The sequence below is a fragment of the Adiantum capillus-veneris genome, chromosome 27, assembly GCF_014529385.1.
Source record: "Adiantum capillus-veneris isolate H3 chromosome 27, ASM1452938v2, whole genome shotgun sequence".
In the NCBI taxonomy this organism is placed as follows: Eukaryota; Viridiplantae; Streptophyta; class Polypodiopsida; order Polypodiales; family Pteridaceae; genus Adiantum; species Adiantum capillus-veneris.
This window is the reverse complement of record NC_140957.1, coordinates 28,821,619-28,965,797: the sequence shown is the minus strand read 5'-3', so window position 1 is coordinate 28,965,797 and position 144,179 is coordinate 28,821,619. Positions and strand designations below refer to the sequence as shown.

General features: G+C 44.1%; 3 protein-coding genes across 3 annotated transcripts; 1 reads left to right on the top strand and 2 right to left on the bottom strand.

The window, feature by feature from the left end:
• The first annotated feature begins 25,926 nt into the window (after positions 1 to 25,926).
• Positions 25,927 to 54,821, top strand: LOC147421700 (proteasome subunit alpha type-1-B-like). Its single transcript, XM_086502642.1, has 2 exons — positions 25,927 to 26,370; positions 54,096 to 54,821. The coding sequence occupies exons 1-2, from the start codon at positions 26,020 to 26,022 to the stop codon at positions 54,573 to 54,575; spliced, it is 831 nt and encodes a 276-aa protein (XP_086358768.1). The 5' UTR covers positions 25,927 to 26,019; the 3' UTR covers positions 54,576 to 54,821.
• Positions 54,822 to 65,602: 10,781 nt separating this feature from the next.
• On the bottom strand, positions 65,603 to 131,397 carry LOC147421698 (uncharacterized). Its single transcript, XM_086502417.1, has 10 exons — positions 130,120 to 131,397; positions 113,673 to 113,891; positions 113,320 to 113,386; positions 77,566 to 77,594; positions 70,763 to 70,971; positions 67,547 to 67,665; positions 67,350 to 67,463; positions 67,198 to 67,273; positions 66,885 to 67,038; positions 65,603 to 66,575 (listed from the first exon to the last, which is right to left on the bottom strand). Exons 2-10 carry the CDS (start codon positions 113,859 to 113,861, stop codon positions 66,411 to 66,413), a joined length of 1,122 nt encoding a protein of 373 aa, XP_086358543.1. The 5' UTR covers positions 113,862 to 113,891; positions 130,120 to 131,397; the 3' UTR covers positions 65,603 to 66,410.
• On the bottom strand, positions 125,361 to 130,135 carry LOC147421699 (pentatricopeptide repeat-containing protein At3g16610-like). The gene has a single exon (XM_086502416.1). The coding sequence runs from the start codon at positions 129,691 to 129,693 to the stop codon at positions 127,084 to 127,086; it is 2,610 nt and encodes an 869-aa protein (XP_086358542.1). The 5' UTR covers positions 129,694 to 130,135; the 3' UTR covers positions 125,361 to 127,083.
• Positions 131,398 to 144,179: the final 12,782 nt, after the last annotated feature.

Sequence of the window (144,179 nt, the reverse complement as noted above, 5' to 3'; positions counted from 1 at the left end):
GGCACTTTACATCTTGGCTTGTTTTATCCCAAGAGGGGATCATTGCCACGAGACTTACATGCTTTTTCGGACTCAGATTGGGCTGGTTGTTTTGACACGAGAGTGTCCACAAGTGGTTTTTGTTTCATGCTTGGCAATTCATGTATATCATGGTTGAGCAAGAAGCAACCTACTCTGGCCACTTCAAGTTGTGAGGCTGAGTACAGGACAGTCTTCACAGCTACGGTTGAGTGTGTATGGCTCAAACGCCTTATGGCTGATTTGGGTGTTAGACAGGACACTGCCAACACTATGTACACTGACAGTCAGAGCACATTGGCAGTTGCCAGGAACCCAGTTTTTCATGCTCGCACAAAGCACATTGAGGTGCATTACCACTATGTCAGGGAGAAACTCTCAGCAGGAGAGATCATCTTGGCTTATGTGCCAACACAGGACAACCTTGCAGATCTTTTGACAAAGTCATTGTCTCGTGAGAAGCTTGAAGCTTTCAGCAAAGCTTTGGGCTTACTCCCCTTTGTGGACTGATCATGTCCTTAGGGCATGGCACTTCCCTTTACTCATGTGCCAGCTCTCGTTCACCGCATCACTTCAGGGGGGATTTGTTACCATATACATGTGGTAGTGATGTGTGTGAACACACTAGGACCGCCGGGGCATTTTTTCCCCTCTTTAAGAGGTTTTTTTCGCCGTGCATTTTATATACGCCCATCACTCTAGGGCTATCCATATTTCCATTGTATACTAAGAAACACACTCTCTATTGTGTGCCTTGAGCTTCCTTCGTCTTCTCCAAGCTGTGTGCGTTTCTCTGTATCATCCGCAACCAAAATGTATTCTGGTTTCACGGGATGTAGTGTTTGTGAAAGATTATGTTCAGCCCTTGCTGTCATGTACTAGAGACAATAATGTAAGCTCACAGGACATTTATGACACTTTGTTGCCTCTTTTCAGTGGTGGAAATACGAATGTAAATTCCAATATGGCAAATGTACAGCGTATGGGGGTTTCTGAAGATGTTACAGATCAGCCTATTACTGATGCAGATGTACATGATGTACTTGATGAGGAAAGGGCTGAAAATGAGCAGGCTAGAGGTATGCCAAAATGGTTGGTGCACACTTTGCGTGACAGTAAATTGGATGCACCTTTGTCTAGTCGTACTCGTTCAGGCTCTCACCATGCATCTTATGCACCAGATTGTTATGCTTTGGTTGTGTCTAGCTTACATGATGTTGAGGAGCCTCTGTCTTTTGATGAAGCACAGAATTCAGAAAATTGGATGGCTGCCGTGCAATCAGAATATGATGCACTTATAGAAAGTAACACATGGACTTTATGTGATTTGCCTCCTGGCAAAAAGGCCATTGGTACGAAGTGGGTTTACAAGTTGAAACGCGAGCCAGATGTTGAGATCGATCGCCATAAGGCTCGACTTGTTGCAAAGGATTATGCACAGCAAAAAGGCATAGATTATAAAGAGACTTTTGCTCCCACTTGTCGTATGACTACTATGCATTTTCTATGTGCATTGGCAGCTCATTTTGGTTGGGATGTACATCAATCAGACATTGTTAGTGCTTTCTTGAATGGTGACATATTTGAGGAAGTTTATGTAACGCAGCCTCGCAGTTTTGTCATAAAAGGACAAGAGGACAAAGTGTGCAGATGTAAGAAGGCTTTGTATGGGTTGAAGCAATCTCCTCGTGCTTGGTATGAGAAAGCTAACACTCATTTGGTCAAACGAAGCTTTCGTAGCAGTCCAACAGAAAGCACATTGTATGTAAAGCGTGAGGGTGATGTACTTCTCATTGTGGTTCTTTATGTCGATAATTTGCTGATCACTGGACCAAATGAGAGACATATTGTTGAATTTAAGGCTGATTGAACGCTACTTTCAAGATGAAAGATTTGGCATTGTTGCATCATTACTTGGGTATACTGTTTAAGCAATGTGATGGTGGTATTGCCTTGTGTCAGAAAAGTTACATTAGACATTGCCATGTAAGTTTGGACTTGTGGATTGCAAACCTATTGCCACTCCCATGGAAACAGATTTGAAGGTGAGTCTACATGATGCTGGAAATCCTGATGATGTCACTCTTTATCAAACTGCTATTGGCTGCCTCATTTATGTATGCAACACGAGGCCGGATATTCAATTTGCAGTCTCACAGGTCAGCAGATTTATGCATAGCCCAGGGTCTAAGCATTGACAGGCTGTCAAGAGGATTTTCCGCTACATTAGTGGCACTTTACATCGTGGCTTGTTTTATCCCAAGGGGGGATCATTCCCGCCAGACTTACATGATTTTTTGGACTCAGATTGGGCTGGTTGTTTTGACACGAGAGTGTCCACAAGCGGTTTTTGTTTCATGCCTGGCAGTTCATGTATATCATGGTTGAGCAAGAAGCAACCTACTATGGCCACTTCAAGTTGTGAGGCTAAGTACAGGGCAGTCTTCACAGCTACGGTTGAGTGTGTATGGCTCAAACGCCTTATGGCTGATTTGGGTGTTAGACAGGACACTGCCAACACTATGTACACTGACAGTCAGAGCGCATTGGCAATTGTGAGGAACCCAATTTTTCATGCTTTCACAAAGCACATTGAGGTGCATTACCACTATGTCAGGGAGAGGCTCTCAGCAGGAGAGATCAGCTTGGCTTATGTGCCAAAACAGGAAAACCTTGCAGATATTTTCACAAAGGCATTGTCTCGTGAGAAGCTTGAAGCTTTCCGCAAATCTTTGGGCTTACTCCCCTTTGTGGACTAATCATGCCCTCAGGGCATGGCACTTCCCTTTACTCATGTGCCAGCTCTCGTTCACCGCATAACTCCACGGGGTATTTGTTACCATATACATGTGGTAGTGATGTGTGTGAACACATTAGGACCGCCAGGGCATTTTTTCCATCTTTAGAAGGTTTTTTCCCGCGAGCATTGTATATATGCCCATCACTCTAGGACTATCTATCTTTTAATTGCACACTCAGTAACACACTCTCTATCGTGTGCCTTGAGCTTCCTTAGTCTTCTCCAAACTGTGTGCGTTTCTCTGCAACCCTAATTCCAACAATAATATGGGGTTTTGTATCTATGAGTAGAAAAACGCTTCAATGCCACACACAGACTAGCAAATGCTTTTATCACCTCACAAACCACTCGACCACCAACAACTACTCTAATCTACAAATCCTAACTAAATCTACCTAGTCGCAGACCCTCAGCAACACACACGCTTCCTGGCTATCCACTTGATCGCGGAATAACCTCTTCCGGATCCACTTAAGAAAAATGCTTTCTTTAGCGGAAACTAAAGCAAGCAATCATCACACGAGTGTTAGTAGGAATACCTACCTAAGTCCTTGTATCCCCGGCAACCGCGTCAATGTTGCGGGAGCAAATCACACCATCCATAAAGTACATGCAACACAACCTAGATCAACATAATGTCAATCGAGGACACATATGACACGATAGGCACACAGAGGAAATCTCTTTAGCTTGTCAGGTTGAGACCATCCTACACATACAACACTCTGGAAGGCCAATTAAACCACAACCTAGAGTCTCACTATTCTCAACTAAACCACCTAGCCACATACACATACACACAAACGGAAGGAAACTCACTAAATTATACCAAAATCGTACGAAACTTAAGGAACACATTCCCCTCACTAGGATACACATGTCCCTAAGCCTCTACACCCAAAACCCTATCTCTAAACTCATCTGTGGAAATTGCATATGAAGACAGAGTCGGATTGCTAAAGTGCCCGAAACTAAAATCTATGAGTACCTATGCATAGCTTATGTCGCCACGATTTCAATGACTACTTGCACACAGAAAACAGACATCATTTGATATACTTACAGCTGCAAATAGCTCATAGATATGCGAGCGCGTTTGCTCCATTCTGGGAGGAATGCTTGGCATTGTCGCGTAGCTCTTGCCAAGGCTAATGCGATGGTGCAGTCAGATCTCCAATGTGATGAACGAGCAGAGAGTAGCACTAGGATGAAGCTCGCGCTCTCTCTCTTCCTCTCTCACACACAGTCGACGACATCTTAAAACTTATGATTATGATAAAAGTTCTTCTTACAAAATGACCTAGGTACCTTATATGCTAAGGTCACCTTAGGTGAAACCTAAAATAGAGTTTAAGGGGTCAAATGGCTTGGTATTTACAATCTCAAATGCCATTGCACCCCGGCTTCTGCTACTAAACTACTTACTTATCACAAATGATGTTTATGACCATAATCCTCAGCATTCCATAACTCTCAAAAAATAAGGCTTTGTTGAGTTATGTCGTTTTGTTGACCTATCCTCTCTCTCTCTCTCTCTCTCTCTTTCTCTCTAGTAATATTTAATTATATTATTTGGGACATGTGTCCTCTTTTTCCTCTTTGAGAGAAAGAACTTAATTATTTATTTTTATGCATCTAATTCTCATTGGACCCCTTTAAAGCCTATCCAATAGGATTCAAGCACATCATGAGGGCCCACATGTGGAGAATTTTTTGAACATGTGTCTTTTATGCTTCTTAAGTCATTTGGTTTGATTTGAATAGTTTAAGCACTTAATCAATCAAGCATGTGTCTTTTATGATTCTTAAGTCATTTGGTTTGAATTGAATACTTCAAGCCTTATTCAATCAAGCATGGAAACATTCATGCCTCTTGAGAATTTATCTTTGAATTTAACATTTCAAAAACCTTAGTCATTTAAGCATAAAAATCACCTCAAGCTTTGGGCAAGGTTCCCACAACCACTTTAAGCATCTTAGCACCTCATGCTTGGGTAGGCTTCCTACCTCGAGGTTAGCCCTAGCTTCCGTAAGGTCAAAGGACTTTTCAACACTAAGTTTTGGAGGTCTTTAATGAAGCTAATCCTAAGGTCTTTTAAGCTCCATTAGATGCACATTGCTCTTTTATAGACTACCTCCTTTTGGACCCCTATTGAGATGCAACCATCTCTCCTCTTAGTCCCTTGCTGATGTAAAAAGAAGCACTTATTAGACATTGCTCTTTGGTAGACCGTCTCCTTTTGGACCCCTATTGAGATGCAACCATTTCTCCTTTTGGTCCTCTGTTGAGATAGGTCTAGAAGCACATATCTATATCCTAACTCTTGTTCCCCTTTTATCTTCCTATATTAAATGATTAGTTTAATATGAAAAAATCATTTCGTAAAGTTAGATATTATATTTTATGACATTACCTCTCTCTTGAAATCATAGTCGTCCTCGACTATGAGGTAGAGAAGATAAAACTTAGTCATTAGTCCATGTTTCTTAGCATGTAGAGGATCCCTTTTTACCCTATGACATCATTCCAAAATGGATGACTAATCCATTTGGTGCTCAGGAGACTTAGCTGCCGCAGGCATGTCTGCTCTTTAGTCCATATAATACTTCCATAGTAGAGTGACAAATTCTACTTGGTGTTTGGGAGACGTCGTCATCACAAACATGATCTTAAGCATGCATACTTCTTAAATTTTGTGCACAATAAATAAAGAGAATGAGTCTTATAGGACAAAAACATTGTTCATTTAAAATGCATTTGCATTTGCTTACTCTAGTTTAGCATTGTAAGCATTGACAAGGTTCATATTATCCTTAAGCTAAGTTCCTTGCATCCATCTAGCATCTTTAACAGGATGATTCTTAAACTTAACAAGATATCATTGGATAATCTTATCGTTTCTTAGTACCTTGTCTTCGTGTCGAAGAATTGATTCGGGCTGCAACACCTCTTCTTGATCTTTGATCTCTGGCGAGTCTCCCATTATTGGTTGTTTTGGTGGATCTCCTTTGTAATTCTTGAGTAGACTCGCATGGTTAGCATTGCGAATGATCCAATGGTTGGGAAACTTTAACTAATAAGCCATCTCATTGATTGGCTTAATAATTTTAAAAGAAAGAACCATAGTATCTTTTTGCTAGTTTAGCATAATACTCTTGGTGGCTCGTAGGATTCTTGGCCGTAGTATGACTTCGATGAGCCTTGAGAAACTTTAGCAAGACCCAATCATTTTTCTGAAAGGCTAAGGCTCTTTTGTGCTTATTAGCAACAACCTTTTTGCCTTTGCTATGAGATGGATATAACCTTTTTAATCTTTGGAAAAGATTCTTGTAAGTCTCGGCTATATTCATCAGCAACAAAGATCTTCCCATATACTTTAAGTAGTAAGCGACTTTTGGATCTTCCCTCTTTAACCTCAAAAGGTGCTTTCCCCATAGAAGTATGTACAATGTTATTGTACGCATGGTCTATAAGAGGTAAGTACTTCTCTCATTGAGAACGTTGATCTACTTCCATGACATAGGCTTTTAGTAGATTCAAGAATCGTTAGATTAGTTATTTCACTTTGGTCATCCATTTGTGGATGATAGGCTGAAAGAGAAATTTAATCTACTTCCTAGATTCTGAAAGAGACCCTTTTAGAAATTAGTGGTCATTCTAGGATCTTTGTCTGACACTATGGATGTTGCCGTTTGATGTGCCTTAATAGTCTTTTTGACAGGCATAGAGTGTGCTTTCATGTTAAGCCTATCGAGTGAAACAATCCAAGTTGCTTTCCTTGATCAAATTTTAATTTTTGGTATACCACGCATTTTGAAACATACTCTTGTATGTTTACTTTTCATGGTAAACCAACCGAAATACATTTCTACTCCTCGAAGGGTAGATTATGGAATCCTTCTTTGCCCCGCATAATAAGAAGCATGGATTCATACTTGACTTTCTTATTGTATGGGTGAGTAACACATAGCCTATTGCTGTTTTGAAGATAACTATCCTTCAAGGTTAACAGTTCTTTTTTTCTTCTCTAATGCAAAGGCTGTAATTACCTACTTAAAGTCTCGAACAGTAGCACACTCATCTATCATAAAAGATAGATCATTGTGAGTTGCTATAGACACCACATTTACCCTTGGCCGTTGTGAAAGTGCATCGACCACTTGATTGTGCTTGCCAGCAATGTGAGCAATATGAAATTTAAATTACGAAAGAAAATTTCCCCACCTCATTTGTTTGTCAAAAAGCTTGGTTTGCGTCATGAAGTTCTTGAGGCTTTGTGATCCATTCGTAAGATGAATGGAGCCCCCAAGAGATAGTGTTTCCATGTGTCTAGGGCATGTAGAACATCGAAAAGCTCTTTTTCATATATGCCTAAGATCCGTTCATCGGCATTGAGCCTTCGGCTCTCATATGCTATGGCATGTCCTTCTTAAAACAAAACTGCTCCAAGGCAATCACCATAAGCTTCACATTGGACGTCAAATGGCTTTGAGAGATCCGGAAGCATAAGGAATGGTTGGGAGGTAAGCTTCTCTTTGAGCTTGTCAAAAGCATTTTTTTCTTTAGCAGTCCACGAGTACTTAACATTCTTCTTTGTTAAGTCATGCAATGGTCTTGCTATTTGAGACAATTTTGCTATGAAGCGTCTATAGTATGCACACATACCAATAAAGCTTCTTAGCTCATGTAGATTCATTCCTTGGATTAGGCCATGATTTTATTACCTCCAACTTTGATGTATTCATACATATACCATCTTGAGAGATAATATGACCTAAATATTGAATCTCTTGTAGGGAAAATTCACTTTTCTTTTGATTAATGAAAAGCTTATTCTCTCTCACAGCTTGAAATATTACCTAGAGGTGTCACTTGTACTCCTCAAGAGAATTTCCCTAATCCTTTTGATTCCCTTTATTGCTACTTGTGAAAACATTAGAATCATTTGAAGATTCTCTAACAGAAATCATATACGCAAAAATAGAGCTTTTCATTGACTTATCAAAAGCAAACGTATTTACCAGGGATATGGTGTTACCGAATCATTACCATCTATGTACATGCTCTTTTGTCCTTGTAGGTGAAATAGATTCTCCTTTCAGGGAACTTCATGTTGGCAACCATGTTGTTGAACCATGGTGCCCCTAGGATAACATCCTCATGTTGGAAGAGGAGAGATAAAAAAAAGTCTTCTTTGTCGACGTAGCTTTGGACATGAAGACTCAACTTCTCAATCAAGGGAGTAACGGAGGCTTGCTATCCCTTGAAAGTTCTAGTGGCAGTTACAACATGTCCCATCTCGAAAGCCTGAATGCCCAACTTAGTGGCCAACTCCGTTGATATGAAGTTGTGAGTAGAGACAGGGTCAAACAAGATGAAGGCATCATGCTCCCTTTTCCCCAAGCATAGGAGAGTGATGAGCCTTTGCAATGAGTATCCTCTTTTGGAGCTTCAACCATGGAAGCTCTAGGAGTGTCATTGCGTAAATTTCTTTTGGGGCAAGAACGATAACCATGTCCTTGCTCCCCACACTTAAAGCATTTATGGTCTTTATGAAAAAGCCTCTAATTCAGAGAGCTTATTTTTACCTTTGTAAGCTCCTTTCTCCTTGGCCTTGTTGTTGTTGGTGTTGGTGTTGCCTTGGGAAGAGTTTGAGCATTGCTCTTCCCTTTAGCTTCATTTTGATCCTTGTTTTACACGGGCTTGAAATTTCTTCTCGCCCCTTGTTGGAAATTGATCCTTAAAGCAACCATAGTGTGGTGGATGACTTCAATGATAGTGCTAGGCCGTTGTGAGTTGACATACTCGGCCATTTCATCAGGTAATCCCGCACAAATTTGCCACTTTTGTTCGAGACAGTCTATTCTTTGAAAGACTGTTACTTTGAGATGTAAATCCCAAAACTTGTCTACATATTTGTGGATAGACTCCTTGAAGAGTAGCTTCAAACTTTGCCATTCGATGAGAACTTTTTCCTTTGCATCGCTTGCAAGGAATTGCTTCATGATGGAAACTCGTAGAGTTTTCCATGTCTTTGGGGCCTCACCATTGCCACGAAGGCTAGCCCACCATTGCCGAGCAGATTTTTGGAAGTGCATGGCTACATGGCATAGCTCGGAGGACTCCGTGAAGCCCTCGTCTCCAAAGGCCACATCAAGTTGTTGGATAAAGGCCAATACTTTTTTGGTAGCACCAAAGGTGCCATCATAGGTGAAAAAAGAGATACTCTTTCCTCCCTCTTTGAACTTCTTGAGCTTTTGTGATCTTCGCCATGCAGGGTATGATTTGCGATGTCCTCCCCTCTTGTATTCTCTAGGAGAATAGCCATAGATTTTGAGGGGAGAGGATGAAGGTGAAGAAGAAGTAGAAGAGGGTGACCTCTTTTTGGCCTTTTTCTTCCTCTCTTCCCTTTTGGAGTGATGAGGAGAAGGACTATGGGTTGACCATTTCCTCTTGGGAGGAGTTGGCGATAGTCTAGATCATCGTCTTCATGGAGCCACATCTTTAGAATAATTTAGGGATTCACTTATTTCTCGTTCTTTGGATTCCTCCTCTCTTATGGGAGAGAGTCTTCTTTTGGGAGTCTCATCAATAAACCTCCTAAACTCTCTCTCCTCTTGGAGAGGAAGGGAAATCCCATAAGCACGAAGTTGTTGGGTAACTTCGGCTTGCAAAGTAGGGCTGCCCATAGCTTGATGCAACCTAGTTACAAGATAATTGATAAACATGGGGGCATCATCATTAGCACCTTCATGTGCAGAATCAAAGTTATCAATGTTCATTCTACTCTCTTGGTTATTGTCATCCATGCTAATTATACTTATGTGTTTACTTAGTGTATTCTTTGGCAATTCAAAACCTTAGTTGCTACTCCTCTTAGCCTTTGAAAATAAGCACTTAAGTCTCTACACCCATGGCTCGAATTGGTTAATTATAGAGAGTAGTGGGGTGGGTCTAACATAGCAGAATAGCCGAGGGATAGCTCCTTTCGGACTTCTTATGGCTCAATAATGGTAAAGTTGTAGGCAATCTAAAAAGACCCCATTATCAAGATCAAAGCTCCCAATCCCACTTACCCTAATATAATTAACAAAATCAACCATGAATAGGCTACTTAAGGACCTCTCTTCTTAAGCAAGAAAAGAGAAACCTAATGCTCTCATACTAATGTAATGGAAATGGCCTATAAACTTTGAGAATAGCGGAATTAAGAGAATTAGAATGCATTTTTGTGAGATTACTTTGAGAACATAGAGGGTGAACTTAATTGATGGTAGCAACATAAACATAGTACTTAATTAACTTGGCATGAACAATACTTTTGCAAGAGAGAGAGTATTAGAGAACATGACAATAGTTGAGGACCGGATTTACTTGGAGCCGGTCCCCACTCCAAAAGGCGTTTATATTATAGATTCTCCCATCACGACTTGGTACAATACAATCTTTGTGTTCCTCGTGACCTTGGTGATGCTATGAAGATGTAAAGCTTCATGCATCACGAGCATAACATATACTTTGCAAAAAGCATTAACTATCCCATGCCTCAGTCCCAAGGCCTCAAACACCTTTGAAGGTGGAGAGAGCTAGTGGGGAATGAGGGTAGGGAAGAGTAAGAAGAATCATCCATAGGAGAAAGAAATAGTTTCTCACTTTTCACCACTCTTCTTGCTTAGTATAGCATAACAACATAGTAATGAAGATGAAGAAGAATCATCCATAGGAGAAAGAAATAGTTTCTCACTTTTCACCACTCTTCTTGCTTAGTATAGCATAACAACATAGTAATGAAGATGAAGAAGATGGTAAGCTTAAGCATTGAATCATGGCTCTTGGTTGGATTTGCATTCCATAGCCAAGATTGTTGGTGTAGGCTCTCAACTTCTCAACAAGCTTGGAGAAGGAGATGGAGCTCTTGCACTTTGCACTCCACACAATGAGAGAATCTGTGTGTGTATGTGTGTCTCAGAGAGTTACCCCCCTCTCATGCTTGGTCCACCTCTCTCTCTCTCTCTCTAGTAATATTTAATTATATCATTTGGGACATGTGTCCTCTTTTTCCTCTTTGATAGAAAGAACTCAATTATTTATTTTTATGCATCTAAATTCTCATTGGACCCCTTTAAAGCCAATCCAATAGGATTCAAGCACAACATGAGGGTCACATGTGGAGAATTTTTTGAACATGTGTCTTTTATGCTTCTTAAGTCATTTGGTTTGATTCCAATAGTTTAAGCATTTAGTCAATCAAGCATGTGTCTTTTATGCTTCTTAAGTCATTTGGTTTGAATTGAATACTTCAAGTCTTATTCAATCAAGCATGGAAACATTCATGCCTCTTGAGAATTTAGCTTTGAATTTAACATTTCAAAAACCTTAGTCATTTAAGCATAAAAATCACCTCAAGCTTTGGGCAAGGTTCCCACAACCACTTTAAGCATCTTAGCACCTCATGCTTGGGTAAGATTCCCACCTCGAGGTTAGCCCTAGCTTACATAAGGTCAAAGGACTTTTTAACACTAACTTTTGGAGGTCTTTAATGAAGTTAATGCTAAGATCTTTTGAGCTCTATTAATTCACATTGCTCTTTTATAGATTACCTTCTTTTGGACCCCTATTGAGATGCAACCATCTCTCCTCTTGGTCCCTTGCTGATGTAAATTTAGAAGCACTTATTGCACATTGCTCTTTGGTAGACCATCTCCTTTTGGACCCCTATTGAGATGCAACCATTTCTCCTTTTGGTCCCTTGCTGAGATAGGTCTAGAAGCACATATCTATATCCTAACTCTTGTTCCCCTTTTATCTTCCTATATTAAATGATCATTTTAATATGAAAAATTCATTTGGTAAAGTTAGATATTATATTTTATGACATGAAGCTTTCGGCAAAGCTTTAGGCTTATTGGACTAATCATGTCCTTAGGGCATGGCACTTCCCTATACTCTATGTGCCAGATCTCGTTCACCACATCACTCCCAAGGGGGATCTGTCACCATATACATGTGGTAGTGATGTGTGTGAACACACTTAAGATTGGCGAGGCATTTTCCCCCTCACTAGGAGGTTATTTCCCCTATGCAAATGTATATATGCCCATCCCTCTAGAAATATCTTATCTTTCCATTGCACACTAAGTAATACACAATCTGTTGTGTGCCTTGAGATTCCTTCGTCTTCTCCAGGTTGTGTGCATTTCCCTGCAACCCTATTTCCAACATTCAAATATTCTAGACACCCATCACTTTGACTTTGAGCATGAATCAAACCTCATGATTTTGAGCATGGGTCAGATCGTGTGACTCTTACATTTTGATGTTTGCATGCATTCAAGGATCCTTTCAATCTAGCAAATTATGATTTAGTTGAACATAAGGAATTTAAGGTTTAAGAAGCATGCACAAATGCTTTAGAACATCAAATAACTGCATTAAGTGAAAATGTTACACAATTAGTAGGTTCCATGGTCTATTTTATGGCTCAACAAGCTATGGCAAGGACACCACCTATAACTAAGGGTAGTACACCTTCTCCTAACCTTCTCCTAGAATAGCGATAGTAGGGGAGCCTATCCAAGGGGTTGAAGCTTCTCTTAATACTGGTTTGCTGCAATCTTTGAGCCCAAAGTAAGTGAATTAACTACTTAAGAGCATGAAGCCACCAAACTTTTGAGGACTATAACAAAGACACTGTGGATTATTTCCTTGATAAATGTGGTTATATTCACTGTTTATGTCGTGCTCTAGTGCATTCAAAGCAATGCACACAAGTCTTGCACTTGAAGGAAAGTGCTACAAGTGGTGGATGATGTATAACCATCCTAAAGCATGCATTATTTTTCAGAAAGTATTCCAAAAGGAATCCTACAATTGGTGGATGATGTATGACCATCCTAAAACACACGTTTTTTTTTAGAAAGTATTCCAAAAGGAAGTCCTAAAAAATGATTGAAATTGGTCTAATCGGGATTTTCATATGGATGCAATGTATCACACAGTGACCCAATACATCTCTCATATTCAATGGTCTATCAAAGATATTGGTCTAGAGCTTAAGAAGCAAGTCAAGACACAAGGTCCCAGAACTTAGCTTCTATAATTCAAGCCCATATTCATGATGATCCCAACAATGAAAAATCATACACACCATTTTGTAAATCACAATGCACCATGATAGTAATTGTGATAATAGACGTGCATCATTTCATGTCAATAACAAGAGAAAGTCTTAATCTGTCAAAGATATTGGTCTAGAGCTTAAGAAGCAAGCCAAGACACAAGGTCCATATTTAATGGTCTATCAAAGATATTGGTCTAGAGCTCAAGAAGCAAGCCAAGACACAAGGTCCCAGAACTTAGCTTCTATAGTTCAAGCCCATATTCATGATGATCCCAACAATGAAAAATAATACACACCATTTTGTAAATCATAATGCACCATGAATAGTAATTGTGATAATAGACGTGCATCATTTCATGTCAATAACAAGAGAAAGTCTTAATCTGTCAATACAAGTAGTAATCCAAGAGTTCCAAGGTACCTCATGGAAATCTCTCTTTGAGCAAGATTTGGAGAGATCCAGGAAAGAGAACTCTTTTTTTATTGAATCATGCAAAAAGGGACTGTCCCAAAGGGGAAGCACAAGATGTATAGCACTAATTCATGGGCATGACACCTGAAGTGTGCGTGTGAGAGCGTGTATGTGTGTGCAACAATGGAGAAGAGGGAAGAAGAGAGGAGACGCAGGTCTGGGTGGGTGGACTCCAAACACAATAGTGTAGGGTTATGAGTCCTTATTCTTTTATGTAGAATGAATGGTCAGTGTTAGTCCCCAGTTAGTCTTCGGCCGCCCAACACTCAAGCGCGGCACATTGGGCTTTACCACCCCAACAACCTCCCACTTAAAGGACAATGTGCCTTTAAGCTGGGGTGACAATGTATATATACAAGCAATACAGGTAGACAATGACCATGATAATCTACTCAGTGCCCATGAGTGGCTGACAATGTGCAAACCACTCTGAAGGTAATCTCTTTGTTAGAAGATCAACAAGATTCTCATTGGTGTGAATCTTGGCAAGCTGCAATCGCTTATCCTCAAGCACCTCACGAATGAAGTGATGCTTCACATCCACATGCTTTGTCTTTGCATGAAACACTGGATTCTTTGCCAATTGTATAGCACTTTGGCTATCACAGTGTAACACAGGCATCTCAACATTGATTCCCAAGTCTCCCACGAGTCGACCAAGCCATATAGCTTCCTTGCAAGCTTCTGAAGCTGCAACATATTCAACCTCTATAGTAGACAAGGTAACACAATCTTGCAAACGAGATTGCCATGAAACTGCACCTCCAGTGAATTCAAAAACATAGCCTGAAGTGGACCTTCTCTTGTCCAAGTCTCTTGCATAATTTGCATCCGTGTAACCCATTACACATGCTTCCTTTCTTCCAAAGCAAACGCACATGTCTTTTGTACCATTCAAATATCGCATAATCCCTTTCACTGCCTCCCAATGTTTCTTGCCTGGATTTGACATATATCTGCTAACAACTCCCACTGCAATATCAGGACGTGTAGCAATCATAGCATACATCAAACTCCCAATTGTGGATGAATAAGGCACTTGTGCCATTTCATCCTTTTCCTCTTCCAGGGAAATCATTTTTAGAAAGTTTCACATATGGAGGCAATGGAGTACTCAATGCCTTCTCCTTCTCCATATTGAAATGCTTGAGCACTTTAGAAATGTACTCAGATTGAGACAAATAGACCAATTTCTTGCATTTGTCTTGCCTAATGCGCATGCCAAGGATATGGCTTGCTTCACCCATGTCTTTCATTTCAAAATTTGCATGTAACTCTGACTTCAAGGCTGAAATCTCATCCCTGCATTTCCCAAGAATTAACATATCATCCACATAAAGGACCAAAATCGGAAAACTACCATCTTTAGCTCACTTAGTGTAGAGGCGATGGTCCATATCGCTACGTTTTGTAGCCTTGAGAGAGCATGAACGAGTAGAAATTGTGATATCACTCCCTTGTTGATTGTTTTAGACCATAAAGAGTCTTTTCTAACTGACACACCAAGTCTTCATTGCACTTCTCAACAAAACCTTTTGGTTGCTGCATATAAACTTCTTCTTGAAGATCACCATGCAAGAACGCCGTCTTGACATCCATCTGGTCAAGTTCCATGTCGTCTTTAGCAACCAACACAAGTACACACCGCAGAGTAGTCATCTTGAAAAACGAAGAAAAGATTTCATCCAAGTCAATACCCTGCTTGCTGCTGGTTAAATCCTTTAGCAACAAGTCATGCCTTGTACTTGGGTTTATTATCATGAGGTGTAATTTTCTGCTTGTGCACCCATTTGCATGGTAATGCCTTTTTACCTTTAGGCAACCTCCAAGTTTGATTTTTATGCAACGAGTCCATTTCTGATTGCATAGCTTTCTCCCACTTTGCCTTGTCATGCATTGGCATGGCTTCCTTATAGAGCAGGAAGACTCTCTGCAATCTATCAGCATAATGTAGTCCAATGAGGGAGTAAATCTATCAAGAGGCCTTGAAACTCTTGTAGACCTTCTAATACCTGCTTGAGCCAGTTGTCCCTCAACAACACCTTAAACTACAGGAGGATTCTTACTTGTTGTCTGACATTAAGCACTTCAGCTCTATTGTGGATAATTCCATCTTCTTGGAAGATAACTCTCCTGACCTCCACTGTATACACAGGCTTCTTATGCATCTTTCTTCATTGAAGTATACGTCATTGCTGCAAACTATCTTTTTAGCTTCAGGATCCCATAACCGAAATCCCATCTCGCTCGGATTGCCATAGCTAAGAAATATGCATTTCTTTGACTTAGGAGTCAACTTGCTTCAAAACTCCTTTGGAACATGGCAATACGCTTCATAGCCAAAGACTTTAATATGCTTGTAAGAAGGTGGCTTCCCATACCAAAGCTCTTCAGGTACCTTCTCAACTAAAGCCTTGTTAGGAGATCTATTAATAAGATGGACAACAGTTGCTAACGCTTCCACCCAAAATCCATTAGGCAACTCTGCATTAGACAACATGCTACGTAACTTCTCTTGTATAATACGGTTCATCCTCTCAGCAACACCATTTTGTGGAGGGTTATATAATGCAGTCAACTCTCTTTTGATGCCTTTGGAATCACAAAAATTCTAAAAGGCTTTGGTGACATACTCACCACCATTGTCTGACCTTAAGCACTTGACTTTCTTGCTAGACTGATTCTCCACTAATGCCACAAAACTCTGAAATTTTGAAAGAACTTCATCCTTCTTCCTGAGAGGATATACCACAATTTCCTTGAGAAGTCATCAATGAATGTAACAAAGTACAATGAACCTCCCATGGATACGTTAGGTATAGGTCCACACACATCACTATGCACTAACTCTAATGGCTCACAATTTCAAGTGCTTACCCTTTTGTGTGGTGACTGTGTTTCTTTACCATAAAGACAATGCTCACAAACTGAAAAGTCTGAGAAATTGAAGCCAAGAACATAACCAAAATGAGACAAGATTTTCATTCCCTTTTGAGACATATGTCCTAACCGGCGATGCCACAAAGAAACACTTGGCTGCTCAGTTATACAAATTACATGGTTTTTAACATTGGATACATGTAGCATGTACAAAGTCCCAGACTTTGAACCATGTGCTACCACTAAAGAACCTTTGGTGATCTTCCACGGACTATCACCAAATGTGCAGTAATATCCTTCATCATCCAATTGTCTTGTACTAATCAAGCTTTTGGTAAGCTTCGGCACATGTCTCACATTCTTGAGCATGAATGAAGAACCATTCTGAAATTTCACTTGCACATCGCTAACACCAACTATGTCGCAAGCAAAATCATTGCCAAGACGAACATGACCTTTACGGGTTGCATTATAGGTATTGAACCACTCTCTGTGAGGAGTCACATGAAACGATGCACCTGAGTCAATAACCCAATCCTGTAAAGCATAGTTATCAGTGGCAACCAAAAATGTTGAATCCATGGCAGATGTGAGATAAATGTCTCTATCAGAATCTTCAACAAAAACATTGTTGATCTCTTCAATCTTTATACTGCCTTCCTTAGTCTTGCCTTCTTCCTCCTTCTTGTCTTCACCTTTCTCATGTTTCCACTTTCGACAGTCTTTCTTCATATGACCCTTTTTGTGACAATGATAGCACTCAATGTCTTTTTGTCCACGTGATTTGCTACGAGATTTTGCTCTCCAATTCTGCTTGCCCTTGAACACGAACAACGAGAGCATTGCTAGTATCACAAGAAGTATCAAGATTCTTCCTGCTAACCTCTTCAGTAAGCAAACTTCCTTCAACATCAGCACATGTTAAATTGCTTTGACCAAATTGTCAAAATTGACTCCCTGCGCAGAAAGCTGATTAAATTTTGTTGAACTCATTGAGATGGTTTCACATGGATGTGTCCTCATCCATCTTCAAATCAACTAACTTTTTCAGCCAATAAACATGTGATGCTGCACTTTGCTTCTCATACAAGTCACATAACTTCTTCCACAACTCATAGCTAATCTTTTCCATATTCACATTGAAGTACACGTTCTGTGACAAAGTCAGCATGATGGTGGACCTGGCAAGCTCATCCAACTCCTGAAAATCATACTCATCCATATCCTCAGGCTTTATCCCTTTCATCTTTATCGGTTGGATATGCTTCGTCTGTACTAAGACATTCTAAATTTGTTCCTTTGAAAATGGGAAGTTAGTGCCATCTAACTTCTCAGTGTTGAACAAAGAGTTCTCCGATGATGAAGCCATTACTTGACAAGGAACAAAAGTGATAGATATGCTGCACTAAAGAAGATGATAGAAAACCTGAAAAATTTCGGCAGTCTCCCCTGCAAAACTGACTTCTAAACCCAAAACAAATGTGTACAATGATTGAAACGCTCATCAAAGTGGCTAAATCGGCAAGATAGAATCTCAAAGAACTGTCACTATCAGTGTCTCCAACTCTAAAAGAGTGTCTCTGACCAACTGAACACTGTCAAACGCACACGCATAAAGATGACAGCAATGCCAACAATGCCGGGTCAATAGATTCACACCAATACTGCACTAACCGCATAAACATACATCCTATGTCGATGCCGAAACTATGGGGATGTCAGCGGCTCGCTCCAAAACCTATATCACCAAAAGGATCTCCACATTTGAGAATCCCCCAGCTCAATAAAACCTTACCATGACCCTCAACAATAGGCTTTGCATATTTCCATCACAATATATAAACCGCATAATATCTTACATTAACCACAAAAACCCTTTTCTGGAACCGTTGCAGCGGTTTGTTTGATGTAACAGACCCTCAAGATCTTACATCAAATATGCATGTGACGGAGATTGCAGAAAGAGTCTGCAACGAAAACCTGTACGCAGAAGAATCGACTTAGGTAGACCACACTGCTGTCTGAACTGAATATCTCTCAAACTGTGCAAAATTTGCAGAAACTTTCTTCTGCAAAGTTGTAGACCATGCGAAAATGGTTGGGAAGAGTGGGAATGGACATCAAATATGTTGTTTTTACAAGTCAAAACAGATCTGTAAAAATCTGCAGCTTGTGAAGGGGATCGGGGAGCACCACAGACGAAGAGTGAGAGAGAGAAAGGAGACACACGACACACAGATATGGGTGGGGAGACTCAATGAGTGAGCAGCCCCCTATACACTTATGCTATGTATAAAGTATACAAGTCAGTGGGCACCCAGACTTTGGGCGGCCAGACAAGGCACATGCGCCTATACCCCAACAACCTCCCACTTAAAGGCGACTGTGCCTTTAAGCAAGGGAACCTAGTCTAAAGACTACAAAAGGCGAGAGAAAATCTCTCTCAACCGATGCCCACTAGCTGGCTGTGATCGTGTGCATCCGGTTGTCCTGCTCCCGTGTAAGTCCATACACCACCAGACGTACCGCACACGTACTGCAAGTATGTATGCAATACCTGCATATCTCCCTCGTGCACTATGCCATCATCAGTCAACAAACGACTGACAACCCCAACTGCAAATGCTTCCACTGCAGTGTTGGGGTAAGCCCAACTTGTGGTGACAAAGTGGTGTCTATCTATGAGGCTTGCATAAATTGGTTAGAACGGAGGTCCCTAACACCTTAAGGTTTTGGGGTCTGGATGGCTAGACCAATTTGTGGAACGTCACAGTTAAGCGCATATGCGCGGGAACAGTACTGGGATGGGTGACCTCCCGGGAAGTTGTTGCCCTCATGACCTACAACTGGTATCAGAGCCATGGTTCAAAGTCCAACCTCTGAGTCCGTGGAACAGGACATGTTGATGTTGACTTCAACCTCTGAGCTAGCTCCCGGCCACGTTGAAGCTCTCAACCTCTGAGCCTAGAAAAAGGCGGAACACGTTGGTACTCAAGGGGACGGGAAAGTCCCAAGTTTGGCTTAAGGGGGCGATTGTTGGGGTAAGCCCAACTTGTGGTGACAAAGTGGTGTCTATCTATGAGGCTTGCATAAATTGGTTAGAACGGAGGTCCCTAACACCTTAAGGTTTTGGGGTCTGGATGGCTAGACCAATTTGTGGAACGTCACAGTTAAGCGCATATGCGCGGGAACAGTACTGGGATGGGTGACCTCCCGGGAAGTTGTTGCCCTCATGACCTACAACTGCGATATCCGGTCTCAAGGTCAGCATCTCATACATGAGACCACCGAATGCCGATGGAATGCTAGCGGGCCCTGCTAGCTCTATGGAGCATGCATCAACATATATATCCCTGGCAATATACATCTCTGACTGACAAGGCGTCTCAGCCACATTCATCTCCTGACTGTCCGCAAAAGACGCATCAACCTGTCGTGCAACCTCAGAGCAAACCAGCTGCTCTAGGTGTCTGCTGGAAGTTATATCCTGCACAACTATATCCCCATGCTCACTGTCGAGCATAGAAAGGAATGACTGCATAATCGCTGACGTCTCAGCCTCCTCTGCAATCATCCACTGCAAACATGACCACTCAATCTGCTGTGACTCACTAGAGCTCTCATGCTCTAACTCCTTATGCATAGACTCTTGCACAACTTCCTCCTGTCGTGACCCACTAGAGCAAGACCGCTCTACCTGTCTATCCTGCATATAAGTATCTCGCACAACTGACTCTCTGCTTTGCTCAGTCACTAGCAAAGCATGCATATCTGACTCTGTCACCTCTCTGTGTGACTGCTCAAGTCGTGCCCCAACTCTGTGCACAGTGAGCTCACTACTCTGCACTCCATGCAAAGCACCCTGCAACCCATGAGCAAAAGATATTATCTGGGTCTCTCGCTCTCTGCATGGCTATAACAAGATTGAGACTCGACCATCTCGCATCAGTACTACGTGCAATGGGTACCATGTGCCAACTCTAGCACCTCTCGCAATCACTAGCGAACCCAAATGCAACGCAAAAGATCGCTCAAGCAGCGATACCCGTCATCCACTATCTCTGAGCTGACCAACGGAGATCAAACTCATCGTCAAATCTGGCACATGACGCACATCTCTAAGCACGTACGATACACCGCTCGGTAATGACAGTCTCACATCTCCTGAACCAGCAATCTCATGCAGTGACCCATCTGCCAATCGCACACTACCATGCACTCTGCTAGAATAGCTATTGAACCAGTCACGATACAGAGTGACATGAAAAGTAGCGTCCCTGTCTAGCACCCACTGCAAAAGAAGTGCACTATCCTCGGACGTAAAAAAATCAGGAGTAATACAGGAAGCAAATGTGACCTCATTGTCACTAGGGTACTCAGACTCTGTATCTGATCCTGCAACTGTCAAGTCAACGGAGCCTATAGCATCTACTGCATCCTTGAGACTAGCCTATCTCCTGTGCTGTCTCATACGACGAAAGCATCGCCGTCTAATGTGCCTTATGTGACCACAATGCCAACATCTCAAGTGTCGACACGAATGAGAATGCCGTCTCTCATGAGTCATTGTCCTAGACTTGAAAGTCTCACACATATTGACTACCATAAGTGAATGTCAAAAATAACCAAGAGCTGTAACTCTACTCTAGGTACGGTAGCAATGAAATGCACTCAACTGATCCAAAAGAAGCAACTTGCAACGAGAAAATGCTCTCAAAAAAAGAGCTCACCAGCACCTACAATGCTCATGCGAATCCACGCATAAAATCTCTCGCAGTAGTGTAACCACATTGTGCTCCACAAATGGCAATGATGCAAATCCCAAATGCCAAGTGTACGAGGCTCCTGTAGAGTAAACCAAGCTCCTGTATGGGTGTAAAATATGGCTGCAAATCAGCCCCAAAATTCAGCTCTTAAACAGTTGCATAAACAAGTCACAAACGTGTCCCAGATCAGCCTACAACTGAGCCATACATGGACACCTGCAAAGAGGAAACAATGGCTGAAAATTCAGCGCCCAAATAAGCCCTCAAACTTGCCTGTAAACTTGTAAACCTATAGCTGAAACCTGCTGAAAAATCTCAAGTCATTAGTGCTCGAATCCGGCTACCTAGCTCGTAGCCACACAAGCATACATCACAATATTCACTCCTATGAGTGTGCCAAGATAACTGTACGACTGTCAAACCGTGAGCTAATCACCAAGCCCACACTCTGCGGTATCGATGCATACACACGCACAAATCTCCCACCTGCAGAGAACACCGCACGCAAATGCTGAGTGCAACCCACAATCTCTACCTAGATTGCATAAATGATGCGCATAAAACTCCTAAGAAAATTTCCCCAGAGTTTCGACGCACAATGGCTATCAACACAAAATAACCATTGTCTTGCAAGCTCAATACAATGAGCAATCAATGCGCATCAAACTACACTCAACATACATGCATAAGCTCTGCAAACCTGTGTTCAACAAATGCTCACAAAGAGTACCACAGGTGACCATATATGTCATCCACAACAAACCTCTGCACTTGCTCACAAGATCTACTGCTCACCACATAAGCATACATAAAGCATTACCCGCTCAAAGACCATGTATGCAAGCCACAACACTGCAGAAGAACCACTCAACTGCAACTGGCAACACCTGTGGGAGTACTAGACTTAACCTGTACTTGGGAGTCAAACCCGATCTTGTAACACCTCATATGTGCCTGCTACCTACAGTGTGCACGGGTAAGCTGTCTGCAGGAAAGAAAACAACAGAGCCCAAAACTATCCTGAAAAACAGTCTCTGTGTTTTTAATTTCAGACCCACCTACACTCCAAATCAGAAAATGATTCCTTCTACAAAGTCATAGATCTTGAAGCCAGCTCCGTTTTGAACCAAAAAGTTTTGAAATCGGAGCTTTGTAGCTCAAATTATGAGCAAAACAGTGGACTGCTGTCAAACTATCAAAAACTAAACGACTTTCTTCTTTACTTCTTTGAGCTCATAGAAAGGCTCAAACTCTCTTCCCACCTCGATGCGTGAGCTGAATGCATCAATCTCACAATGCTTCCATGTCTATGGAAGCTCCAAGCTCCAATCTGTCGCCGATGTAGCCATTGCAAAGCTTGCCGAGAAGAGGGAAAATGTTGTACACAGTGGGCTGATCTGTAGAGGAACTGTGGACTGATCTGTGAGCACTAGGAAGCTCCTGAGAGCTCTCCTGCAAGCCTCTGTATGGCTGTCCACAAGCCTCCTCTATTTCTTTGCTCAGATCTGTGACCTCTCCGCCATAGCCGACGAGTTCATCGCGAAGCCGTCCATCTACGGTTTCACACCTGTCACTCTGATACCAATTGAAGGGGATCGGGGAGCACCACAGACGGAGAGTGAGAGACAGAAAGGAGACACACGACACACAGATATGGGTGGGGAGACTCAATGAGTGAGTAGCCCCCTATACACTTATGCTATGTATAGAGTATACAAGTCAGTGGGGCCCAGACTCTGGGCGGCCGGACAAGGCACAGGCGCCTATACCCCAACAGCTTGTACTTCACGACCTACAAGCAGTCTGAGTGATGTATCTCAAAATTGGTGAAGATTTTGAGAAAAATTTCTCCTACAAAGTTGAAGAGGACGAGAAATCAGCTAGGACTCGCGGGAATCAGCTTGAATGAAGACGTTTTGGTAGGCCAAAATAGATATGCAAAAACATGCTGTAGTTTTTGCTCCTTCTCCGCCTATCTCCCCGCTGAGCTCTATTGGTGCTCCCAATCCTTGAGCTCTGATACCAGTTGAAGTGCGCATGAGAGAGCATGTATGTGTATGCAGCAATGGAGAAGAGAGAAGAAGAGAGGAGACACGGGTTTGGGTGGACTCCAAACACAATAGTGTTAGGGTTATGAGTCCTTATTCTTTTATGTAGAATGAATGGTTAGTGTTAGTTCCCGGTTAGTCTCCGACCGCCCAACACTCAGGCGCGGCACATTGGTCTTTACCACCCCAACAACACCAAGGTGTGGGACACTCAAGTTAAAGGCGTTTGAAACCCCTTAAAGTGCAAGGAAAATGTATGACACTAGATATCCAAGTTGTGAACATGGATATGGCGGATTTGATTTTAGGCTAAGAATGGTTACATGGGTTGCATCCTTCATTACACTCTAGCTACGAGCACAATCGTTTGATGTTTTATGCCAATGGTTTGCACGTAATACTATTGGGAGAAAATATCCCTCCCTCAATATTTACTTGTACATTTCCTAGCTTGATTCTGGTAATGGAATAGAGCAAGTTTTCTTTGTTAGTTGTTTTTTCATGTTTTGTCTCCTTCTATTTCAAGTTCTAAGTTTGGTAATGAAATGTCTCTTGCTTCTCTATCTTCTTCCTCTTTAATGGCCAATAACGGTTACCATAAATATGTGATAGTAATGTGTGTGAACACATTTAGGACCGTCGAGGCATTTTTCCCCTCACTAGGAGGTTTTCCCCCTTGTGCATTGTATACACACCCATCGTTCTAGGGCTAAATTATCTTTCATTTTTGCACTAAGCAATACACTCTCTGTTGTGTGCCTTGAGCTTCTTCATCTTGTCCAAGCTGTGTGTGTTTCCTTGCATCCCTATTTCCAACAATTGGTATCAATTCAGGTTGTGTCGTCCTCCCGAGCATAATTATCAGTGTCACCAACACCTGCCTGCTCATTTTCTCCGATTTGGGTGAGCTTTGGTGAGCTTTAGCAAATCGACAAATACTTTGTGAGGGCTCATCAAGCTAGGTTTGCTTAGAATTTCCACTTGGACTCATTTCGGCCTCCGTTTCCATTACAGATAGTATTGCACAGGCAAACATAATCATAAAGTCCTCATAAACCTAACATGGCCTTGAGTGCAATCCCACCACCCAATGAAAACACGACACATGAAGAGACCTATCCAATCGTGAACAATGAAGCTAATGGGCTTTGTTTTTGGAAGCAACTCACCTTGTATTGACAATGTCCTTCTCAAGGGGATCGCATCCAAGATCCTCAACTTGGCCATTCCAGCTGACTCTTGGAAGGTGGATGCAATGGTTGGTGTCTTATAGATCCACCATCTTGCAATTTAAAACAAAATGTGTGGGATAGATAGACCCTAGATCCACTATTTGGCCATACGAACCAAGTCTTGGAAGGTGGGTGCATCCAAGATCCACCACTTGGTCTATCTTGGAAGGTGGAATCAATGGTTGGTGTCTCCTAGATCCACCTTGCAATTATATAGTACCGATGCTTGAGTGAATGCTAGAATTTGAGAGCTTTGTAAATTATCTTTCATTATTAAATTTGGGAAAGAGGTCTCTTAATCATGAATTGCTGTCATACTATTGATTTATATTATTCAAAGGTTTTGTATCCAAATTTAAATTTATTTTTTAAGACTATAATGTTCCTTGTGTTTCCTCTCTCTCTCTCTCTCTCTCTCTCTCTCTCTCTCTCTCTCTCGTTTTAGCCATTGCAATAGATTAAAATGGGTGGCAAAGTATGAGTTTATTTGAGAGCTCCCTTTAGCACTCTATTTCTAGCTTGTCTCTCTCCTCCTTTAATTAGGGCAATAAATGCAAGCAAGTAGCAAAGAAGCTAATGTCAAAGAGCTCTCTCTCTCTCTCTAGCACGCTCTCTTTGTGGCACTCCCTTCTAACTATCTTTTTCTTTTGATCACACAACAAGGCCAAGTGTTTCAAATACAATGTATTGGTACTTTAAGCAGCCTTTCTCTCATCTTGATTCAAATCAACATAAATCACACCACAATAAACACTCTGCCTTTGTCATGGCAAGAAGGAGAGTATGGTGCTCATAGGACCATCCATTTAAGTAATGTTGTTTTATGTATGATGGTTGTTTGTATCTTCATTGACATAAAAGTGGATCGAGCCTGAAACATGTAACTTGGGATGCAATGTGCCAATACAATGCTCCCTCTCTCACTCTTTGGTAAGCTTTATGCTATTGTAATGGTCTTGTGGTCGTGTGATTGACTTGTTAACCCTTCATTCTAAAGCTGGTTCATACCCGTTGTTGCTGGTGCCAAATAGAGAATTCACACTAAACGGTGTTGTTATAACGTTCAAAAATAGGTATGCAGATCAGAGCCCTACCACACTCTCTCTCTCTCTCTCTCTCTCTCTCTCTCTCTCTCTCAAATTGGGAGTTTACCTTAGCAATCATGCAATGGGGGTCTCAATCCAAGCATCCAAGGTCAAAACTTGCCTTGATATACAAATACTTCTTGCATTGTATAATTTTTTATGGTCGATTGAAGCAGTGACCTTTGGGTCGAGTCAAAAAATTGGAATGAGAAGAATTCTTGCTTCAAACCCTTTTGAGAGGTCTCTCTCCCACTCTCGCTTCTTCTTCTCTTTCTCTCTCTCTCTCTCTCTCTCTCTCTCTCTCTCTCTCTCTCATGGAAGCACATTAGAGTGCGACGAGCGGGGGACGGGGGGGGGGGGGGGGGGTGGACTCTTTCTCTCTCCCTCCCATGTTTGTATTTTTTTGGTCTCATAGGTCATTTTGCCCTTTGAAGATGTTTAGAACATTTTATTTCCTCTCTCTCTCTCTCTCTCTCTCTCATGTATGGAAGCACATTAGCGTGCATATGAGGTAAAGAGAGATACGTATGAAGTTTGGTTGCAAGAGCTACAGCAAAGCAGTCGACAGAAGGGCGGGCGCGTAAGAAAGAAGGCAAAATGTTCAGAAACCAGTACGACACAGACGTAACGACATGGAGCCCTGCAGGTCGTCTGCATCAGGTAGAGTACGCCATGGAAGCTGTGAAGCAGGGGAGTGCAGCTATTGGGTTGCGATCCAAAACCCACGTCATTCTAGCCTCTGTTAATAAGGCCACATCTGAGCTCTCATCATACCAGAGAAAGCTCTTCAAGGTGGACGATCACATAGGAATTGCCATGGCTGGCCTTACTGCAGATGGCCGAGTCCTCTCGCGCTACATGAGATCTGAATGTATTAATCACAAATTCATCTACGAATCACCCCTTGCCGTTGGTCGTCTAGTCGTTCAAGTCGCAGACAAAGCACAGGTATGCTGGTGGTTTGAGAGTTGTTTGCATAGCACATTAAGTTTTTGCTATTTTTTTCTAGTTAGGGATCGTAGAATGGTTTACCATTTTGTGCCCTTGCTTGACTGTCTGAAAGGTACTTGCAAATGGGAGTTGTTATAAGCGAGTTACATATGACAGCAGTGAGCTCTTGCCAGGCTCAATCGTGATAAAGTTTGATAAAGATAAAGCAAGCTCCAAAGGAAAAAGCTGACTACAAAATATGTTGCAACAATACTCCTTAGCTTTCTTTAGTCTAGTTTAGATAACCTCACTGTGACCTGCGTTTGTAAACCAGCAGAAAAGCACTCAGCAGGATTAGTACCTATGTGAGGAAGGACCCACAAGTTTTGTGCATGCTCACCAAAGATAGCACTGTAAATAGTTTCCGCTGATTAGTTGAAGGTATCCATACCCTCTTGCATGTCCCGTTCTTGAGGCAGCAATATAGAGAGCCACAAAGCTTACTTTTTTCGTTTTCCTTTCAAATTTGGGGTTATAGTGAATTCTTCACGTGTCATTAGTTGAAGTGCAAGTAGGTTGGCCCATACTTCTCTTGCCTAACAGTTATGGCCTCCAAAAGCATACTTAACAGTCATTATTTGTACCCTTAGTCTGATTTATGATTGTCTATTATCTTCAAGCTGGTAACAATTATTTTCTGAACGACACACAGCTTGGAAACTATAGGCTTATGACGTTAGCTCTTATACTGATAGATACAATCACAACTTCCAAAAAATGCAAGTAGAGTTTGTTTGTGCAAAATTGTCAACTTAAAGTCGTGAACAAAATCTACCAAATTACAAAAGGTAATTTGATACTTGGATGGATCAATGATGAAGATTGAGTGTGATTCACCTTAGACTGTTTTAAATAAACCTTTTAAGGTGTTCTTACCAACAAGTTCATGGGCAATTATAAAATGATTGCGGTAAGGTTGTTCAAAATCAAGGTTGGCTCTTTTCAGGACGATATGCACTTCAATTGACTAACTACAACTTTTTGTCTGCACTTCTATTTGCAAAGAATGTTATGGGAAACCAGCAAGGGTAGTTGACATTGTTAATTGCATTCCCCATTTTTCCTGCATTATGCACACATGGGCGTGACATGGAGGAGTGTAAGAGTGTGTGGCTTTCGTTGTGGTCTTCAAGCAGGCTTTTGCAAGCATTTGCTCATGTAGGGTAAGGCTTAAGCCGTTGATGTAGTGCCAGCTTGCACTGTAGTTATGTTTTTTTGATGTGTTGTTTGAGTGAGTAGTAAGTGAAGAGGTTTTTGCAGGTGTTGGGTCGTTGGGTCTCTTCTCCTTCTTTGATCTGCGTTTGTGCATTCACCTTGCATTCTCTACCCATAGTTGTGTTGAGGCAGCTGTCCATCTGTGCAAATATTGCACATGGTTGTGTGTGGAACCAACATTGATCATCTTCAACACTGTCATGTGTCATCTTTTAATCATCTTCTCATTTTTGGTGCCTCAATTGGAGTTGTGCTGTATTAACTACGATTAGTTTTGTGGACTGTTATGGCAGCTTGGTGACAGTTTGCATGTAGGCAGATATGGTTGTGATGTCTCTACAAATTGAGAGAGATGTACTGCAATTGTGGCCTTTTTAAGTTCAATCTCATGGTCCTTTGGGTTGGTGTCTGCTTGTAATTTCGGAGGATATTACATCTGATAGAGTTTCTTGAAGAGCAGCAAGATCAAACACACCTGGGTAGCATAGCTTTTGCCTAACAACATTACCCCATTTAAAAAAAGCAGGGCTCAGTCATGACATCATGTTGATTGTGATTTACCCTTCACACTTTTTACCGAAATGAAGTGTAAACATGCACATTGAAACACGATCTCTTTTACACCTAAAAGTTGATGAAGCATGACTTTTAGGTGACGAGGCATGACATGTGCATGTAAAGGTTGACATTGTGTCAACTTACATACGGATTCTCTTTAGCCACATAATTAGCTACCATTCCTTCTACATTTGGGATCAACCTAGCATTTTGTTACCCCTGCGTTTTCTTCACTGTTTTCATTCATGTTTCCCTTTACGTTCTCTAGAGCGTTTTCCTCTGTGTTTTCCACTGCGTTTTTTGGTGTTGAGAGATTGTAGCCCTCGTAGACTCGGGCACTTTTGTGGGGCTACTTGTTGTTTGTGCTTGCGGCTTTGCATATCGCTTACCCACTTGTCCTAAGCGGACTGAAACGACCAAATCAACATGGCCTTAAGCCTATTTAGATTGGCCAACCCTAAGCGGCTTTACACGGCCAATTGCAAGCGGCCAAACCAAAAGCCGCTAACCCTAAGCGATCAGTTTTAAGTGGATTGAAATGGCCAAACCAACACAGCCCTAAGCCGGTTTAGAGCGTCCACCCCTTAACATCTTTACATGGCCAACCCTAAGTGGCTTTACGCGACCAACTCCTAGCAGCCAAACCAAAAGCTACTAACCCTAAGTGGATTGAAACGACCAAACCAACGTGGCCCTGAGCTAGTTTAGAGGGCCAACTCTAAGCGGCTTTACACAACCAACCTTAAGCGGCTAAACCAAAAGCCACTAACTGTCACGACGACGTGGCAATTGCTAACTTTAGTTGTTGGTTTCTTTCCAATGATTTTTATTTTATTTTTGAGACCCTCTTGGTGAAGTTGCAAATGGTTGGACATTGTATGGCCAATGTGAACGGTAGTTTCACCCGCAGACGGGAAGTGGGTCGGCACCGGAATTCGTATAGTAAGAGGGTGTCTAGGCTCAGTTCAAGATCATGTAGGTCCCCCCATCGCACTTAGTAAGTTGGCGGATACTAGGAAGTGAACTCAATAAAGGCATAAAGTCAAGGTGGGATCACCAACAGAAAGTATCCAACAGTTGGGCCACATTGCACTTTTGGATGCGGTCCCAATGAGAATAGATGGTTAGATGACCAGTGGGAGCCCAACGGAAGCATCTCCTAAAAGTTAGGAAACTGCTATTTTGGGCCGTGAAATGTGTTCGCGTCATTACCTTTGGAATGACAAAAGGGAACATTTGACAACTTTGGCGTGAAGTCAACTGGACAACCAATCGGGAGATTTTTAGGCGGCAACCCCGAAACAGGAAAATGCTTGTAATTGCGCCAAGTGGCATATTTTTGTGCACTTTCCTCTTGCAGAAATTTGGGCGTTGAATTTTGTAGCTGGAAGGGCTCATTTGTGAAACCTGTCTCACAAGTTAAGAGCTATGGAGTGCTTCCTTTCCACTCTTTGTACAATGTGGTGCTAGGAGTGATGACCTGCACACTACACACTGCTCTCTCTCCCCTACGTGCAGTTATGTGATGCCCCACAAGAGGGCTCTTCATTTGACTGATGTACAGCTGTGTGGTTTCATGCTTTTGTGCTGAGGCAAGAGCCTCCTTGAGCAGGAACAAGAGTAGCTAACTCCCATTCCAAAAGCAAGCACCGGTGAGGGTGATAACCTCACCGTATAGGTGCAATTTCAGCGCTGGTTATGCGCTGTATTTTGACTGTTTTTCAGCCATACGAACGTTAGAACCATTGGGAACAGTGCCCCATTGACAGAGGACAGCTCGAGACTGTTTAGGGTTGAAACAGGGCAAAAACCAGTAAATACAGTGAGCTGAATTTATTGTTTTTGGGCAGAAATCAGAGGGTTTATGCTACTGGAATTAAGTTCCAGTAGGGGAATAGGTTTCGCGCAATTTTTGGGGTTGGTATACTGTCGAAATTTGGCCTAAACAGGTGGTATCTAGCTGGATATAGGTAAAGAATTCCCAGGACTCTACTTTGTAATTTACACTCTCAAAGAATAAAGAAATACCGAAAGGGGCGCCAATTTCGGTGCCTACAGGTTGTCGGTGTCTGCTCGGAGCATTCTAGCTTCCGAGCCGTGTGTGTACTTAAGTGTTAATTCCCGTCGTAGGTTCCTTTTGCAAAGTACTCTCTCTCTCTCTCTCTTTGTTTCTCTCTATGTGTGTGTCTAAACTAAAGAATTTCAGGTGAAAGCCAAAGCCTACTGCCCTACGGCCCGGTTTCAAGGTTCCATCGCCGAGATATCAATTACTTTTTCCTCAAAGAGTGAGCCTCGGTTCTTTTGGGTAAAGACAAAGTACAGGAACGCGGGATTACACTATGGCCGACAAAGGGAAGGACATTATGGACGAGGGTTCCTCTTCGAAGAACAAACAGGAAACCCCTATGGTGTTTGAGATTCTCACGATCACGTCAGTCTGTACCTCGTGTTGATGTAAATGTCCCTCCAGTAGTACAGGGCTTTATGACTGGGCAACTTGATGATGATGCGTTCAGGACTTAGTTAGTTGCCGCAGTGAATGGATTACACTATGGCCGACAAAGGGAAGGGCATTATGGACGAGGGTTCCTCTTCGAAGAACAAACAGGAAACCCCTATGGTGTTTGAGATTCTCACGGTCACGTCAGTCTGTACCTCGTGTTGATGTAAATGTCCCTCCAGTAGTACAGGGCTTTATGACTGGGCAACTTGATGATGATGCGTTCAGGACTCAGTTAGTTGCCGCAGTGAATGTGTTTTTGCAGCTGGTGCAGAACCCAAGGTTTATGGAGTTCTTGCAAGCGCCACCAGTGCTACAACAAAATAGGCAACCTACACTGTGTACAGAGATTGTTGAGGCTTAAGCCCAAGTACTTCATGCGTCTCAGCAGGATAGGGAACACTCGCATGTTGCGGAGTCGAGGGATTCAAAACAGGTTCCTCCCGTCCTTGAACAGGTGGTTAGAACGCCTATTCCACAGGCTATGCTAGTTCAGCCCGCCACCTTTCAGAGCACGCATGCTGTCTTGAATGGACAGGGAACTTGATACCAGGCAATGCACCCAGTTTTCCACTACCCACGGTACATCCTGGGTATTTCGGGGGTGGATTTGTGTTCCAAAGTATGGCTGGTTATGTGCCTAGAAGTTAGCCGTACATGCCAGGAACAATGTTTGGGGGTATGCAAGGCATGATGCCAAACCCCATCGGCATGCAGCAAGGTTTTCAATGCGACCAAGGCCAGTTTGGGGTGCCACAGGGTCATTTTGGCATGGCTGGTTTTTCTGGAAAGCAGCCAGATATGGCACCTCTGACGCAAAATGTTAATGGCCAAGATGTGCAGATGCCTACTACAGTGCCCATGTTGCAGACTATTCCTTATGACAATTTTAGGGCACTGGAAAAGCAGAAAGCTTACAAAGAAGGTGGTGCAATTGTGAAGTTCAGCACTTTCAGTGGCTTCAAGGATAAAGCAAAGGCGCTCACTTTCCTCCAGCAGTTTGATACAGCTTATGCAGGAGGGAATTCCGAATTTTACAGAGGCCTCTAAGGTCGAGAAAGCTGCCACTTTCTTGAAGGTCAATGCGCTTACATGGTGGAGGACATTGTTAATGCAAGGACAGACACCCGCCACATGGGTCTACTTCAAGCAAATGTTTGCATTTGCTTGGCTGTCAAATGAGTTTAAAGCCGACGTCATGACAGATTGGCACCATCTTACTTCGGCTACATGCAAGAGCTTGCTGGAGTACAATCGGAGGTTTTGTAAAGCGTTACTCTCATGGAGGTTGTGGGCTGCATAGAGGGCTTTGCGACTACTGTACTAAGAACAGAGTGGGTACCCTCACCCAGCTCATGGACGTTGTTGACACTAGTCTTGCTTTGTTGAAAGGAGAGGATAGTGGGTTTCCGAGCAACGAGAAAGGAGGGCAGCAAAAGAAAAATTCAGCGAAGAAGCCCTTTGTGAAAACAACTCCTGAAGCGTCACAGGGGTCGAAAAAGGCCACCAAAGACAAGGATTCAGTCGGGACTACTGGAGTGCAGGCAAAGAAACAAAAAAGGAAGTCTTTTGTCTGCAAGTCGCTCAAGGAAAAGAAGGTCCTAATGGCTGAAAATAAATGCTTTATATGCGAGCAGCCTCGTCACCTTGCTACCAATTGTCCACAAAGGAAAAGACCAGTTGACTCAGATGATAAAGAGGACTAGAAAGGCAAGAAGCCTAAACCCATGGTAGGTTTGGTGCGAGCTATGGTGGGTGATAGGCCCAGTACAGATGCCGGCGAGTTATGCAGGGCATGGGGTAAAGTTAGAGATCAGACGGCACTCATCTTCTTTGATCCAGGTGCCAAAGCAAACTTTATCTCACCAGGGTTAGCTATGAAGCTGGGAGGGTTGGCATGTCCTCGCCACTCAGAGTGTGTTACTCCCATTATTGGAAAGCTTTTAGTCATATGTAGACACAGAAGAATTTTATAACATGCCATTGGAAGGGTGCGATGCGCTACTCGGAATTCAGTGGATGTTCAGAGTGCATGGGGTGCTGGATGCCTTCGGCAAGACGATCACCCTTCAACATAGGGACAAAACTCATGTTTTGGATGTAAAGCTCAAAGGGGAGTTTGTCCCTATTGTATCTGCTATTGCTATCACTTTTGTTATAAAGAATCATCTTTCTGTGTACTTGATTTTTGCACGTGATGTCTCAGGTAATGATCAATCAAATTTATCTGTGTTAGATAAAGAAAGGTCAGCATTTTTGCCAAAGTTTAGTGATTGTTTTTCTGATTCATTACCGTCGCAATTGCCGCCAGAGAGACCTCAGGACCATCGGATAGATTTGGTGCCAGGGTGTAGCCCACCAAATAGACCTCCCTACAGGGTTAGCGTGGCGCAACAGAAAGAGATTATGGGCCAGGTTGAGGAGTTATTAGAGAAGGGGCTGATTCAGCCTAGTTCTTCACCCTTTTGCTACCCAGTGCTCCTAGTGCAGAAGAAGGATGGCTCATGGCGCATGTGTATTGATTACCGTGCGTTGAATTAGAATACCATCAAGAATAGGTTTCCTATTCCTATAATTGATGATATTCTCGACCGTTTAGAGGATGCTGCAATTTTCAGCAGGATAGACCTTAAGAGTGGGTACCATCAGATTCGTATAAGGCTAGAGAGTGTGCACAAGACCGCGTTTAGATCGACATTTGGTCTTTATGAGTTTCTAGTGATGCCGTTTGGGCTAACAAATGCTCCTGCCACGTTCAATAGAATGATGGACTGGATTTTCCGCTTGAATCAACAGTTTGTTGGGACGTTCTTCGATGACATTATAGTCTATTCGAAGAATGAAGAGGAGCATAGGCGTCACTTGACCATTGTGTTCGAAGAGCTGCGCAGTCACAGGCTACTTGTCAATCCTAAGAAAAGTGAATTCTTCCTGGAAGAGATCCACTTTCTTGGTTACATAGTCTCAAAGGATGGTGTTAGAATGGATCTCACAAAGGTCGAAGCTATTAAGACATGGCCAGACTTGAAGATTGTGCACGATGTCAAAAGCTTCTTGGGATTGTGTTCCTACTATAGAAGGTTTATCAGAAATTTTGTAGAGATAGCATCACCTCTTCACGCTTTGCAAAAGAAAGAGGTCACTTTCAGATGGACCCAAAAAAAGATTTCAACTTTTAGTCTCTTAAAGAAAAAGTTGACTTCGGATCCAATAATTGTTTTGCGAGATCTCAGGAAGTTATTTGTGGTCCAGTGTGACGCATGTGGCAGTAGCATCGGAGCAGTGCTAATGCAAGATGGACGGGTAGTAGCTTATGAAAGCTGAATTTTGCAAGGGCCAGAGAAGACTATGCAAGTCTATGAGAGAGAGCTCTTGGCCGTGATTCATGCGCTTTCTAGCTGGAAGCACTACCTCTTAGGTGCTGATTTTGTTGTCCAGACAGATCATTAGACCTTGCGATACTTCTTGACACAGTCAAAGTTATCCAAAAAGCATATGCGATGGGCAAACATTCTTTCTATGTTCCACTTTCAGATTATGCATGTGGAAGGCAAGACGAATGTTGTGGCTGATGCGTTATCAAGGAAGCCATAAATTTCAGTTGTGTCAATTCCTTATCATCATGAGTTAGATGACATGAAGGAACATTATGCTACTGATGAAGACTTTGCAAGGATCTTTGAACAGTTGCAAGAGGGGCAACATCATGATCACTACCTCCTCAGAGATGGTTTTATGATGATGTATGGCAGACTTTGTGTCACCTGGCCATTGCGACATAAGGTCATGGAAGAGAGTCATGTCCCACCGTATGCAGGGCATCGTCGTATTGATGCGACAGTTAAAGCGATAGAGACATTCTTCTATTGGCCTACCTTGAGGAGAGATGTGGATGCCTTTGTGCGAGCATGCATAATTTGCCAAAAGGTCAAGTTTGACAGGTAAAAGGCACTTGGGTTGTTACAACCACTACCGATTCCGGATAAGCCATGGGAAAGCATTGTTATGGACTTTATTTTTGATCTTCCAAGAATGCCAACAGGGAATGATGGTATATGGACCATTATCTGTAGGTTCAGCAAGCAGGCCCATTTTATCCCTGTTAGGAAGAAGATAAAATCTGATCAGATGGCACGCTTGTTCATGTACAATGTGTTTAAGGTATGCCACAATCGATTGTCAGTGATTGTGATCCTCGCATAACCAGCTTGTTCTGGACAGGATTGTTTGAGAACATGGGCACTACCCTCAAGTTCTCGTCTTCGTTTCATCCACAAATTGATGGACAGTCAGAAGAGGCTAATTCTACTGTCTTAGTGTCACGTGACACATGCCAACCCTACGTGTCCGTGGACAAGCTACAACATAGCAAGGGTTCAGTTCAGTCCAGTCAAGTTAGACTTCTCAGTAGTACCCCCCCCTCATGACCCCCCATCGCCATACCTCCCACTCTTCTTGGCGTTTTTGTCCAGAATCAGCCATCGCTAGATCAGCCCATTTCTTGGCGTTTGTGACCCCTTCAGGCAGCCCCCAAAGCCCAACGTTTTTGGGATTGCAAAGCATCAACAGAATCAGCGTTTTGACATCAGCAATATTCAGCCAAGCTAGCGTTTTTGCTGGCGTTTTTGCCTTGCTGCAGCGTTTTGACTTTCAGCCCCAACCTGCCACAGATACACAACATTTTCAGCCTTTAGCAAGTTAGCAGATACATCCCAAATCGGTTGCAGAAGTTCCCCCATCTTTAGCCCAAGAAAACGCAGCCAAAACAGTCATTTTCAGCCACCAAAACAGTCCCGAAATTCAGCGAATAGAAGAAGTCAGATTTCAGCCATCAAGTCGTCATCGTCGTCTTCACCGTCGTCGTCATCGGCATAGTCCCATTGCATCAGTCCATTGCATACGCATTGTACACCTTGTGCAATCAAAGAATAGACCACTCTCGCCGACGAGTGGGGCCTTTGGAGGAGGGTTTTACAACCTCTTGGTGTCGTATCTCCTCTCTCTCCTTCTCTCAGTCTCATTCACTTGCACGCACAATATCCACTCACTTTGTTCGTGATCATAGCACTCTCCATAAGACGGAAAGCTCTCTCTTTCCCAAAGAACTAAAAGGAACCTTGAGCAATAAAGATCACTAATCTTGAGAAAATACAACATTCATTCCGTTGCACCTTACATTGGTATCAGAGCTTTGGAAGTGTTCTGCATTACTCAAGGAAAGAACCACAAGAACCACAAGAATTTTTTTTTTGCTTGTTGCGATCGCACGAACCCAAGTTTACTTGGGTGTGGCAATTCCTAATCGTGTTTTGTTGAAGAGTGAAAGGATTCCCAAGAAAGAAGGGCTTGTCCAGCCTCCCCTTGTGTCTCTTTTCACTCATTGAGAGCGGACCGTGCACTTAGCGGCTGGCCAATCGACGTGAGGTGGGAAAAAGCAACCTTGGTGTGAGCCCAAGGCCGCCAAGGGGTGCGCCCACAGAAAGGAGTAGAACTGGGGTGAAGAGAAGATTCTTCTCCAACGCCATTTGCAAGCGAAAGAAAACCTCAAGAACCTCAAGAACCCAAGATCCCCAAGAACCCAAGTTCCTCGTGAACTTAAGAACCCAAGACCCCCAAGAACCCACGTTCCTCGTGAACTTAAGAACCCAAGACCCGCAAGAACCCAAGTTCCTCGTGGACTTAAGAACCCAAGACCCCAAGAACCCACAAGAACCCACAAGAACCCACGATTGCAGAATGATCATCACTCGAAGCGGAATGGATACTTCGCTTGGAGGTGATGAGCATGAAGTGCTAAAAATCTGTTGTTTTCTATTGGCACGTGGTGCCCGTCTTGTGACAGGGATGATCTGTTGTCTACCGTCGTCGTGAATCTGCAAGTGCAAAAACGTTGGCTGATCTGATACAAAAACGCTAGGCCTTTTGCAATGCTGAAAACGCTAGAGTTGTCGTCGAGTCGGTCTTGCTAAGAAGTTACCTGTTGAGCAAGGTGCTACTGCTGCCTCTTCTGCCAAAAAGTGCTAGTGCTAGGTTTCTACTTATACAAACTTAGTAAATTTGCCCTACCTACTTTCCAACAAAAGTCACTTTAAAAATAATAAGTGAAAAATGTCAAAAATAGTGAAAATAGGTCTATGCACTGTAAAAATGCTCTTGATGGGTTCTGATGGGAATCTGATGATCATGCTATGTGCAACCAAAGGGTATGCATCTAAATTATGTGTTTGGACATGCACGGTCTGCGAACAGACTCACAAAAGTGCCAGATCACTTCCTATTCTAGACTGACTTGACTGAACTGAACCCTGGTCATGCTATAGCTTGTCCACGGACACATAGGGTTGGGTGTGTCATGTGACATGCAAAGTGGATGGAAGAGAATGAACTGTCAGAGTCACCAAATGTATTGCAAGCTTTACCTTGAAGCCTTTTGGTTACAACCTACTTATGCCCCAACCCAACGTGTGCAAAGGAGGGGTAATGATAGGGCTAGTACATCAAATGTACATATGAATTCAGTGTAATAGATGGAAATGACAAAAGTATGAAGGTCTCATTAAGTCATTTGTATCTATGTGTTACGACCTTTCTTGCGGATACTTGCGGATACATGCAATGATAAAAGAGTCCTAACAGCACAAGATCATCAGTGGCGTGTATTTATGGTATGCAATCGAGGAGGTTTGCGATTTCAAGGGGGGGGCGAGGACGTGGCAACTGTTCACTATGTCACGAGGACATGGCAACTGTTAACTTTAGTTGGTTTCTTTCCAATGATTTTTATTTTATTTTTGAGACCCTCTTTTTGAAGTTGCAAATGGTCGGACATTGTATGGCCAATGTGAACGGTAGTTTCACCTGCAGACAGGAAGAGTATCCACCAACTTATTAAGTGCGACGGGGGGACCTACATGATCTTGAACTGAGCCTAGACACCCTCTTACTATACGAATTCTAGTGCCGACCCAAGGCAGTGAACTCAATAAAGGCCAAGGTGGGATCACCAACAGAAAGTATCTAACGGCTGGGCCACATTGTACTTTTGGATGTGGTCCCAATGAGGATAGATGGTCAGATTGTAACAGACTTGGACACTCCAAGTCAAGAATCAACCGCGACAGCACCAAATAACCACTTCAAAACAATTCACAGATCACAATAGATTTGCACTGGCCCGACGGAGTTCCGTGCCTAGAGATATTGGCCCCAAAGATTGGCGCCCCTTTCGGTATTTCTTTTTGTATTAATCAATCATCAAAGTACAAGAGAGCGGTTAGGGTTTCACTCTCAGACTCTGTGTCCAGATGCTCTGAGAAGTGAGGCCCTCACCACTAATTTAAAGGTTACAAGGGATGCCCAAAAGCAGAGCCCCAAAAGCTTTTAAAATAAAAAGCATCAGTTCTCTCTCTCTCTTAGAGTCTTTTCTCTTTTTTATAAAAAAAAGCAAAATTCGCGTCGCTCATTATTTTCCAAAAAAATAAAAATAAAAAATAAAAAATATATTTTTTCCAGCCTCCGCGATTTTCAGAAATTAGGGTTTGCAGGAATTTTAGGGTTTCTGGCAGAAATTAGGGTTTCTGCTGTCCGCCACGTCATCACTTTGTGACATACCTACCCCCCTCTTGAGAGCATTGTAATTGACCGCGATTACGCCTGCAAAACCGACAAAAGCCATAAACCGTCTTAGCAGACACTGATTGTTAGTACCTACGTACTAGGAACACACATCTAGCACATGTACAAAATCGACAGTCACATCACACGACATCACCAGACATCACAGGACATCACATGACATTCAACATTCATTTGGATCTTAGACCATAATTTATCGACAATGTAGCTAGCAATCATATCTAGGTCCAATCGGGACCTCATCGATGTCCGATTGACTAACCCCTATGGCAACCATGTCTATTCGAGATTAATCAGACCAAAATGTTGCAGTCATTTCGGCTATCAGTTCCTGCACTCACAAGAAGTCAAGAACAAATCAGTATCATAATCAGGAATTCCATTTCATAAAGTCATCTAGCAGAATATTGTCAGCTCTCAGTATCCCTGAAGCTCAAAGAGACATCAGTGACTTTAGTATCGAGGCATCTGTTGACAAAGGAGCGGAGTAACTCCCCTCTTGTGCATCCCACTGCACTAGATCTTCGGCCAAGCTGAGTTTCTGGGTTCCGTTTGGAGTAGACTATGCTAAACCAAAACATCGAGGTAAAGTTTCACAATCCGAGGAGTATCTGCTAGGTCCTCCTCCTCCATCCACTTCGCATCAAATGCAGGAAAGTTCTTGAACTAAACCAAGAACCGCCTTCGGACATTACCTTTCTTCATATCGTTATGTGCCAAAATCTGTTCATGAACAAGGATCTCCTCGTTTTCTTCCACTTCGGGTTGCTCATCAGGCTCCCCATCATCAGGCACATCACCCTTAACAGGGTTCAAGAGACTCATATGCAATGCATTATGAATCCTCCAAGTATCTAGCAGTTTCAATCGGAAGGAGACATCATTTATCTTGTCAGTGATTTGGAAAGGTCCGTAGTATCGCATACTAAGCTTTGGAAAAAGCCTCTCCTTTCCCTTTTTCTTTCGTAGGCATGCCTTCTCAAAACGTAAGAGCAACCAATTATCCTCCTTCATTTCAAGTCGCGACGATGGCGATCCGCTGCCTTTTTTTGTCGTTCTTGAGACTCCTGCAAAGTCTTGCGAACCTTGGTGAAAGCCATATCCAAATCTCGCGAATATTCATCCGCTTCAAATATCTAATCTTTCGTGCTCAGGAAGGATGGAACCTTCGCAGCACTTTCAACAATCTCACATGGCGTCTTCCCCGTCGAAGAGTGTATCGTGTTATTGTAGGAAAATTCCACCAAAGGTAAGTTCTTTTCCCATTGAGTCTTTTGATCCGAGATACAAGACTTCAGTAAATCTAAAATCACTGAATGGACAATCTCAAATTGCCCGTCAGTCTGCAAGTGGAACGATGACGAGAACTCCAATTGCGTGCCAATGTTCTCCCAAATTGCCTTTCAAAACAAACTCATAAATCTGGGGTCTCTGTCGGAGACAATCGTCTCAGACGTGCCATGTAATCGGAAAATCATCGTGATCATTCTGTGTTCTTGGGAGATAAAAAATGAAATCCATTGCAATACTTTCCCAGGGGTGGGTGGGTATGGGTAAAGGCTGTAACAATCCCTGTGCCTTATGCCTATCAAACTTGACCTTCTGGCATACCAAGCAACTGGGCACAAACTCTTCCACATCCTTTTTGAGTCTCGGCCCAAAGAAGTATCTCTCTACCCCCTTCATGGTGGTAGCAATGCCGCGGTGACCCGTAAAAGGTGGACAGTGGCATTCAGTCATAACCTTATCCCTCAACGGTTGTGTAATGCACAACATAGTCTTTTTCATCAAGTAGCCTTCCCGAAGGGAGTATCTAGCTACTGTCTCCCCATCCCGTATCCGTGTGAAAATATCTGCAAAATCTGTATCTGTGGCATACTGATCGATCATATCCTCGAAGCTCCCATGATGTATCGCGGAAACAGCCAGAACCAACGGTTTCCGAGACAAAGCATCTGCCACCACATTCTTCTGTCCTCCTTCAAAAGAGCTTCCCGATCCTTCACTTTGCCCCAAAAAGCGGCAAAGTTTGTATTTTCATTCATTTGATTCGGTGCAAGTCCACGCCATGTGGTACTAGTTCTGCTTTTCTATTTGCCTTTTTTGCCACATTCCTCAGCTGTCTCGAACTCTCAGGCTTGTCGTCGTCTTTATCATTCTGTTCTTTTTGTGCCTTTTTAGGGCACTTCGCGGAGATATGTCCATGTTCCCCGCATCCAAAGCACTTCCCCTCTCTGATGAAGCGAGCTGTCTCCTCAGGAGTAAGCTTGGGTCGTGCATCCTTTTTTCTCTGGGTTGCTCTTTTTCTTTCAACTTTCATTCCCAGAAGTGTGTTCGGCTCGTTGTGTCATGGCCTTATCTGTGGGGTAGGTCAAATTGCCAGAGTGAATGGCAAAGCCCCGCTTCGCATGACTCATCAACTCCTAAATAGAAGTTGACTTCTGTTCCAAGCAGTGATCTCGGATCTCTGTAGGTAGACCCAACGTAAACCGCTCAATTTGTTCTCTGAACGAGATCTTCTTGAATGAAGAGATGGGTAGAAAAGAGCTCCAGAATCTTTCACAATAAGCATTGATTGTATCTTTCTTGGTCATCCGAAGATGGTTCCAAGCAACTCGTACATCTCGTTCATATTCTTGTGTCAACCAAGAAGAAATAAAAAGCTTCTTAAATTTCAGCCATTTAACTGGCGCACTCTTGTTAAAAGAAGCGTGGACCACCAAGTACGAGCATTCCCCTTAAGGTAAGAGGTAGCTCTCCGAATCTTGGAGTGCTCTGAATATCGTCCTCCCGCGAAAGCGATGTCAAATTGTTGTATAAAAGACAAAGCCTTCGAAGCATCTGAGTATCCTGAAAAGTGTCAAACTTGATCGAGTGGCCACCTTCCTTAAACTCTCGGACTTTCTTGCTTTTATCTTCGAGAAAGTCATACTGGTTGGCTTTGTAAAAATTCTTCTTGTTCGCATAAAACTTTCCGTCATCGGAATCTGAGCTGTCTGTAGACGAGTCCTCAGTAGAACTGTCAGTCTCTGGGCGAGATGTAGCCTTCTTCTTGCCCTTTCCGAAGCTTTGTTTCTTGCTTCGCTTTTTACCTTTTCTGTCTTCTTCGCTCGAATCTGAAGAGCTAGAAGAACTGTCAGAAGAAGAAGAAGAAGAAGAATTGGGTACTCCTTCAAATCGAACACGCTTCTTCTGTTTCTTTGCCTTGTCAAATGTCGACCGACGACCCAAATATCCCGGGAAGTCAGTGCCTTTCTTCTGCTTTTTGCCGTGCTTTCTGCCTTTCTTTTGTACGTCGAGAAGCTGAGCAATCCATGCATCAACCACATTCTCTAGTTCCTTCTCTGTATATTTCTTGGAGGCAGAAGGTTTCTTGAGAGTGGGTTTCGGGAGTGGTGTTGTGGTTCTCTGCCACTCCGTCTGTACCTCTTCCAAAGAGGTCTGGTTCATATATTTTGGCATCTTCAGGTCCTTGGCAAAATTGAGCATCATCTTTGTTGCATCGCCAATCAATTGACGACGCTCCATCTCTCTTTGCTCCGCTTGAGTAGGACGAGGCAGGCCATACTCTCTGTCTGAATCTTCGTTGTGATCCCAGCCCGCATCTCCAGATGCAGAGGGAGTCGACTGATCATTGCCTGAAGCCATAGGTGCCGCGGGATTTTTTTTTTTTCGGGGATCGGATTTCCCGTAGAAGAGAAATCGGCCGTGCTCTGATACCACTGTAACAGACTTGGACACTCCAAGTCAAGAATCAACCGCGACAGCACCAAATAACCACTTCAAAACAATGGAGCATCTTGTCCTTGCTAACACTTGCCCAATATTTTTGCACAAGTTATGCAATGTAAGACGCTTTGTAGATGATCTTTTTGTCCCTGACGTTCCTTCTTTTCAAGATTTTATGTACTTGAATTCGAGTTCTGTAGGCGGAGGAATTTATCCCAAGGAGTTTTGTGAACTTAACTGTACCACAAATAGTGATTGTTGTGCCTTTTTAGACCTTAAGATTTTTCAGACTCCCTTGGGATTAGAAGTAGATATCTATGATAAGCGCCTTGAACCAAAATATGCCAATCAAAAAATCATCCGCATGCCTCACATTTCTTCGGACATTTCTCTTTTAGCTAAGACGGTGTCATTTGCTCTCAACTATTTAGATTTTCTCGTCTTTGTTCTAGTAAATCTACTTTTGTTGTTCAATCTTGCCATCTTATTTCTTTACTAGTTGAAAAAGGATACTCATTCAAAAGAATCATGAAAAAAGTTCGTTCATTTTTGCATCGTAGTAAGTTTATTTTTAGTGTTTCTTCCTTTGGAATGTTCAAGATAATCAGTAGTAAATTCAATAGAAGTGGGGAGCTAAAAAGCCCACTTATTGTTTGACTTAATAACACCTTATGTTGTTGTTTTGATCTTTAGCGCTTCTAGTATTTTCACTATAGCTTGACAATTGCTAGCCTTTATCATGGCTGAGTATGCCCATCACCTCCGGAGGGTGATAGAAACTCAGCTCGTTGGTTTTGTAGAGTACGTTCAAAGCATGAATGACCTCTATATAAACCTGCACCTACTCTTGGGCACTGACGACGTGAGTAGGGATGTCATAGCTGTTGTCCAAGCTATGCATGATAAAGGTGATAATCTTATTCTTCCTGTTTGGACAAGCAGTAAAGTTGAGATCACATATTGTCAAGTTTGGTTCTTTGGTCTTCGTAGGTTTGTACTAGTATTCGTTTTTCGATTTCATATTTAGCTTACCTGAGGACTTAAGAATGTGTTCCGTTATAAGTTGTTGTGTGAAGTTTGATTTCTAGGATTATGTTTTTAAGACGTCTTTTCCTTTTTTTTGCTTAAAGTTGAGTACTTGTTTTAAGCTAAGTTGGTTGCGTCAACTTATTTTACACATGCCTTTTCTAAAAACATTTTTAAGTTAATAATGTTTTGTTTTATCTAGTTTTGTTTCGAAGCAAACAAAGTGATTTAGTTTGTTTGTTTTTGTTTTTCTCTTCTTTTCGTGTGTCCCTTGCTTTTATTCCCTCACCACTAATTTAAAGGTTACAAGGGATGCCCAAAAGCAGAGCCCCAAAACCTTTTAAAATAAAAAGCATCAGTTCTCTCTCTCTCTTAGAGTCTTTTCTCTTTTTTTATAAAAAAAAACAAAATTCGCGTCGCTCATTATTTTCCAATATATATATATATATATTTTCAGCCTCCGCGATTTCCAAAAATTAGGGTTTTTGGCAAAAATTAGGGTTTGCAGGAATTTTAGGGTTTTTGGCAGAAATTAGGGTTTCTGCTGTCCGCCAGGTCATCACTTTGTGACACAGATGACCAGTGGGAGCCCAACGAAAGCATTTACTAAAAATTAGGGAACTTCTATTTTGGGCCGTGAAATGTGTTCGCGTCATTACATTCGGAATGACAAGGGGAACATTTTACAACTCTGTCGCGAAGTCAACTGGGCAACCAGTCGGGAGATTTTTAGGCGGCAACCTCGAAACGGGAACTGCACTCCATCTTTTAGAGTTGCATTCACAACAAGATCCCCCTCTCGTATCCGATGGCGGGCGACAACCTCCTCACAAATGTGGAACCTCTAAGAGCAACCCCGCCCCTCCTAGGTTTGCAAGGTACGCACGAGAGTAATTGCCAAGGGTAGAGAAGGCAGAGATTTGCGCTAATTCAAGGGATCTAGAGAGAGGGAGGGTGATTTAGGGAAAATGCTAGAGAGAAAAACGTTGCTAGAGAGAGAAAATGTTGATACAGAGAAAAAAATGCTAGAAAGAGAGACCCAACGAGGCAGTGGGCACTTGCATGACCATATAAATGACCATAGCCACCTGGCAATTATACTAGTTTTCTCTCTTAACCCGTTTTAAAACGTTCCAACGTTTCATTTCTTTGGATAGGAAGCGGATATTTCTGCATTCCAAGCCCTTGAAATGGTGTTTCCTTATCACTATGGTCTTGTCCAATTCATGTGCTGGTTTCATCTCTACTACCATAGCTGACCTCTTTAGCATTTTGTGAAGCACTCACAATCGATGGCCAATCGTGGCTTTGAAATCGCCCAAGAGTATCACATCTCTCTCTCTCTCTCTCTCTCTCTCTCTCTCTCTCTGTCTCTCTCTCTCTCTGTGTGTGTGTGTGTGTGTGTGTGTGTGCGCGCGCGCGCAACAGCTTATACAACTCTTGTATTAACTACAAGAAAGGGAAAATTTCAAAGGGGATGGGTACCTCCGACCTAGTAGTGACCCTACAGAAAGCTAGGGCACTTAGTCAATTGACCCTAAATAGCTCAAAATGATGAAAATCAGCCCATAATTCATGGTCTGCTTTCAAAGGGGTCCTAGTAATAGAGAAGGTTGGTGTGCCAAGAAGGTTTAAGGGTTTTTTTCATTTGGGAGGGGGGCTGAGGCAAAAGCGGCAACAAACTTGATATATTTTGTGTAAGGTGCAGCGGAAGTGAATGTTGAACTTTGCTCAAGATGAGTGCTCCGAACTGTGCTCAAGGGTTCCTTTTACTTACGGAAGGGAGAGCCTTCCGTTCCTTTAGTGAGAGAGTGCAAATGATCACAAACAAAGTGGTAAACACTATGAATGAGGTGCTGAGAGTGAGAGATAGAGAGAGAAGAATACGACTTCAGAATGTTGTCAAACCCTCCTCCGAAGGCCCCACTCTCTATGGCGAGAGCGGTCTACTATTGATTGCATAAATCTCCACAATGCAATGGACTTGCCGACGATGTCCACGACGACGAGACGGGCTGAAATCTGCAAATCTTGTATCTGTTGAATTCTGACTATGTCGAGGACGACGGTGATGACGACGATGCGACGACGACGCGCTGAAAATGCAGATCCTGAAATCTGCGTATAGTGGGCTGAATCTGCAAACGCTTGCTGATCTGACCGTGTGGCGAGGATCTGCTGTGGGAAGGTGAGATCTGCGAGGTTTGGGAGCTACGGTACGGAGCCTGATTGCTGAAAATTGAAAACGCTAATGCAAATCTGGGATCTGTCGCTCGTCAAGGAATTGCAAATGCTAGGCTAATCTGCAACTCCAAAAACGTTAGGGCTGATGCTGCAGAAATGCTAGGGAAACTGTTGGAAATCTGTTGACGCCAGGCCGCTCTGCAATGCTGAAAAACGATGGGGCTGATTTGCATTTGAAAAACGCTGGTTGGTCTTTGGTGGCTGAAAACACTGTGTTCTCTTGCCGGTCTTACTGAGAAGATGCTTTTCAGATGGTACCTGCTGCCTCTTCGCCAGAAAGTGCTGATGCTAGGTTTCTTATATATTAGCTCGGCCAATTTGCCCTACCTAGTTTTCCAACAAAGTCACTTATCAATAATAAGTGAAAAATGGCTAAAATAGGGAAAATGGATCTGTGCACTGTAAAAATGCTCGTGATGGCTATTGATTGTAATCTGATGATCATGCTGTGTGCAACCGGAGGATATGCATCTACTCTAAGTGCCTGGACATGCACGATCTGTGAACAGACTCACAAAAGTGCCAGAACACTTCCTAAGCTAGGATAACTGAACCCTTGTCATGAAGTAGCTTGTTCACGTACACATAGGGTTAATAAATGTGCATGTGACATCCCCTCCTTTTCAAAGTGAGGTATTGGTACCGAACTGTATGGCGACGAGGGAGATCGCCAACAGCGTCTGGAATCTTGGAAAGGACTCTTTGCCGGCCCACTCTGATGCGTGGGTCATGCGATACTTGGAACTTCATAAAGGTTTGCAACGCTTGCTTCTTTGGGCTGTGCCGAAAGCGACACAAAGTCATCTGTGGCTGCATGAAAGCTCCAACTTCGGCTATAGTCGTGGATCTTCCTTCTTCAAGAATCTCCGAGGAGAAAAATTCTTGAAACCACTTCCAACACAAAAACATGAATATATCCATTCCATGTAAAGTGACTGAAAAAAGACTATTCTTTCGAAAAAACTGTGCATGCAATGCAGATGAACAAAGTGACGGAGTGCCAAACCGTTCATCAAACACACACAAAAAATGGAAATCGAAACTTGTCTTTCTAATCTAAATCTATCAACTATGGCAAATCACAATGGAAACGCCGATGCTTGATGCTCAATCCTTCTTGTGCTCTTTCGGATAGTGTGCCATGCCAAGGAAGAGACATGGAATGTGAATTCCTTGAATGCATCATCTTTTCATGAGTAATCCGCATACATCCGTGCTCATTCATGAGTGAATCGTGTTCATCGTACAATATGTCATGCGTATGTAAAGGGATCACATAAAGACGGTGACTAAAATACAGGAAACCGTCACGAATGAAACACTCGAACAATGCGTACTGACTAATCATGCGCATACACAATACTTCCTGTGGGGGTTCCTTAGATCTTGACTCGAGAGCTAAGATCGCTTCTTCGTGAGATCGAATTTGCAATGACTAGAAAAAGCATCAACTAAACTATCATCCTTGTAAACAATCACATCTTTATCCTGCAAATCATCATGCTTGCGAGTAATCACATCTATATCTTGTAAATCATGTGTATCGTGCTTTGGAGAAGACAAGACTGAAAGAGTCTCCTTTTCCTGATTCTTTTCAATCTTCGCCTGCACATTAGAAATGAGAGATGAAGAATGAACAAATTGCTCCCCACGAATGACAACGGGAGAGTCACTTTTGGCATTGAAAGTGAAAGTATCTTCCGCCCAATCAATGAGTGGGGTATGCTCACGAAACCATCGAATGCCTAAAAGCATATCACATCCTGAAAGAGGAGAGACTATAAATTTCCTGCGGAAGGACGCTTGTTGAACAGTGAACAACACACCAAGGCATTCTCTTGTAATGGGAGAGTCCATACCGGGAGCGAAGCTCGACACCTTGAATGGAGATGTCTTGCTAACCTCCAAGTGGGTTCTTTCGACAAGAGGGGGACTATGCATACTACCAGAATTAAACAAGACCACCATGTGTTGACCATTCACATGACCATAACATTTCATGAGAGACTTATCAATGGGAGGATCATGAGAAACTTGGGACACACTAGTGTTCTCATTTATGGCATTAACAGAGGATGTGGGTTCTGTGGGCTCTTTTGATTTGTTAGATTCAATCTTAGGACATGTTCGTTTTATGTGACCCTTGATGTGACAATGATAACATCGACCTTCCTTAGAATAAATGCTTTGTTCTTCTCACCTAATGTATCCTCCTAAAATTCCTTGTGTTGCTTTTTCATTTGGGGTGAGCTTAGGTTTAGCAAGTGTGTTAGCTTTACCCTTAGATTCATTGTGTGAGTTCTTTTTAGAGAGACTAGAGGAAGATTGGTTAGAAGAGTTACCATTCTTACCATTTTGAAGGTTCTGAGAAGTCTGAGTGGTACTTGGAGAAGTCTTAGGCTTTCCCTTATTGTGCTTCATCTTTTGTGCGAGAGAAATCGCTACCGCCTTGTTGAGATCTACGGGGTCGAGGACTTCGACATCAAACCTGATATAGTCGTCCAACTCGAAAATGAAAGCCTCTTTGCGCTTCACATCCGATTTGCGTAATTGGGTGCCAAGCTGCAAAACACGGTTAGAAAAAGACATGACTAGGGTGTCATTTTGCTTGAGGTTGCGCCAATCTTCTTTTAACCGTGCCAGGTACTGATGTGGCAAGAACCGCGCCTTGATCTTGTCTTGGAAGTCGGCCCAACTGAAAGAGAGGGGCACGTCGTCCTCGGCTTCCTCTAGGTGTGCGGCCAATTGCTCCTCTTGCGATGCTTGATACCAATTAATGGCATCACTGACAAGATACATGACTGCCGTCAAAACTTTGCTATTCCCTGTCTTCTTAGTTGTCGCAAAATAAGCATTAAATTGATGCAACCAAGAATGAGCATCCATCTTACAATCATACTTATTGAATGTCAACTTCTCTGTGACGGGGTTGTTGGAGTTCGCATCTCGGCTTGTGCCACTTGATGAACCACCAACATCTTTGACCGGCCTGGGCTTTGAGGTAAGTACCTGTAGGACCAGCTCTTGCATGCCTTGGTCTCTCTGTGCCTCACGCTCTAACTCCAAGGCCGCTCGTCTATCTTGTGCCGCCAAGCGCGCTTGCTCACTCTCACGCTCCAAGGCTACCCTTCTGTCTTCAACCGCCAAGCGCGCTTGCTCGTGCTCACGCTCCAAGGCTAACCGTCTTTTTTCGAGCTCGCGATCCAATTCTGCCTTTCTTTCCTTGGGCTCGCAATCCAATTCTGCCTTCCTTTCTTCGTGCTCCAAGATTGCCTTTCTTTCTTCGCGTGCGCGCTCCAAGATTGCTTTTCTTTCTTCGGCCGCCAAGCGCTCTTGCTCACGCTCGCGATCCAAGGATTCCTCTCTTTCTTCGCGCTCATGCTCCAAGGTGGCGCGTTGCGCTTCTTCTTGTAACATCATGTCCATCATCATCTTGACCAAAGCCTCCATAGGATTTGGTGCAATCCTTGGCGTAGATGGGGAGGTGGGAGGGTCGGAAAAATGTAACAAACTTGGACACTCCAAGTCAAGAATCAACCGCGACAGCACCAGATAACCACTTCAAAACAATTCACAGATCACAATAGATTTGCACTGGCCCGGCGGAGTTCCGTGCCTAGAGATATTGGCCCCAAAGATTGGCGCCCCTTTCGGTATTTCTTTTTGTATTAATCAATCATCAAAGTACAAGAGAGCGGTTAGGGTTTCACTCTCAGACTCTGCGTCCAGATGCTCTGAGAAGTGAGGCCCTCACCACTAATTTAAAGGTTACAAGGGATGCCCAAAAGCAGAGCCCCAAAAGCTTTTAAAATCAAAAGCATCAGTTCTCCCTCTCTCTTAGAGAGTCTTTTCTCTTTCTTTTATAAAAAAAAGCAAAAGCAAAATTCACGTCGCTCATCATTTTCATTTTTTTTTTTAATAATCCGCCTCCGCGATTTTCGGAATTTAGGGTTTTTGGCAAAAATTAGGGTTTGCAGGAATTTTAGGGTTTTTGGCAGAAATTAGGGTTTCTGCTGTTTGCCACGTCATCACTTTGTGACATACCCCCCTCTTGAAAGCATTGTAATCGACCGCGATTACGCCTGCAAAACCGACAAAAGCCATAAACCGTCTTAGCAGACACTGAGTGTTAGTACCTACGTACTAGGAACACACATCTAGCACATGTACAAAATCGACAGTCACATCACAGGACATCACCAGACATCACAGGACATCACATGACATTCAACATTCATTCGGATCTTAGACCATGATTTATCGGCAATGTAGCTAGCAATCACATCTAGGTCCAATCGGGACCTCAACGATGTCCGATTGACTAACCCCTATTGCAACCATGTCTATTCGAGATCAATCAGACCAAAATGCTGCAGTCATTTCGGCTATCAGTTCCTGCACTCACAAGAAGTCAAGAACAAATCAGTATCATAATCAGGAATTCCATTTCATAAAGTCATCCAGCAGAATACTGTCAGCTCTCAGTATCCCTGAAGCTCAAAGAGACATCAGTGACTTTAGTATCAAAATCGAGGCATCTGTTGACAAAGGAGTGGAGTAACTCCCCTCTTGTGCATCCCACTGCACCAGATCTTCGGCCAAGCTGAATTCTGGGTTCCATTTGGAGTAGACTATGCTAAACCAAAAGCATCGAGGTAAAGTTTCACAATCTGAGGAGTATCTGCTAGGTCCTCCTCCTCCATCCACTTCGCATCAAATGCAGGAAAGTTCTTGAACTTAACCAAGAACCCGCCTTCGGACTTTACCTTTCTTCGTATCATTATGTGCCAAAATCTGTTCAGGAACAAGGATCTCCTCGTTTTCTTTCACTTTGGGTTGCTCATCAGGCTCCCCATCATCAGGCACATCACCCTTAACAGGGTTCAAGAGACTCACATGCAATGCATTATGAATCCTCCAAGTATCTGGCAGTTTCAATCGGAAGGAGACATCATTTATCTTGTCAGTAATCTGGAAAGGTCCGTAGTATCACATACTAAGCTTTGGAAAAAGCCTCTCTTTTCCTTTTTTCTTTCTTAGGTGTGTCTTCTCAAAAGTAAGAGCACCCAATCATCCTCCTTCAATTTCCAGTCGCGACGATGGCGATCCGCTGCCTTTTTCTGTCGTTCTTGAGACTCCTGCAAAGTCTCGCGAACCTTGGCAAAAGCCGTATCCAAATCTCGCGAATATTCATCCGCTTCAAATTTCTAATCTTTCGTGCTCAGGAAGGATGGAACCTTCGCAGCAGTTTCAACAATCTCACATGGCGCCTTACCCGTCGACGAGTGTATCGTGTTATTGTAGGCAAATTCCACCAAAGGTAAAAATCTTTCCCATTGAGTCTTCTGATCTGAGATATAAGACTTCAATAAATCTAGAACCACTGAATTGGCAATCTCGCATTGCCCGTCAGTCTGCGGGTGGAACGATGATGAGAACTGCAACCGCGTGCCAATGTTCTCCCAAATTGCCTTCCAAAACAAACTCGTAAATCTGGGGTCTCTGTCGGAGACAATTGTCTCAGGCATGCCATGTAATCTGAAAATCTGGGCCACAAACAGTCTCGCCAAGTGATCCGGCTTGACTGTTTTCTTCACTGGAATGAAATGAGCCTGTTTGCTAAACTTGGACACTCCAAGTCAAGAATCAACCGCGACAGCACCAGATAACCACTTCAAAACAATTCACAGATCACAATAGATTTGCATTGGCCCGGCGGAGTTCCGTGCCTAGAGATATTGGCCCCAAAGACTGGCGCCCCTTTCGGTATTTCTTTTTGTATTAATCAATCATCAAAGTACAAGAGAGCGGTTAGGGTTTCACTCTCAGACTCTGCGTCCAGATGCTCTGAGAAGTGAGGCCCTCACCACTAATTTAAAGGTTACAAGGGATGCCCAAAAGCAGAGCCCCAAAAGCTTTTAAAATCAAAAGCATCAGTTCTCCCTCTCTCTTAGGGAGTCTTTTCTCTTTTTTTTATAAAAAAAAGCAAAAGCAAAATTCGCGTCGCTCATCATTTTCATTTTTTTTTTTAATAATCCGCCTCCGCGATTTCCGGAATTTAGGGTTTTTGGCAAAAATTAGGGTTTGCAGGAATTTTAGGGTTTTTGGCAGAAATTAGGGTTTCTGCTGTCTGCCACGTCATCACTTTGTGACAAAAAACCTCCTGGTGGGGAAATTTTTTCTTTGCCACTTCCATGCTCATCAGCTCCATGCGAAGTATCCATTCCGCTTTGGGTGAGGACCATACACTGAAGTCTTGGGTTCTTAAGTTCACGAGGGTTCTTGTGTTCTTGGGTTCTTGAGTTCTTGAGGTTTTCGAGGTTCTTCTTTTGCTTGCAATCTGTGTTAGAGAAGGATCTTCTCTTACTCGAGCTCCTCTCTTTCCCGGGGCGCACCCCTTGGCTGCCTTGTGCTCACACCAAGGTTGCTTTTTCCCACCTCATGTCGATTGGACGGCCGCTAAGTGCACGGTCCGCTCTCAATGAGTGAAAAGAGAAACAAGGGGAGGTTGGACAAGCCCTTCTTTCTTCGGTTTCCTGTCACTCTTCAATAACACGATTAAAAATCGACATGCCAAGTGGACTTGGGTTACGTGTGATCGCAACAAGCAAAAAAAAATATTATGTGGTTCTTTCCTTGAGTGATACAAAACACTGCCAAAGCTCTGATACCAATGTAAGGTGCAGCGGAAGTGAATGTTGAACTTTGCTCAAGATGAGTGCTTCGAACTGTGCTCAAGGGTTCCTTTTACTTACGGAAGGGAGAGCCTTCCGTTCCTTTAGTGAGAGAGTGCAAATGATCACAAACAAAGTGGTAAACACTATGAATGAAGGTGCTGAAACTGAGAGATAGAGAGAGAAGAATACGACACCAGAATGTTGTCAAACCCTCCTCTGAAGGCTCCACTATGGCGAGAGCAGTCTACTATTGATTGCACAAATCTCCACAATGCAATGGACTTGCGGACGATGAGGACGACGACGAGATGGGCTGAAATCTGAAAACGCTAAGGGCTGAAATCTGCAAATCTTGTATTGCTGAATTCTGACTCTTATGTCAGTGACGACGGCGATGACGACGATGCGTTGGAAACGCAGATGCCGAAATCTGCGAATAGCGGGCTGAATCTGTAAACGCATGCTGATCTGATCGTGCGGCGAGGATTTGCTGTGGGAAGGTGAGATTTGTGAGGTTTGGGGGTTGCGGTACGGAGCTTGACTGCTGAAAATTGAAAACGCTGATGCAAATTTGGGATCTGTCGTCAAGGAACTGCAAACGCTAGGCTGACACGCAACTCCAAAAACGCTCAGGCTGATGCTGCAGAAACGCTAGGAAAATTGCTGGAAATCTGCTAATGCCAAGCCAATTTGCAACGCTGAAAAACGCTGGTTGGTCTTTGGTGGCTGAAAACACTGTGTTCTCTTGTCTGTCTTGCTGAGAAGGTGCTCTTCAGATGGTACCTGCTACCTCTTCTGCCAGAAAGTGCTAGCGCTAGGTTTCTTATATATTAGCTTGGCGAATTTGCCCTACCCAGTTTCCCAACAAAGTCACTTATTAATAATAAGTGAAAAATTGCTAAAATAGGGAAAATGATATGTGCACTGTAAAAATGCTCACGATGGCTACTGGCTGTAATTTGATGATCATGTTGTGTGCAACCAGAGGATATGCATCTGCTATAAGTGCCTGGACATGCACGGTCTGCGAACACTCACAAAAGTGCCAGAACACTTCCTAAGCTAGGCTAACTGAACCCTTGTCATGAAGTAGCTTGTCCACGTACACATAGGGTTAGATGTGCACGTGACATTTTGTCTCACAGGAGTGGAATAATGGATAATGATCGAGTTAGCTTCATAACTAGGAGGTTATGTGCTCGAGACCCTATGACTCCCCCTTGGACATGTAGGCTCACTTGATCAAGTTCCTCAGGCTGAGACGATTTGTTGGTATTCTGTGGCTATTTCACCACTCATAACATCTTGGTTGGTCCCATTCAAGAGGTGGATATATTCAGTCTAAGCATTGTCTTGAGGCTTCAGAAGTCCTCCTAGAATGAGACAAAAGAAAATTGGATCTTATAGAGTGAGATGAAAGAAATCACATGCAAGACAAAAGCACATCTGCATGTTTGATTTCTTTGTTCATTCAACTGCAAGAAGCTTGTACAAGGATGCATAATGCATGGCTATGATGCAAGGAAAGTGGATGGATTATGGAACTTCATGGGTTCACACGATGTTGAGAGCCAAACAGGTGCTAAACAAATGGGTGAAACTTCCTAAACAACATTTCCTACGATTTGGAAGGCCAAAATGTCATCCTCACTTAAACACATAGATTATATATATATTGCATAAGGTAAGACCGCCCTATCTGTTTATGTCGGTTGTCTGTGGTTGAGTCTATGTCTGTTGTCCATTCTGATTGCCTTCAGAGTAAGGTTCCTGCCTATGGTTCATGACCTTGGGACCATGAATATTTGGAAGGGGGATTTGTCAACCGACGTGTGTAGCCCCCTTTGTATGTACGGCGGAAAAATAGATTCGACCAAATATTTTTCCATGGAGTAAAGAATTTTGCAGAGCTCTACCTCTGCATAGGTGGTTTTCCTATCAATGGCCCTTTGTTCTAGTGTGCAAGCTGATTGCCTAACTTCATGACAGTAACATATCAGCCTCTCGTGGATTATGTGGTTTATCTGCTTTAAGTGGTTAAGATGCTGTAGTTTAATTACCAGGAAGATGTCTTCATTCTTTGAACTTTTTGCTGATAGGTGTGCACTCAACGATCATGGAAGCGCCCTTATGGAGTGGGATTGCTTGTGGGAGGCCTTGACGAAACTGGTCCCCATTTGTACCAGAACTGCCCTTCTGGGAATTATTTTGAGTACCAGGCGTTTGCCATTGGTTCACGGTCTCAAGCAGCAAAGACTTATTTGGAGAGAAAGTTTAACACATTCATGGACTGCTCAAGAGATGAGCTGATTCGCCATGCTCTCTTTGCTGTTAAAGAGTCGCTACAGGATGAGGAGTTGAGTGTGACAAACTGCAGTGTGGCTGTCTTAGGGATCGAGGAGCCTTTCCATGTTTTAGATGTCAAGGCTTTGCAGGGTTTTATTGACAGCTTAGAAGAGAAAAAGGAAGCTGGTGAAGGAGATGTGACAGTAGAGGGCGAGCCGGTTGAGGGAACGGCAGGGCCAGTGGCAGCGGCTGCTGAAGAACCAGGTGATGGTCCAGCTCCTATGGAGAGCTGAGTAATGTCTTTACAGATGAGGTAAGACATTTATGCCCTTCAAAATCAAGGTAAGGTATATTGCAAAGGGTCAAGATGGTCCCAAGACTCTGACCTGATTTTTTGTGTGATATACTAGAATGGGCTTGCTCAACACGATACAATTTTGCTGAACTTACTTCGTAGAGACCTTTCTCCTCTTTCAACATTTCAGGTTGCTGAGTTGAGAAGTCATTTAAGAAGTAAAGTGAAGTCTGTGTGTTTCATACTGATGAGTGCAGGCTGTTGGTGGAATCAGAGGGTTAAATTAGTGATTGCTCGTCGCAATCGTATTATACTGTTTCTGTTCTTTAGGTGGGTTTTATTGTGTTTGATTCGGAAAAAGGGTTGCATAGGCTTTCAATCCCCCTGTTTATTTGGATCAGAGATTTTGATTTAGTCCGTTTCATCTGACTTTCATACTTGCGTAGCTGCTGCTTCTAAGCTCTCTTGTAGTCTCAATTCTATTAGGACTCCAAGAAAAACGTTGTATGCTATGTTTTGGTCTTCGACAAGGTGCTTATGATTCTGATTATAATTAGATCTTTGTTTGGCATAGTAGAGAAATTGTCTTTAATGGCTTGCCACAGGTAAAAATTAAATGTCCTTATTCCAAGTTCTGTGATTGCCTTAGCATACGGTTTGCAAAATTATAGATTTTAGCCTAAGGACTTGGGACGATTTTGATGTCTATGTATGTTTGTCCATTTTCTGACCTTATTTTGCTAAAAGGATAGTGGGATCTACAGCTGATATAGAACATTATCATCATCTGTGAGGCTTTGTTTTATACATATTTAATCTGTCTAGGTTCGTTCGCCATGCTATTTCAGTGTGCGCATTCTTTGGAGAGCCAAGGTGCACTTAAGGTGCCTCCCTTTTGAGCATAGTGTGCATCAGCATTTTCATTCGCTGCCTTAGAAGTGAATTGAAAATAAGCCTTCTCCATTTGCTTATGAAAGGCAAACCTTCTCCAATCTTGTTGATTGCAGATGTGCGTCCGTCCAGAAGTTCTAGGAGAGTCCGTTTAATGGAGGTGTTTAATAGGTAAAGTAGCTCGATAGCCAGGTCTGTCGAAGTTCAGTTGAGGAACACCTAAACACACCTGAATTTTTATACGCCGACGCTCTTAATACATCTTGCCTACTACTCTATCCCTGCCTCTCAACATCAGCCTTTACTCACCCTTTACCAGCCTCATTACCTTGACCCTAAGCATCCTGCATGGATTCTCTCAAGGCCAACTGTAGAGCTTACAGCTCTGTTGATAACCAAGGCAACCAAAAGGTAGTCAACCCATGGCCTGCCAATCTACAAGGTGTGTCGAACAGGAAGCCCTCCAACATCTGTCCCGGTTCTTTGTGGTTGAGCTATTTTGATGTATAGCCTCCTTGCCACCATGTTTTAGGCCGTTATATTTCATGAAGGGTATGCTGTTCCCCAGCAAGCCCAATAGCTCAATATGGTTACTGCCTGTATCAAATACTACTACTTGCTGTTCTTAACATCTGCTTTAATGAACCCTTTCTCCATTGTTGGGGCTGAAAGTTCTTTGGAGAGTCTCTTTCCCACTCCCCAACAGATCCAAGAGCTAAAAAATCTGGATCATCACGGCCTTTATCAAACAATACTTCCACATACCCTTTTCAATGTCTGCTTTAATCAACCCTTTTACTATTGCAAGTACTAAAATTCCTATTCTAGCCCCTCTTTTTGGCTTGCCCAAAGGGCTGGCATTAGTAATACCTTGGATTTTTGCCTTGGCTAAAATTCAGTATTTTCTTTATTAACTTGACAAAATTCTTCTATTGGTAGAGAGGAAGATCTAGTGGTTCTATGATTACCAAATCCTTGATTTCTAGTAAAAGTTTTAATGACAGACACCATAGTGATCCCAACATGGTTTTTGGTGCATAACTTTCTCTTTGTTGCGAGTTGTGAGTCATCAACTGTGTTTTGTGTTTGTTTGTGTGTGTGTGTGTGTACACACACACACACACACACACACACACACACACACACACACACAACGTTCCTTAGTATATTGGACCGTATCCTTCTCCCTTGACTTGTCTGTTGTCGTCTTCATCAGCATCCCTTCTTGCTATAGCTTGTGCCCACTTGGTACTATTTTCAATGATTTGATTTACTTTGAAAAAAGAGTAGCAAAAAAATGTCATTACAAATTACTTGTTGAAGATGGCCATGGAAAGATACCTTGAGACCTTCATTTAGCTTTACAAAATCTAGTGCTGGGAATAATTCCTTGAAAGCATTCTCTATTTAGGTAACTTTCGTAGTTCTGGAGGATATTTTTTGCGAAAGTCTCTAAAATCCACAGAAGTGGCTATTATTTTACAGCGCTAGTGTTAGTGCTGTCAAAATCTTTCAAAGAAAATGTTTTCCACTAATTTTTTTCCTTTTTCTTCTTCTTTTCATGCTTAGTTTTAGCTTTGTGCGCAAGTATGAGTGTGCTTATCAATTTTTTGTGTTTAGTACATTCACAAGCCAATTTTTTTGGTAGATGCAATATTTTCTCGAAAATAATAAGCAATACTGATAAATGCGTCATAATAAAGACAATACTTAAATTATAGGAATTTAAAGCATATAAATAAGAAATAATCATTTATCTGCTAAGAAATTGATGTCTATAACCAAGGTGTCGCTAGTCAACCCCAAAAAATAGAGTTTGTAATCAGTTTCAGCATTGAAATACGCTCAAGTCTATGGCGTGAATCAATACTCCCCCCCCCCCCCCCCCCGCCCCCCAAATTTTTAAATGACAAAAATTTGCAATGGCAAAGAATTGACAATCCAATCAGTCTCATAGATCGGTTGTGAAACTGGCAATGAAATTAATTGCGATGTTGGTATTTTTAGTTTTATTTAATTCGGCTTTCAACTTGAATGTAAACTTTATGTAATTACTAAAAATAAATTTAAAACTCTGAATATTGTGATTTTTTGATAATTGGTAATTTTTTTTTGAGTATGCGAGGAAGAAGAGGAGGTTCGACAGGGAGCAAGAGGAAGATATCATGTTTTCTTTGAGCTCGGCAAGCTTTTGAATTGTCTTGGGAAAGAAGAAAAGATAAGGAATTTTGCAATATCACAAGATACATCGAAAGTTTATTGGACGAGCTTCGACTTAGTCTCAAGATACCTAAAGGCTCCACTCCTGTCGTGCACTTTGGGACTAGGATTAGGCCATTCGTGTGCAAATTCTTCTTCTTCGTCTATCTATGTGTTCAAGCCAACATCTTGCAAATAATTATTATTCTAGTATGTCCTAACGATTTCGAAAAAATAAAAACAAGCGAATCTTTCCAGATGCAGCATCACGCGAAGAAGGGAGGGAGGGACAAAGCACAAGGTGGAGGCAGGGACAAGGACGGGGATGCAGCAGCAGGCCTGCCCATGTGCAAGGCGGGGGACGAGGGTGCGGGGAGGTGGATGACGGGGAAGCAAAAAGTTTTTTTTTTAAAAATTTCTTAGTGCTCTTTGAGTGCAACCAAGTGATGGTGCTCGGTTGGTGTAGATCGAACGATGTAAGAGTAAACCTTTGATTGGTGGGGGATCGAAACCAATGCAAGGGCTTTTGTTTGACGCAACAAATGACAAACTGCCGATATTGAGTTGGGAGGAATCTAGCCACTAATGAATATAATAGAGAAGCTACCAATATGTACAATCATTTTCATATCAGGTGTACAAGCAAGCAACAATCTCAAAACAATAAAAATTCTTTCAAAACATATTAAGTGCATAAGTGAAGAGTGAAGGGTGTTTTTGAGTGGAATCTTTGAGTTAGGAGCACCTTTTAATTTTTTTTGAAGCCATTAGGAACACCTTTTAATTATAATTATAGTAAGATTTCATAATTGATCGCTCGTGTGTAGAGTGTCCTTGGTTCTAGTTAATTCTGTTTCTCGCATCCAATCCAACAACAAGAGTTGAAACACCTACGTATCTTGCTTTTGCCTCCTTCAAGCAAGCTCCCACCTAGGTCACTCTCACTGCGCTTGCATCAACTCCTCTCACTTCGCCTGCAGTAACTTCTTCCCATCCTCCCTGCCTTGTTTCCTGCCGAGCATCACCCATAAGTGCACTACTCTAACCTCTAATATGCCTCTCCATCCACATGAACTTGTCAATATCGTGAATAGGGCTCTCGCTAGTTCACCCAACGTTAGCCCTAATATAGAGCTCACAAAATCTTCAATAATGTCGCGATGACCCTGTTATCAATTTAGAGTCTCCACACTTGTCCTTTCATTGTGAATCCAACAATTACTACACAAATACATTTGCCCACATACATCCTAGATAGAGTCCTTCCCTAGACTTACATCCTAGATATTTATGTGTTGCTTTTTGCTTATCAAATCACGGGAATAATCATCGTACCATTTTTTGCACTTAGTAACGTGTGCCAAAGCTTTGTTATCTATAAGATTATGGCTTTATTGTGGGAAAATTGTGCTCACTTGTTGAAGCAATCTATCTCTAGTGTAGGATGTTGTGAATACTTTTTAAGCTAAGATACATTTCTTTGATTGACTTTGAAAGAAATTTCGTTGGAGGAATCTCTCCCCTTTGTGCCCATTTAGTATTGTTGGATGTAACTTGTTAGGTTGATGGGAATTCTCCTAAGGACATTTTAGCTAGTGAAGAGATCATTAAGCCTGATCTCAACAAGTTTCTAGATTTCTGTAGTGAAACCATAGAGCATATAACCACGTAGCACTAACTAATGCTTGCAAGTGGTAGAACTCATGATTTCATTACTTGTTAAAAAACTACACTTTTAACCACATCTTAGGTAACTTCAAACACTTAGTCTTCCTCTTATGCTTTGCCTCTACATCGAAGGCTTCGAAGCTCAAGCTCTTGCAATTGAATATCAATGGGATAGCCTGTCTATCTATGTTCAACCTGAAACCATTAAGATAAAAAAAAGTGGGTTTCTTCACCATTATCAAAGCCCTTCTTGCCATGCCAATCGATGATGAGGAGCGTCTCCTAGCTAGAAAGAAGAGACAACGTGTTCTTATGGAGGAGGTACAAACTCTATAAAAAAAACAAACCATAGCAAGTTTGTCCAATATGACCACACTCTTAAAGGAACCAGTATTTATCTCCCCACACCAAGTCTCAACCAAACTTTGCTTCCTTCTGTAGGTATATGAAGACTTAAAAGTCCTTGTATAAGTTCCCCCTTCAAAAAACCTCCATTGGAAGAGGAACATTGTGTAAAATATCCTTGCGTAACCATGGAGCTACCCGCTTGATGTTGTACCTACAATGGTGCATTTGAATTAAATTTTATGGTCGATAGGTCCCAAAATAAGGACCATCCTTTTTAGCGCTTGTCTATCCTAGCATGAGGGATTTTAGAAGTACATATGTTTGTCCTTGTTCAACTTTAATCATGCTAAGAAATTAATGAGGACAACAACTTTCACACTATACATGGGACTTGGTTTATATCTCACCAACTAGCTTTGCTTGGATCTTAAAATTTCCAAAACTTGCCTCTCATGGGGAGTCTCCAATCTTGTTTATGGCCAATTTCTTATCCATGCAAAACTTTTGTATGTTTGGTGGAGACCTAGCCAACATCTGATCAACAACCGCAATCAATGTTTCAATGCTATTTAGTTTGTTCCCATTCTTGAGAAAAAGGGTTGCTTGAATGAGCAATTATATGTTATCCTTCTTCTCCTCTTGTAGACCATCCCTAAGATCCCTTATTCATGTTTCAAGGAATAGTAACGGTAAACAATTTCACTCGATGATAGAGATGGAGTTGAACATGATACACAAACACATTATAGTCTCATTTGAAATGGAGATTTAGCTCTCCATGGCTCAAGCCATGGTTGCCTTGGAAGTAAGCAAGTTGTGGAAAGTGTGTTTTCAAGGATCTTGGGAGATAAGTAGGCAGCCAATGTCTTTGGCATCGAGAATCAAACCTAATAATTCATCCCTCGATATTCATGGGTGGCAGCTTAAGTAGTCTAAGATAAGGATTTATATATAGAGAAAACAATCTTTTACCAAATGCCCAAGTATATCTAGTATGAGGAGGGAGCAAGGTGCATATTAAAAGACACTTCCTCTGAATTGTTATTAAATCTATTTAAATATGGTAGGTCATCCCTGACAATGCAAATAACCTACTACCTTCCAAAAGATCCAATCTTCAAGAGATTATATGACTAAGTGCCACGAAATTTAGGTGCTTATGCAATGGCATCATCTCTCTCTTAGCATTGAAAGGAGTCTACATGGCCATGCAAGAAAGTCAAAACCCTGGGCTAACCATGGCCAAAATATCCCGACCTGAGAAAAGTGCCTCACAATGGCTGGGCACAACCACAAAAAAACCCTCAGTCCCTAGTGTAGGACCGACTTGACGACTCCAAAGAGATGCCAAAACTCTAATAGGAGCATATAGGCAATTATAAGCATCTCGACTTTAAAAAAGGACTGTATGTGGTCTTACATCTCTTTGATTCTAGTTCCTAGTTGGGTGAAAGCATGAGAAGGTGGTCTCAAAAATCTTGTTCCGGACACAACTAGCTTAACTCCTTCCTTATGCTAGCTTCTCTTTTAGAGTTTATCACATGGCATACCCTATGATGATATATACCATTTGAAAGATCTTCATGAGTAGAATCTACAAATCTAGCCTTTATAAAATTTCAACATATTTTACAAAAAATTCACCGTACACCCAAATTTTTTTAGGACCAAACTAAATAGCCTAGTTAGTGTTCCACCTTAGCATGCATTTGGCCAATTGAAGAGTTACGAGTTTGTAGTATGTAATAAGCCTCTCAGAACTTGGGATTTGAAGAAGCATGACATGAAGCTCCTTTACTTATTACCGCTTAGCAAAAACCTAACTTGATCCTCACAACCATTTGTGTTTATTGCACTATCCCACCTCTTGTCCTCTTATGTTCATTAAATTTTTTTTGCCAAGGACTTACCATGTAGGATTACTACATATCATGTTTTTAATTGCAGGCTGCTCCCTTCTACTTAATGCAACCATTCCTTCTTGGTGTATATGACCTAGATTAAAGCATCAATTCCTATCGACGAGGCGAATTGTCACACTGTCATGAATTTAAGCTAAGGTGGAATTACATTCCCTCAATTCCCTAGCTAGTGTGTCACACTTATTTTGTAATAGATTTTTAGGTGCATCAAGGATAGAGGAAGTCACACTTGAAACCACAGAAAAGTTGTATGTTGAAGGGATGCTTTTGTCTGCAAAATGACTAGATATGGACGACAAATTGAATTTTTTATATATCTTTTTTATTTGAGGGGAGTCGCATTATTGAAATGGCTCTTTGTAGTATAACATCAGTCTCCTCCATAGCAAAACATTTAATGAGCATCACCCGATAACATGGGGATAATATCATAGACCCTAGTGTCAACACATAGCGAAATGAAATCTATAGCCTAGAAGACCTAGGAGAGTAGCAACATTGTCATATGATTCAAACGTTCAATATGAATGCCTAAGGTAACTATTGCCTAGAATAAAACCGTATAAGAAACTAATATAGCCAAGGTGGTAGCCTTTCTCCTAAAGCTTGATCTCTCAGATAGATTGTCACTTTAAGTTACACCACAAAATTTCATGAGTAGCTACACCATGGCATCAATCTCCTCCTATGTAACGAAAGGGCGGTGTTTTTAAAAAGACACCCATAGCGTAAACGTAGCATGTATATACTGGTGTTATTAGTAATCTCTTGAACGCACATGATAGCTCTGATGAGTGACCGTCCCAAGAAGGTCATGCACCGTTCCTCATGATGATCACAATCCATCTCTATAAATAATCCATTTTCCCACATTTCTAGTCTCGGCAATATATAATTCTTGACTATGAGTGAGCACTTTACCCAAAAATGTTTTGTCACCCTTCAAGGCACATGTGTTTGAGTTATGGGTTTTGTGTTTAGGTTAATGACGCACTATATTTGTTTGTCGAGTTTGAGATTCTTTATTTATAGAAAAGTGTTCGTATCAAATTTACTGGAATCCTTCTATTCCATGCAATGGATTTCTCTAGATCCTCTCCTCTCTATAGAGTGCTGACTATAAAAATTTAGACCTAGTTTTCTTTCTCTTTCTAAAATAGTCTTCTCCTAAAAAATTCTCTTTCTAAAACGCGCTCAATTTCCTCTCTAGAAATTTTGGCAAATTTTCTTCAAGGAAAGCCAATTTTCTATCAGCCAAATTTGAAATTACCTGTTCTCTCGTGTCCATGTTTAAAATGTTTTTTTTTAAAAAGCTGCCATTTATTCAAATAGTCCTTTCTTTTGTCCCCCCCCCCCCCCCCTTCCAAAAAAAAAGTACTTGCTTATTGCTTTCCACTAAAAGCCTTTCTTGAAAACCACTTTCTTTTGTGCTTTATATTTTAAAAACTACTTTTCTTAAAAGCATGATGTATGTAGGCTTTTGTAGGCTTAAAAGCCCAAGGCTCTTTGGAAGTTACTTTTTGTTCTAGATTTTGGAGGGTACAACCTATAATAGAGAACCTAGAAGAGACACTTGACACAGAATCACGAGTGCAAAGTGTATAAGACAAAGAACTTGAAGCACTCCAACCTTCAAGAGATTATGTGACTGAGTGCCACTATGTTTAGGTGCTTATGTAGAGACATCATCTCTCTTCGCATTGAAAGGAGTTGACATGGCCATGGAACTGAACCAAAACCTTGGGCTAACCATGGCTAAAATATCCCGACCTAAAAAAACTGTCTCACAATGGCTGGGCAGAGCCACAAAACAACCCTCACTCCCTATAGGTAGCTATAAACATCTCGACCTCAAAAAATGATAAAAAAGGACCGTGTGTGGTGTTGCATCTCTTTTTTAAGTTCCTAGTTGGGTGAAAGCATGATAAGGTGGTCTCAACAAAAAGCTTGTTCCGAACACAACTAGCTTAGCTCCTTACTAGCTTTTCTTTTAGAGTTTATCACGTACCCTATGATGCTATATACCATTTGAAAGATCTTGATGAGTAGAATTTAAAACTCTAGCCTCTGTAAAATTTCAACATATTTTACAAGAATTTCATTGTAGACCCAACTTTTTTTTAGGACCAAACTAAATAGCTTAGTTAGTGCTCCACCTTAGCATGCATTTAGCCAATTGAAGAGTTACGAATTTGTACTATGTAATAAGCCTCTCGCAACTTGGGCTTTAAAGAAGCATGAGATGAAGCTCTTTCACCTATTATTGCTTAGCAAGAATCTAACTTGATCCTCACAACCATTTGTGTTTACTGCACTATCCCACCTCTTGTCCTCTTATGCTCATAGAAATTGTTGCCTAGGACTTACCATGTAGGATTACTACATATCATGTTTTGTAATTGCAGGTTGCTCCCTTCTACTTAATGCAACCATTCCTTTTTGAAGCATATGTTTAAACATCAATTCCTATTGACGAGGTGAATTGTACATGATCATGAACTTAAGCTAAAGTGGAATTGCATTCCCTCAGTTCCCTAGCTAGTGTGTCACATTTCTTATGTAACAGATTTGTAGGTGCATCAAGGATAGAGGAGATCACACTTGAAACCACTTTGAAAGTCAGATTCAAGAAAAGTTGTATGTTGAAGAGATGATTATGTTTGGAAAATGACTAGATATGGAGGGCAAATTGATTTTTTAATTTATCTTTTTTATTCGAGGGGAGTGACATCATTGAAATGGCTCTTTGCAGTATAATATCAATCTCCTCCATAGCAAAACGTTCAATGAGCATCACTTGATAACTTGGCGATGATATCATAGACCCTAGTGTCAATACATAAGGAAATGAAATGAAATATTTATGTACATCTATAGCCTAGAAGACCTAGGAGAGTAGTAACATTGTCATATGATTCAAATTTTCAATATGAATGCCTAAGGTAACTATTGCCTAAAATATAACTAGATAAGAAACTAATATAGCCAAGGTGGTAGCCTTTCTCCCAAAGCTTGATCTCTCAAATAGGTTGCCACTTCAAGTAACATCACAAACTTTCATGAGTAGCTACACCATGGCATCAACCTCCTCCTTTGTAAAGAAAGGGTGGAGTTTTTTAAAAGACACCCAAAGTGTAAACGTAGCATGTATGTATATACTGGTGTTATTAGTAATCTCTTGAGTGCACATGATATTTCTGACAAGGACTATCCCAAGAAGGTCATGTACTGTTCCTCATGATGATCACAATCCCATCTTTATGAACAATCTATTTTCCCACCTTTGTAGTCTCGGCAATATATGATTCTTGACTATGAGTGAGCACTTTACCCAAAAATGTTTTGTCACTCTTCAAGGCACATGTGATGGGTTTTGGAGTTAGGGTTTTTGTGTTTAGGTCAACGACGCAATTGGCCACTACATTCGCTTGTCCAGTCTGAGATTCTTGATTTATAGAAAAGTGTTCATATCAAATTTTGATTGAGAGTGGAATCCTTCTATGATGCCATGTAATGGCCTTCTCTAGATTCTCTCCTCTTTCTACAAAGTGCTGACTATCCATTTAGACCTAGTTTTCTTTCTCTTTTTGCAACAATTTTCTCTTAAAAAATTCTCTTTCTAAAATGTGCTTATCTCTATCTAGAAATTTTGGCAAATTTTCTCCAAGGAAAACCGATTTTCTATCAACAAAATTTGAAATTACCTTTTCTCTCTCTTGTGTTCATGTTTAAAAAGTCTTTTTTTCTGCATTTTATTCAAAAAGCCCTTTCTTTTGCCCCCCCCCCCCCCCCCCCCCCCCCCCCCCCCCCAAAAAAAAAGTACTTGCTTATTGCTTTCGTCTAAAAGCACTTGCTTTGTGCCGTTCTTGAAAACCACTTTCTTTTGTGCTTTATATTGTAAAAACTACTTTTGCTTTAAAGCATGATGTGTGCGGACTGCGTAGCCTTTATCATGTGGTGTATACCTCAACTAGAAGCATTTGTTTCTGGAGAGGGAGAGGGGAAAGAAAGGACTGCCAGGGGCGAGGGATATACAGAGTAATGTCTCTAATAATCCAATGTGACAAACAGATTGTACACTGCAAGATGTCTCTCATGGTGGCAAAACAAAACAAGCCTAAAGCAAAGGCTAATTATTGCTTTCCTTAGACTACACTGAGAGTGCCCGATATACAAGCTGTCCTAGCAACTCTCTCTCAGTAAAGGATCTCCTGGGAAAATGTATGCTGCATGAAGGGGATGCCTTGGCATGTTTCTCTAGTGGTGCTCAATAACAGCTCTAATTTGTCTATGGTGAGGACGTCTGGTCCTCCTCTTGTGTGGGAGTGGGGATCTCGCTTCGATCACCATTGCTCTATCCAGTGCATACCTCTATCCATGGTGAAGCTAGCAGGGTGTTACTAATTGTACTTGTGCTCGGGGTGTGACAGTGAAGAAGTTGGTAACTGTGCTATGCCTAGATAAGCCAAGCCTATGTTGTTCAGCATCTGAGGAGTTTCAAGAGGATGAACCCAAAACATCTCCTATCCTCAAAGTGCATGACTCGCCGTAGTGAAACAAATACTCTTGATACACGCAACACCAATACCACCGAATATCTTAGTTCACCGAGCATTTGCAAATGTAATGCCCATCCGTTTGAGAGAGAGAGATTTCTTGATTTTGCATTGAATTTTTACATTAAGGTCCTTCCTGAGTTACTAAAGCATCATCTGTAAGTATGTGCACGTGCCCATGGAAGTGCAAAAAGAGTATATACTCATTCACCTTTCATACAGCAACCCTTTCTGAATTCTAAAGCTGCTTTACAATGGTAATTTGGTATTAAAGAGTTCTGAGTCGACAAACGCATCATTGAAGAGCCTGTCTGACAAGTTCCACAGGTCAGCTGCAAATTGAGTATTATAGGATAATGTAGAGGACGCTATCCTACACCCTTCTCCTCCAAAGAAGTATTTTCCTGACACACTCTGCATAAGAAACACAGATAAATACAGGCTAAGAAAATTGACAAACCACACATGGGGGCACATTTATGGTAGTCACATTATGGTTCAAGCAGAAAATTCAAACTATGATGAGACTATGAAGCTTAAAAACACGAGAGAAGACGCGGGTAATGAGAAGCCTAGCAGCCCAAGGAAATTTAAGACCATAATTATTCGGAAACAAAGACCTTTTCCGACAACAAATTTTTAAGTGTGGATTTCTCTTGGACGGAAATATCATTGCATGCTCAATAAAAAAATTTGAAACTGGTGGCTAATTAGAATACGTACCGGAGGAGCCAAAGCTGCATTGACCACAGCTTTGCATCCCACCATAGGTGATTGAAGGAGAAATGCACTTTTTAGCAAGATAAATATGCATGTTGAGAACCACGTTGGAAGCTCTCTGAAAATAGCTGTCTGTACTATTCCTGGGTCTGCAGCGCTGTTTATGACGAGCAGAACAACACCACCACATTACAGATCTTTTTGAGCCAGATGCATGCTTTATAGACACCTCAAGCAAAAAAAAGGGCCAACGAAGGAGAACAATTTTGGGTAGCAAGGCTGTACTTCACATGTGACACAAATCTATATTACTCACACAGCAGTTAATTGCATTGGCAATGTTCCAGTAGAGAGACGTCGATGCAACTCATATGTAAACATTACCATAAACACTGCAAAAGCACCCAAACAACAGTTGAATCTTCTCTTCGATACTCAAAACAAACAATGCAAAAAAGAAGCCATTACACTTTGATGTTTCGTATATGTGGGCAATCTGGTAAACTGGAACTTTTGATGAATGCATTCTTTTCTGCACCTCTCTCTTCAGAAGAAGGGAAAAGAGCCCATCAAAATTTTGAACTGTTTGTAGCAAAGCTGGAACTAATTCAGTGCATGGTAGCTTTTGGAAACATATTCAGCAAGAAATGGGAGCAACTTCTTACCACAAAGGTGTGTAAATGATCCTACATTTACTATGCGTGCAGGCACTCTACTTCTTTGTAGAAGGGGTAGAAGCGATCGAGTGAGAAAATAATGTCCGAGATAATTGGTGGAAATTAGACTGCACAGAGAATAAACCCGTAATGTATCAACAAAACTGTCCATCAAGTCCGCTTCATGTACACACAGGCATAGGTGTGGATACATGACTGCTGCAATTTGCGTTCTGGGCACGCCACAACAAATGAAAAAGACCGAGAGCTCTCTCTCTCTCTTTGTAACTGATTGGTCTCATAGGTCATTTTGGCCTTTTGAAGACGTTAATATAACATTTCATTTCATTTTCATTTCTCTCTCTGTCTCTCTCTCCCCAGGATCATCTAGAGTAGGAAAATTATCCAAGATCAAGGACGAACTCATGTACGAGAAAGTCCAGGTGATGATTAAGGCTGAGCTCAGCCTTATGAGGAGATTGAAAGTGAGATGCATGCAGCTATGGAGGTTCACAAAGCTGAGATGTATGAAAAAATGAGGACAGATGTTCAGGCAAAGATGCTCAATGTGACTCGGGTGGAAATGTACATGGGCCTAAAAGCAGAAATGCAGGGCTTTGTAAAGGCAAAGGTCAATGTAATGGAGTGTGTAATGCAAGGGAAACTAGACGGCATGCTTGCCACTTTTGAATCGAGGAAACTAGGAGTAGAAAAGCGCCTGAGTGCAAAGGACGCACTGATTGAGGAACTCAAGGGACAGCTCACAGCATGCAAAGGCAATTTGGATACGAGTGATGCATGCCAAATTGGTAGAGCTGACCCACATTTACATGAGGAGGTAAAGAGCTGAAATCACATGTCGAGAACTGCATGAAGGCATGGACCGACGTAGTCAAACAACACGAGGAGAACACAAAATGGATAGAGGTGACAAAGCAAAAGGCCAACCCGACACCCTCTTCCCCAAGTATCATAAATGATACATGTGGAAGAGAAGAGGAGGAAGGTACGAGCTTTGAATGTCCGTGTTGTGGGTTGGAAAGAAGACAAGACCCCCAAGGATGATGCTCTTGCCTTATGCACGAAAATGGGGGCAGATGGGAGAACGCCAGTAGAGGCATGGAGAGTTGGGAAAGATGCATCAAGAGTGAGACCTCTCATACTGAAATTTGCTGATTTTGAGAAAAAGGACTTTCTTTCGCATTGACGTGCCTTGAAAGGAGAGAAAATATTCCTAGAAGAGGATCTTACCCATGCCCAGATCGCGCATAGGAAAGAATGCATGCCATGTGTGATGGAGGCTAGAAAGGCAGGCAAGTGGGCTGTTTACAGGGATGGAAAAGTAGTGATCAGCGAGAAACGAAGCTTATGACGGTGTGCAACCTATGGGACCATGCTTAGTTTTTCTGAATGAATTGTAATGGATCACTACGTACAGATGTTGGTGCTTTTGAGGAGACGTACAAAGGACGGGATATCATTTTGTACACAGAAACACATCAGTATGGGACAAGCGTCCTACCCGCAATACCAGGTTACAGGTGGGAGTCAGTAGCAAGGAAGAAGCCTCGTGGAAATACCTCGAGAGGATCCGGAGGAGTGGCTGTACTTTATAGAGAGGAGCTGCACCGTATCGTACAGGTTATGGGGAAGGACGAACATGCCCGTTATATGTGGATTAGAGTGCAAGCTGAGGACCACCGTCCATTGTACATTGCAATATGCTACTTTGCACCATCAAACTCTGCCTATGCTGGTCCGAATGGGTTGTCCCCATACATAATCTTGGATGATGATATAGCACATTATTCTCAAATGGGAGATGTCTTGCTTGCTGGGGATTTTAATGCAAGGACTGAATCGTTACAAACCTCCTTTTCTGATACCTCAGCAGCTGATTTTCAAGAATGTGATAATGTGGATCTTGGGATTGAGAGAGTCTCCCATGACACAGGCAAATGCACAACATATGGGGGATATCTTTTAGAGATGGGATCCACGCATGGGCTAGCCATACTTAATGGCATAGCTAGATGGCCACACTCAGGAGGATTTACATGCTATACACACCACAATGGTACCAGCACGGTGGACTATGTACTTGCACCACTTGATCTCATCCCACGCATTCAGGAGCTTTCAGTGTCTCAGAGACTAATTGGGGGAGCTATTGATCATGCATACTTGTCCTTTACACTAGACTGTCGCTATTCTATGCAACCCATGGCTACCCAGCAGGGCCATTCATACCCCAGGTATCAGTTTACAAAGCAAACTGAAGAGGTATACGCATCTAAAATTTTCAGATTGTTATCGGTAGTAGACCCGAAAGTTCCATTGACAACGCTGATGCAACAACTTACACATGCTCTTCATACAGCTGCAAATACAACTTTTCCCCACTCTCGAGGCACAGAGGGAGAAAATAAGGTTACTAGACCACGAAATAGCTGGTATCATGATGAATGTCCAGAGATGAGAATTAAACTTCGCAAAGAGGTAGCGATAGGGATCATTACACATAAACATTCCCAAATAGCTTTCCGGCGCCTTGTAAGGCAAAAGAAGCGAAGATTTTTAGCCCAACTTGAGCAAGAGCTATATGAGTTATTTTTAAGTAAGGACTCCAAAGAAGCATGGCGACTCTTTGAAGTTCAGCGAGCTCCCATATCCATTACCTCTACAGACACTTGGGGACAATATGCGACTAGTTTATATACGGTATGAGATCAGCCACCTCTGCCATTACCTTCGGGGGGCCCGTCCTCAGTGTTGTACGCTCTTTACTGAGAGCATGATACATTCAGCCATTGATAGATTGCATATGGGCAGGGCATCTGATCAGGAGGGGTTGGTTGCTGAGCATTTGCGGCATTCTCAAGGTACATTAGCACGTTTGCTGGCAAATATGTTTAACAGAGCTGTAGTGGAGGGCTTTAGGTCCATTATGAACAAAAGAATTTCAAACATGCTTCAATTGTATCACATCTGATTGAATGTTGCACAATGAGACTCTCCTTGGTTGGCACATTAACTGTTACAAGACCAAAGTCTCAAATTACAAATCATAAGAGGGGCTAAAACACTGGCACATAACAAAAAATCAAGACGAATAAAGAAAGAGGATATGAAGCAAGGCAAGCTTTAAGTCGTTTTATTGTCTAAAACAAAAAGTAGAAAAGATTAAACAAATTCAACACAAAATTTTGTATCTTTGACGAATACCTTTCATAGCCTTCTGGTGTCACCCTTTCGGTTGTGGCAAGTATTCCTGCGTTATTAACGAGGAGCTGCAGGGACATGGATCCATGGTACGTATCCAAAAGTTCTTGAACAGCTTTAGTGAAGTTTACAATAGAGCTTGTGGATGTCAGGTCAACTGCTAATGCATTGACCATAATGTTTTTGTGACGAAGTTCGAGTTCTTCGACTACCTTCAAAGGAGATAAAGACAATCATGCAGTATGCATTTTGAACCTCTTGAATATTTCTTAGGTTAGACCAGTACATGAATTATGCAGGAAAATGACACAAAGTGGTATTCTTGCATCCTTGTCGTGTTCAGCCCACAAAGTTACATTTACGCTGGGTTCTTAAGTTTGAACAACATCATTCTCCCATCTGTCAATTGATTGCCACCCTTGTTATAGTTTGAAAATGATTACCCAATGCCCTGCTTACATGCAGCTCTCTCTTTCTTTCTCTTATTTGAATTTAAATACCACACCTTGGTTCATATAAAAGAGCATCATGCTGACACTATCACCACCACAATACTGACTCCTCTTCTTTTTCGCTAATTTGCTTTCTCATAGCCACACTCTTCTTCTCAATCTCACCTCATTGCTCATTACACGGCCTTGTAGCTAGCTTCTACTGAATAAGGTGGTAAAAACAGTGCAACACAGAATCTGCAAACAAACTTACAGAAGAACTCAAAAAGGAAACATGCACGCACGCGCACGAACACACACACACACACACACACACACACACACACACACACACACACACACTTTTTTTTTTTTTTTTTGTAAATCTGCTTTGATTAATTACAAGCGGGAAACCTCAAAGCGAGGAAAACCCACGAAAAGAAAGGGATACAAGAGGCGGAGCACTATGAGGCTCCGAAGGCTAGAAACCTTCAAAGTAAATCCTGTAGGTATCAAGAGTGATGTCTCCAGCGTCATAGGCAAAATGCAGCGCTTGACCAAGAGATAATTTGAAATAGGGAAAGAAATCAACAGAAGTGCCTTGGAACATTAAGGAGTTCCTATGGTGCCAGATGGCCCACATAGTCCAAAATCTGACCCAGCTGAAGAACACTGCAAACTAAGATTGCGGTGACTGGAGCACCCCAAAAAGCCAAAAGCGTCTGTGAAAAGAGCTGGAAGGAAAACGAAGCCGAAGAGCAGTCGACACTTGCCGAATGAAGGCTCTGGAGTGACGACAACCCCACAGTAAGTGTGGCACGGTCTCCTCAACTTTAAGGCATCCGGGACAACGGGAAGGCGCAATATGCCGAGCATGTAACACACTGCCAACAGGTAGAGCTCCCACCAAGCAGCGCCACAAGAAAATACGTTCCTTCAAAGGAAGATGACTCTGCCAAATGTGAGACAATGTGTGTTGCCACCACAAGGATGACTCGGAAAGCGACCACAACTGATTACCCTGATGCACAATCCATACATCAGACTGAAGGATGGCATAGACACTGCTAGCTGAGATGCAGTCCAATCTAGTAGTAGCCAGATTCCAGTCAGGGACGCGAGAGTCCACATCCAAAGGAGGAATGGGTGAATGAGTAGCAAGCATCCTTTTAATCTCCCTCCAGAGAGGAGAATAGTGAAGACTCAACCGAAAGCGGGACACTGCATCAACGAACGAAAGAACATAACCCGAGTCATCAACCGCCTTATGCACCCGACAGATTCCTTTTGGGAAAGAAAATACACTTGGCGAGGAGACCGTTGAAGCAAAGTCGAAGCGAAAGCCCTGCTACAATGCAGACTCTCTAAGCGAAGAGAGTTACCCACAGAGGATTGTCAACCATTCCAAGCCAAATGCGAAGTGACAACCTTCCAATCAACAATTAGAGAAGAAGTAAAGGGACATCCAGGAATGTGCCTTCAAGCTTCCCAAAACAACATCCCAATAAGTCTGTTTCCAATGACCAAAAGATGGGTGACAATGTGCGTACACAAATGTGTGACCATGAGAGCGCAGGGTTGTTGCTGCTCCACCAAAACTGGCAACAGCATAGCTTTCTGAGCCAGAAGATGACGTCGCAAGTCCAAAATATTTAACCCTCCAAGCCGCTTGGGATAACACAACTTGTCCATAGATAGAAGCCGAAGACCCTTCTTGCTAGAGGAGGTCCGCCAAAAATGCTCTAAAAAATTGGATATGAGGGACTGCAAATGCAACCGAGGCCAGGATAACAAAGGCAAGTAAAACTGCACATAAGTCACAAGGATGCATTGGACAATCCTGAGACGCACATGAAGTGGCCACTTGGACAGTTTCCAATAATTCAACTTGGAATGTAGACGTTGGAGCACCCAATCCAGTTTCTGCATAGCCGATACATTCTGTCAACCTGCATGACTAAGACATCCTGTCGAGTATATTTTGCATATTCCATTCCAACGATTACATTCGCAAGGTTATGAGTAATTTGACGTCGTGGAATGAAACCGTATTGAGATTGATGCAAGCCTTCATGCAGAAAGCACTTGTGTCGGTTAGCAAGCATTTTTGCCATTAATTTATATACCACATGCATGAGTGTAATAGGCCGCCAATGAGAGAATTCTTCACACAATGCATGCTTAGGTATCAACTTGAGCAACCCTTCTTTCCAAGAGGAGGGCAATTCCTGCTGTTCCCAAGCTGTATTCATCATGAACAACAGAGGCAGCTTCAAATATTCCACAGAGAGACCATCCCAACCAAGAGCTCTCCATCGACCCAAATCAAGCAAGCTGGCATATGATTCCGACTCAGTGAAAATAGCTTCCAAGTCTTGAGCCTGCCGCATCGAAAGAATGGGAGCAACATGCGGTAGAAACATGTGACGCGCTTGGCGATCTTCTCCCGTGGGAGAAGAAGGGGCCTCAAAAATCTTGCCATAATGAGAGTGTAGGGCTAGTGCTAGCTCTCGGAAAGTGGAGGTCCACTCCCCTGACGGTAATTTAACTCTCCGTATAGCTTGAGACTTCCTGGAGTGATGCAAATGCTAGAAGAATTGTTTAGAAGCACATCCTTTATCTGCAAAAGCCTGTTGACGAGCTCGAGTCTGCCATTTGGCCAATTTCCTCTCATCATTGTGCCGTAACATAACGCGAGCAGAAAGCAACTTAGTCATTCGAGTGGCAATAAGAGAAGAATGATTAGCCAAGTGCATTAATCTGCTACAAGCATCCTTTGCCTCATTAACTTGTTCCCTTAATCGTGACAAATAATCCCTGCCATAATCCTGGATAACACATTGAACACGCAGAACAAAGTGGAACCAGGCTATGTCCATATCAACAAACATTTGGGAGATCAAAGCCGTAATAACATCCACAATCATAGCACGAAAAGGTTCATGCTTGAGATAAGCATTATTGATATGCAAAAGTCTCTTCTTGGGTAGGCGGTCATTGACATCAAAAGAACCAAAACTAAGTTCCAAGCATATGGGAAAATGATCTGAGAGACACATAGCATAATCGATCCTCATCTCGCATACAAAGTCATCATACTGTTGCATGTGAAAAAGATACCAGCAATCGAGTCGAGTGCGATTCATAGATTGAGCATTATGCTCAAAAGTGAATCCTGGATCAGTCGCATGCAAAAAGGACCGCGAATCAAGCCCATTACAGGTCGACATAAATTGGTTCCATGATTGCCGTTCCATATGAAGCATGTGAGAATGGCCTGTAGTATTATCCGCAAGGTTTGGTGCATTATTAAAATCTCTGCAGAGAAAGGCATTGGAACGCCAACAATAAGAGGAGATAGCACTCCACAACCGTGCCCTATCTGCAGAAGCTGTGTATACATATAATCCTCCAAATTCGAAAACTTCCCCATTAACAATAGATGACCATCCATCTCCCAGTCGGGTCATTGAAAACCAAGGTCGAGAAGAGTTCATGTCGAACAAGTATAAGCACTCCAGAATAGCCAGCTGATCCTGCATAAGCTATCCAGTAGACTGCAAAGTAAGAAGTCTGTCCTGCAAATTGATGCTGGTTATGCTCTTGAAGAACCACAATGTCCGCTTTACATGTATGTACATAGTGCCAGGTAAGCCGCCACTTGTCGTGATTGCATAACCCACGCACATTATAGGAGATGCAATTCAAAGAACTATGCATTCTATATGGTATATACAGTGGACGAGGAAACAGGAAAAAGGGGAGAAAACTCAAGTACTAGTGCCTATCGACACATCCTCTCCAGCTGTTGGTACCTGAGGAGACCTAGATCCAGATGATTAAAAATAAAGGCACCTTGCGATGAAGAGGCTTCTCCTATAACAACTTCCTTGTAAGAGCGAACCACCTTGTCCCAAGCTTTAGCCAAAGAAGTGTTGTCATTAAAAGAAAGTTTTTTTCTGAACAACATTCTTCAAAGGGGGCACATAATTATGAGAAGATGCCGGAATACGAGCTGTAGCAGCTTTAGCGGGTTTCCTGGGCACCAACCAAGTTTGAGAGGTTGATACCTATTCTTTTCCCTTGTCTTTAATATTTGGAGAAGCAGAAAGTGTAGACAATTGTAATCGTTTCCCTTTGCCTTTATTCGCCCCAGCTTTTGTCGGGGAGGAGGTTGAAGCACCTTTGGTTTGAACCTCAGAATATTTCGGAGGTAAGCGAGGTTGAGGAGTAGGGACAGTCGAAGGAGGTGGTTGCAGGTTTGGTTCTGGACATTTGGACTGCATATGATCAAATTTGCCACAACGGAAGCAAGAATTTGCAAACTTGCCCCATTTAAGCTTGAATGGACACTTTCCAACCACTACATCCCCAGAATCGATCGAAATACCTATTGGTGTGGGGATATCTGTGTCCCACAGAATACAAAAACGGTTAGTGTTTGCATCTAGCTTAGAAGTGCAAATGACTTTGCCTAGCTGAGCAGCCAGCAAAGGAAGAAAGTGACACCAAGTGCGAGGAAAGTCGACCACATCAACCCAAACGGGACACTTGTGACGAATGAGACTCATAGTCCTTGGTGAAAGCCCAAGGCAGTATATGAGTCATCTCAAGCAGAGCATCCCTAGCATCCGTGTCAGCCAGCAAGACTTCATAGAACCCTCGCGCGCCAATGTAAACCCCTCGGACTGCTTGCCGTTTGAGTAGGAAATCAACCCATTGGCCTACATCCTGAGCCGTAGGCATTCTACCCGAGAAAAAACGAATCACCGTGTTGAGAGCATATTGAGCAACAGGATCCATAAGCTCCTGTATAGGGATGCGTACTTCCATGACGGGAGCGGATCCTTCCCAGGCTTGACGTGCATCCTCGAAGTCCTCATGCAAACATACTTTGATAAGGCTTAAAGCATCCATATCCGAAGATTCCATGGCTTTCCGACGCTTGTATATACATTGATCAGTCGAATCCATGTGAAGGTCACACACACACACGCACTCTTTTTTTTTGGGGTTTTTGATATTTGACTGCTATTGACACAGACAGACGCACACGAGGCTGGCTATACAGAAACACTGACACCTCTCTCTCACACAAAACAACAGGACTGCGTGCACGCAAAATCAAACTTCAACCACCGGCGCGCTGTGAAGGCTTGCACAGGGTAGATGTTGTGCAGAACAGAGTTGCGCGATAGACGAGTGGCCGAAGGATTTACCACACACCCAAATCCCCCATGCACGCGCGCACACACACACACTCATACACCCACATCCACCCGCGTGCGCACACACACACGCGTGCGCAGAGGATGGGGGTGAAATATGTACCAGGCTAGAGTGATGCGTAGAGCTGAACAGCACGTAGGTGCTGCAGGGTGCAGAGGTCAGCATGCAGGAGATAGACAGCGCGCAGGGGCTGCAGCGCACAGAGCAAGCAGCGTGAAGGTGTTGGACAGCGTGCAGGGAACAGGCAGCGCGTAGGTGTTGGACAACGTGCAGGGGACAGGCAGCGCGCAGGTGTTTTCCAAATCGCCCACCACACACCCACACACACACACACTGGAACATCCAGAGCAGAGACAACAAACAGATGTTTAGGAGAGGAAGACACAGGAATCTCGAGGTACTTGAAGGCCAGAGGCAGAGAGCTAGGAGGAGGCCACATAAGTAGAAAGAGGCTCCTCCAATGTTACAAGTGTACAGACGCAGGGATCCTATTATTCAAGGTCCACCCCCTGATGTTTCCTCTTCTTCAGGAACTGTTACACCTGCCTCTCTACAGCCTGATAAGGCTATGGAGCATACTCATATCGCCTCAAGAAACTCAGAAGCCCCCCTCAAAAATTGACTTATTGAGAGGTAATAGCTCAGATTTGTGCAATAGAATCTTAATCTTCTCAACTCAGTCCTACAGTATGAAGAGCCCACTACCTGCAAGTAACCATGTGGCACAAAGGAGTGGAAAGAAGTTGTGGACCAAGGAGATATTGGCCTTGCACAAGAATAACAGTTCACAACTTTGTTGACTTCCAGCCAGCAAGAATACAAGCTCAAGTAGGACCGAGGAATAAGTTACATGGCTCCTGTCACACTCCATTATTGAGTCATACACCTCCCACAAGGGTAGAACTTGCAATCTACTTGTGCCACATTATTGCACACACAAACATTAAGCTTTTCACTTGATGAAAGAAGCACTTATGCACATGTGTGTCAATGTGTTTTTGTACCCAAGACCATGTGTGTCATTGTGTTTTTGTACCTAAGTCCATGTGTGTGCATGTACATGCATATGCACTCACGTAATCCATGAGTAATGAAGAAAATTCTAGCTTTTCTTGCAAAAACTTATGCGCAAAAACGAGAATGCACCTTGTCCAAGCGTGTCATGGATCGACCAGCTGCAACACAAAGATAAAGATTAGTTCCACCTTTCTTAAATGTCTAAATGAACCCCCCCCCCCGGCCCCCCCGCCCTTCTCTCTCTCTCTCTCTCTCTCTCTCTCTCTCTCTCTCTCCCCTTCAATTTAGTTTTTATTTTACTTCATTTTATTTGTACCCAAACATTGTATTAGATCCGCGAGGATCGTATCAGGTTGGTCTCATAGATCATTTTGGCCCTTTGAAGACGTTAATTATAACATTTCATCTCTCTCTCTCACATCTTCACACGAGCTACGGGTTGAGAGTACCAGCAGAGGCCAGGATATGCCCCTTGTGTCACATAGAGCCTGAGATAGAGTTGCACTACATGCCACTGCCCATTCACTGCTTGTTCGGAGAGGGCTTTTGTCACAAATTGATGACAAGGCAGAGCAACCCGTACACACGCACACACCCACAAAGTGATGGCGTGGCTGCTTGTACGGAATCCCGCAATTCACGCTGACTGGCTGATGTGGCAGCTGTATGGAACCCCGCGATTTGCGCTGACCTGCTGACGTGGTAGAATGTACATAACTCTGCGTTTTATGCTGGTGCTGACGTGGCCTGGCTGTATGGATTTCTGCAGATTACGTTGCTGCTTTTACTGGCAGATTTTTACCCTAGTTGCTTTTGGAGTTAATTGCTTTTGAGTTTAATGCTTTTGGGGCTCTGTTTTTTGTCACCAGGAGGTGTATTTTTCCTGTTGCCTTCCGTAAATAAGTACTAGATATTTTTATTTATTTTTATTTTTACTTGTTTTCCCCGGCAAGTAGACATTGCATGGCCAGTGTGAAACGGCTGCCGCCGAATAGGTTTCTCACAGCGGGAGTATGGGTCGGTCAGTCTTGGACTGGTCGGGCTAGTTAGCACTGAATTTTGATGAGTATGGAAGCCTGTGTGCGCCAAATGAAGTCTGGGCCACTCGGAAAGTCACTCATAACTTCATAAGTCAGTGGGAACTAGAGAATTAACTCAAAAGGGGAAAACTGGACACATGGCGGCTCCAGGCAGTTTTGCCACTTCCAGCATGAAGAGGGGGCACCCAATTTGAGAGAGGAGGCTGAATTTTACACTAAGTGACCTACAGTGTGTGTGTGAGTAGTGGGTGCAAGTCTACAACTTTAATGGAAAGCTTGCCTTCTCCTCTGTCTTATGTAGCACGATGATTTGCTCTCGTGCATCTCTCTCTCCCCTTTGGCACATATGGTAATGCCCCACTAGTTGGGCTACTCAGATGAACATGTACAGTTCTAGGGGTTTATGCGCGTTTGCCAAGGCAAGAGCCTTCTCAACAGGAACCGGATTAGCTAATTGCTAATCCCCCACAGGTACGCACAATTCCATCGCGAAAGATTGCCAGTTCGGAGAGTTTTCTCGTGTGAAAACTTGTCCAACTCACAGGGGAACTGTCCCATTGCGTGCGGGAGCCCTTGGGACACGCGTAGACGTGTTCGCTCCGCTAAAAACGATCCGAAACAGCAAATTACAGCCTGCTGTGTTTTTCTACAGGTTTAGGGTTTTGCACCTAAACTGCAAGGGAACACCGGGGGAGCCTCGTGAGAGCCTTGGGATGCGTGTACAGGCTTTTGGGCATCCGGAAGTGAAAAACAGGGAATTACAGCCCGCTGAATTTCTGTGACAGCTCACCAGAAAGCTTCCAGATAGTAAGGGAATCCATCCTAGACAGGTGCTTTTGACCTGTAGGGGTTTTTGCGTCGTTATGCTGCCGAAATCAGGTTTTCAGCCCTCGCCAGGTTTGGACAGCTTTGTGAAAGCTTGTGCTAAGTGGTCGGATCGTCTACCGTAATTTGAATAAAGAAATACCGAAAGGGGCACCAGTCTTTGGGGCCTACAGGGTGTCGGTCTCGTTTGCGCAGTGCCATTCTAGTCGCTGGACGCAACTGTGTTCTCTTCCCTTCTCAGTGCTCTGTGTAAAGTTAACAGGTAATTGAAATAGTACCGCCCTCTACGTTGTACAGGCCGGTTATATGGTTCCATCGACGGGATAGTCACTTTTTCTTCAAAAAGTGCAGCGTTGATTGTTGTGGGTGAAAGCAACACAGAGCTTGTCGTTATGGCAGAGAAGAGAGGTCAAGTACCTGAAGAGGGATCTTCCTCACATGGCATAGAGAAAATTCCTTCAACTCTTCAAGAAGAGGACAGGTTGTTTAGGACTCAATGGCCAGTGTGAAACGGTTGTGGCCGAATAGGTTTCTCACAGCGGGAGTCTGGGTCGGTCAGTCTAGGACTAGTCGGGCCAGTTAGCACTGAATTCTGATGAGTATGGGAACCTGTGTGTGCCAAATGAAGTCTGGGCCACTCGGAAAGTCACTCATAACTTTATAAGTCAGTGGGAACTAGAGAATTAACTCAAAAGGGGCAAACTAGACACATGGCGGCTCCAGGCAATTTTGCCACTTCCAGCATGAAGAGGGGGCGCCCAATTTGAGAGAGGAGGCTGAATTTTACACTAAGTGACCTACAGTGTGTGTGAGTAGTGGGTACAGTGTGTGTGTGAGTAGTGGGTGCAGGTCTACAGCTTTAATGGAAAGCTTGCCTTCTCCTCTGTCTCATGTAGCGTGATGATTTGCTCTCGTGCATCTCTCTCTCCCCCACATATGGTAATGCCCCACTAGTTGGGCTACTCAGATGAACATGTACAGTTCTAGGGGTTTATGCACGTTTGCCAAGGCAAGAGCCTTCTGAACAGGAACCGGACTAGCTAATCGCTAATCCCCCATAGGTACGCACAGTTCCATCGCGAAAGATTGCGAGTTCGGAGAGTTTTCTCGCGTGAAAACTCGTCCAATTCATTGGGGAACCGTCCCATTGTGTGCGGGAGCCCTTGGGACACGCGTAGCCGTGTTCGTTCCGCTAAAAACGATCCGAAACAGCGAATTACAGCCTGCTGTGTTTTTCTGCAGGTTTAGGGTTTCGCACCTAAACTGCAAGGGAACACCGGGGGAGCCTCGTGAGAGCCTTGGGATGCATGTACAGGCTTCTGGGCACCCGGCAGTGAAAAACAGGGAATTACAGCCCGCTGAATTTCTGTGACAGCTCACTAGAAAGCTTCCAGATAGCGAGGGAATCCATCCTAGACAGGTGCTTTTGACCTACAGGAGTTTTTGCGCCGTTATGCTGCCGAAATCAGGTCGAAAACCTGCGTTTTCAGACCTCGCCAGGTTTGGACAGCTTTGTGAAAGCTTGTGCCAAGTGGTCGGATAGTCTACCGTAATTTGAATAAAGAAATACCGAAAGGGGCACCAGTCTTTGGGGCCTACAGGGTGTCGGTCTCGTTTGCGCAGTGCCATTCTAGTCGCTGGACGCAACTGTGTTCTCTTCCCTTCTCAGTGCTCTGTGTAAAGTTAACAGGTAATTGAAATAGTACCGCCCTCTACGTTGTACAGGCCGGTTATATGGTTCCATCGACGGGATAGTCACTTTTTCTTCAAAAAGTGCAGCGTTGATTGTTGTGGGTGAAAGCAACACAGAGCTTGTCGTTATGGCAGAGAAGAGAGGCCAAGTACCTGAAGAGGGATCTTCCTCACATGGCATAGAGAAAATTCCTTCAACTCTTCAAGAAGAGGACAGGTTGTTTAGGACTCAATGGCCAGTGTGAAACGGTTGTGGCCGAATAGGTTTCTCACAGCGGGAGTCTGGGTCGGTCAGTCTAGGACTAGTCGGGCCAGTTAGCACTGAATTCTGATGAGTATGGGAACCTGTGTGTGCCAAATGAAGTCTGGGCCACTCGGAAAGTCACTCATAACTTTATAAGTCAGTGGGAACTAGAGAATTAACTCAAAAGGGGCAAACTAGACACATGGCGGCTCCAGGCAATTTTGCCACTTCCAGCATGAAGAGGGGGCGCCCAATTTGAGAGAGGAGGCTGAATTTTACACTAAGTGACCTACAGTGTGTGTGAGTAGTGGGTACAGTGTGTGTGTGAGTAGTGGGTGCAGGTCTACAGCTTTAATGGAAAGCTTGCCTTCTCCTATGTCTCATGTAACGTGATGATTTGCTCTCGTGCATCTCTCTCTCCCCCACATATGGTAATGCCCCACTAGTTGGGCTACTCAGATGAACATGTACAGTTCTAGGGGTTTATGCACGTTTGCCAAGGCAAGAGCCTTCTGAACAGGAACCGGACTAGCTAATCGCTAATCCCCCATAGGTACGCACAGTTCCATCGCGAAAGATTGCGAGTTCGGAGAGTTTTCTCGCGTGAAAACTCGTCCAATTCATTGGGGAACCGTCCCATTGTGTGCGGGAGCCCTTGGGACACGCGTAGCCGTGTTCGTTCCGCTAAAAACGATCCGAAACAGCGAATTACAGCCTGCTGTGTTTTTCTGCAGGTTTAGGGTTTCGCACCTAAACTGCAAGGGAACACCGGGGGAGCCTCGTGAGAGCCTTGGGATGCATGTACAGGCTTCTGGGCACCCGGCAGTGAAAAACAGGGAATTACAGCCCGCTGAATTTCTGTGACAGCTCACCAGAAAGCTTCCAGATAGCGAGGGAATCCATCCTAGACAGGTGCTTTTGACCTACAGGAGTTTTTGCGCCGTTATGCTGCCGAAATCAGGTCGAAAACCTGCGTTTTCAGACCTCGCCAGGTTTGGACAGCTTTGTGAAAGCTTGTGCCAAGTGGTCGGATAGTCTACCGTAATTTGAATAAAGAAATACTGAAAGGGGCGCCAGTCTTTGGGGCCTACAGGGTGTCGGTCTCGTTTGCGCAGTGACATTCTAGTCGCTAGACGCAACTGTGTTCTGTTCCCTTCTCAATGCTCTGTGTAAAGTTAACAGGTAATTGAAATAGTACTGCCCTCTACGTTGTACAGGCCGGTTATACTTTTAGCATCCCTTGTAACCTTTATATTGGACCCAAGGAGGCTCACTCTGCAGAGCATCTGGACGCAGAGTCTGAGAGCGAGCACCCATGGGAGTTGTACTTTGCTCAAAGATTAATATAAAAAGAAATACCGAAAGGGCCAGTAATTTTTGTGTCTCGACCGCAGACTTATTAGCCACCCCCACCCTGCGCTCCCGTCTTCATCACTCTGTCTTATAGGGCATAAAGCCATAAAGAATCCCAGATTACACATGAATTCTCGTGGAGAATCTAGCAGAGATGACACCTCTCAGTGGGAAGGCAAAGAAAAATTGAAAATCCGGCACGGAAACTAAAAAAAAGAATGAAGATTAGGGCAAATTTGTTTTCGACGGACAAGTTTGTCAGAACGGAGTACAAACATCAACTGTAGATTGGCATATGTGTGAACAGATTGATTAAGTACTCCAGGGACCCGAGCTTGGCGAAACACCTGAAAAATTATCCAAAGGAAAGCCAAAAGGACAGACGAGTATAAAAAAGCGGAACATGTACTCGCAGAAAGAGATGGACAAGAACTCTTGAAAAGAAGATGAACCAAAGAACCACCAGAAGATAAACTCGAGAGTTATAGAGCAGCAGCCGAGTGCGGAACAAAAGGAAAGATGAAATCAAAACTGGTACCACATTGCGTGGGGCCCGACTGAAATCAGATGAACGAAACTACAAAACTTTGCCACACATGGGGCAAAACAAAAGATCAGGAAGCCCTCATTTTCTCTGATGAGGAGCCAAGGCCAACTTCTTTTCACTTGAATTGGCGGCTCGACTTAAAATTATGGCCGACAGGTTGAGGTCACATGCGAAGGCAGTTCTAGCAGCACTCGGACGGATGTTGCCATTACATCGATCATTGGCAAACTTCGTTTGCAATGTCAAAGTGTTCAGGGCACAAGGACTTTTATATCATGCCTTTGGAAGGGTGTGATGTCCTCCGAGGAATACCTTGGTACCACAAGAACAACGCCGTGTTTGACTATTGGGCTAAGAAAGCGACTTTGACAAATGAAGGGCAAAGAGATTGTACTTGATGAAATTCAGTTTCTTTACTCGATTTTCTTGAGAGAACTGAATGATGATTGAAGGTCCAATATGTTTGACCTCGAAAAAGAACGACAAGATTTTTTGCAATAGGGGCTGATGAGTTGCCTCCTTTACCTCTTGAAGATCACATGATTGATTCCTGGTAGTACACCACCGAACGGCTACCTTACACAGTTAGCCGAGGCCAAAATATAGAAGCAATGAACCAGGACAGATTTCCACATTACGAGGATCGATGATATACTTGACACACTTCAGAATTCTACTTGCCGAATTGATATGAAAAGTGATTATCATCAGGTCTGTATTGCTCCTAGAGACGTCCACAAGACAGCTTTCAGGACTACTTTTTGGATTTTTAGAGAGTACCGATCATTTGTGGGTTTTCCAGACGGCATAAATTGCTTATAAATGTGAAAAAGAGCGAGTTTTTCTTTCCTGAGATACATTTCTTGGGACACATCGTCTTAGTAGAAAGGGTACAGATGGATCCGGCCAAAAGTGACACTATCCGCGACTGGCATGACTTGAAGAATGTTCATGAAGTTCGAAGCTTCTTGGGCTTGTGCTCTTACTACCGGCGGTTCATTCACAAGTTTGCAGAAGTAGCTTCCCCTTTGCACATATTGACTCAGAAAGGAGTCCCTTTCTTATGAGGACCGACCACAGACGTGACTGCCTTTCAGACACTTAAGAAAAACTGACTATGGGACCAGTGTTAGCTTCCCCTTTGCACATATTGACTCAGAAAGGAGTCCCTTTCTTATGAGGACCGGCAGACGTGACTTCCTTTCAGACACTTAAGGCAAAACTGACTACGGGACCAGTGTTAGCTTTGCCAGACTTGCAAAAGCCATTTGAAGTTTATTGTAATGCTTGTGGTCGTAGTGTGGGAGTGGTCTTAATGCAAGAAGGCCATGTGATTGCCAATGAAAGAAGATTGTTTTCAAGGCCAGAATTGATAGCACGGATTTATGAGAAAGAGCTATTGGCAGTGATCCATGCTCTTACTCAGTGGCGACATTACCTACTCGGAGCCGATTTCACGATCTTCACTGATCATCAGAGTCTACGCTACTTCTTGTCACAGCTTTTGGAAAAGCAGATGCGGTGGGCTAACATCTTATCACAGTTTCACTTCCAGATTGCCCATGTTCAGGGACAAAAAAACTTAGTGGCACATGCTTTGTCTCGGGAGCCCCTCGTCTTGGCTATTTCCACGATCCACCATAGAAGCTTTGAGGATATGGTTAACCAGTACGCCACCGATCCAGATTTTTCCAATGTGTTTACTCGGATACAGAACGGGGACATAGTGCTAGAATATTCCATACGGGATGGCTACTTGATGAAGAAGACAATGTTGTGTGTTACACAACCGTTGAGGGAAAAAGGTTTTGACTGAGTGCCATTGTCCACCTTTTATGGGTCACCGTGCATTGATACCACCTTGAAAGGTGTGGAGCGTTATTTTCTTTAGACCGAGACTCAAGAAGGACGTGGACGACTTTGTTCGCAGTTGTTTCGTATGCCAGAAGGTCAAGTGTGACAGGCATAAGGCACAAGGATTACTACAGCCTTTACCCATTACACCCGCCCCTGGGAAAGTATTGCAATGGATTTCATCTTTGATCTCCTGAAGACACAGAGTGGGCATGATGGCCTTTAGACGGTCATCAACAGATTCAGTAAGCAGGCTCACTGCTCTGCAGTAAAGAAGACAGTTAAGCCCGATCCTTTGGCGAAACTGTTCGAATATATGGCATGTCTGAGTCCATTGTTTCGGACAAAGATCCCCAGTCTACTAGTTGTTTTGGACGGCAATATGGGAGAACATTTACACATGGTTGTAGTTCTCGTCCTCGTTCCACCCAGAGACAGATGGCAATTTGAAATAGCCAATTCAATGGTTTTGAATTTGTTGAAGTCTTCTTCTTCAGATCAGAAGACTAAATGGGAAAAGTATTTGCCCTTGGTGGAGTTTGCCTACAACAACACACCAGAAAGACGCCATTTGAAGTGTTTGAGGGTGCTAAGAAGCTTCTTCAATTTCTAACATGTGTAAGTCTCTCTCTCTCTCTCTCTCTATAGGTACGAAGATGACTTTCTATAGAGAGCATCTTCTCCAACTCACGGAGGATGGTTTTGTGATCAGACCAGGATACATGGATACTCATCTATCCCACGGGATACAATGTGCTATTGGTCACATACGCACATCCTCACATCAGCTAGAGATCAAGACAGGTAGATTTAGAGGAGTACCCGCTAAGTCCAGGATGTCAGGTGTGTCAGATAGAGCCAGAGACAGAGCTACATTACATATGTCACTGCCCAGTATACTATGCGATACGAGGCCGCTTTCACTGTCTATTCAGAGAGGGTTTTGGGCCACTTTCTAGAGTCATGAGATACCAGGATCAGAGATGCCTTGGATTATACTTATTGGAAATTCGCAAACATAGAGAGGACCTCTTGAAGAGGGACACAATGAGAGAGATCCAGCGACAGCGGAAGATTACAGATTTCTTTTAGTCACAACAGAGGAGTTCGAGCAGCCCCCACAACATAACAACACCAGAGGCATACTGCTTGATCGGGCGATAGAGTTGGGTCGGTCCCCTCGCCCACAGATGAGTGGGCCATCTCGACATCTACGCAGATTGCGACAGAGGATCCATACCATACTGGCGCGACATAGGAGCCGTCCCGACAGAGTGCCTACCTTGGAGGACATTGAATCTCTATAGCCTTTTGGATACTGTCGCAGATTGCGACAGAGGATCCATACCATACTGGCGCGACATAGGAACCGTCCCGACAGAGTGCCTACCTCGGAGGACATTGAATCTCTATAGCCTTTTGGATACTGATGTATATGTATATGATGCCTCGATTGTCAGAGAGCTCCATTGTATCAGCTCACCCTTTGTATTCTCTTTGTATTAGCTTTCACCCCACCCCTACCCACTATTTTCTTTTCAGTTCTTTGTACTTTTTGAACCCAGACCTGTTATTAGATTCACCACATGTAACATTTTGGTCTCATAGGTCATTTTGGCCTTTTGAAGACGTTAATGTTACATTTCATTTCATTTCTGTGTGTGTGTGTGTACATTTTCCCACGATAGTGGATTGTCTGTTAACTTGGGGAAAACCAAGGTTATGGTGTTTAACACCACACCAGAGTGGGTCAGGAGGTCAGCACCCACTTTTACATATGGCGAGGAGACAGTGGAGTATACGGATGCATACACCTATCTTGTGGTGGTCTTAAATGGACCGATGTTTTCATTGAGGAGAGCAGAAGAAACTAGATTGACGAGAGCTTATGGAGGACTAGAGAAGATGTGTTCGAAGGTTCAGTTTCAGAAACCTCGAATAAAGGTGTGGCTTTTTGACACTCTAGTGGATTCACCTATGCTCTATGGGGTTCAGATTCGGGGGCCCTCGGTGGACCACCATGGCAGATCTGGTAGCATTGATGGATGGAGATGTATGGAGAGGCCTCTAGTCTCTAGGATCTCTCGAATAATTCGAGTTAAGGCCTCAATGCCACATGAGATTATTCGAGCCGAGCTAGCTGTCCCCCCTCTCGTGGTCGATGCCCTTACTAGATCAATATCCTTCATGCATAATTTATGGGACCTTCCTAGAGATAGATATGCTCTGCTAGCCCTTGAGTCATATCAACAGCTAGCGCTACAAGGGGACACAACATGCTGGTATGGGCAAATGACATCATGGTTTCAGTCACATGGCTTCAGCATGGATAGACTGCATCCGTCCAAGTACTCCTTGGATGCTCCCTCCCTATCTCTCATACGTACAGAGATCACTAGACTCATACGTCAGGATTTGATTCAGCTAGATACCAAGAGCACATAGATACAGCCGACACAGGAGTTGAGCACGAAGATGGCTTTCTATAGAGAGCATCTTCTCCAACTAGCAGAGGATGGATATGTGATCAAACTGGCCTATATGGACACTCATTTATCCTATGGGATATGATGTGCTATTGGTCAGATGCGCACATCATCGCATCATCTTGAGATTGAGACTGGCAGATTTAGGAGAGTAGTAGCAAAACAAGGATATGCTAGTTGTGTCATATAGAGCCAGAGATAGAGTTACATCACATTTGTCATTGTCCAATATACTATGAGATATGAGGCCGCTTTCATTGTCTATAAAGAGAGGGCTTTTGGTCCATTGGCTAGAGTCATGAGGTACCAGGATCAGAGATGCCTCGGGTTGTTTTTGCTAGAGTTGCGCAAACACAGGGAGAGTCTCTTAAGGAGATCAGGCAATGGGAGACATTTACAGAGGGAGATTACTGACTTCTTAGAGCAAGGACTCAACAGCCAGATGAGCATGCTCCATAGCAAATTTCAGAGCCCACTTATACCAGAGGTATATTAGTTGACAAAGCCATTGAGCTCGGGAGAGCTAGACGTCCACATCTACGAGGGCGACCACGACATCGACAGAGGCTCCATCAGAGGATCAAAACTATTCTAGCACGACATGGGAGGCGCCCGGTACGACTATTCACAGAAGTGGACATTGATGAAGCTCTTTAGCAAGCGATGCAGTACTTTCTTGGACAACGCCCGATGCCGAGCATCCTCATGCAATGATGATGATGATGATGATGATTTTAGTCTTTCACTTTACTTCACTTTATTTTATTTTATTTTTTTGTACCTAGACATTGGATTAGGTCCACCAAGATTGTATCAATTTGGTCTCATAGGTCATTTTGGCCTTTTGAAGACGTTTAATATAACATAACATAACATAATATTTCATTTCATTTCATTTCTGTGTGTGTGTGTGTGTGTGTGAGGTGTGCCAAATAGAGCCAAAGATAGAGCTACATTATATATGTCACTGCCCAGTATACTATGAGATACGAGGCCGCTTTCATTGTCTATTCAGAGAGAGTTTTGGGCCACTTTCTAGAGTCATGAGATACCAGGATCAAAGATGCCTCGGATTATACTTACTGGAGATTCGCAAACACAGAGAGGACCTCTTCAAGAGGGGCACAATGAGAGAGATCCAGCAATAGCGGAAGATTACAGATTTCTCTCAGTCACAGACAGAGGAGTTCGAGCAGCCTCCACAGCATAACAACACCAGAGGCATACTGCTTGAACACGCGATAGAGTTGGGGCGGTCCCGTCGCCCACGGATGAGAGGGCCCTCTCGATATCGACGCAGATTGCGATAGAGGATCCATACCATACTTGCGCAACATAGGAGCCGTCCCGGATACTGATGTATATGTATATGATGCCTCAACTATCAGGGAATTCCATTGTATCAGATCACCCTTTGTATTTCCTTTGTATCAGCTTTCACCCCACCCCTACCCACCATTTTCTTTTCAGTTTTTTGTACTTTTTGTACCCAGACTTGGTATTATATTCACCACATGTAACCTTTTGGTCTCATAGGTCATTTTGGCCTTTTGAAGACGTTAATATTACATTTCATTTCTCTCTCTCTCTCTCTCTCTCTCTCTCTCTCTCTCTTGGGGACCTTCTGTAGGCCAGGATGGTTGGAGGCGTATGGAGAAGCCCCTGGCATCTATGATCTCTCGGCTAATTAGAGCCAAGGCTTCCGTACCGCATGTTATCATTCGAGCGGAATTAGCTACCCCCCCTATGGAGATTGAGGCCCTTACTAGATCAGTCTCCTTTGTACACAGTCTGTGGGATACTACTAGAGACAGATATGCCAGGGTGGCTCTAGAGTCCTCCAGACAATTAGCTCTTAATGGGGATACATCATGCTGGTATGCACAAATGGCATCATGGTTTCAGACATGTGGTTTCACCATGGACAGGTTGCCTCCTTTTCAATACTCTTTACAAGCACCCTTGAGGTCTCTGACGCGGGCAGAGATTAATAGACTCATTCGTCAGGATCTAATCCAGCTGGACACGAGGAGGACATGGATAGAGCCGATACAGGAGTTGGGCACAAAGATGGCTTTCTACAGAGAACATCTTCTCCACCTCACGTGGGATGGGTTTGTGATTCGACCTAGCTATATGGACACGCATCTTTCTCATGGTTTGCGTTGTGCCATTGGCCAGATACGCACGTCCTCACATCAGCTTGAGATTGAGACTGGCAGATTCAGAGGGACACCAACAGATAGCAGGATATGCCGCTTATGCCATCTAGAGCCAAAGACAGAGGTACATTACATATGTCATTGCACAGTGTACTATGAGATACGAGGCCGTTTTCATTGTCTATTCAGAGAAGGTTTTGGGCCTCTATCTAGGGTCATGAGTTATGAGGACCAGAGATGTCTTGGGCTATATCTACTTGAGTTACACAGGCATAGAGAAACTTTACTGAGGAAAGCTAAAGAGAGACAATCCCAGAGACAGATCATAGATTTCTTTACACTAGATATTGTACACCCAGAAGAACAGACAGAGGAGCAGCCAACAGTGGAGAGGTCTGCCCGCACTACTGGCATTCTGTCACCAGCGTGTGACTACTATCTATCCTTTTTGTTGATTTCTTTCTTATTATCTATTTACTTTCACTTTTTGGAAACACCCCTCGGGAAATCTAACTGCACTGCATTGCATAGCTAGTGTGGAACTGTCCAGAGGGAGTCCAGGCCTGAGGGCAAGAGAGCACTAAGGTTGGACAAAGACTATGGTTAGCCAAAGTGGTGTCATTGACTAGCCAAAGTGGAATCCTTTGCTACAGAGGCTACATTTCAGTTCTGGATGTGGCCGCAGTGTACAAAGAGGGTCGGATGACCTAGAAAGATACAATGGCAGCATCTCCTAAAATTTAGGGAACTGCTATTTTGGGACCTGAAAATGTCTTCGCGTCATTACGTGCAGTTTGACATGGGGATCATTTTGTTACTCTGTGGCCAAGTCAACAGAGGCTGCAGGTGAGATATTTTTAGACCCGAGGGTCTAAAGCGGGAAAATGCACAAATGAGTGACACTTGGCACTCTGAGGCCAGTTTACTACTTATAGAGAAGGCAAAAACGTGATTTATAGCTGGGAGGCTCATTTTGCAAGTCTCTGTCACAGGTTAAGAGCTATGGAGTGCTTGCTTTCCCTCCTATGTACAGTGCGGTGCCAGGAGTGATGCCCTGCACGCTACGCACTGCACTCTCTCTCCCCTTTGGCAGTATGTTATGCCCCACTAGTGGGCTGTTCATTTGACCAATGTACAGTTGTGTGGGTTCATGCGCGATTGCCGAGGCAAGAGCCTCTTGCACAGGTACTGGATTAGCTAGCTGCTAATTCCCCCGCAGGTACAGGTGAATTCGGAGAGGTTTCACGCCAGAAATCTTGTCCGATTCAAAGGGCAAGTAGCCCTACAGGTGCGGGAGCTCGAGGACTTGCTACGGATGCGACGGGCACGCGAAACGGAGCCCGAAACAGTAAATTACAGCCTGCTGTGTATTTTTGCAGGTTTAGGGTTTTGGCCCTAAACGGACCCTAATACCCCCAGGAGGTTCGGGGACGCGAGGGGACCGCTGTACAGGTGATCTGGCGCATTTTCGGGGCTGAAAACAGAGAATTCAGCGTGCTGCAGATTCTTGCCAGGTTTTGCAAAGCGCCCGTATGCGTCGGGAAAGTCAGTCAATGCGTGGGAATACTGACTGTGAAGGGTTCTAGTACAGTTATGCTGCCGAAATCGGGTTGGAACAGTGGAAATTCAGCCGAGTTTGTGCGGGGCAGCGTGTAGGGATCCACAACGTTTATTCCCTCTTTTGAACAATAAAGAAATACCGAAAGGGGCGCCTAAGTTAGGGGCCAATCTGGTGTCGGTCTACTCATATAGGTGCAATCTAGCAGCCTGTATCCCTCTCCCCTTTGTTGTGTCTTGAAAGTACAGGTAAAATAGACAACTAATAATGGGTGAAAGCTAAATCAAGGTTTGAAGTAAAGTCTACCGCCCTTTTTGGATTGAACAGGCCTGTTTCATGGTTCCATCCCCGGGATTAAATCACTTTTTCCCATAGAAGTGAGCCTTGGTCAGATTGGGCTTGAAGACACAGGGGATCATAGACCAGACACAGGAAATAGCAATTATGGCTGACAGACCAGATGATGTGACTGAAGAGGTTTATTCAGGACCTAGTTAGCTACTGTTGTGGCTATGTTCACACAAGTAATTCAGAACCCGAGGTTTTTAGCCTTTCTGCAACCTCCTGTTCCGTCTCAGCAAGTTGGCTCACTGGATCGTATTCAGAAGCCTGTTAAGGCTCAAGCACAGGTGATTCATACTGCACAATCAATGGAAACACCTGTACACTTGACGGAGAACATGTAGTCTCCATAACCTGTGCCTAAGGTGCAAGAACAGGTGGATGAGATGCCAGTCTTTCAAGCTGTACCAGTTCAGCCCGCCACCTTTCAGCAGCCTATAGCTGGTTCTAATGGGTAGGGAAGCAACCTACAGGCTATGTAACAGGTCTTCCCACCACCTTCAGTACACCCTGGCTATTTTGGAGGTGGATCGGTATTCCAGAGCATGGCTGGTCATGCACCTGGAAATCAGTTTTACACGCTAGGAACAGTGTTCGGGGGTGCTCAAACGATGATGCCCAACCCCATGTATGGTGTCATGGGCATGCTACCAGGGTTTCAGAGCACTCAGGGCCAATTTGGGATGCCACAAGCAAATTTTGGTATGGCTGGAATTACAAATCAGCAACCAAATATCAACTTAATTGCGGTCAGGGAACACAGATGAACCCTAACAGTGTTCCCATGTTTCAGTCACTTCCATATGACAATTTGACGCCGCTGGAGAGGCCAACTCCGTACAAAGAAGGTCCTGAGGACAGAGAACAAATGCTTTATATGTGAGCAGCCTGGCCACATTGCTTACAATTGTCCTACAAAGAAAAGACCATCTAATTCTGATGACAAGGAAGACAAGAAAGGAAAGAATCCCATGGCTGGTCTAGTGCCAGATATGGTGGGCGACAAGCCAAATTCAGATGCAAGTGAGCTTTGCAGAGCATGGGGAAAGGTCAGGGATCAAACAGTGCTTATCTTCTTTGATCCAGGTGCCAAAGCCAACTTCATTTCCCCAGAATTGGCTTCAAAGTTGGGAATCAGACCTGAAGAGATGGGGTATACAGCAGAGGCAGGTTTGGCATGTCCTGGCCATACAGAGGCTGTGACACCCATCATCGGAAAGTTGCGCCTACATATCCAGTCCTATGTAGATGCTGAAGAATTTTACATCATGCCACTGGACGGATGTGGTGTGTTGCTAGGTATTCCTTGGTTGTTTCCTGTACAGGGAATCATGGATGCCTACAACAAAAAGATCACTGGACAGATGTGATGTGTTGCTAGGTATTCCTTGGTTGTTTCCTGTACAGGGAATCATGGATGCCTACAACAAAAAGATCACTGTATAGAGTAGAGGAAAGACTCACATTCTGGATGTAAAGCTTAAAGGGGAGTCTATTCCCACTGTATCAGCTTCTGCTATTACTTCTATAATGAAAAAGCATCTTTCTACGTACTTGGTTTTTGCACGTGAAGTGTCAGATTGTGATGAATCAAATTTATCTGTGCTAGATAAAGAAAGGTCAATGTTTTTACAACAGTATAGTGACTGTTTTTCAGATTCATTACCGTCTCAATTACCGCCAGAGAGACCTGAGGACCATGCGATAGATTTGGTGCCAGGCAGTAGCCCACCAAATAAGCCTCCGTACAGGGTTAGTGCGGCTCAGCAGAAAGAGATAATGGGCCAAGTACAGGAGTTGTTAGAAAAGGGGCTGATTCAGCCCAGTTCATCTCCATTCTGTTCTCCAGTGTTGTTGGTGCAGAAAAAGGATGGCTAATGGTGTATGTGCATCGACTACCGTGCACTGAACAAGAATACATCAAGAATAGGTTCCCTATACCGAGAATTGATGATATTATGGACAAATTAGAAGCAGCAGCTATGTTTAGCAGGATAGATCTAAAGAGTGGGTACCATCAGATCCGCATTAGATCAGAGGATGTGCACAAGACTGCTTTTAGAACAACGTTTGGCCTTTACGAATTTTTAGTGATGCCCTTTGGTCTCACAAATGCTCCTGCTACGTTCAATAGGATGATAGACAGAATTTTCCGTCCACACCAGCAGTTTGTTGGTACATTCTTTGATGATATGATAGTCTACTCAAAGAATGAAGAGGAGCATAGGCATCACTTGGCCATTGTGTTCAAAGAACTACGCAGTCATAGGTTGCTCATCAATGCAAAGAAAAGTGAGTTTTTTCTGGAAGAGATTCACTTTCTGGGACACATTGTCTCAAAGGATGGTGTCAGAATGGATCCTGCAAAAGTTGAAGCGATCAAGTCATGGCCAAATTTGAAGACGGTGCACGATGTCCGAAGTTTCTTGGGACTATGCTCCTATTACAGAAGGTTTATCCGAAATTTCGCTGAGATTGCTTCACCTTTACATGCTCTTCAAAAGAAGGCAGTCACCTTTAGATAGACACAGAAAGAGATTTCAGCTTTTAATCTCTTAAAGGAAAAGATGACTTCAGATCCAGTCATTGTGTTGCCAGATCTTAGGAAGTCATTTGTGGTCCAGTGTGATGCCTGTGGTAGTAGCATTGGTGCAGTGCTAATGCAAGATGGCATGGTAGTAGCCTATGAGAGCACAATTTTGCAAGGGCCAGAGATGACCATGCAGGTCTATGAGAAAGAGTTACTGGCTGTGATTCATGCGCTCTTAAGTTGGAAACACTACCTGCTAGGTGCAGATTTCGTTGTCCAAACGGACCATCAGACCTTGCGATACTTCTTGACACAGACAAAGTTATCTGAGAAGCATATGCGATGGGCAAATATCTTGTCCATGTTCCATTTTCAGATTGTGCATGTGGAAGGCAAGAAGAACGTTGTGGCTGATGCCTTGTCAAGGAAGCCACAAATTTCAGCTGTGTCAATTCCTTATCATCATGAACTTGATGATATGAGAGAACAGTATGCAAATGATGAAGATTTTGCAAGGGTCTTCGAGCAGCTAATGGATGGACAACGTCATGAACACTATCTTCTTAAAGACGGGTTCATGATGATGCATGGCAGATTGTGTGTCACAAAGCCATTGCGACGCAAAGTTATGGAAGAGAGTCATGTCCCACCGTATGCACGGCATCGTGGTATCGATGCTACAGTTAAAGCGGTTGAGACATTCTTCTACTGGCCTACATTGAGAAGAGATGTGGATGCCTTTGTGCGAGAATGCCTAATATGCCAAAAGGTCAAGTTTGACAGGCAAAAGGCACCAGGGTTATTGCAACCACTACCTATTCCAGATAAACCATGGGAAAGTATTGCTATGGATTTTATCTTTGATCTTCCGAGAACGCAGACAGGAAACGATGGTATTTGGACCATTATTTGCAGATTCAGCAAATAGGCTCATTTTATTCCTGTCAGGAAGAAGATAAAGCCAGATCAGATGGCACGCTTGTTTATGAGCAATATTTTCAAGTATCATGGCATGCCACAGTCGATTGTTAGCGACTGTGATCCACGCATGACAAGTTTGTTCTGGAGAGGCTTGTTTGAGAATATGGGCACCACGCTCAAATTCTCTTCGTCATTTCATCCTCAAACAGATGGGCAGTCAGAAGAGGCAAATTCTACTGTCCTAGATCTGCTGAAGTGCTATGTGTCAGAGCATAAAGGAAAGTGGGAGCAGTATTTGCCATTGGTGGAGTATGCATACAATAATACAGTGCATTCATCAACTGGCAAGGCACCCTTTGAGATAGTTGAAGGTGGCAAGAAAGTTCCTCCCATACTGCATACAAAGGACAAGATATTTGAAGCAGATAAGTATGTTCAGGACATGGATGAAATGTACAAGAAGGTCAAAGTGGCCTTAGAAAAGACTAAGGCAAAGCAAAAGAAAGCAGCTGATCGTCACCGTCGTGAAGTCGTATATTCAGTTGGTGATTGGGTGCTTTTACGCTTTGAAAAGGCAAGGTTAAAGAAGATGAAGGGCAAGGAAAGATTGTTTCCAAAGCTCAGTATGCGTTACTATGGGCCTTTTCAAGTGTGCGACATAATCAGTGATGTTGCATATAGGCTGAAATTGCCTGACAGTTGGAAGATTCACAATGCGTTTCATGTGAGTCTTCTCAGACCCTAAGTGGGTGATGTGCCAGAAGATATGCCAGCTGAAGATCAGCCGGAAGTCGAGGAACTTGACGAGATCTTGGTCCCCGAACAGATTTTGGCACACAAAGAAAGGAAAGTGAAAGGCAAGGTTGCTAGGCGTTACTTGGTAAAGTTCAGAAACTATCCACCAATGGATGCTAAGTGGATGGAAGAAGGTGAACTTGCAGAGTCACCAACTGTGTTATCACTTTACCTTGAAGCCTTCGATTTGCAACCTACCTTGACCCCTTGAGTTTCAGAGCTACATGGATTGTCAGTGTGACAATGGCTTTTGAAACAAATGATGTACATGGTATTTAAAGTGAGCTCAAATGAAATACCTGTTACATGAATGTTAGAGCTGTACAGATTGTCAGTTTGGCAATTGCTCTTATGGAATGTCCAAAAGTTTGGTTAGTGCTATAGAAGTGAGTATTTCTTGTCAGTTTGTCAAGGATACAGTAATTGCTTCTATTAAAGAGTACATGTGTAACTGCATTCTTAAACTGTCGGTTTGGGTATGCTTGAAAGTGTTACGGGATCCAATGTGTACTATAAGACAGTGGCAAAATGTGCAGCTACCATTTTGTCATTGGAAAGTTAGTGACTCAAAGCAATGGCAGAGTGCGAAGCTACCACTATGTCATTGGGACAGGGTTCACACGCAAGCAATACATGAGTTGACAAGGTGTTGAATACACCACGGTTGACAATGAGCATGTATGTGTCGTACATGTGTCGACAGGTGTTGAATGCATCAGTGTTGACTGTAAGCATGCACGACATAGATGCAAACGAGGACGTTTGAGATTTCAAGAGAGGGATATGTCACCAGCGTGTGACTACTATCTATCCTTTTTGTTGATTTCTTTCTTATTATCTATTTACTTTCACTTTTTGGAAACACCCCTCGGGAAATCTAACTGCCCTGCATTGCATAGCTAGTGTGGAACTGTCCAGAGGGAGTCCAGGCCTGAGGGCAAGAGAGCACTAAGGTTGGACAAAGACTATGGTTAGCCAAAGTGGGGCCATTGACTAGCCAAAGTGGAATTCTTTGCTACAGAGGCTACATTTCAGTTCTGGATGTGGCCGCAGTGTACAAAGAGGGTCGGATGACCTAGAAAGATACAATGGCAGCATCTCCTAAAATTTAGGGAACTGCTATTTTGGGACCTGAAAATGTCTTCGCGTCATTACGTGCAGTTTGACATGGGGATCATTTTGTTACTCTGTGGCCAAGTCAACAGAGGCTGTAGGTGAGATATTTTTAGACCCGAGGGTCTAAAGCGGGAAAATGCACAAATGAGTGACACTTGGCACTCTGAGGCCAGTTTACTACTTATAGAGAAGGCAAAAACGTGATTTATAGCTGGGAGGCTCATTTTGCAAGTCTCTGTCATAGGTTAAGAGCTATGGAGTGCTTGCTTTCCCTCCTATGTACAGTGCGGTGCCGGGAGTGATGCCCTGCACGCTACGCACTGCCCTCTCTCTCCCCTTTGGCAGTATGTTATGCCCCACTAGTGGGCTCTTCATTTGACCAATGTACAGTTGTGTGGGTTCATGCGCGATTGCCGAGGCAAGAGCCTCTTGCACAGGTACTGGATTAGCTAGCGGCTAATTCCCCTGCAGGTACAGGTGAATTCGGAGAGGTTTCACGCCAGAAATATCGTCCGATTCAAAGGGCAAGTAGCCCTACAGGTGCGGGAGCTCGAGGACTTGCTACAGATGCGACCGGCACGCGAAACGGAGCCCGAAACAGTAAATTATAGCCTGCTGTGTATTTTTGCAGGTTTAGGGTTTTGGCCCTAAACGGACCCTAATACCCCCAGGAGGTTCCGGGACGCGAGGGGACCGCTGTATTTCGGGGCTGAAAACAGAGAATTTAGCGTGCTGCAGATTCTCGCCAGGTTTTGCAAAGTGCCCGTATGCGTCGGGAAAGTCAGTCAATGCGTGGGAATACTGACCGTGAAGGGTTCTAGTACAGTTATGCTGCCGAAATCGGGCTAGAACAGTGGAAATTCAGCCGAGTTTGTGCGGGGCAGCGTGTAGGGATCCACAGCGTTTATTCCCTCTTTTGAACAATAAAGAAATACCGAAAGGGGCGCCTAAGTTAGGGGCCAATCTGGTGTCGGTCTACTCATACAGGTGCAATCTAGCAGCCTGTATCCCTCTCCCCTTTGTTGTGTCTTGAAAGTACACGTAAAATAGATGACTAATAATGGGTGAAAGCTAAATCAAGGTTTGAAGTAAAGTCTACCGCCCTTTTTGGATTGAACAGGCCGGTTTCACATTCTCATAGACCGAGCATTGGAACTAGGAAGATCTAGACGACCCCGATGGAGAAGAGGAGCTACACAGTTCCGAAGGAGGCTTCAGCAAAGGATTCGAGCCATACTTTTTCGTCGTCTAGAGTGCAGATGAAGATGGATCTCTATGAAGATGGATCTCCACTTCCCTCCCATATTGTATACACATTGTATTGCTTAGTTCACACATTTCACGCCTTTCACCTTTCACCTTTCACACTTGTCAGCTTAGTTTAGGTTTCCGCAGTATTTATATTTTGTTATCCTAGATTAATTTATTTTGTTAATCTGACTTTGTATCAGATACACCGCATTGTACCTTTCTGGTCTCATAGGTCACTTTGGCCTTTTGAAGACGTTAATATAACATTTCATTTCATTTCATTCCTCTCTCAACCCTCCAAAAGGAACCATCAATAACGTAAAGTTAAATTCAGTAACGTAAGAAAAGAACAGAACATTGTCATAGTGTGATTCCTCAATTCTTGTACCGACTTGGCACCGATAAGACAGTAATCTCACAGCAACACACGAACAGAACAGGAATTTTAACACTTAACTTTAATACTCAAAGTAGCTGAGACAGGAAGTGGTGGACTTCCGCTTCTAGATGCACTCGCCACAAAGTTTGGCGCCCCTTTCGGTACTTTTTTTTTTCCGAGAAAAAGATCCTTCTATTAGTTAATGAAACTGCCCATAGGGCTACAACCACCTCTACAGAGGGCTACAACAATCCTGATGGGGAGACTCTCCCAATAAAAAAAACAGCATATGTACAATGAGGCTAAATCAAGAGATGGGAGGAGGGAAAAGCCACACAAGTGGACGGTAGTGCCATCTGAGCACACCCTGGACCATGGTGAAAAAAGGCCCAGGACGCTAGAGTCGAAGGAAAGCCTCTCTGCGCTCCCGCATGCGGTCGGAACTGCCTTGGAGTCTCTCGAACTGTCCTCTGAGAGTATGGATCAGCTCTAGCCAAAGATCCCGAGCAGTCTCCGCTGGTGGTACTGGGCGAGCCTGGCTCGCCAGATGAACCAGAGTGTCAGGCCACTGATGAGCTCCCAACACTCCTCTCTCTCACTGCACCACTCGTGTGGAGTAAGCTTTGTAGCAGGTTGGAGTGTAGGTCGATTCCCCTGCATCACTATCATCTTGCTGGTGGAAGATAGCTCAAACTGAAGTGCCGGGCCCGTGAGAGTGGACCAAACAGCTGCCCCCCAAGTGTACTGCCGAGCTGTGGAAAGAGCTGGCATCAGCGGAAGGACACGAAGCCACACCTGTTGTGCCAAAGGACAGTCCCAAAGACAGTGACGCTGACTCTCCACAAGATGGTCACAAGCTGCACATGCGGCAGAGAGACCACTATGTACAAGCCAGCTCCCAGCTACTGTAGCTCTGTGTGCAACCAGCCACTGGAACAAAGTGACTTGTCTCGGCTGTCTGGAGTCCCACAACCTCTCCCAAAAAGCTGCCAAGAACTCAGCTGTGAGACCCTCCTCCTGCCAATGAGGTGCTGCAGCAGGACAAGCCTCTCTGCGCGCTGCCAATATGTGACGTCCCAGTTGAACAATGTACTGAAAGAATGGGACACCTCGATGGTCTGCAGAGGAGAAAGGGTCCCTCCAAAGCCACTCTCCAGGATCCCACTGTACTCGTGCCAATGGACAGCTCTCCCAAGCCCACAGTCTCCAGTGGCCAGTCTCAAGAGCTGCTGGGTCGAGATCTATGACACAAGTCCTCCCACGGATGCCCACCACGCGGATCCTTTGAAAACAGCACTCTGGCACCTGCGGGGCCTCTACTACAACTCGGTGTAGGCGTCCCTCACCCTGTAGCTCGAAAAACAGGGAGGGTATAGTCTCTGAGCAAGCTCGAATTGAGATGAGAACCTCCAATCGCGTGAAGGCTCCCATCCATCTGGGTGCGGGTGCTGCTGACTTGAGAGGTGTGAGCCATTCAGCTGGTACTGCCTTTGAGATGTCCTGACACATGCTCTGCACCCCTCTCATGCGCTGAAGCTCCTCTGACAAGCCTGAAAATTGTAACCAGTCACCTAGAGAGTGTGCTGGACCCTCTGCCACGGGACCCCAGGAAACATGAGGCCGACTACCAACCAAGTGACCTCTCAGAGTGCTAACCATGGGGTTCCAAACAAGGGGCTGTCTCAGCGCTCCTCCGTGCAAGTAGGCTGACGCTGCTCCAGGCCTTGCCGTAGTTGCTCCCAAGATCGGAGCAGACTCACAACGAAGCGGTCCTCCAGTCTCATGCCCAAGCGAACTCTACACATCTATGTGAAAATCCATGGAGTCGAGGGTCGCCGGGGGCCTCCAGCCTGAGGAACCCTAGCACTAAGCCGCTGAAGCAAGAATTCCTTCCAGGGCTCCTCACCTGGAAGAAGTCCTCTAACGATGAACTTCCCAGAAGGGCTCTACTTTGCTATGCTGGGTCTATGATCCCCAACCCTCCATGAGAACAAGGAAGAGTGATGACCTGCCAGGCCACTTTGGCCCGGGCTATCTGAGTGTAAGAGGACCTTGGCACTCTTATAAACGTTTTACAAGGGGGACCCAAAAGCAAGGTGCCCCCAAAAGTTGCAATTTCAAAAGCTAGAGCCCTATGGGCTGCCTGCGTTTGCAGAATTCCGTACAGCTGGCCATGTTAGCTAGCACCTTCTGCGTTTTCTGGGTGGGCCGTACGGCAACCACGTCAAGAATTCGTTCGCCTTCTTTTTAGAAGGGTTTGGGCCACCCCTCGGCAATGATGTGAAAGTTGGAAGAGAAAGGACTCCCTATGGCCTCTCGGCCATTATCTGCAAGTTGCCATGTCATAAACTTGTGACATACCCCCCTCTTGAAAGAATAATAATTGCCCTCAATTACGCCTGCAAAACAGACAAAGGACAAAAACTAGTTCAATAGACATTGAACTTGCTCTAAGTATCACGCACTAGGCTGCACACATCCGGTACTTGCACAAAAACAACGGTCACTGAACCTTCACATCATTATCCCCGTCAATATTTGTAACGGGACAGGGGCACCACGTGCCAATGGAAAAGAACAGATTGAACAACTTTAAGCACTTCAAATTACAATTGAATTGAAAGAGATGCACGGCACACAAGACGGGAGTGGCGGAGTTCCACCCCAAGAGAGCATTGGCCCCAAACCTTGGCGCCTCTTTCGGTATTTCTTTATATTGCTCCAACTGAGTACAATGCCGGTACTCACGCTCCACACCTTCATGCGGAAGAGTGCTAGACACTGAACCCTTTGCACATATTTAAAGGCCCTTGGCCTATGAAAAGCAGTTACATGAAAAGCTTCAAACTCAAAAGCATCTGGCCCAAAAGAACATGCTGAAAATCAGCCAGCGCGATTTTAGGAAATCCGTACACCTGCTACATCAACAGCCAGCAGCGCGAAATGAGGAGGTCCGTACAATCTTCCATGTGGCACTGTCAACGCCAAACGGGGCGTCCGTACAACTGCCACGTCATCAGACATTTTACGCCAATCTGCGTGTGTGTGTGTGGGTCCTGCTTTATTTAATTTCTTTAGGTCACTTGGGCTCCATTGGACAGAGTCCCATAAGTTGGTGGGAACTCTTCTTTAAAAATAGGCCACTTGGCAAGACTTTTCAAGTTGGTGAAACTTCTTCTGCTGCTTTTGCTTCTTCTGCTACTTCTAGGGTTTAGGCACCTTGGCCGAGATGTGCAAGTTGGCTCCGCTCTTCAGTGGCTTGACACGTCAGCAGTTTATGACAAGATCTCATATGAGAATCATGATCATTGTAACTTTTTTAGCAGACTGCCTTGATCTTTTCATGAATCTCTTGATCTACTAAATCTCGTTTCTATCACATTTCATATCACTTGTCAGCAGGTGAATAGATAAAATGCTATAGTCATTTCATCTTTTCGATACGCACTCAAACATACACACATGAGAGAGCACATGTAACAAGTTTAATTTTAGGAATTCCCATTTCAATGTACATCTTTTCATAAAGTCATTCAACAGAACATTGTCAGCCTACGAGTATTCCCAAAATCTTAGAAAGAAATTAGTGACTTTAATTGTGTCGAGGTAACTTGTGACAAAGGAGTGGAGTAGCTCCCCTCGTGCAGTTCGCACTCCACCACATTCAAACTGTTGAATCCTCGATAACTTTCGGAATAGTCGATGCTAAACCAAAAGCCTCAAGGTAAATCTCTAGTGGGTGCTCTGCTGCCCGCCGCCCTCGCCCCTAGCTGCCCCCTAGCCCGCCCGTTGCCCCCCATTCCTTGGCTGTTTTTTGGCGAAACAGCTTGACCCCCCCCCGCGCAACCTTTTGTACCCTCGCTCGCCACTTTATCCTTCCCTCCATCCCCCCCCCCGTCCTCTTTGTCCCCGAAGGTTTTCTGCGCCTGGCTCTGCAACACTTTTTCTTCGGACAAGTGTTCGGCGCACTCAGTTGCAGTTTTATCTTCACCGTCCGCTTCTTCGACTCAGCAGTAGACACAGATGGAGGCTCCAGCTCCGCCACAGAGGGACTCGCCTGAAGCCCCCTCGCCTGACCCCGCTGAGCCCACCATTCGACTTGCTCTTTCGCCGACAGAGCAAGCGAGCCTTGCCGCAGAGGTAGAGCGCTTGCAAGCGACTTCTGTCATCTGCAAGGTTCTCGGCACCCGTCCTAGCAGAGGAGAGTTGCGAGACCTTCTCCAGGCCTGCCTTCTCGCAGAGGTGGGCAAGATTTTGGATGTCCAGATCCTCGGACGGGGGTACTACCAGATCGAGTTCGAGACTTCCGAGATGGCCTCCAAGGTCATAGCTATGAGTCCACTGGCTATCCGAGCATAACGCGCCCACTTTCGACAGTGGCGACATGGTTTTGACCCGACTTCAGATGTGCTAGTAGAGGAGGCAGACATCCCCATCTCAGTCTGCTTTCCCGGTTTACGGAGGGAGTACCTTCCACTTCTCTCCAGGATTGGCTCCGCCATCGGGACTGTTCTGGAGACACCTCGTACGGCAGCATCAGTAGCTGCCAAGGCGGCCGGCATCCCTTCAGTTCAAGTTTTGGTCAGAGATACCCACACGCTCCCGAAGGTCATCCTTCTGCCTCGGGTGAGTGGGGGTTGGTTTAGACAGAGTGTGGAGTACTCGGGTCTCCCGAACCTAGCGAAGGCCTGTCCACGGAGGAGGCCTCGACCTGCACCTCAGCCTCAGCCCCAGCCTGCCAAGGCTGGGCCGCAACCACAGCTAGCGGCACAGCGCACAGATTCTGAGCCACCCTCCGAGCCTGGGGCTCTAGCGGAGGAGGGGTGGCAGCAGGACCGCGGCCGTCGACGCCGGGTGCCACAGCGACAGCCTGGCACTCAGAGTGGCCCTCAGATGCCTACTCAGCAGCAGTGGGTTCCCACGGGGAACCGCTTTGGTCCTCTTGAGCAAGAGGAGCCCCCTACGCCAGCCTCCACTTCCGCTTCACCCTCGCCAACCACCCCACCTTCAGATTTCCCCTCTTCCTCCTCATCCCCTCCCCCGCCCTCTGCTCCCGCCCACTCCCCATCTCGCCCCCCTGTCTCTGCCGCCCCACCCCGCTTCTCTTCTCCTCCGCCCCCCCCCCCCCCCCCCCCCCCCCCCCAGCTCCTCCTGCTCCAGTACCACAGTCGGCTCAGGAGACCGGTCCCTCGCCGGCGGCTAGGAGATCTCTTGGCAGCGCTTTTGCCACAAGTCGCCTAGCGAGAGAGGGTCAGCCCTTCTTGCGGCCCCCTTTGCAGATTCAGACATCTTCCCTTGCAGCTATCCCTCGTGGTTTGGCGAGCATTGACCTCCGACGCCGATGTGATTTCTTCGATTACAGATTCACTCGTTTTCTCGGCGATTCCGCAGCAGACCACGAGGCAGCCTGCTTCAGGGTCCACGCTCTGTTCCTCGCCGCTAGGGGGACAGAGGCCTTGGACTCAGCAGTTGGTTTCTCTTTTCCCCTCTGTGAGTGGTCCCTCGACTCAGTGGTGGGATGGTTGCATACACAGGTTCTCGAGTTCTCTCACCACATGGGAGAACTTGGAGTTACAGATTTGCTGCAGACTTTGTGGCCACTGGCCAAGTTTGCGGTGACACCCCCAGACTCAGCAGGATGTAGGCACATTGTGGTGTACTTTTTTGCTGATACGCAGTGTTTGCCTTGCTATGTATACATACATGAGGACTCCTGGACAGAGGAGGTTGCTTTATGCACGGCTCGCTCTGCTTGGGCTTGGGCCAGGCAGTCACTACAGGCTCGCCTATCTAGAGGACGCTCGAATGCGGATTACTCCCCATCCAAGCCTGCCTCGAAGATAGCCCGTCTTGCTGCTGCGGCAGCATCTGTTCTCTCTCGCTCCCCATGAGGATCGTCTCGTGGAACGTGCAGGGATTAGGTGGGCCCCAGTTTCAGCGACAGCGGGGCCGATTGCGTCAGGAGCTTCAGCGTTGCCTTGTGGGAGGAGAGATTGATCTCCTTATGCTTCAGGAGCACCATTTGTCTGAGAGCCGCATTCGGCGATGTGGTCAGATTTTGCGTGGACGTTATGATACCTTTTGGTCAGCTGCTTTTGGACCTGGAGGCATCCAGGGTGGGGTATGTATGACTATTGCGGACTCATTGTAGCAGGCCATTGTGGGCAGAGGGATTATTGTGCCAGGCAGGGCTCAGTGGATTACTTTGCAGGTTCAGGGTGGCCTTGTGGGCTTCCTGAACATCTATGCGCCCAATGTGGCGAGTGCTCGTGCAGAGTTTTGGTCACAGATTGTTGAGTCTTTGCCACAGGTTGACCATTGGTGTGTAGGAGGGGACTTCAACATGTTGGAGGACCCCTCTGACAGGATCGGAGGCAGCCATGCTACTGTGCATGGAGTCGAGTTAGCAGCTTGGGAGAGGTTGTGTATGACTTTGAGGGTCTCGGATACATGGCAGCATTCTGGCTTTCTGAGGCCTCCAGAGAGTCTTGCCTTCTCTAGATCGGACCGCAGAGTGGGAGGAGTGAATCTATCGCGGATAGATCGCTTCTACACTAGTGACCACTTCAGTGACTTGGGGGGATCAGTGGGCATCCTGGCAGGGACATCCTTCTCGGACCATGCACCAGTGATCCTCACAGTGGCAGACAGGCAGAGGAGTGGGAGCACGATGCTTCGCATCCCAGAGCGGGTCTTGTTGGACTCAGCACTCAGAGAGAGGGTAGAGGCTCTCTGGACAGAGGGCATGGACAGCCAGGCTCTACCTGCAGACAGAGTGGCCTTAGGCCTAGCTCAGCTTAGCCACTTTTTTCTCTAGGAGTCTCTGGCTCGACGGGCTGCAGCGAGAGAGGAGGAGCAGCGTCTCAGACAAGGCATTGCTTCACTACAGAGAATGCAGGAGCAGCATCCAGACAGTCCATGGTTGGAGGAGCAGTTACAGCAGGCTCGACAGGAGCTTGCTTGCACAGAGGAGAGGCGCCATGAGTTTGCCTTTCACCGACAGGCATCTCAGTGGACTCAGGTGGGTGACAGAGTGACAGGTGCTTTTTTTGAGACAGTGGGACCTCGGCACTCGCATGCCAAGGTCAATCAGCTGAGGAGACCCGATGGGTCAGTTGTTTGTGAGCCTGAGGATATGCGTGCAGTTGCTACTGACTTTTACCGTGAGCTACTGTCGGCTGAGCCCCAGTCAGAGAGACAGGATGCATGCAGGGAGCAGGTTTGGGCGCAGATGCCTTGTCTTGTGACTGAGGAGATGCGCCAGAGGCTAGAGATACCTCTTCAGCTTGAGGAGCTGCACACGGCTCTTAGGGCCCTCCCTCGTGGTAGCTGTCCAGGTGAGGATGGGCTGACTCCCAGCTTCTTCTTGGAGTACTGGGACCTGCTTGGCCCAGATCTTTGTAGTGCCTTTCAGTACATTCTGCACACAGGAGTGATGCCGGATAGCATGAGTGAGGGCCTGATTTACCTCATTCCAAAGGAGGGTGGCTCCTTGGATGAGATTCGACAGTGGCGCCCCATCACCATCCTCAACTCAGCCTACAAAATTCTTGCCAAGGCTCTGAGTTTGAGGATTCAGCCACTTTTGGAGAGCCTTATACATGGGACTCATACAGGTTTTGTCAAGGAACGCAGTATCCTTGACAACATCTTCACTTTCTGGGAGGCTTCTGCCCTGGCACGTCTCCGTGGAGAGGACCTTGTGATTCTTCTTCTCGATTTTGAGAAGGCATACAACAGAGTTGATTGGGACTTTCTAGAGGGCACGCTTCGTAGGATGGGCTTTTCAGATGCTTGGATCAAAGGGGTGTCAACTTTGTACAGACAGGCTCACAGTCAGGTGCTTTTGGCAGGAGGTAGAGGTGAGCGCTTCATGCTCACACGATCGGTCAGACAGGGTTGTCCTCTTGCCCCCTTTCTCTTTCTGTTCTATGCGGAGGCGATGAGCAGATTTTTGGTGTCACAGCAGGTTGGTTTGAGGGGCTTAGCACTCCCTATACAAGGAGATGAGTTTCTGGACGCTGAGTTTGCCGACAACTCGGCCTTGTACTTAGAGGGCCAGGAGGCCAATTTACATAGATGTGGGCAGGCTTTGGAGACCTTCTGCTGTGCATCGGGCGCACTGATCAACTGGAGAAAGACAATGGCTTTCTCGGTTAGCAGTGCTCCTGTGCCAGATTGGATGCCAGGAGAGGGTTTCAGGTGGATTCCTCCAGGGACTGCAGTTCGATACTTGGGTTGTCAGGTTGGTTTGGATTTGTCCCCCGAGCAGCAGATTGCTCCTCTTCTCCTGTCCATCAGGAGAAAGCTGTTACATTGGAGCTCAGCACGACTTTCGCTGGCTCGTAGAGTAGTAGTTGCCAACCAGGTGTTGTTGGCGACTATGTGGTACATCACTTCTTGCTGGATCTTCTCGAGTTCTTGTATCAGCCAGGTAGAGAGGCTGATCAGGAACTTCCTTTGGTCAGGTCGCGACACTCAGATTGCCCGAGCCAAGGTGGCTTGGTCGGTCATCACACTTCCTTGTTCTCAGGGAGGGCTTGGGATCATTGATCCAGCACAGCAGAGCAGAGCCCTTCTTGGGAAGTTCGTCATCAGAGGACTTCTTCCAGGCGAGGAGCCCTGGAAGGAGTTCTTGATGCAGAGGCTTCGTGCCAGGGTGCCTCAGTCAGGAGGCCCTTGGCAACCTTCGACCAGATGGATCTTTACAGAGTTGTGCCGAGTTGGTTTGAGCAGGAGACTGGAGGACCGATTCACTGTGAGTTTGCTTCGTTCTTGGGAGCTCTTACGGCGTGGCCTAGAGCAGAGACAGCCGACGTGCACGGAGGAGCGCCTACGGCAGCCCCTCGTCTGGAACCCCATGGTTAGCACTCAGAGAGGCCACTTGGTTGGGAGTAGGCCTCATGTTTCTTGGGGTCCCATGGTAGCAGGTCCAGCGCGCTCTCTAGGTGACTGGCTAGAGTTCACAGGTTTGTCAGAGGAGGTGCAGGCTGTCCAGCTACAGGGCATGAGAGGGGTTCAGAGCATCTGTCAGGACATCTCAGAGTCAATTCCAGCTGAGTGGCTCATGCCTCTCGAGCCAGTAGCACCCCGATGGATGGGAGCCTTCACACGACTGGAGGTTCTCATTTCAGTCAGGGCTTGTTCAGAGACTGTCCCAGCCCTGTTCTTCGAGCTTCAGGGTGGGGGACGATTACAGCGAGTTGCAGTAGAGGCCCCGCAGGTAGCAGAGTGCTGTTTCCAGAGGATCCGAGTTGTGGGCATCTGTGGGAGGACTTGCGTCATAGACCCTGACCCAGCAGCTCTTGAGGCAGGACACTGGAGGCTATGGGCTTGGGAGTGCTGTCAACTAGCACGAGTACAGTGGGATCCTGGTGAGTGGCTATGGAGGGACCCCTTCTCTTCTGCAGACCGCCCAGGAGTCCCTTTCTTTCAGTACACTGTTCGGCTTGGACGTCATATACTTGCAGCACACAGAGAGGCCCGCCCTGCTGCCGCACGTCATTGGCAGGAGGAGGGCCTCACAGTCGAGTTCTTGGCAGCTTTTTGGCAGAGGCTGTGGGACTCCAGACAGCCGAGGCGCGTCACTTTGTTCCAGTGGTTGGTTGCACACAGAGCCACAGCAGTAGGGAGCTGGCTTGTGCATAGTGGTCTCTCGGCCGCATGTGCAGTCTGTGACCAGTTGGTGGAGAGTCAGCGTCACTGTCTTTGGGACTATCCCTCGGCCCAGCAGGTGTGGTTACGAGTTCTTCGGCTGATGCCTGCCCTCTCCACGGCTCGACAGTACACTTGGGGGGCAGCGGCTTGGTCCACCCTCACGGGCCCGGCACTTCAGTTTGAGCTATCTTCCACCAGCAGGATGATAGTGATACAGGGGGGGCGACCTACACTCCAGCCTGCTACAAATCTTACTCCACAGGAGTGGTGCAGTGAGAGAGAGGAGTGTTGGGAGCTCATCAGCGGCCTAGCTCTTTGGTTCATCTGGCGGGCCTGCTGTTTCCGCATCTTTGAGCCTCGCCCTGTGCCACCAGCAGAGACTGTTTGTGACTTTTGGCTAGAGCTGATCCATACTCTCAGAGGACAGCTTGAGGGACTACAGGGCAGCTCCGACCGCATGCGGGAGCGCCGCGAGGCTTTCGTTCGACTCTGGTGCCCTGGGCCTTTCTACACCATGGTCCAGGGGGTGCTCAGATGGCACTACTATCCACCTGTGTGGCTCTTCCCTCCTCCCATCTCTTGATTTAGCCCCATTGTATATATGCTGTTTTTTCATTGGGAGAGTCTCCCCATCATGCTTGTTGTAGCCCTCTCCTGCAGAGGTGGATGTAGCCCTATGGGCAGTTTTCATTAACTAATAGAAGGATCTTTTTCTCGGAAAAAAAAAAGGTAAATCTCTAGTATTTGAGGAGAATCTACTAAGTCTCTTCCACTTATGGTTGCTCGTCTAGCTCCCTGTCCTCTGGCACTTCACCTTTGAAAGTTCTTAATAGACTCGCATCGAATGCATTGTAAATCTTCCAAGTATTTGATAGCTTCAGTCGAAAGGATATACCGTTGACCCTTTCTTGTACCTGGAAGGGCCCATAGTATCACATACTAAGCTTTAGGAAAAGCCTCTACTTACCCTTCCTCTTTCGTAGGCGTGCTTTCTCAAACCGGAGTAGCACCCAATCATTCTCCTTCTACTCCAAGTCACGTTGATGCTTGTCTGTTGCCTTCTTATGCCGTGCTCGAGACAAACTTTTCCGCCAAGAATTTGTCAAAATCTTCATTCTTTTCTTCAGCTCCCGCACCAGATTTCAACTTTTCTCTGCCTGCCCACCGAGAGATGTTATCTCTGACAGATTCTCCGGGAAAACCCATGTGTAATCTGGCGTTCTTTATGGCTTTATGCCTTGTAAGACAGAGCGATGAAGACGGGAGTGCGCCCAATGCGCGATGAAGTAAGGGTGGGAGTGGCTAATAAGTCCAGGGTCAGGACACAAAGATTCTCTCACAAAAACCTGCATGTAATGCAAAAAGGATTGGATCCTTCATAGAAGAAGAATCTTTCTGAGCTCTAATACCCCTGTAATAGGCTTGGTCACTCCAAGCAAGAAATCAATAGCAACACACGAACAGAAACTTCAAAATCCCGGAACTTTAACAGAGAAAAAGAGAGAGAGAGTCGACACGGCCCGACGTAGTTCCGTGCATAGAGGTATTGGCCCCAAAGTCTAGCACCACTTTCGGTATTTCTTTATCATTAATCATTGCAAAGTACAACTCCCGAGGGAGCTCTGCTCTGAGACTCTGCATCCAAATGCTCTCAGATTGAGGCCCCAAGGACTCTTATAAACAGTACATGGGATGCCCAAAAGCAATCAGTCCAAAATCACTTTCACCCAAAAGCTCTGTCCCCAAAAGCTAGCGCTGGAGATTCCCAAAAACAGCCAACGTAATTTGCGGCGATCCGTACAGCCTGCCACGTGGCACCTGCAACGCAAATTGCGGAAATTCCCTACGATTTGCTATGTCATCATGTCAATGCATTTTATGAAAACCCCTTTCAGGGTTCAAGCTCTGTCTTTTAGGTTTCGGGCCCCACAGCCGGTGCTTCATAAGTTCTTTAAGTTAGTCCGTTCAGTTTCTCTCATCCACTTGGCCATTTCTCTGACAGATGGTAATGCCACGCCATCACTTTGTCACCCAATTTCCTAGCGCTTTTTTATTCCATGTCTGAGTAACACCTTAAACTACATACAAAAAAACCGCAAAAGCGAAAAAAATGGACCCTTCGTGATTCAATCTATATCATCAAGCGGTGCCATTAAACTTGCTACATTAGAGGGAGAAGAAATGCTTAATTGTAGTGGTTGTACGCTTAAAAGGTACCACCTTTCACTTAGATCAGAGATGCTGTAAAAAGCACATGTTGCCAACGAACGGAAAGTTGAACAACCACGTGAAGCTCAAGAGGAGGCAAAAATCCGCATCCTCAAGCACAACTTGTTTCCAACCACCAGAGCAAGAAGTGTCGACAAAGGCCTTGCCACCACCAGCACAGATTTCTGCTATTCAAGTAACAAATGATTGGCTAGAAGGAACGGATGTTCGTGTAAATGTACAATTAACTGAAAAATCCTTTGAAAGAGCATTGATAGATACAAGAGAGCTCGATTTGTATCATTGTGGCCGGAAAAAATATCGAACTTGATACTTTGGCCCCATCCTCGAATTCCTTCTTACCTCTTCTCCATTCAAATTTGTCGTACTTAGGTTCTCAAATCATCTGATTCCTCTTTTTGCTAAAGACATTCCCAAAAGTATAGGAATCAGAATGGTTAGTAGTATCAAGGTCTGAGTGATGGTAGCTCTTTCTGCTCCTGGATCTACTCTTCTAATATTTCCGCTTCCTTGACTCCCGTTGGTCTCTCTCTCTTGAAGAGGGAGAAAAAGAAGAAGGGCTGGTGTCACCTTCGACGTGAACACGTCAGCAGTGTCTCTTCTTAGTTCCCTTTTCTGCAAGTTCATCAAAGGTAGACTGCCGGACCAAATAGTTGGGGAAAGACTTGGACTGTCATCCCTTTCTTGAGTGTTTCCGATGCTTCATCAATTCATTGTTTTTCCACTCGATAGCACGTTCAATATCCTCTCCTGTCAACAGAGGGCGCTTCTTATCAGACTTCTTCAATGAATTGATTTTCGTTGCCAATTTTAGAGGCCGATTGGTGGCTTTATGCCACATATCATAAAATTCCATGATCGGTTGGTTCTTCAGATACTTTACAAAGGCCGGATCCCTCACAAACTTCATCAACCTCTTCACACAAGTCCTCACTTGCAATTGGCAATAAAGATCCGTAGACTTTTGATCCTTGTTAAGAGAGTCGTCGAGTAATCAACAGAGGGCGCTTCTTATCAGACTTCTTCAATGAATTGATTTTCGTTGCCAATTTTAGAGGCCGATTGGTGGCTTTATGCCACATATCATAAAATTCCGTGATCGGTTGGTTCTTCAGATACTTTACAAAGGCCGGATCCCTCACAAACTTCATCAACCTCTTCACACAAGTCCTCACTTGCAATTGGCAATAAAGATCTGTAGACTTTTGACCCTTGTTAAGAAAGTCGTTGAGTAAATCATCAGACGACTCCTCAATTGATTTGTGGCTGCTGAAATTCGCCATTACCAATGGAGTCATCTTCCCGCAAAACTGTAGGCGGGACATGTTCTCATTCATGACCTGATTCTCTGTTGGAGTCCATAGCGTGTACTGCAAAAATCAGACCGGATCCTCCGTTGAAGAAGAATTGACTGAAGCTGATACCACTATAACCGACTTGGCATTAACAAGATGGTAATCTCACAACAACACACAAATGGACCTGAAACTTAACACTTGAACTTCAATAATAAAAGTAGTCGAGACACAAAGTGGCTGAGTTCAACTTCCAGATGCATTGGCCCCCAAAGTTTGGCGTCCCTTTCGGTACTTTTTTAATTTGATAAGAACAGACTACAATTTCCGAGGAGTTGCTCTGCACTGTGTGACCACAAACTGACTGCTTGAGAGTAAAAAGTGCCATGACCTCCGACAAAGGAGAAGTGAGAGACTAGCAACCTCTAAAAATCAGCAACTCGACTCCTCCAAATAAATATCTTCAAAGAATGGGAGCTTGTAGTTAGTGAAAGGGGGAAAAACTACACATGCCACAGGTAACAACCACCCGCAGTCTGCTCCCCAACCAGCATCCGACTATCAAAGCAAAAAAAAAAAGGGCCAACCAAAGACGAGGATAAGTATGAAGAGGCTACTCAAAAAACCAGAGTCATTAAAGAAGATTGCAATAAAGGTATAGGAATCAAGGGTCGCTGTACTGGAGCATCCCCATAACAAACTGGTGCACTTGCTCGAGGTGGATGCTGAACAACAGCTAGAGGGACACCACAAGCACAGAAAATGTGACAAGAAGATCATGCTAAAGGCCTTTTCTTTTAGGAAATACCTTTTCAACTCAAGAGGAACTTCTCCATTTGCTCCTCTAAGGTGACAATCTAAAAGTGGCCATTGGTTATAAGTTTGCGAAGTGTCCTCCTCTTTAAACCTCAAGTGGTTCCATACAGACAAGATGTCAGCCCTAAAAACCCTGTATGTCAACCATAAGAAAGCAAACAATTTACTAAACTCCAGCCAAGTCTTTGGAGCTTGGCCCAAGATCAATAAAATGGACCACCGATGTAGTGCATTCCCCTTCAAGAAAGAAGAGGCCCTTCTCGGTTTGTAAGCCTCAGTGAAATTCCCTTTGAGAAAGCAGAGCTGCTACACCAAAACAAGAGCTTTCAACTCATCCAAGGTGCCATGGAAAGTGTCAAATTTTCTTTGTGGTCCTTCTTACCCAGTTGATCATAATGAGTGGCCCCAACTTCAAAGCAAAGTATTTTCATTTCCACGAAGAGTGGTAACAAAAAATGGAGCCATCCCTCCTCCATATATAGCTGCCTAATGACCATTCTCCAATAGACCCAAACAGAATCTCTCTCTTAGCTCTACTCCCTCACCTTGACTTTGCACCTAAACCTACCAAGTCTGGTTAAAACGCTAGCCTCAAGGAGAATTTAACTAGGTTACTACCTTCCATACTTGTAACTTTGATGACTTCTTCTCCTATAAAGTTGTTGAGTAAAAAGGAGTCCCACAACCAAACTGTGAAAATAGGTGGCATTGATCGTGCATATGGAAAGCACTGGAAACAGTCATGGATGAAAGAACCTCACATTAAAAGAGAAGATAACCCAGCTTCTTACCAAGTATCACATAGTAGCCTTTGTTTGCCAGAACCTCGACTGTTGCTTTTCCAATTCCAGAAGAAGCCTTTGTAAATAAGAAGAAATAAGTATCAGTGAGTCTTTTCATCAAGGCAAAATGGGCTCATGTTAGCTATTATGATATGCAGACAGCCCATACATACACAGCAACGAGCAAATATGTGTTTATGCGTTGAACCTGCATTATAAGGGTGTTTACCTAATCATGTGTAATGTATGTAATAAGCATGCAATACTGTTTAATATACATGTATCTATAAAGCACAACTCGAGTCCTTTCAATGCACGAAAAAGAAATTCCTAATGAAATATTTTGAAGAGGAAACTCTTACTCCTGTGATGATGCAAGCTGGACGAATTGAGCTTGAGTCGACAGCAGCTGGATGCGAGATTGGTGCTTTTGTCGTAGAAAGCTTTGCAAAGAAAAGTCTCAGGTAGGAAAAGCAAATAGCTGCTACCCACATGATTCCCATGTGCCACACATTCAACCAATGAAGGGTATTTTTCAACCCCTCCTCCATTAGACGGGCAATTGATTCTTCAAGTTATCCCTAAAACGATTGACAACAATAGAAGCAGCTCTCTCTCTCTCTCTCTCTCTCTCTCTCTCTCTCTCTCTCTCTCAGCCAGATTATCCAATATCTGGCGACGAGGGGTAAAGCCATATTGCGCAGAATGGATACCAGCCATAAGAGGTTCCTTGATACGATTCACAATGATCTTAGCCAAGATTTCATAAATCACCGGCATAAGAGAAATTGGCCACCAATGTGAGAACTGCTCACAAAGCGCTTGTTTATGCAGCAACTTCAATAAACCCTCTTTCCAAGACATTGGCAAATCCTGTTTCACCCACGCAGTGTTCATCATATAAAGTAAAGGTTCTTTCAAAGGCTCCCAGAAAGAGAGAAAAAATTCCACAGTGAGCCCATCCCAACCAAGCGAACGCCATCTTCCGAGAGCAAGCAAAGCTGAGTGCACAATTCATTCTCTGTAAAAGCCGCCTCCATGGTCAAAGCATCTTGAGGCAAGACAATTGAATGCACTGTAGATAACAAAAGTTGACGTGCATTAATAACCGCGGCGGATGCCACGGGGGGAGCAGCAAAAACAGTCCTAAAATGGACACCATGGCATCTGCAAGCTCACGCTTCGAAGCTGTCCAAGCTCCTAGTCGAAACATAACCCGCTTAATAGTTTGAGAGGCCCTCGAATAATGCAAGTGCTTAAAAGACTGCTTTGAGGCACATCCATTGTCTACAAACGCTCGATGACGAGTACGAGTTTGCCATTTATCCAATTTTCGTTTGTCATTATGCAACAAACGCACCTGGGCCTGACAAAGGGCCGTGGATTCAGTTTTCGACAACAAACGTGTGTCAGCTAAGAATTGGAGCTGTCGCTACATATGCTTAGCGTCCTCAACATCACCACGTAATTGAAACATGTAATGCTTGCCATAGTCCTGAATTACACTCTGCACACGCACAACAAAGTAAACCCAAATAACATCAGGATCAAGATGCATTTGAGAAACTCATAGATCATCTCACGAAATGCCTCGTGTGAAAGATATGCATTGTTGATGTGCAACAGACGCTTCTTAGAAAGAGGCCGATCATAATGTAGTTGCCCAAAGCACAACAGCATCACAACAGGAGCATGGTCAGATAAAAGCAAAGAACGGTCTATGCTCATTTCGCACACAAACTCATCAAATTGTTGCATGCCAAGGACATACCACCGATCTAATCTTGCATGATATGCAGAAAAAGCATTATGTTGAAATGTATACCCCGAAACATCAGGATGCAAGAGGGTCCACACGTCCAACATCCTTGTACATGGCACAAGATCTATCCAAGCTTGCAATTTTATGCTTAACATGTGAGAATGTCCTATGGTGTTATCAGATGAAGCCGACGCATTGTTGAAATCACCACGTTGAAATCACCACAAAGCAACGCATTGGAAATCCATGGATAAGAAGATATCTCACACCACAAAATAGCTCGTTGTCCCGAGGTCGTGTGCGCATAAACACCACCAACATCATAAATCTGACCATTGATCGTGCATTAAACCACCATTTAACGACCCATTGGATCATTATATGCTGAATATTTTGGACCTTCGCCGCCATGCATTGGCAAGGAAGGCTATGTTATTGCCCATTCTTGCATTGCAGTCTCAGCCATGGACAGTTATGGTTGCTGATCTATGTCGACATGTTGCGACTCCTGCCTTTGGTCATTGACAGACTTCCCTTTGGGAGATTGTGTTTGGCAAGATGGTCGGTAATACTCCCGGTTGCTTTATCACCTCTTGCTTGGTCTCCACTTGGAAAGTTGTTACGGATCATCTCTCTTGGCATGGGAGGCAGCAAGCAGATGGGAATTCGTTGCATTTGGAAATCATTCATTGGAGCAGGGCGTTTTCTTTTACCCCGGTTGATCAGTCACCTCGTCAAGCCTACTTCCTCTCTGGTCGTGGCATACGCACGGTGGATGATGTGGTGGATTCATATGGGAATTTGCTTACCTTTTCTCAAGCAGCAGCACGCTTTGAGTAAGGCATACATTATCATCAGATTTGGAGCTTGCTTCGGCATATGCTGGATATTTTTCTCCCTATTCCGCCGCTGGCTGATGGATGCCGTATGCAGGATTGGAATTTGAGGGACTCTTCTTTGGATGCAATTTCTGCTCGCCATATCTATACTTCTCTCATGCAGGACTTTTGGCTGGCTGATCATTGTAATGCACTCTGAAATTTACACAAATCCGATCAATGGTGGAGGCAGGCTCTTAGTGCAATTTGGAAGTCTCGCTTGCCTCTTAAGGAGCGTTTGTTTCTTTGGCGTTAATTGCTGGGAGTTCTTCCATTTGGAACATTCCTTGCGGCGTGTCGTATTAGCTCCTCTCATTGCGCCGGTTGCTCCGCTGCTGATGAGACTGCCTGACATCTGCTTTGGGAGTGTCGCTGCACCAGGGCTTTCCTTCGCCGCGTTTCTGCTTGTATGCACCTTCGATTTTCCTCAACGGTCTTCCACAAACGATTCTGGCTTTTTGGCATCCTTCCGAATTCCCTCTAGCAATTTGCAATTTTCTTCGCATGGGTCAGATTTTGGTTGCTATGGTCCTTGTGGCACCGCCGCAATCTCCTCATGTTTCACCACTCACCAGCATGATGCAGATCCTTTTCCATCGTTCAAGTTTTCACCGAGGCAATCGTTACGTTTTGCCTTTGACATTGGGGACATATCCCTGGAAATCTTGCAGCTCTTCTATGTTTGTTTTGAGCGCTTTTATATCACAGAGAACTTCAGCGTTCTTCCCTTTGTATATGCAAAGGGCTGCCTTATGGCGAGACATCTCGTCTCACTCATGGACTTCCAATGCATTCCTCTGTGGCAATTTTTATAATACCCCTGATACGAACGATAGTACCACAGGCACTTCACACATGTTGCTGGCAGAAAGGCAAGAATGGGATCGTCTCTTTGCTTCTACTTGGATGTTTGACTTATGGCGGTTTTTGCATCCAAATGTCTCTGGATTACTTTTCAGAATGTTGTTCACTCCTCTTATCGGGCACGGTTGGATCATTGATACTTGGTTAATTTGCAACAGTATGAGGATTTTGTATGTGACTTGAGCTTGGATTACACTTTGCGGTTGTCAGATTATTCTCCTGTTTTATTGATTTTGAACTTTGGGGTAGTCTCTTTGTGATCGGCCTCTTCCTAGGAAACGCTTGTTGCATATTAACAATGCTTATCTTAATCATGGGGTTTTTCGAGACATGATCTCTGATATTATTCCCCCTCTGCTTGCACACATGCATCTTAATCTTGATGTTGCCTGATATCGCTTTGTCATGAGGGTGCAAAGTGTTATTCATGACTATGGCACGGATTACATGCAGTGCGCTCGGGGGGGGAGTCACTGTTACGAAGCAGGCTTGGTAATGGCTGCAAGTATTGGCTGATTTGTGGCCTTTGTCTAATTCTAAGATGTTGGAGTGGTGTGAAGCTTGTGTGTGTGTGTGTGTATTCAGCATTTTTCAAGCATTTGCATCATGCAAGGGTCGCACAAGCAATCAAGCGGGTTATGCTTCCCTCGGGTGTTTGGACTTCTTTGAAGCAGGAACTTGCTGATGCCATGGTTTCGCATTATCAATAGGTGTTTATTGCTCTTTCTCAACCATCTTCAGATGTTTGCTAAGCGCGTCAATTGTTGCTTTCTTATGTTCATCCGATCCTGTCTCTGCAAGATGCGCGAGGCCTTGAGGACCCGTTCATTGATTCTGAATTGCATAATGCGTTGCTTGCACTGAGCCATTAGCGATCTCCCAGTTGGGACGGGCTTACTGTGGAATTTTTCCTCTCCTTTTGGGAGGATCTTGAACAGCCATTGCTTTTCATGATAAATGCAACATGGGAAAAACAAGATTTGTCAATTTCTTGGAAAGAAGGTTTACTTAAAATGTTGCCTAAGCAAGCGCTTTGCGAGCAATTCTCTCACTGGTGTTCTATTACTTTGATGCCGGTGGTTTACAAGATATTGGCTAAAATGCTGGTGCACCCATTAAGGACCATCTATTTACAGGGTTCCATCAGGCTCAGTACGGTTTCATTCCACACCACCAAATCATGGACAATTTGGCTAATGTTATGATTGGCATGGAGTATGCTAGGTACACTCAGCAAGATGTGTTGGTTATGCAAGTTGATATTGAAAAGGCTTTTGACATTGTGCAGAGGTGCCTAGGATTCGGTCCCAAATTGGCCAATGTGGTTCATTTCTTGTACAATTGTAGTACATCTGCAAGGATCCTGGAAGTTGAATTAACGGACTCTTGGCCTCTTGGCTGTTCGGTTAGGCAAGGTTGCCCCTTCAGTGCTTTATTGTATGCTATTGCCACTCACCCCCTGTTGATGTATCTTGATCACTTGACCTCTGTTGAGCGTCTTTATGGTTTGTAGTTACCCTCGGGTTGTACCTTTATAGGCCAGGCTTATGCGGATGATTCGTTGTTTGTGCCTCGTAATCAGCAGATTGATGTCCAAGTGATAATGGAAGCTTTGAATTTGTTTGGCATTGCGGCTGGTGTAACAGACTTGGACACTCCAAGTCAAGAATCAACCGCGACAGCACCAAATAACCACTTCAAAACAAGTCATAGATCACAATAGATGTACACTGGCCTGGCGGAGTTCCGTGCCTAGAGATATTGGCCCCAAAGACTGGCACCCCTTTCGGTATTTCTTTTTATATTAATCAGTTCAAAGTACAAGAGAGTGGGTCGGGATTCACTCTCAGACTCTGCGTCCAGATGCTCTAAGAAGTGAGGCCCTCACCACTAATTTAAAGGTTACAAGGGATGCCCAAAAGCAGAGCCCCAAAAGCTTTTAAAAATAAAAAGCATCAGTTCTCTCTCTCTCTCTTAGAGAGTCTCTTTTATAAAAAAAAGCAAGTTCTCTCTCTTTCTCATGGCGTAGAGAAAAAGCAAGACTCGCGTCGCTCGTCATTAAAAAAAAAAATAAAAAAAATTCAACCTCTGCGATTTCCGGAAATTAGGGTTTGCAGGAATTTTAGGGTTTCTGTTGTCCGCCACATCATCACTTTGTGACATACCCCCCTCTTGAAAGCATTGTAATCGACCGCGATTACGCCTGCAAAACCGACAAAAGCCATAAACCGTCTTAGCAGACACTGACTGTTAGTACCTACGTACTAGGAACACACATCTAGCACATGTACAAAATCGACAGTCACATCACACGACATCACAGGACATCACATGACATTCAACATTCATTCGGATCTTAGACCATGATTTATCGGCAATGTAGCTAGCAATCACATCTAGGTCCAATCGGGACCTCATCAATGTCCGATTGACTAACCCCTATTGCAACGATGTCTATTCGAGATCAATCAGACCAAAATGCTGCAATCATTTCGGCTATCAGTTCCTGCACTCAAAAGAAGTCAAGAACAAATCGGTATCATTATCAGGAATTCCATTTCATAAAGTCATCCAGCAGAATACTGTCAGCTCTTAGTATCCCTGAAGCTCAAAGAGACATCAGTGAATTTAGTATCAAAATCGAGGAATCTGTTGACAAAGGAGCGGAGTTACTCCCCTCTTGTGCATCCCACTGCACCAGATCTCCGACCAAGCTGAATTCTGGGTTCCGTTTGGAGTAGACTATGCTAAACCAAAACATCGAGGTAAAGTTTCACAATCCGAGGAGTATCTGCTAGGTCCTCCTCCTCCATCCACTTCGCATCAAATGCAGGAAAGTTCTTGAACTAAACCAAGAACCGCCTTCGGACTTTACCTTTCTTCGTATCGTTATGTGCCAAAATCTGTTCAGGAACAAGGATCTCCTCGTTTTCTTCCACTTCGGGTTGCTCATCGGGCTCCCCATCATCAGGCACATCACCCTTAACAGGGTTCAAGAGACTCACATGCAATGCATTATGAATCCTCCAAATATGTGGCAGTTTCAATCGGAAGGAGACATCATTTATCTTGTCAGTGATCTGGAAAGGTTCGTAGTATCGCATACTAAGCTTTGGAAAAAGCCTCTCCTTTCCCTTTTTCTTTCGTAGGCGTGTCTTCTCAAAAGTAAGAGCACCCAATCATCCTCCTTCAATTTCAAGTTGCGACGATGGCGATCCGCTGCCTTTTTTTGTCGTTCTTGAGACTCCTGCAAAGTCTCGCGAACCTTGGCAAAAGCCGTATCCAAATCTCGCGAATATTCATCCGCTTCAAATATCTAATCTTTCGTGCTCAGGAAGGATGGAACCTTCGCAGCACTTTCAACAATCTCACATGGCGTCTTCCCCGTCGAAGAGTGTATCGTATTATTGTAGGCAAATTCCACCAAAGGTAAGTTCTTTTCCCATTGAGTCTTCTGATCCGAGATACAAGACTTCAATAAATCTAAAACCACTGAATTGGCAGTCTCAGATTGCCCGTCAGTCTGCAAGTGGAACGCTGACGAGAACTGCAACCGCGTGCCAATGTTCTCCCAAATTGCCTTCCAAAACAAACTCATAAATCTGGGGTCTCTGTTGGAGACAATCGTCTCAGACGTGCCATGTAATCGGAAAATCATCGTGATCATTCTGTGTTCTTGGGAGATCAAAACTGAAATCCATTGCAATACTTTCCCAAGGGTGGGTGGGTATGGGTAAAGGCTGTAACAATCCCTGTGCCTTATGCCTGTCAAACTTGACCTGGCATACCAAGCAACTGCGCACAAACTCTTCCACATCCTTTTTGAGTCTTGGCCCAAAGAAGTATCTCTCTACCCCCTTCATGTTGGTAGCAATGCCGCGGTGACCCGTAAAAGGTGGACAGTGGCATTCAGTCATAACCTTATCCCTCAACGGCTGTGTAATGCACAACATAGTCTTTTTCATCAAGTAGCCTTCCCGAAGGGAGTATCCAGCTACTGTCTCCCCATCCGGTATCCGTGTGAAAATATCTGCAAAATCTCTATCTGTGGCATACTGATCGACCATATCCTCGAAGCTCCTATGATATATCGCGGAAACAGCCAGAACCAACGGTTTCCGAGACAAAGCATCTGCCACCACATTCTTCTGTCCTTGCACATGGACAATTTGGAAGTGGAACTGTGACAAGATGTTCGCCCACCGCATCTGCTTTTCCGAAAGCTGCTTCTGTGACAAGCAGTAGCGCAAACTCTGATTGTCTGTAAAGACAGTAAAATCCGCTCCGAGTAGGTAATGCATCCACTGAGTAAGAGCATGGATAACCGCCAAAAGCTCTTTCTCATAGATCTGTGCTGTCATCTCCGGCCTAGAGAACAAACGGCTCTCGTAAGCTATGACATGGCCTTCTTGCATCAAGACCGCATCCAGACTACGACCATAAGCATCACAATATACTTCAAATGACTTCTGCAAGTCCGGCAAAGTCAAAATAGGTCCCGTAGTCAATTTCTCTTTCAATGTCCGAAAGGCAGTCACCTCTAGGGGTCCCCACGAAAAAGGTACTCCTTTCTGTGTCAAGGTATGCAAAGGGGAAGCAACCTCTGCAAAATTTCTTATGAACCACCTGTAGTACGAACACAGTCCCAAGAAGCTTCTAACTTCATGGACATTCCTCAAATCGGGCCAATCACAGATAGTCTCTATCTTGGCCGGGTCCATTTGCACTCCTGCTGCTGACACAATGTGTCCCAAAAAGTGTATCTCTGGTAGGAAAAATTCACTTTTCTTTGCATTAATCACTAACGTGTGATCTCGTAATGCCTGAAAGACTTGAAGCAGATGATCTCTGTGTTCTGCCTCATTCTTGGAGAAAACAATGATGTCGTCAAAGAAAGTGCCAACAAATAGCCTGTACTCTCGAAAAATCCTGTCCATCATCCGGTTAAATGTCGCAGGAGCATTGGTTAAGCCAAAAGGCATCACCAAAAACTCAAGTAACCCAAAAGTCGTCCGAAAAGCTGACTTGTAGACATCTCTCGGCGCTCTTGATCTGATGATATCCACTCTTCAAGTCAATCCTGCTAAAGAAGGAGGATCCTTGTAACCTGTCGAGTATATCATCGATCCAAAGAATCGAAAATCTGTTCTTGATGGTGATTTCGTTGAGAGTGCTATAATCGATGCACATTCTCCAAGATCCATCTTTCTTCAAAACCAACAACACTGGAGAGCAATACGGTGAAGTACTAGGCTGGACAAGACCCTTTTCCAAGAGGTCTTCCACTGGGTTCATAATCTTTTCATTCTGTACTCGGCTCACACGATAAGGTGGCCGATTCGGTAGCGTGCTTCCAGGTATCAGATCAATGGTTTGATCTTCAGCCCTCTGAAAAGCTATCGGCATGAGTGTGGAGAAAAATCTTGGCGTTCTTTTGATCAGGTCAAAACATATTCAACCTTTATCCAACGTTCAATTCTCTCCCAAAAGAATCATCAAGTACAATCTCTAAGCCCTTCATTTATCAAAGTCGCTTTCTCGGCCCGGTAGTCAACCACGGCGTAGTTCTTGTGATACCAAGGGATCCTGAGTAGAACGTCACTCGCATGCCTCGAACACCCCTGTCATTGCAAACAAAGTTTGCCAATGCTCGGTGTAATGGCAACATCCCATCCGGGTGCCAGTCGAACTACCTCCGCCTGTGGTGTTAGTCTGTCGGGCGTAATTCCAAATCGAGCCCCAGAAGTCTATTCAGCTCGTTGTGTCATGGCCTCATCTGTGGGGTAGGTCAGACTGCCAGAGTGAATGGCAAAGCCCCGCTTCACATGACTCATCAACTCCTGAATAGAAGCTGACTTCTGTTCCAAGCACTGATCTCGGATCTCTGTAGGTAGACCCAAGGTAAACCACTCAATCTGTTCTCTGAACGAGATCTTCTTGAATGAAGAGGCGGGTAGAAAAGAGCTCCAGAATCTTTCACAATAAGCATTGATTGTATCTTTCTTGGTCATCCGAAAATGGTTCCAAGCAGCTCGTACATCTTGTTCATATTCTTGCGTCAACCAAGAAGAAATAAAAAGCTTCTTAAATTTAAGCCATTTAACTGGCGCATTCTTGTTTAAAAGAAGAGTGGACCACCAAGTACGAGCATTTCCCTTAAAGTAAGAGGCAGCTCTCCGAATCTTGGAGTGCTCTGAATAGCGTCCTCCCGCGAAAGCGATGTCAAATTGCTGTATAAAAGACAAAGCCTTCGAAGCATCTGAGTATCCTGAAAAGTATCAAACTTGATCGAGTGGCCACCTTCCTTAAACTCTCGGACTTTCTTGCTTTTATCTTCGAGAAAGTCATACTGGTTAGCTTTGTAAAAATTCTTCTTGTTCGCATAAAAGTTTCCGTCATCGGAATCTAAGTTGTCTGTACACGAGTCCTCAGTAGAACTGTCAGTCCCTGGGCGAGATGTAGCCTTCTTTGCCTTTTTCTTGCCCTTTCCGAAGCTTTGTTTCTTGCTTCGCTTTTTGCTTTTTCTGTCTTCTTCGCTCGAGTCTGAAGAGTTAGAAGTACTGTCAGAAGAAGAAGAAGAAGAACTCGGTACTCCTTCAAATCGAACACGCTTCTTCCGTTTCTTTGCTTTGTCAAAAGTCGACCGACGACCCAAATATCCCAGGAAGTCAGTGCTTTTCTTCTGCTTTTTGCCATGCTTTTTATCTTTCTTTTGCATGTCAAAAAGCTGAGCAATCTGTGCATCAACCACGTTCTCCAGTTCCTTCTCCGTCTATTTCTTGGAGGCAGAAGGTTTCTTGAGAGCGGGTTTCGGGAGTGGTGTTGTGGTTCTCTGCCACTCCGTCTGTACCTCTTCCAAAGAGATCTGGTTCATATATTTTGCCATCTTCGGGTCCTTGGCAAAATTGAGCATCATCTTTGTTGCATCGCCGATCAATTGGCGACGCTCCATCTCTCGCCGCTCCGCCTAAGTAGGCAAAGGCGGGCCATACTCTCTGCCGGAATCTTCGTTGTGATCCTTGCCCGCATCTCCAGATGCAGAGGGAGTCGACTGATCATTGCCTGAAGCCATAGGTGCCACGGAAAAAAAATTCGGGGATCGGATTTCCCGTAGAAGAGAAATCGGCCGTGCTCTGATACCACTGTAACAGACTTGGACACTCCAAGTCAAGAATCAACCGCGACAGCACCAAATAACCACTTCAAAACAAGTCACAGATCACAATAGATGTACACTGGCCCGGCGGAGTTCCGAGCCTAGAGATATTGGCCCCAAAGACTGGCGCCCCTTTCGGTATTTCTTTTTATATTAATTAGTTCAAAGTACAAGAGACTAGGTCGAGATTCACTCTCAGACTCTGCGTCCAGATGCCCTGAGAAGTGAGGCCCTCACCACTAATTTAAAGGTTACAAGGGATGCCCAAAAGCAGAGCCCCAAAAGCTTTTAAAAATAAAAAGCATCAGTTCTCTCTCTCTCTCTTAGAGACTCTCTTTTATAAAAAAAAAGCAAGTTCTCTCTCTTTCTCATGGCGTAGAGAAAAAGCAAGATTCGCGTCGCTCGTCATTATTTATTATTAATAAAATAAAATAAAAAATTAACCTCCGCGATTTTCGAAAATTAGGGTTTCTAGCAAAAATTAGGGTTTGCAAGAATTTTAGGGTTTTTGCTGTCCGCCACGTCATCACTTTGTGACAGCTGGTCTTAAAATCAACTTTTGTAAATCAAAGCTTTGCCAATTAGGGCTTGCAATTGACATAGTCTATTGTGGCCGGGTGAGATTGTGTCTCCAAATGTAATTACCAAACCTTTGGGATATCCAATTGGATGGCATGTCACTCACTCTCAGAAAGTGGATTGGGTTATGCAACGCTTGAATGTCAAATTGCATTACTGAAAGTTATCCACTTGGCCATTGCATGTTCGTCTGCGAGCCATTTTGTCCCATTTGTGGCGGACTCATACTCACAAGAAAGGCTTGCGCTTGATGTCGATGGAGAAGCTTTGCACTCATAAACGTCTTGGTGGTCTTAATATCTTGGATTTGCGCAGGCATGTTCTTGCTAGGAAAGCTATGTTGTTGCCTATGCTTGCGCAACAAATTCAGCCTTGGACTCTTATGATTGCACACCTAAGTCAGCATGTGGTTACTTCCTCGTTTGGCCATTGGCAATCATCTATCTGGGAGGTGGTATTTGGCAAGATGGAAGGGCACATTCCTGGATGTCCTCTTGCTTCCTCTTTGGTTTCTCCTTGGAAAGAGGTTACGATCCATCTATCATGGAATGCTCGGCAGGAAGGTGATTCGCTTCGTTTGGAGAGTCTTGCATTGGAGCCGGGTATTCTCTCTTACTTTGGTTGACCGCTCGCCTCTCCAGACTTATTTTCTCTCCTATCGTGGCTTTCATGTGGTTGGCGATGTGGTTGATGCAGATAAATACACTTTTGAGTTCCCTTTTGCTGCTCGCCATTTTGGGTTAGGCATGCATTACCGTTAGTTTTGGAAAGAGCTTCAACACATGTTGCTGGATTTTTTACCCATTGCACCTCTACCTGATGGTGATCCCATGTTTGATTGGAATTTTCTTTGAAATGCCTTTTCGAGATATTTGTGTTAGTCGAGTTTATGCTATTCTTTTGCCGCAATCTTGGCTTGCGAATCATAGCAATGCCCTTTGGCACATGCACAACTCTGATCTCTAGTGGAGGAAGCTTCTCTCTACCTTGTGGAAAAGCCGCTTACCTTTGAAGGAGCGACTGTTTCTTTGGCGTTGTTTGTTGGGAGTGCTCTCGGTTGGCACTTCTCTTAGGGCACGACACATTTGCCCCTCTTCTTGTATGCGTTACTCGACTGCAGAAGAGAATGTTTGCCACTTGCTCTGGGACTGCCGCATCACTAGAGACTTCCTTCGCCATGTGTCGGCTTGTATGCGACTCCGTTTTCCAAGGATGGTCCTCCACAAAAGGTTTTGGACGTTTGGCATTTTCTCGCCGACGTACAACGATTTGCAGTCTTCTTTACGTGGGTCAGATACTGGGCTTACTAGACCCTATGGCGTTAGCATAATGCGTATATGTTCCATCGCGCATACAGATCCCTTCCCGTTCTTCAAGCTTTCTCTTAGGCAATCGTTACGCTTCGCCTTGGAAGTTGGTGATATCGCCGTAGAGATACATCAGCTTTCCTATGAATGCTTCTACCCATATTGTACAGCTGAATAGTTCTGTGTTTTCCCCCTTGTATATGATCTTTTCGGTGGGTTTTCCTCGTCTCGAGGTTTCCCACTAGTAAATTAATCAAACTGATTTACAAAAAAACAGTGTGTGGACGTGTGCATGTGAGCACTAAGTGGGTGCATGCACTTGTCACGAGCAAAGCACCGCGATGAAATTTGAACACGCCTATGACGTTAAAATTTCTCTCTTCTTCTTCATCTCTCTCTCTCTCTCTCTCTCTCTCTCTCTAAGGCCTCAGTGCCACATGCGATTATTCGGGCTGAGCTAGCTGCCCCTCCTCTCGTAGTTGAGGCCCTTACTAAAATCAGTTTTCTTCATGCATAATATATGGGACCTTCCCAGAGACAGATATGCTTGGCTAGCACTTGAGTCATCCCGACAGCTAGCGCTACAAGGGGACACAGGATGTTGGTATGGGAAGATGACATCATGGTTTCACTCACATGGCTTCAGCATGGATAGACTGCCTCCATTCCAGTACTCCTTGGATGCACGCTCCCTTTCTCTCACACGGACAGAGAACACTAGACTTATACGTCAGGATTAGATACCAGAAGCACATAGATACAGCCGGTACAAGAGTTGGGCACGAAGATGGCTTTCTTTAGGCCTATATGGATATGTGATCAGACCGGCCCATGTTCAGGCATTGCTAGTGATCATAGTTACCACGAACGCAAAACCAAAATGCGGAACAGGGAATAGAAACTGGCAGGTATTGCCATTCCTTGTTACTGATACTCACGTCTAAAACACTCATGCAATTCACCAATGCTGCATGCGAGCAAAATCATTAAAAAACTGTGTGAAGCATCCCCTTGTGTCAGTAGCAGAGATATAGCTTGGTGTTGAAACATTAACACCCCTCACATTGCCAATTTGGTAAACTTCAGTGGAGTACTTGCTTCTTACATCTTCTGATAACAACAAAAGCTGAGAAAGGGGTGATAAGTTATTCAAAAGCATCTCATTACAATAGCCAATGCTATCCTCCTTGAACCTCTTCAATCCTATAATGTGAGTGTATGCCTTCTTCATATGCTCATACATGCAGCTTGCTTAGCGTGCATATCAGTTATTTCAGAAAAGGCTTCGTCATCTGTCGAAAGCTTGTTAGTAGGGCTGCTAAACAGAGGTTTGTTCAAGCCCTTGCTAATCATTACTTCCTTTATATGTTCTGCATCCTCACATCTACCAGCTGCAGAGAAGATATTGTGCAAAAGCACATATGGTGTCGCACTTTTCGGTTCAAGCTCAAAAATCTTCTCAGCAATGAACAATGCACGTTCCACATTCTGATGCATTTTGCAGGCTCCAAGCAATGTCATCCAAGTTGTAGCTTTGGGGCTGGTTGGCATTTTTTGAATCATGCGTATACCCTCTTCAAGCTTGCCAGCTCGAGCTAAAAGATCGACCATGCAGTTGTAATGCTCTAAAGTAGGGGATAAACCATATACCTGTGTTAAAGAATCGAAGCAACGGCACCCTTCCTCAAACAATCCTGCATGGCTGCAAGCGGAGAGCACGCTTACAAAGGTGACTGGAGTCGGCAATACACCTGCCTGTTGCATATCCAGGTAGAGCTTATGAGCCTGTTTCCCCATTCCATAATGCGAGTACGTCGAAATGAGAGTTGTCCACGAGATAGTATTTTTCTTTATCATTCTGTCGAAGATTTTTTGAGCATCTTCTAGACAACCACAATTGCCGTACATGGACATGGCAGTGTTTCCCACTTCCATGTCTATTTCATACTCAATGGTAACAAGGTAGAAATGGATGATCTGTCCCTCTGCCAACGATGCCCGGTCGGCAAAGGCATCAAGAATACTGATAAATGTGATCTTGTTTGGTTGTACTCCCTCATCCTGCATTTGAAAGAAAAGGTGGAAAGCGACATCTCCCTGCCCTTCCTGGGCATAAGCTGCAATGATGGCTGTCCAAGAGATAACATCTCTTATGGGCATTTTGTCAAACACCAGCGATGCATAGTCCAAGCTGTGACACTTGCCATACATGTTCACAAGAGCATTCCCCACCGCGCGATTCAAGCCAGACATGCTCTCTTGATTCCAAAGATTCACTTCTTTGCTTTGAGTTGCCGCTAGCAGGCTGGTACATGAATCCAGATCATTGATCAAGCTCATGTCGGCTGACATATTCTCAACCATATTGTTTTCAAGATTGCTGCTCACAATGCGAGCGTGCACATGCTTGCCTTCAGCTAATTCTCCCATTTTTGCACACGCATAAAGTATGCTAACAAAAGTTACCTTACTTGGAATTACACATTGCATCTGCATTTGCTGAAAGAATTGGATTGATTTTTCTTCCTGGCTATATTGAGCATGTGCAGCAATCAGAGCATTCCAAGAGGCATCATCAGATACAGGTGCTTCCTCTAATGTCCAAAAAGCCTCTCTCAATTCACCGCCTTTTCCATACATGTTAATGAGGGCATTCCAAAATATCAGATCCCAATCAAATGCACTGAAAAGCGCGCATGCATGCAATCGTTTGCCCTCTCGAAGGGCTTCCTGGCTACTGGCACATGCAGAAAAAGCTACAACAAAACCGACCTTATCGGGAATCACACTTTCTGAGAGCATTTGCTGGTAAAGTTGCACAACGACTGCCTCCTTTGCCTGCTCTTCATGTGCTCCAAGAACTGCATTCCATAAGATTGTCGACGTGTGAGGCATGTCATCAAATAACATTAATGCATGGGCTGTGCTGCCACACTTACCATATGTAGAAACAAGGGTAGTCCCTAATACAATGTCAAGATCAAATCCACTCACCGCAATTCTAGCATGCACCCACTTGCATTCGCATAGGCTATCTCTGTTTGCAAATAAATCAAGCGTGTTGACAAAGGTCACATTGTCAGGAAATACATTCTCTAACTGCATTTGATGGAAGAGTTGAATTGCTTCTCTGCGTTGTCCATGCTTGGCATGTGCTGCAATAAGAGCATTCCATGTTACGACATTATGCTCTGGCATTTTCTCAAACACCAGGCATGCATCTTTGATGCTTCCACAATTATCATACATATGGACAAGGGCATTGCCAACCCTCACATCAGAAATACAAGGGCTAGCCTCAATGCATGAATGGATAAGCTTGCCTTCAGCTAAATCTCGCAGGCTAGCACACACCGAGACAATTGTTATAAAAGTAACCTTGTTGGGTTCCACACCTGCTGGTTCCATTGACCTGAAAAGCTGCAACGCCTCTCTTTTCAAGCCATTCTGGCCGTATGCTCCAATCATGATTGTCCAAGAGAAAACATTGCGTTCCTCCACTTTATCGAATGTAGCCCGTGCATCATGAAGGGCCTTGCATTTGCCATACATTTCCACAACAAGGTTGATGACAAGTATGTCTCGATCATCTCCATTTTCAATCATCATGAAATGAATGAGCATGCCTTTGGAAAGAAGCATTTCATGACCACATTGCCGAATGCAGCTGACATAATCTACTCGAAATAGATCTTGCCTTGCTTGAGCAAGTGACTGGGCAGTATAACTGTTTCCACCGAATAGTCGTCGGGAGCAGAAAATGATGGGTGGAATCATGTAAGGTTTTATAGTCTTCTGGGCTTGGCAAGCACATGCTTGCAAGAAAGCATGCAGCATGGCAATTGGTATAAGGGGGCAGCATCCTCACAAATGCATCCAACATTGGCAAAGTGTAGTCAAATATCAAAGTTCTTAAGCTATACAAAGACCAAAATGCTTGTGCTGATGACACCAAAAAGGTTTGCGTTATTATGCATGCTGATTCATGCTCTCTGATTTTATTCTAGTACTTCATCAATTTACATACTTTAAACAGCTGAGCCCTCGACAGAGACCGCTCTCTTCTTTTTTCGTAATGGGTCTCTCTCTCTCTCTCTCTCTCTCTCTCTCTGTGTGTGTGTGTGTGTGTGTGTGTGTGTAAATTTACGTTGTGAGCATGTACAGTCTGCGAAACTTTTAAGTGGAGCACCTTTGTGTACGACGGCAGCGTGTTTTGTGTGTGTGACGGGGGGCGAGCGAGAGAGAGAGAGAGAGAGAGAGCACCTTACAGAAGCCCAGCCACGGCAATTTGACCAACAAAACTCAAACTAGCCTAATGGCGAATTTTAACTATAAGCATATTTACTTGGTGAGCCTAAGATGGTTTTCCAAATTCTCGACCCAAGAGGAGGCCGCTTGGCCTGATCTCAGCCATTAGCTTTGACCCGAATCGAACGGCAAGCAGCTCCCAAGGACCTTTGTTTTTTATCGAGCACTCGCAACTGCTTTTTTTATTTTTTCAATTCTCTGCACGCACAACAGAGCCCTTCGCGGCAGTCCTCTCCTAAACTCTCTACACAACCTTGATTGACATTCGTCTACCCTGCAAGTCCCATGCTCGAAAATTTGCCATGCAGCAAGGCGATATGAGGAAGCTCGAACACACACACACACACGGAAGAGAGAGAAAGGTGGGCTTCAAAAGAGCAATAACTCGGAGATAAAAAGCAACAACTCAAAGAGGAAACGATCATCAAGGAGGAGAGCAGCGCCAAGAAAGCTGCAATCTCTTCTACACAAGCAAACATGGAGATTAAGAGATCATCTCACTTAAAGCCTGTGCTAAGAAGTAGGATACATGTTGATTGCAGGACATACTTAATGGGGGCAGTGATAGACACTTTGGGATGTTTTCAATGGATGTGAAGTGAGGGCATTTATCTTGCATCTTGAAGGCATGTGGCACTATACAGAACGCCAATATGGGCAAGATAATTCATGACAATATTGTTATCCAAGGGATGTTGAAACAAAATGTTGTGCATGGCATTGCCTTGGTTGACATGTATGCCAAATGTGGTGTACTTTAGAAAGCACCTAAGCTCTTGTTCGAAACATCATCTTTTGCAGCGGATGAGAAGCAAGGAGGTCTCTCTAGATGTAATCATCTTTGAAGGCATGTGACACTATGCTCATATAGGATATCTGAGCGCACAGCTTCATCCATGTAGCCCAATTCTTTGATGTCAGATTAGTGGCAGCGTCGTATGATCAATCGGAGCTCCTCTACACTCCCTTTTCAAATATGTGCTCGCTTTTCATAGCCAATCATTGGCAGCTTTTCAAAGAGTTATAAATTTACTAGCAGCGATGTCGTATGGTCACAGAGCAGCACCAAGAAAGCAGCAATATCTTCTATGCAAGCAAACATGGATACGAAGAGGTCAACTCACTTAAAGCATGTGCTTGGAAGTAGGATACATGCTGATTGCAAGATATACTCAACAGGGACAAGGACAAAAAGCTTTGGGTTGTATCTTCTCCACAAGCAGTTCGCAGGTTCCCGGAGGCAACTCGGATTGTCTGCAAGTTTGTTTCTGGCCACTCTTTGCGAGAGAGAGAGAGAGAGAGAGAGAGAGAGAGAGAGAGAGAGAGAGTAGGCTATGACGCATCTAAAAGGTGATGATGGATTTTCTCGTGCATTAGCTTTAATGGAACCATCAAACGTAGACCCTACTGCCTTCTGATCCTCTAATCTATGGTGCTGGAAGTGGCAACATCCATCTTATATATTGGTGTTGGAAGTACCAACGCCCAGCTAGCTGTATTGGCACCTTATACTTGTTCACATGAAAGCAAAGAGCCATGAAGAAAAGCCTACCTCGTCGAGATGACAAAATCATTCTTCAGTAACATGGAGTTTGTAGGTCAAGCTCCTCCCTGTACAAGGTTGACAATGTCACTGTTTGCTCCATCGATATATTGGAATTGGTATTCTTTTGCAGTGAAGCCTCCCACATAGCGATCATAGCAGCTTTGTCTGCAACAAGACCCAGTGGCCAGCTGAACATTATGTCTAGCTTCAATTACCTTACTCATCTCGTTTCTACAGGTGCAACTAGTTATGACCAGCTCATGCAAATTCAACAACCATGTGCCCTCTGCCATGCTTCAACGTTTATGGAAATGATATGCAGTAGGTCTCCATGCCTAATTCTCAAGATTCACAACAATTCTTTTCTGCGCAGTTTGCCCGTGCAGCAGTAAGCCAGGTCTTCCAAACCGTGGCTATATTTCGCAGATCATCAAGTTGGAGGGTACTCTGGAAGCTTGCCGACGTGAAGAGCACTCTCAAAGAAAACCTTCTATAAAAAAAAAGAGACCTTAAGAGGTAGTGGTAGGTGGATTCGTGCAGGCGTAGACCTGCCTGTGGACGCAATGCAGTGGAGGTTAAATGGCACAGGCTTGTGGGTAGCTTTGGGGGTGGTTTGGATGGGCGAAGAGGCAAAGGACCGGGAGATACATGTGTAGCAGGGGCGAGAGGTTGAACCAGCGTTAGGAGGCTAAGCCGCGAGGGTGAAAGCAAGAGGCGGGTTGGAGGGAGCGTGAGGAGGTGGATGTCGGAGGCAAGCTTGCGGGTCTAGTCAAAGAGTGGAGGTCGTGGTTGAAGATGTTTCACAGGCCAGAGAGACGATGTAGGCCATTTCAGTTTGGGAAGATGGGCATGCACAACCAAGCGTGAGATGGGCTCGAGCAGAGGCGAAACAGGGTAACGTGAGAGTGTTGGTGGAGGCAGGCTTATATTCGGAGAGGAGAAGAAAGGTTCAAGAAAAATAAAACCTTATCTTAAGGGTGACAATCAATGCACTCAAAGAAGGCTAAGCTATTGTCCACTGAATATAGTGCCTTCCACTATGGGGACACTGACCTTGAGATACATAATACGGGTTAGTAAAAAAGAAGACATAATTGCTGACAGAAGTGGCTTACGAGAGAGAGAGAGAGAGAGAGAGAGAGAGAGAGAGAGAGAGAGGAAGATACTAATCAGAGGACCTAGAACATAAAGTTATATCTGCGTGTTTTGTGTATGGCAGGGAGTACATATATTTACAACACTGCATGTTCCAATTTCACAAGCGCGACTCTAGCTCGACAATACTGCAAGGTCCGTTATCTGTATCCAATTTCCCATGCACATGCGTTTGCTTGGTGCAACACATAAACGCTACAGGGCAGGGCACGGCTTCCGTTTCTTATAACTTTTTGGAGAGACCAGAGTGCCAGCTCTCCATCATACTTTTGTATGGCACCTCTGTATGACATGCACTACATAGTTTGCACTTTCAGTCTGTGACGTTTCATTGGAAGACGATATGTTTAACTATTCACATTGCTTTTTTGTAGCTTGACTCAAATATCGGCATGTAGTAGATTGGACAATCAAAAAGCAGAAATACAACATTGCAGGTCAGTAAGGCACCTCATTTATTATTACAGTTCATTCATGCTTTATCTATTTGCTTGTTTTAGAATTTTTTGCATTACTTTCTTTGCTTCGGTTTATTTGGATCTCATTTTCAGAACTATACACTCGATGTAGATCAACATCTGCACATGTTAGTTACACATGCAACTCTTTGCATATGGGCGGTTACCTGTTACAACGGTCTCTCCCAGGGGCTACCTACCAGAATACTTCCAGTATATATGCATACTAAACATTGCCAAGATAAGGGAAATCTTCAAAGCCATCTTTGACAAACTCTGCATGTAGTTGTTGGTGTTGTAACCTGCGTCAAATTGGCTCTAACGTTAATAATTATACTAGATGTCCTTTAATCATTGGTTACACGTGAGAAAGCTATCTTTTGAGAATGGTGCAAAATCACATGGAAAGAATCTTACATGTTTTTTTTCCAAACATTAAAAAGAGAACAATATATAATACTAAAATCTTATTACAAAATGACTTGGAACAACAATTTCGGTAAATTCTAATCCTTTACGTTGTTATTTCTTACGAGATACAAATATCAAAATTATGAACATCACAATCGCAATGATACAAACGATCAAGTCATCCACGTAGATACAAATATCAAAATTGGGACATCACAATCACCCCCAGTTTAAGAACCTTAAAGCAAGTGCTGGGTGCGTTTTTCGTTGCTGCAGATTTTTGACCGCTCTCTAGTGCGGAAGGTAGATAGCGTTAAGGTCGAGCTGCAACAAAAGTATGAGAAGCCATTGCATCTCTTAGAGCGCGTGTGGCGGTGGGGAAAGTTTTCCTTTGTTAAAAAATGGGGTTCCAACAACAAGCCTGACACGGGTGATTTCAGGGACAAGGACGCGACGTGGGATCGAACCTACGCGCCAGCCAATGAGAGCCCCAAACACAGTATGATAACCATCCCACCATACGGATTGCTCGTCCAATAATTGGCGTTGCTTAATTTCATTTTTTGCCCTCGTTCGTCCCTCTTCACATTACTGGTCCTCGTATCCTAGTAGCAAATCAAAACTAAGGTAGTACACTTTGATGGAAAAAAAAGCACTCTCTCTCTCTCTCTCTCACACACACACACGTGTTCCAACTCGAGTCCAATGGAAATATGCTAATATAGTTAAAATTCCCCATTAGTTCAATGGAACTAGTCTTGCTTGGTGGGCCTTGCTATATAACATCTATAGAATATAACAGGACATATGCAAATTGACATTTAGCATCTAACATTGAAGGGAACAAGAGCATGATTAATTTGGCAAGGGCTACATTGCATGAAAGGGATATACATTTGAAAAATGCTATAATGTTTATGGGAGGAGACAAAGTTAAGTGCGTCAATTATTAGAGTTTATAGGGATGTTTACAGTTGAGATTATATCTAAGCGAGGTTATACTACTATGTCTACTGATGAATTTTTTTTCTAGTATACGTGCTACATGTAAATTCTTGAAAATGGAAAATATTTCAAAAAGAAATTTTTCATTGGATGATTTGTTAGCGCAGAACGTCAGCTCGCATTTTTGAAGGTGGATGTTGAGTGTATTTTGTCTTTCTTCTTTTGTAGTTATTTGTGTTTTACTTTCTTCTTTTGTAGTTATGCTCGGTACAATGAATGAGAACAGTGATACATGTAACTTCACGTTTTGTGTTTTGTGTTATGGCATCGACAATGCATGTGCACAGTTTGCCGCACCGATTGTCAAGTCGTTGACTCAGTTCTTCACCATGGGCTTCGCCTATCCTTTTAGTGAAGAAAAAGGACGGCAGTATGCGCATGTGCGTAGACTACCGGGGCTTAAATGCGGTTTAAATGCGGTTTAAGTGCGTAGACTACTGGGGCTTAAATGCGGCTTAAATGCGGTTACGGTTAAGAACAAACACCCATTGCCAAGAGTAAATGAGTTATTTGATAAGCTAACTCATGCTCGCATTTTTACGAAAATTGACTTGCGGCCAGGATATCACCAAGTCCTTATTCGACTTGCGATATGCCTAAGACTGCCTTCCGAACACAGTTTGGACACTACGATTTTTTGGTGATGCCCTTTGGGTTAACCAATGCGCCCGCAATATTCATGACACTTATGGATAGTGTCTTGAAGCCATATTTGGGCAAATTTGTCATTGTTTTCCTCGATGACATCCTAGTCTATAGTGCTTCTGAAGAAGAGCACTTACAACATCTCAGACAGGTGTTTGAGTTGTTACATACAAACAAGTTATGTGCCAAGGAATCTAAATGTGATTTTCTAAAAGATGAAATTCATTATTTAGGGCATGTTATTTGAGCTCATGGCCTATACATGGATCAATCCAAAGTGGATACCATCAGAAAATGGCCTCCGTCTAAAAATCTGAAAGAATTACATATATTTTTAGGATTTGTAGGTTTTTACCGAAGGTTTGTTAAAAACTATGCTCAAATTGATGTTCCTATGACGGATCAACTTAAAGGCAAAGGAAAAGCTTTTCAGTGGGGATCCGCTCAACAACACAGTTTTGATACGCTCAAGGATGCATTAGCTACAGCTCCTATACTAGCTATTGTAGATCCTTTGAAACCATTCGTTTTGGAAACGGATGCCATTGCTCGTGCTATTGGAGCAGTCCTGTTACAAGACAGATGGCCGATTGCATTTGAAAGTAAGAAGTTTGATGCAGCTCAGCAAAATTATTCTGCATACGAACGCGAACTCTATGCAATAGTGTCGGCCTTAAAAACATGGCGGCATTATCTGTATGGTGCTCAATTCGAGATTGTGTTTGACCATGAAAGCATCAAATGGTTTACACAACAAACATATTTAAAGGGTCGAAAAGCCAGGTGGGTCGAGATTCTTCAGGAATATGACGCCAAGCTAAGGTATCGCAAAGGCCGATACAATGTAGTGGCAGACGCTCTAAGTAGAATGCCAGAGATTAATTCGCTCTTGTTCACGGAACTTCGTAGTGAATTTTTAGATTCTCTCAAGGGCAAATATGAGCATGATGAAGCATATTCCAAAGTGTGGAGCCATGTTCAAAAGAAGGATCCTTCTCAGTCCAACGACGGTAGTGTATAGTTAACCTCCACACCTAGTTCTCCTTTATCAAGTGATGAACTACAGCGATGGAAGCATTTTACCATCGACAATGGGTACCTACTCCACAAGGGGAGAGTTTGTGTACCGATGGACACGGACATTCGGTGCCAAATTCTTTATGAATGTCATGATAGTCCAAGTGTAGGGCACCCAGGGATTAAAAAAACTTATGCTCTAGTACGAGGACAGTTTTACTGGCCAGGTATACATGGCTTTGTTCAAGCTTATGTCTTGCACTGCCAAAAATGTCAGGTTAACAAGGCAGAGCGCCTAAAAGCAGGAGGACTCTTACATCCTTTGGAGATTCCCAATGGAAAATGAAAAAGTATCTCTATGGATTTTATTGTAGGTTTACCAACCACTATACGAGGTCATGACTCAGTATGGGTGGTCGTAGACAAGTTAACTAAACTATGTAAGTCTATTTGGACCAAATCAACGGTTAAGACACCAGAACTAGCCAAGTTATTTGTGGACAATCTATACAAATTGTATGGTTTGCCAACTAACATTGTTAGTGATCGTGATCCCAAGTTTAACAGCCACTTTTGGAGAGCTGTATTTAAACGATTGGGTACACAACTAAACCTCAATACAACTAATCATCCAGAAACGGATGGTCAACAGAACGGGTTAACCAGGCGCTAGAGGATATGCTAAGAGCATACGTCAGCAAAAAATAGTCAGACTGGGAAGAATACTTACCTATTCTCGAGTTTGCCTACAACAGTGCTAAGCATGTCACAACAGGTTTTAGTCCTTTCATGCTAATGTACGGGTTTCAACCTAGGTCACCAGCTACGGTGGGGTTGGCAATCAAAAAACTCCAACAGGTTAAGGATTTTCTCTAAGACCATATGATATGCTGAAACTTGCTCGCCAGAATGTCCGGCAAGCATAGGATCGGTATAAGAAATACGCTGATGAGAAACGTCGGCAAGTTACCTTCGAAGAAGGGGAGGAAGTATTTTTACGTGTGCCAGAACATTCATAAAGTCTGAAAACTGGACCGACACCTAAATTATCTCCCCGATATTGTGGGCCTTTCAAAATACTCAAGCTAGTCGGTGATCGTGCCTACAAACTATTACTACCTTCACATTCTCGCATTCATCTGGTGTTTCATGTAAGCCATCTACGAAAGCGGTTACATGGGGACGACAATGTCATTGAACAACAGGTTTTGGTTGATTACATTGAACCTCCTACCTTACCGCATGAAGCTGAACGTGTTCTGGATTATCATGAGTTGCGTACACGCCATCACGTATGACAACAAGCCTTAATCAAGTGGAAAGACTGACCTGAAGAAGGTGCCACTTGGGAAAACATTAGTGTTCTTAGAAAGAAGTTTCCCACTTTTGTTTTCAAGGATGAAAACTCTTCTTAAGGGGGGAGTAATGTCAGGACACCGGCAAGGCCGGACTAGATAAGGCAGGGCCGGGCTAGGCGGTGTGGAATGGGGAGTCCAACTAGGGCAAAGGGCCAGGGCATGCCTATATAAAGGGTGGTTGGGTGGTGGACTCTCAGGCTCTAGTCACCCCTGTCTTACACTGTCATCTTTAATTGGTAATGGATTGTAGATGCAATGATGTTAAGTCTTGTTGTTGCCGCTCCAATGGCAAAGCACCCAACGATAATACAGAAGTGAGAGCAGCAGGAGTGTCTTTCATTTGTTTATCGACCTCGTTTATCGCTATATATATGAGGTATGCCACCGTGTAGGAGGGACATATTTCTAGATTGTGAGCAAAGATGTCACATTGCATGCTCCAATCTTTATACAATGCAATAATTTTAAACCATGACCTAGCATATGGACGATAAGCTAGTTTCAAGTTGACTGCAGTTTGATCCCTAGCTTATTGATGCTTAGACTGTAATTTTATAAGTCTTGGGAACTTCATACTGACACCTATTATAGAATAAATGAGAACATATATAGTACGACATGAATTATTTAGACACATAGTATGATATCAATTATTTAGAGCTAAATTAAAGATGCACAAGGTCAATTCACGACTACGATACACCACATGCATTCACTACTATAATACATCACATGCATTGGCTAGCAACCGTATCTTGCCATGTATGAGAGATTCCTATTAAGGAAAGTGAACCTGCCAGTTCAAGGCAGCTTGAGTCTAGGCTTGCGCTTAGGGATTGCTCCTTAGATCCCAATAGCCTTAGGTCTTGCCCCTTCATTCATCATGAGCAGAGCGGCCTCGCCTCGACGGACTCCCAACTCTCCTCAGTACGAGGATGCGCATCGATGCACCTTGAATTTTTTCTTGATCCTCCTCACATACCTATTGACCACATGATGTCCGCAATTTCCAATATTCTCTTGCAAGGTATGCTGATGCAGATATGGCAGGTGACAAAGATACTCGAAGGAGCACTACTGGCTATGTGTTCATGGTTGGAGGCACAGCAATAAGCTGGGCTTCAAAGCTGCAGAAAGTGGTTTCACTTTCTACCACAGAAGCAGAGTATGTAGCAATGACGGAGGCAAGCAAAGAAATTCTGTGGCTTCACAGATTCTTAGAAGAGCTTGGATTCAAACAAGACAATTGTGTCTTGTACAGTGATAGCCAAAGCGCTATCCATCTTGCGAAGAACTCAGCCTTTCATTCAAGGACAAAGCACATTGAGGTGAGATATCACTTCATACGCACTCTTTTGGAAGAGGGACAGCTAAAGCTAGGAAAGGTGCATACAAGTGAAAATCCTGCAGACATGTTTACAAAGGTGGTCAACAAGGAGAAGTTGAGCTTTTACTCATCTTCAATCGGCATTCAAGGATAAGAAGCCAGAATGGAAAGTAGTCACAGGTTTGGTTTGGAGAACAGTCTCCAAGTGGGAGATTGTTAAGTATGGAGCCTGATTTACCCTTGTAATTTTCTATGGTAAAAGCGCACATTTGTAAGGCCCCCATTATGAGGAGAAGCCATCGTGCGTGAAGGAAAATCACTCATCGGAAACCAAAATTTTCACGGACAAGAATCAGGGGCAACTTTAGAGGCCTCGGGGGCGGAGGCCTCCGAGACTTTTTTTCGCCGGAATATTCCTTTTTGCCGGAATATTATGGCCGGACGACAGCCGGAAAGTGGTCGGAAAACAACCGGTGGTTGGCCGGTGGCCGGTAGTCAATGGCCGATGGCCGATGGTCGGAAGTCAATGGCCGGTGGCCGGTGGCCGAATTCAAAAGCGGACTTGTCTTCTCAAGGGCGGCCACACATGGGCGGATTGGAGAGTCCGATTTGGACTTATTCGCACAAGGGCGGCTACACATGGCTGTCTCTCATAAGAGAGGGCAGCCCTTTTGGCCTATAAAAGGAGGCCATTTCTACACACATTTCGTAGTGTGAAGTTGATGCAACAAGGTGAGTGTGAGGTGGTGAGAGTGAAGCAAGGCGGGAGCTCTATCAAGGGTTTAATCCCTTTGTAAACTACTTCTTTTTTTGAAGTGCTAAAGCCATTGAGTGGCTGCTTTCCCGTGGACGTAGCCCACATTGGGTGAACCACGTATATCGTGTGTACTCTCTCTCTCTCTCTCTCTACTCTATAATCTCTTGTGTGTGAAATCTATCTCTCTCCATTAAGTAATCTACTCAAAAATCTATTTAGCTACGTATTATTTCCTAACACTTCAGAAGCTTCCTATGCATAAGGGGTAAGGTGATTGGGTAAAAAAGAGACCCTAGAAAGGAGAGGGAAAGCCCCAAAGTTAGGAGAATCTATGACTTAATCTCCCACTCACTTAAAGGGCACCCTTTTTTCAAGGGGCACATGGGACACAGTTCAGAATCTCCATATGCTTAGCCACATGGTGTGCTTGAATGCTACTGGCTGGGATAAAGAGAGGTCCAATGAGCTTCTAGTTCCATTCAACAAATATCTAGATATTTTCAAGCTCTCTCCATCTCTAAGGGGTAAGGAAGACACTTGTCCAAAGACTAACCATGTATTTGAAATGCATGGTGCATATGATTGGCTAGGGGGAGAGGGGTCCAATGAGCTTGAGGCACGAGCAAAAAGTAGAACTCACCCCAAGCAAGCAAGGGGTATGCTGGGGGGGTATACACCTCTCACACACTCATTTTATGGATGCATTCTCATTTGGTGAAAGTAGAGGAACTCCACTTCCTTCTCCAAGATTGTAAGAAGTGAGAGTCTACACCAACACTCTTGGCTATGGAATGCAAATCCAACCAAGAGCCATGCTTCAATGCTTAAGCTTGACATCTTCTCAATCTTCAGTACTATGCTAATATGTATGCTAGCAAGAAGAGTGATGATAAGTGAGGAACTTTCTTTCTCCTCTGGAATGTTTCTTCTTCCTCTTCCCTACCCTCATTCCCCGCCAGCTCTCTCCACCTTCGAAGGTGTTTGAGGCCTTGGGACTGAGGCTTGGGATAGTTAATGCTCCTCACACTTTGTTTAAAGTACAAGGCACAATCAAGGGTGAAAGTGCCGCATTCTTTTAGATGATGGCAGTATCCATGATTTTATTTCTGTTCGATTCGCACAACAACTCTCTCTCTCTAAAATACCTTCACCTCAGAGAGTCAAAATTGTTTTTAATAATCAACGTTTTAATTGCAAAACCCAAGTCACTGTTGAAGTTTGTATTGGTGAATTTACACAAGCACGTACATTTCTTGTAGCACCATTGCATGGTCTTGATACGATCTTGGGAATGCTATTTCGTCATGAATTTGATCCGTTGATTAATTATAATACATGTACCATGTCTCTCACTCATAATAATAAAATTTCTCTATCCAAGCAACACTAGCACACCAAAAATTTCCACTTCTCTCTCACATTCAAGACAAAATTTCCACTTCTCTCTCACACTCAAGCCAAAAGAGCCATTTGAAAACAAGGGAAAACATATCTAGTGTTGGTAAATCAAATTTCCATCGAAATCAAAACCTCACATAACTCTTCACATGATGATTTTCTCTCACAATTTTATAATTGTTTCATGCATGATCTACCACTTGGAATACCACCTTCACGCCCAGAAGACCACCAAATAGATATTTTATCGGGTAGTGAACCTCCTTGTAGAGCACCTTATCGTGTAAATCCAACTGCACATTGGGAGATACAAACTCAAATCACTGACTTGATCAGACCTAGTAGTTCATCATACGGAGCTCTAGTACTTCTTGTTAAGAAGAGAAATGGGACTTTTCGTATGTGTATTGACTACAGAACTTTAAACAAAATCACCATCAAGAATAGGTTTCCTATTCTTAGAGTGGATGATCTATTAGACAAACTAAAAGAGGCAAACATCCTTAGCAAAATTGACCTTAAATCAGGGTATTAACAAGTCAAAATGTTTGATCAAGATGTCTACAAAATTGCTTTCAAAACACAAACGGGACACTGAATTTCTTGTCATGCCATTTGGTTTGACAAATGCACCAGCCACATTCACACGCATGATGAACATAATTTTCATTGACCATCAAGCTTTTGTGATTGTATGCTTTGATGAATTCTTGTATTCAGTGAATCAAAACAAGAACATAAAGAGCATTCAACACGTGTATTTGAATTGCTTGCACACAACCACGTGTATCTGAATCCTGAAAAAGAGTTTATTTTTGCAATCTAAAATTGAATATTTGAGACACATTGTTTTGGGCAAGGGAATCCATGTAGATCCTAAGAAAATTGAAGCCATTCAATCATGGTCTAGACCCAAAAAATTGCATGAACTTCATTCTTATATTGGTCTATGCAGTTATTAGAGGAAGTTTGTACGTAACTTTGCTTACAAATCTCATTACCTCACTCTCTTGTTGGAGAAAATTATGTATGGATTGATTTGCAAGAAAGTTCCTTTAATGCACTCAAGACTGCTCTGATAGATGCACCAGTACTACAATCGCCTGATTTTGATAGACCATTCTTTGTCGTAGTCATCGATGCTAGTGGAAAAGGTATCGGTGCGGTCCTTATGCAAGATAACCATCCACTCACATTTGAAAGTCGTAAGTTTGAACCATCTAAAGCAAAATTTAGTACATATGACAAAGAGTTAACTTACTGTTGTACATGCATTGAAAATTTGGAAACACTATTTAATATGTGTTGATTTAATCATCAAAACTGATCAACAAAGTATCAAGTATTTACTGTCTCAACCCATAATAGATGATAGACATATTAAGTGGGCTGTCTTCATTCAAAGTTTTCAACCCAACATTCAATACCAACCTGGTAAGGAGAATGTTGTACCTGATGCTTTGAGCGAAGACCCTCTCTTAATAGTCTATCGACCATTACGGGTACTTCATTTGATTCAATGCCTGACACTTATGCACAAGATGATGATTTCAAAACCACATGGTTGCATATGGTTAACAACTTTGTGCACACATTTTTGGAATACACTATTCAACAAAACTTTCTTTATTTCAAAAAAAAATTGTGCGTAACTAAACCTTTTCGTACATGGATCATTGAAGAGTTGCACAAACCACGGACATAGAGGATTTGCTGCTGCTACTGATGGTCGATTTTTGAAAGTCAAAGGAACAAAAAGAAAAAAAAACTTATTTTTTCCTCTGTTGGAGCCTTGGCGACACTGTTGGAAGGCTCGACAACGCCTGGTCAACCTCATGGCGCTTTTACGGGCATAAGGTTAACCCCCCCCCCCCCCCCCTTTGATTAGCCGGCTTTATCACCCTCAGGCCCCCGCTTGTCCATGCCCCAGCCTAGCCGGCCGTCCTCGGTTTCACTCTCCCTTCTCTCTTTCCCTATAGCCCTCTGCCAGGAGCGGCCTCGAGCACTCACCCTGATCCCTCTCTCGCTTTTCCTCTCGCGCTCCCTCTGTGTCGAGCCGCATGTGAACTCTCACTCTCCCGTATTCTTATCCACACACCCGCCCCCTCTCACACTCCTTCCCTCGCTCTCTATGCAAGCCCTTGGGCCCGCTAATATTCTCCCTCTCTTCCCCGCTAATATTCTCCCTCTCTTCCCCACCCGCTCGCCTCACCCTTCCCTCGGTCTCATTCCCCCCCCCCCCCTTGGCCCACTATCCCCACCCTCTTTCCCCCACACCATTGACTTCCCCCCCCCCCCCCCCCCCCCCTTCCTCTCGTCCTTGAGCCACCAAACAGGAAGGGGTGATATTCCCCCCCCCCTCTCTCTCACCTCACACCCCCCGCCCCCCCCCCCCCCCCCCCCCCCCCTTCCCCCTTACCCCACTTCATGCCAAATTCCCCCCCCTTCCCTTGCTCTCTTGTCCGGCGGCCCACATGGCGCGGACCCCTGCCATCTCACCCCCCCCTCTCATCCGCCCCCGCAGGCCTCTCTTTCTCTCTGTCTTCCGTTCCAGCCCAAAGGCGTAGCACAAGAACACCGGAGCCACTCTCTCTCTCCACACACACCCTCACACACACACTCACCCTCTCTCTGACCCCATCTCTCCCCCCCCATCTGCACACAGTGCCGCCCGTAGGTAATCTCTCTCATCTCTCTCCCTCGGGCCATTGAGTCGTCTTAGAGAACGCACCAAGTAGTTTGCACCACCTCTTCTCCCTACCTCTCTATCACCACGGCGTGCCATTTGTAAATATTGCAGAACTAATTCTCCCTCACACCCCCGAGGGTTTTCCTTATTTGCAAATCTCTCTCTCTCTCTCTCTCTCTCTCTCTCTCTCTCTCTCTCTCTCAAACCCTAGCCGCCTAAGCCTAAGCCTGCAAGCAAGCCCTCTGCATC

Coding starts and splice junctions, on each gene's coding strand:
- LOC147421698 (XM_086502417.1), bottom strand. CDS start 113,861: ATGGAGGAGGGGTTGAAAAATACCCTTCATTGGTTGAATGTGTGGCAC. Junction 77,595..113,319: donor AGGCTACTATGTGATACTTG/GTAAGAAGCTGG, acceptor TTTGTGTTGCAG/CTGGTCGATCCATGACACGC. Junction 67,666..70,762: donor ACACCAGAAGGCTATGAAAG/GTATTCGTCAAA, acceptor TTCTCTGTGCAG/TCTAATTTCCACCAATTATC.
- LOC147421699 (XM_086502416.1), bottom strand. CDS start 129,693: ATGCTGCATGCTTTCTTGCAAGCATGTGCTTGCCAAGCCCAGAAGACT.
- LOC147421700 (XM_086502642.1), top strand. CDS start 26,020: ATGTTCAGAAACCAGTACGACACAGACGTAACGACATGGAGCCCTGCA. Junction 26,371..54,095: donor AAGTCGCAGACAAAGCACAG/GTATGCTGGTGG, acceptor TTTTGCTGATAG/GTGTGCACTCAACGATCATG.